Here is a 144,179-nt window from a genome sequence, read left to right as displayed (position 1 = left end):
AAAGTCGCCGTTTACTGAAATAATGGACAACCAAAAGGAACAACATGGGCTGCAGTCAGAGATATACATACAATGACGCAGCAAACAGGGGCGAGCACAACCGTGTCAGCAGGCAAAGGAAAAACAGGAAAGGGCTGCAAATCAACAAACAAATAAGACAAAACTGCTACAAACTATAACTTCAATTCACAGCTGACTAGCTGGCAAAACCCCCAAAATGAACCAGAAAGAAACCTCTATTCTTACTGCACTAACTGTAAAAACAAAACATAATAGGGGCAGCCACCCCTTTACCTCATATTTCTAACAAAGGAAAATACCAAACTGAGGGTGCACAGCAGTATGTGTACTAAACCAAAACTAATCCCTGCCTAGTCCCAAACACGATATATGAGTGCCTCTATGACAATGAGTGCTAATACATAAACTAACAATTACAACAGACACAGAGTTAGTTATACAAAGCGCAATTAAACTGCACCGGAGAAGCACAGTGGACTGATCAAGAGAGATCACATCCACCCCGATTTTGAGCTCTGGGCCTCTTTTATAGCATTTCAAACTGATCCCGCCCGGCCACCAAAGTGGTGGACAACACCGATGACGTCACCATGGCGAGGGAGGGAAAAGCGGACGCTGCAGAAATCCCCAGCAAATCCCCATCGTTTTTTATTGTCATAATAGTAAAGATTCTTAGAGTCTTACTTTCTAGTTTTCTTAATAGCTGTATACTTGTCAAATTATTTGAAAGGTTTAGGGTTAGCTAACCTAAATCTGTAACAGAATGTCAGAACTAAGCTATAATTCAATTTGAACCAAACTAACAGATGTTATTAAACATTATTACACGGCTGTGTTGAATACTCGATTCTGATTGGTCAATTTCGGTATTCTGCGGTCTGTAATTTCTGTATAACAGACCGTTGCTATGTATAACAGACCGTTGCTATGGGCGCAGCTCTGATGTCGGACTCTGGCGGACCGCTCTTGCGTCAAATTATTGATTTCTTCAGTAAGTAGCCATGTATTAAGCGACCGCATCGCCCTGTCGGGGATTCTTTCACAACACTGACCGGCTCGCTGTACATTATCTCTTACCTAGCTGACATGAAAGATTAAAACTTGCTTAATTGAAACCAATTCCTGAAGATCTCTCTCCATTTTTCTATGGTAGATGGTTAAATGTCTTGTTTCCGGTTCACAGCCTCTACTTCTTCTACTTCTACTTTGTTTATTGGTGGATTATAACCCTGCAGCCTATAGCACCAACGTCTGACCAAATTATGCTGTGGCCAACAAGCAGAGCTTCAAACTAGTTGATGGAAATGCGCCTAATTTGCATTTCTTTTTTGCGACATTTAAAAAGTTTGCTTAAACTTCGCTTGATAATTGGATGGAAACACGGCTTATGTGCTAAAGGTCCATGCCCCATGGGTCGCCCATATTTAAAGCACCCCCAACCAGAAAATAGTCCCTGCCTGGTAGTAATATCCTGTACAGTACAGCAGGTGTCTGAGGCCAGATAAGAAAGACTGGTGTAGATGTAAGACAAGTAACAAGCTCTCCAGGTCAGATTTAATCCCTACAAATCAGAAGTCTATCTTTGACCACTGGTTTCACATGATGCTCCAACAAGAGTTCAATTGGAGTGGCATCTTATGGAAGACTCACATCAAATAATTAAATTAAAGCTTTTAAGGTGGGCATAATGAAGCCTCTTTTACATTTATAGTTAATAACATTGAGGTAATTTCACACTTCACTGGGCCTCTGCATTAATCCTCTCATGTGTTCGCTATACGAGTGTGAATTGTGATTTCTTGTAATCCTGTATTAGAATATTTAGCAGCGTTTGAAGTGACGGGAGAACACAATAATCACTGTGAAAAGGCAGGACTGGAGAAACAGCTGGCAATAAGAAGAACCAATCTTATGGTAAAATTAACTAATTTAGACAATGACTATGTTGAACAGGAATTTTCTCCAAGTGGTTGTTTTGGAGTGAATTGGCTTCTAGTCAAACCAATCTCCTAAAGCTTTTCACAGTTGGCAACATGCCGTTAGCTTTGTCATCTCTTGGTTCTTTATTTAGAAATAACAACCTTAATGTTAGTAAGGCTTCAGTAGTTGTTCAAAGTGCTCCACAACAGTTTTTTAAGTCATTTGTTAATGATGAAATAATAATTATATACAGGATTTTTTGAGATATCACAAATCATGGTGTTAAGCCCTTCACACTCAGTTTTTGTCATGAATATTTTCACACAAAACGTGAATATTATGTGGCAAAAATGCAAAAAAATTCTGATCTTTGGCACTGCGAATAAAGGCATCCACCAATCACGTTGTGTGGAATGGGTTGAGATGCTCCTATATTTATGAAACAACAACACGGAGGCTCCGTAGTCCGAACCAAGATGGCAAACGTTCTGTGCATTCCAATACCCATACTACCATACTACCTAGTATGCCAGAAAAACATTTAGTATGTCAAATGCAGTATGCCCAAAATACCAGGATGTTCTAGTACATCCCGTCACATTTGCAGTATGCAAGCCAGCATGCTTTTCTGGTTATTCTGACCCACAATCCTCTGCACAGCGGATATACTGTGTGTCAACACATTCTCATTCCAACTCATCACCTACTGCCGCTTTGTCACGCCCCACGGCGTCACTTTAGGATTAACCACTATAGTTAGGTTTGGGAAAGAACTATATGGTTGGGCTTAAATCTACTATGTCACCACACTCCCGGCGCACTTTCTCAGAGCGTGTACCGTTGGATGGGTTTACATTGTAGTTAATAGTACGCCCCGGTGTGTTTCATACCAGCGCTAAGGGGTGCCTTGTGCGGCGATATTGAACGCTGACGGCCGTGACAAAGCATCGGTATTTGACGCCTTTGGAATGAAAACGGGCTAAGGGTCAACGTTTTTTAGGCACAATGTTTTGAGGAAGTAGTATGTCCCAATTGTATGCATACTGCATGCAACAGTACGTACTTTGTAAGGGCAGCTGCAGTACGTACTTAAAGCAAAAAGAAAAAGTATGTGATCTGGAAAGTCATTTCAACTTTGACAAATGCAGCGCAGAGCAGATCCACTCCTTCTGTTCTTACCTTTCACAATAAAAGCCATATACATATAATATTCACAGGCGAGTATTTCACATTGTTGTGTTGTTTATTATTCATGGCCCCGGTGTGTAAAGGCCTTAAGTCATCAATAAACTGCATAAATAATGATAATAACAGTAATAATGATTATAAACATTTTATTTATAGTAAATTACCAAAATTATCAGCTGGCATATCATATATCTATTTTAAATCATAGTTCATCATTAACTCGTGGCTAATAAATGAATGACTTATAACCAATGCGTTTTATGTGTTATATATTAACACAACATTCACATCCTATAATCATATGAGGCGATATGACTAATGTGTTTACAAACAGTTTTCTGTTTACCCATCCAGCAGTTACATTAGCATTCATTTGGAGTCGTGTTTCTGGCCACCTGACGAATGTAATTGCAATATTCACTCTCCTTTTAGCTCTATTTTGGTTTACACAACTCCTGAGGGGAATGTCTGGCTCTAAATGTTCCACTATGTTCCCCAGCCAGTTGCTAACTGGGTCTGCTGTTTGATGCTGTGCAGGCAGCACACAATTAGTTTATTAGAGCTTTTTGTTGTTGCTAAAAACATGTCTGCTGCAGCTTGAAACAGGGTTGGTTTTATTGGTTGAAGTATCTGTACGCATAGGCTACAAGGAATTTGACACAATTAGAAGAAAGATAGAAGTACAGCTAAACAAGAAGCTGAACAAAAATAAACATACAGTATGTACATGTTCTTGCTGCATTTGTTACTACAAGTGACCACTTTCACGTTATGAAAGTCATTTGAGCTATTGTTGATATAACATTGTTGATTGTGCAGCTTTAACTTGTACAGTTCAGTTGAAAGACCTCTGATAATCCTGCTTTTTAAACAAAGACATAAACTCAAAAACAAATAAAGGCCAGTTTGAAAATGATGACGACCGTAAAGATCCCTGTGTTTCAGCTGCCTGCTGAGATGGCTTTTCTGTCTGCGTCTATCTGAATTAAGAAAACCCTCTCTGCTACGATACCTCACCAGACACATCTGCCTTCCCAGGCTTGCGCCTGCTGTGACCACTTACTGTCTGGTACATAAAACGATGTTCCTCGCCGCGGGCTTTATCCAGTAGGCGAATTCATAACTCCCCAAATTTACCACTGAACATTGTCATCATGAAACAGCTTCTCTCCACAGCTGAACCTGGAAATCAGATTTATCTCATGGACTCGGTAAGACCTGACTTGTATGTAGTACATTGTATAAGAGTGGAAAACTGTAAGTGAGTGTAATGTTTAATAGCATCTGTTAGTTTGGTTAAAACTGAGTTATAGTTTGACATTCTGATACAGATGTAAACTCTACTGTTTCTAACCTGGTTTTGTGTTTTTGTTGCTTTCACACTGGAAAAGTGACTAAATTAATTATTAATTATGCATACAACATTTTATTTATCACTGACTATGGTATTGATTGACTCTTCTTCAACAAGGTTATAATTAACTTTGATGAACTGAAAACACACTGTGAAAGGGTTAAAATTATAAGACGACAACAAGGACAACTCCTAGACCGGACAACGCCGTGGTAGCGACCTGTCAATCACAAGGTAGCCACGCCCTAAAGCATACCCTGCTTTATGGTCTATTTGACTCTCAATGGGACCATAATTTACGAAATGAATATCATGCTGTATTGAAGAAGACTTGAAACTAGTGATTGAGACCATAAACTCATGTTTACAATGTTAACTGAGGTAATAAATCAAGTGAGAAGTAGGCTCATTTTCTCATAGACTTCTATACAATCAGACTTCTTTGTGCAACCAGAGGAGTCGCCCCCTGCTGGCTATTAGAAAGAATACAAGTTTAAGGCACTTCAGCTTTGACTTCACTTTTCAGACCCGGAGGTTGCGGCCTGGTTCAGCTTAAACCCTGAAACTAAATTTATAGTCGACGCAAGGTGTCATGAATCCCTCCTGATCACTCACTCACTCACTTGAACACTCACTCACTCACTCCATACCACGTGATACCAACGTCGTTTTACTATTGGCTCACAAGCCTTGTTAGAGATAAACAAAACATTCATTTCTGACCCGCCAACATTTTTTAAATGATTAATTAACAATCCCCTACTTTTATTCGGCACCTTTCTAAAGGCTCTGTAGATGTATTATATTTTTTAAATATTCTTACATAAAAGTGTTATCAATAAGACCTTTAACACTAACTGCAGATGGTGAGACAAAAAATATTTCAGAAAACTTGCTGCGTGTCGCGGAACCTCTTGCATTTTATTCTGGCGCCCATGTTAACAGCCCATGTTAACAGCCCATGTTAACAGCCCGTGTTGTGAGCAGCGTTGCTTGGCTGCGTATCGCCTGCGTGTCGCCTGCGTTTCTTCGAGGTCTCGCTTACTTTTCTGCATTTTTTTTTTTCATGCAGTTTACAGCAAAGCTAGACAGTGAAAATAATCTTTTGACAGTATATTGACATCATAGCAGCAACATCACTACAGTTTCAATGTCTATCTCTGTAGAATATGTCACAGACATGAACAAAACTTTTCTGTTTCCTTTTTCCATCTTAAAATATTTTATATTATTATTTACAAATGAGCACACGCTTCTTAATCTTTTTTTATCTAAAATAAATATAAATGACATGTATAATGAAATGAAATGGCCATTATGAAAGACAAACTCTATGCAGTAAGAAAGGGCTGGCAGCAGCACAGTAGCAGCAACACTTTAACAGCGAGGTAGCCGTCAGCCGCTGCTCACATAAGCAGCGTGACCCGGGCATCAGTGATTGTTTTGTGTAGGTTAGATTACGCCGCTCTGCTCTGTTCAAGCCACAGAAAGCTGATTGGATGAGAGAGCACACAATTTAGAGAGAGCCCATGTAGCCTCTCACCTCTGAGACCTTGCACAGTGGGAGCAATGATAGAGTAATAGAGGAGGCTCAAAAGGTGTGCTGGTCTTCTCTGGGGCCCTTAGCTCTGGGAAAGGTGATGGAGTCAGCTCAGGGGGAGCTGATGGAACTATCTCACAATTAAATTGTGAGTAAGTTTGATTCACTCCTTCAAAACTCCCAGTGGACCCCTCAATTGTTTACCCGGTGCAGGTCATCCTCCTGGCTGCCTGTGGAGACACAAGCTTCCAGTGCAGCATTCAAAACTCATAACAGCTGGTGACCTTTGAAAAAGCACTTCCTTTCTTTGCTCTTGCTGGCTTTGTGACTGATAGGGCTGCATTACCAAGCAGACCAAGCACCCTGACCCCGAGCTTCACTGCGAATCATTTGGTTTTTGGTAATTTGATTAAATTCACATTTGTCTGGCATTTGCATCCTATAATACAGTATTAACAAATGCCAGACCTGCATCATTATTTCATCTTAAATTCTTGTCTTGTAGAAGGGCTCTGTGCCAAAATCTAATTTTGAGGGTCTGAGGATAGAGGGTGTTGTGTGCTGGACATTTGTGATATTGGGCTATAGAAATAAAATTGACTTGACCTTACATTAGACCTGCATTAACTGTTTTTTTGGGCATGTTTGGCTGCAGAATTAAGTTGTAAACACACCACTGACATATTGATAGCGTGAATATAGTGGTTTATTTACACATTCAGCAAACACAGAGCAAATCCAATATTAACTCCCTTTTTAGCTCTGTTTTGGTCTCCATCAGGCGGTTTAAGTGCCTTAAACGTGCATTGTTTCTAACAGCCAGCAGGGGGCGACTCCTCTGGTTGCAAAAAGAAGTCTGATTGTATAGAAGTCGATGAGAAAATGACTGTACTTCTCCCTTGATTTATTACCTCAGTAAACATTGTAAACATGAGTTTATGGTCTCAATCACTAGTTTCAAGTCTTCTTCAATACAGCATGATGTTCATTTAGTAAATTATGGTCCCATTTAGAGTCAAATAGACCATAAAGCAGGGGATGCTTTAGGGCGTGGCTACCTTGTGATTGACAGTTCGCTACCACGGCGTTGACCGGTCTGGGAGTTGTCCGTGTTTACGTCTTACAACTTTAACCCTTTCACAGTGTGTTTTCACTTCATTAAAGTTAATTGTAACACTTCGGTTGTCTAAAAATGTCTTATTCAGCGTCCAGTTGTACTTAGCTCTACCCTCTTTGTGTCACTTCTGGTTGCAAAATACCAACGACGACAGCCAAAATGATGAACTTGAGACTTCAAAACAGCAGTCCACAAACCGATGAGTGACGTCACATTGACTACGTCCACTTCTTATATACAGTTTATGAGCTGAACGTAGCTCCTCTGTTCCCCTCTGGCACTTGACTATGGCATTGATTGACTATCCCTTAATGCAACATTAAGGCACTGAAGAGTCAATCAATACCATAGTCAATGATAAATAAAATGTTGTATGCATAATGACATTGAGGAGTATAATTAATTTAGTCACTTTTCCAGTGTGGAAGCAACACACACACAAAACCAGGTTAGAAACAGTATAGATTACATCTGTATCAGAATGTCAGTATAACTCAATTTTACCCAAACTAACAAATGCTATTAAACATTACACTCACTTTACACTCATATATGTACAATGTACTACACACAGTCAGGTCTTCACAAGTCCATGGTGCATGGTAGTCACTTCTGTTTGCAAAAAAACAAGATAGTGTTGGCCAAAAACCAAGATGAAGAATGCCGAAATGCTGAACTCAAGGCTTCAGAACCGTAGTCCACAAGCCGATGGGTGAGGTAACGGTGACCACGTCCACTTATTATTTACAGTCTATGGTCTCTGTCAAATTCTGAGGCTAAATGCTCCACTATGTTCACCAGCCCGTCAATAATTTTGTTATTAAATCTGTTTGGGGCATATAATGCTTTCTGCTGAAAACAGCTGAGTGTGAAAACGATGCTGGATAGAGTGGTGGGTGAAAGAAAAAGACAAAGAGCTAAAACGTGCTAAAACTACTGAGGGCTACTGTACGGTCGGGTAATAATTGTCTGTGCTTTCATCACCAATAGCAACCTCCTCCACATACATGTGAATTGATCCATAGCTAATATAATAACAAATATTGATTATAGCAGTTGTAATTATTTGAGTCTATATTGTGCTCACATGGTGCATATTCCTAAATTAAAGTGCTTAATCAAATGACCACAGACAGACACACCTGAGGCCTGGTAGTTTTCCAGCACACTGGTTGGTTTTTAGGTCTCTGTGCAAATAATAAAGCTGCAGTGTGCTCTGTTCTTAATGGGAACATGGAGGCAAAAGGGCACATACACAATGCACGGTGTTTGGGAGGTGGCAGCGAGAGGTCAACAAGGGTTCAACAGCAGATTTGTGCCCCGGGGCTCCCTAACAGGTTAATACAGCCACGCTGACTAATCAGGGCCCAAAGGGCAACAAGTCATCCATCATGGCAGCCTGAGTCATCTGTGAAATATCTTTTGTTAAACTCTCAGAGGGCATGAATGGGGTCAACATTATTAGTGGTGGTGACGTCAATGTCCATTTCTCAGAGAGACAGTGGAGAAAACAGTAGTTATTGCAAAAGTTTGCTGCCTGTCTTGTTTACTTTGAAGTTCTGAGAACATATCTGATTGTTTTATTCCCTGCGCTGCCTTTGTGCCCCTAACTAACTGACACCATGAAACCAAAATAAATTTTTTTCCCCCACCTTCATTTAGCATGTTATATTAAAGTCTCTCAAGTGTAGCTAGAATGCACGATTGCCTTGCTGTACATGCACTGACTTACTAATGGACAGCATCAGTTTACAGCAGAGCCAGAAAAAAGACGGCACATACAGCAGATCCAGTAAGAGCCAGTATATATCACTGCCTATTTATCCACACTGAGACAACAACCTGTTGTTATTTTTGAGACTCGCTGATTGACAAAGATGAATCTGCAATTAAACTAAGTAAATATATGCATTTATACATTCTATTCATCCTACCATAGAGGCATTGTTGGAATGATTGAAAATACATTTCCAGTTTAATCAGTCATACAGTGTGTTTCAATGATCTGCATGACCTTTCAGTCTGTCAATGGAATGCACCAGATATACAGTAATAGCATGGCTTTATGTTGCTTTCACATCCATATTATTATCTCTGGGCAAAGAAAGTGTACAATAACACACAAAAATGAACCCACAGATATGCATGTAGATACGGTGGTGGAGGACATATCCTTTACTTCAGTAAATGTAGCAATAACACACTTTAAAATGACATCGTTACGAGTAAAAGTAATGGGCTATAATCAATATTTTTTACAATGGATTACAGTTTTTCTTAATTGTTTACACACGTTTTCAGAAAGCATACCTCATATTCTCAAAACTCTACACACAAATCCAAAAACTAACACATAAAAGGCAAAACTCCACAAATCTCCTGCAAAATGAAACTCTGCCTTCAAAACAATGTTATGTCTCCTCAAAATGGTATTTTATATTCAAATGACAAACACACACACACACACCATCATATGAATAGACATTTCTAAGGACCAGGTGAACACTGATGTGCTCAATGTAAAGCACTAATGTACTATGAAAGGAAAACACTCCTATGAATTTATTATCAGGAGACTTATGGCTTTTCAGTGTAACTCCTGTAAATATTGAATGTAAAAATATGTATGCTTAATGTTTTATTCTAAAATATAAAACCCACAAATATATTGTTATATAATTTTTTTTTTTTTTTAGTTTTTTGCCAAAATACTGTATACTACATATACAGTAATTGTTTTGCACTGTATTAATGCAGTACTAAATAGTGTAATGAGTTTAGATTTCTTACCTTACCTACCGTGAACCTGCTCACAGTAAACTTGGCTGTACTCTTTGCCCAGTCTCCCTCATTGTTAGACCATGGTCAACCAAAGTGGCCTGAATCTCATCAGAGATTATGACTCTCCTCTTCGTCATCCTCCCCATCCTCCTCCTCTTACTCTCACTCCTCTTGCTATGCCTCTCTCTCTCCTATGTTGGCATCCGTTGCTCCGAAGCAGAAGAGCTCAGCTGTGGCCCTTTTATTGCTAAAGCTCTGCTAATGGAACAGATTAGTCAAGTATTTAATACTCTTATCAACATGGGAGTGGGCAAATATGCTGCTTTATGCAAATGTATGTATATATTTATTATTGGAAATCAATTAACAACACAAAACAATGACACATATTGTCCAGAAACCCTCACAAGTACTGCATTTAGCATAAAAAATATGCTCAATTCATAACATGGAAAACTGCAGCCCAACAGGCAACAACAGCTGTCAGTGTGTCAGTGTGCTCACTTGAATATGACTTGCCCCAAACTGCATGTGATTATCATAAAGTGGGCATATCTGTAAAGGGGAGACTCGTGGGTACCCATAGAACACATTTTCATTCACACATCTTGAAGTCAGAGGTCAAGAGACCCCTTTGAAAATGGTCATGATGGTTTTTCCTCACCAAAATTTTAGAGTAAGTTCGTAGCGTTATTTAGCCCCTTTTGGGACAAGCTAGTATGACATGGTTGGTACCAATGGATTCCTTAGGTTTTCTAGGTCCTTCAGTATCTTCACTCTAGCTTTAAAACTGAGCCGCTACAACCTCCGAAAGATTGATTACGTTAATGCATTAAAGAAATTAGTGGCGTTAAAATGATTTTGCGTAAACTTTGACAGCCCTAATATAAAGTAAATAGTAACTATAGCTGCCTATTTCTCTCTGACATGTAGTGGAGTAGAAGTATATAGTGGCATGAAATGGACTCTACTAAAGCACAAGTACCTCAAGTTTGTACTTGGGTTATTGTACTTAGTTTCATTCCACCATGTGAACAGTGTTTTATACTCCGTCAGCACCCAGTATATTCAATATTATTCCAATTAGCTCTATTAACTCATCCAGTCTGGATGGACGGATGATCAGCTTGAAAAGATTTCAAACAGTCACACAGAATACAGAATATGTATTATGTAAATTCTCTTCACATTTTCTCCACCTGTCTTTTACCGGCTCCCTTGTGTTTGAAGTACAGAGGGCGACTGCTGACAGGTCCATAAAGAGGACAGATTTCAAACGCTGGCTGCTAGAAATAATCAGTGAGGAAATGATGAGCTGAACCTTTTGGCGGAAGAGAACAGAAGCCAGATGTGGATTCGTGTGTGAATCAGTGCGTGTTTGATAATAAGAGAGAATAAGCGAAAAGGAACGAACATTAATGACAGAAAAGAAAAAAAAAACGGTCATAACATTTTACAGGAGACATTTGCAAGAGATAAAATCCACGTTAAGACAGGAAATTCATGAATCCCTCACACACACACACACACACACACACACACACACACACACGCACGCACACACACACACACACACACACACACACCCCTCTGCTAATGTTAGAGGCCTTTTATGTGAGATAGGTCGATCTATTAGACAAGGCTTTTTATATTTCTCTGATTTTTTTCTCTCTGTCTCTTTCATACTCAAAGACAGGGTGGTTGGGTATTTAAAGAAACAAAACTAGGAAACATCTTTGACACTGGACTGATGCTTTGTATTTAAAATTTATCATAAATATAGACTGTTTAAATATAGCAATATCCAGCTGTAAATATAGAAGCAAGTAAATAGTTTTGTCATCCATAATTGCATTCTAGATTAGTTTGTGAAATGCTGACCTATAACATTGTTACAATTAAAAACTATTTATAGGCAAATAAACTTGAGCACCTCCTATACTCTGCTATATGTGGATTCTTTGTCTTGGTTTGACTCAGATCTACTTTATATTTTCCAAGAGTATCGCCTAATTAGAAAACAGTGAAGCAAAAAGCAGCGTTGCACCTTAATGTGTGGTGCCACAGGCCATTGGCTTTCATAACTGTGATGTCCTGATAGGTAATAATTAATTCTCAACAGGCATGACTGCTCTGTGCAGGTTCATGATGCCGGAGGAGTGAGAGGGTGAAAACGCACTAAACCTGATGAATGAAGAAACAAATCGATGTAGACATGAAACCCGAACAAACGCTAAATCTTTCTGTTCTTACTTTCACTTTCACTTTAGAAAATCTGAGGCTCATTGTTTGAACCAAACCAGGAAATGTTTCATTTATTTATTGCATATATAGGGACAAGTATAGAGCATGAATATAGTATATATTGTGTGTTTCATAACAACAAGACTAAGAGTCTACAGCCATGCTAGCGGCTATGTGAGGCTGTATTTATAGACATACTGTAGCCATGCTTTGAGCTAAATGCTAATATCAGCATGCTAACATACTCACGAAAGCTGTGTTTTGTGCAGAGTTAGTTGTGTGTTTATTTGTGTTTTAGAACGGAACCGCCTTGAAACAATCAGAAAATAACGTTGTATTTCTCTGATTCACTGCTTTGTTCCCACTAGCGGCGCTCTCTCTCTCTCTCCGTTCACTCTATAGCTCCCCCTTCTCCCTCCCTTGCTAGTTCAGCCGAGGAGGAGTGGCCAACTTTGAATGCTGTGTGTTTACAAACACCAACCAATAACTGTTACCTATTATACCTTTAACTTCTTATTCTAGTGATGGGAATTCCAGCTCTTTTTAGTGAGTCAGATCATTTGGCTCAGCTCACCAAGAAGAGCCGGCTCTTTCAGCTCCCAAACGGCTCTTCGTTTTACCAATTCTGCCTTTTATAATTCAGCCAAATTTAGTCACAGTCAGTGCATGGAGTGCCTGTGCCATGGAGAAGATCGTCCTATCATTCTGCCTTGAATTAATAAAAAAAGAAAAAGAAAGAAAACGACTCTCGGACGGGAGCCGGCTCCTATCGTTCACTTAAAAGAGCCGGCTCGTTCGCGACCGACACATCACTGTCATACTCACCATCGTCACACACACGGTCTGTCGGACACTCGCTAACTTTACGCTAGGCTGACAGACTATGTGTGTGTGATGAAGGTGTACATGAGGTTATAAGGTTGTAACGTTATACAGTAGCTGTGAACGTAGCACACACACACACACACACACACACACACAGTCTGTCAGACACTCGCTAATGTTATGCCAGGCAGACAGAGCAGCCAGGCAGACACACAGCTGACAACCTTGCAGCTAAACTAAATGATGAAGTGTAGACTTATTGGAAAATAGGCCGCATGTGTCCTCGACAATACACGCAGCATCATGGCTGCTATAGTTACTCTCCTGGACGGGTGAACCGGGGACTCCGTGGTCTGTTTTGCACATATACTGCAGCTGGTGATAAAAGATGGATTTAATCTGTTTGTGCATCGGCTTATTGTTGTACAACGTTGCTGGGTGGTATGTTAGACACTACAACCACAGCACCGCTGTATGAAACGCACTAATATTGTCAATTAACGGTTAATGATCAGTTTACGAGGGTTGGCTATCGGTCAGAAAAATAATAAAAAATTAGCATCCCTACTTGAAACCATGAATGTTTTTACAAAACTTTGTGGCTATCCATCCTGTAGATGAGATATTTCAGAGGATAACTGTCAATGGGATTCATCCTCAAAGACATTAAAGTTCCCATGAAAATGCTCTGTTATGTGTTTACTGTAAAAACAGTAAGCCAGGGAAGGACTTGTCGCAGATATTGATTGGCGTTTACAGTATAGCCAAATTTTAGATTGACAGAATAGCTACTTGCTCAACATGGAGACTTCTCGCCACCACCGCTGCCTACGCCAGCAGGGATGAAATAGAGGAAGAAGACAATCTTGAGGAAGTTGTTTATGGAGTGAGACCATACGGTACATGTTCGAGCTGAGATGTGAAGCGCTGCTGGTGAGGGAGAGACGCAGGCTCATCCCGCGATGGAGCTGATGCATCCCAGTAGTAGGCTAGTGTGAATATTATTATCCGTTCATGAAGTGCAGGGTGAGTCATCAACATTTTTTATCATTTTTAAGGAAGTGACAAACTCTAAAATACCATTAAGAATACCTACAAAACTACTTTTTTGTTATTGTTAGGCCAGATATTGGCGTATAGGTGACAACCAGCGCAATGCATATAAAACAACTTAAACATGTATTTTGATTTCATAAGAACTTTAAGTACAAAACTTCATGGCAATCTGGCCGTTGTTGAGATATTTTGGGGTCTGGACCACAGCGGTACACAGACAGACCGCCTTTGCCATCCCAAGAATCGTGGCGCTAGCATGGCTAAGACACACACACACACACACGCACACACGCACCCACACACACGCACACACACACACACACACACACACATATACACACAGAAAAAATCACCTTACAATTGAGGAGAAACTGTCGCCCACTGCTCAACATCCCCCTGGAGTGGGCTGATGATGAATGACCCCACTGTTGGCCAGTAAAAGGGATACATTACTCAGAAATAAAGCAACACACACACTCGCACATAAAATGACAGCAACATACACGGCAAGAATAAGTACTTTAAAAAAATGTCATTAATAACTATTAGATGAGATGACACCATGAACTTGAAACACTGTAGAACAAAGCAATGCAATAAAGGACAACGTGTAGAGACTTGGTGAACATAGTGGAGCATTCAGCAGCTGAAGAGACAGATATTTCCCTCAGGAGTTGGTGGAGACCAAAAACAGAGTGAAAAAGAGAGGAAATATTGGACACATGACTCAAATGACTGCTAATGTTGCTCTGTGTCTGCTGGATGTGTAATAGGCAGCTGTTTGTTTGCCGTTAGTCTTACGATACCAGACAATCGGAGTTCTCTGCCTACTGAATGTCTGGGGATTTATAAATGCAAAGTTGCTAGAACAACAACTAACAAACTCCTTACGTGTCCTGGATTTGGACAGGCCAATCACAACCGTTCCTCTACATGCGTGGGGATGTATGGGCAAAGTATAGAAGCAAAGAGACAAATCTCCAGTGTTCTTTTTTTTTGACAACAGACGCTGCCGCCATTTTGGACTGAAAACACTTAAAGTCTAAAACACTTATTATATTTATAATGTTTTTATTGTTCAACACAGGCCATTTTGGTAGAGACATAAAACATGACAATAGAATAGAAATCATTTTGTTTTACTATTGTATGGCTCTTTGTAGGCGGACGTTTTACTGGCGTCTGGTAGTCGCTTTCAGTCCAAAACGGCGGAAGCGTAGCTTTGCTGCTGGGCGCCGTCGTTGCAATGGAATGAACATCTTGGCAATATATGTTCCTTGGCATGGGGGTAGTGATCGCGAGTCACATTCTGAAGGCGTATCTGTGTGTGTCTGTTAGCACGTTAGCAGAGCAGCTAGCAACAACAGTTGTGTACATGTGTTTCCAGCCCGTTCTCAATCCCACGGCGTGAAATACTAACGCTTTGTCAAGGCCATCGGCGTTCGGTACCGTCGCACAAGGCACCCTTGAGCGCCGGTATGCGGCGCTCCGGGCTTTCCATTAATTACAATGTAAACCCATCTGCAGCAACAGTAAACTCTCGCCGATAGTGACTGTGATGACGTAGTTTAGACAGTGAAAAGACACACAGGGCGGGCGGGAGAGGAGGTGGATGGGTCTAACAAACACAAGGCTTTCATCCAGGAGACCGCTGTTTGTGTCCCGTATGTTCAATTTCACGTTCACGCTACAATCAGCTGTTCGTTTATGTACCGTGCTCACAACGTCACGTCACATTTTCACTGTACAAACGTAGTAGTTTTGTGCCCAACATGTTTTTTTACAAGCACACAACTACTGCATGTCACCGCCCCAATATGAAGGTATCCTTATTTTTTTATATAGACTTTTTTTTATAGCTCCCAGTTTTAGCAACAAAACCAGGGAGAATGTCTTCAGTCTCTGTTGAGCGAAATGTTTAGAGACTGACTTGTGAGTCTAGTTTGCCATATCAAGTTCACAGGGTGATAATATGTCAGAGTTTTTTTGTTTTCAACCCAACTGGCCAAAAAAATTTATTAAAACTGCATTAAGAATCTTCACTCCTGTAAAGTCTTGATGAAATAATCTGAAAATATTAACTTACTTTCATGGCTTTCAGATGATTAATGGCTCAAGTGTACATTTAACAAGTATGTAATATGACAAAAAGCGCTAAAAGGATATTACTGATTTACATTTTTAACATGACACATGGAATAATTAATTTCTTATGAAGCTTCTTGCCTTCCCTTAAAACCAGAAAGCCCTTTTCTCCAGGCTTCACTCCAAACTGTGGTTACAATAGTGTGATACGCCTTCATACAAACATCCCCAAGGAACACACAGTTTTCTATAATGTCCAACAGGTCTATCAACACATCAAAACATCACATACAGATGAAAGAACTCTACCGAATCCCATTAGAAAGAGAACCTGAGAGTGAAATAGACCTGCAGCATGAATATGTGGAGGAAAGTAATGTAAACCTCAGTGTTGTGCCCTGCACACATACAGGTCCTTTTTACGTATAAATTTACATATAGGAGGGCTATATTGAACGACCAAATGCAAATGCAATCCAAGTGGGAAGATGGATTTTCTAACCATATGTTACTTAGTTCACGGTTCACTGAGTGATTCATGTGTCTTGTACCCTGCTGTCTATATGTCAGCATCTGTTTTCTCTGTGCCTGATTTGTAATTTTTTGGTCTTGTACAGACAAAATCATCTGTCCACATATTGATTAATCTCAAATGATTTGTTGAAACAGATGCTGGTTCCTTGTGATTTAATGTGCATCCAATTCCAGATGTTCTGTGAACCGGCGGCATCATTATTCCTTCATTAAGGCGTTTTCATTGCCTTTGTGACCACAGCTGCTGCATACAAGTAAAGCTGTGCTCAACACATGTGAAGTTTCTCTACAAAGCCAACTGTTGTGCTCATGGTCTCCATCAAGTATGAAGGAGGAGCAGGACAGAGGAAATCAATAGGGCAGAGGTGTTGACTGATGAACTGGCTCACCTCTGTTTGAGGTTAACACACTCCTCTTCCCTGTTCTGAGGCTCTGAGACGGACAGCCTTTGTCTGACTTGCACCAGCCAAAGCTATCAGATCTGCAAAGGTCTAGGTGGAAAGAGTCATTTTCTACGTGGTGTAACACAGATCACAGGGGAGGCAATCTTTGAGGCTTCACTGATTACCAAGGATAGTCACTGCAAGTCTGTGTTTGTGTCCCACAAGCACAGCTGTGCTCCTCTCTCTCTCTCTCTCTCTCTCTCTCTCTCTCTCTCTCTCTCTCTCTCTCTCTCACAAGCACAATTCTTTCTTCATATCAATTCAATATGGTTTACTGGCATGAATGGTTGTTGCCAAAGCAGAACAATCAACAATAATTAATTATATTACATCACATCTTAAAGTCTTAAAGGAACAGCATAGGGGGATTTATTAACAGAAATGGAATATAATATTCACAACTCTGTTTTCATTAGTGTATAATCACCTGAAACTAAGAATTGTTGTGTTTTCCTTATCTTAGATTCAGCCCTTCATATCTACATAGGGAGCGGGTCCTCTCCACGGTCTCCGCCATGTTGCTTCGCCATGTTTCTACAGTAGCCCAGAACGAACAAACCAAACACTGGCTCTAGAGAGAGACTATCACGTTTTAATGTTACCTGAAGGCCACCGTAGTTCTCCGACACGCTTGTGAAACTGCGGTAACGTGAGCTGCAGAGTGCAAAACCGTGGTACCGCCAGCAGCTATCTGACGAGAAGAGAAACAGAAGTGAGGAAGCAATCAAGCAATCAAGTAAAGTCAAAAGAAGAAGGCTCTTCTCATTTTTCATCTTCATCTCATCTGATCATTCCAATACACGGATATTTTCACAACGACATGGCCATCTGGAATGAAGCTAAGTGGTGAACGAGAGTGGTGTGAAAATGATCGGCAAACAGCGCTTTGTTTCATGTACGCATTATAACAACGGTTTGTGTATCCGCAGTCCTTGGTCTTCTGGTTTCCCTTTTTGAATGACGAATACAGACTACCGCCGCCTGCTGGTGTGGAGAGTTATTTCATCTCACGCAGGCGCAGAACGTACGTGGTAGTTGGCCGTCGGCTGTAGTCTTTGTGGTGTGTTCGAGTGCAAGTTTTTGGCCGACACAAAGGCGACGTGAGGCCTTCGTCGCTGCTAGTTCTTTGATGTCAGGCTGGGGTGTCTGGGCCTTTATGATAACGATCTGTTTGGATTTCTAATTTACACAGTCTGTACATTATTAATATGCGTCTCTGTTTGGGGTTTTTAACGCTGACAAGAATTGTGCTGAAGCGTATTCTCTTTTAAATAAACATTCTAGTTTGGTGATGGATTTTGTTTCATTTTGCCAATATTCAGTGAATCTGGATTTGTTTTCCTTTAGATGTGTTGTGGAGAGATGATGGTTATTGAGCTGGTTTGTTTGATCAGTCTCAGAGGATCTGTCTCCGGGCAGAGGCTGTTATTTAGAAAGGCTGTGTGATGGTTGGAATCAGGAGCCTGCCAAGTGAACCTGGAACTGCATCACTCTTTTAATCATGTGGAGAGACAGAGGGAATTCCCCCAGCTCTGCTCTATATGCGTGGTTTGGGTTGTTTCTGAGGATTTCCTCAGAAGATAGATGAAATTTTTCTGTGGGGGTTTTGTCCCAAGATGGGGATTGAGTTTATACAGAGATTTCCTTCAGCTATAGTAGGCCTTATCTGTGAGGGAATTTATTTATTTGCATCTCTCTCTTTTAACTCAGGCTTCTCTGTGCTGGACCATCGGCCGCATTGGGACCTCCTCTCTCTTTCCTGGCTGTCGGGGCCTCATTCTGCATGTTGGATCTGGATCTCCGTCCTCCAGGAGACACAGCCTCTCTCCTTCTCTCACTTTCTCTCACTCTCTCTCTCTCTCTCTCTCTCTCTCTCTCTCTCTCCCTTTGTGTTTATTTCCTTCTCCTATCTGTGTGTCTGTGTAGCCTGTCCTGTCCTCTTTTACCAGGTTACATTGTGGAGAGGTATCCTCATACAATGGTTCGTATGATATCTTACAAAAAGTTATTCCTCATTTTTCTGTGTAGTAAAGGCGAACAAAATGTAAAAAATAGGGCTGTCAATCGATTAAAATATTCAATTGCGATTATTGACATGATTGTCCATAGTTAATCACGATAAATCACACATTTTTTAAATCTTTTCAAAATGTACCTTAAAGGGAGATTTGTCAAGTATTTAATCCTCTTATCAACATGATAGTGGGCGAATATGCTTGCTTTATGCAAATGTATATATATATTTATTATTGGAAATCAATTAACAACACAAAACAATGACACATATTGTCCAGAAACCCTCACAGGTACTGCATTTAGCATAAAAAATATGATGAAATCATAACATGGCAAACTGCAGCCCAACAGGCAACAACAGCTGTCAGTGTGTCAGTGTGCTGACTTGACTATGACTTGCCCCAAACTGCATGTGATTATCATAAAGTGGGCATGTCTGTAAAGGGGAGACTCGTGGGTACCCAGAGAACCCATTTTCATTCACATATCTTGAGGTCAGAGGACAAGGGACTGCTTTGAAAATGGCCTCCTGAACCATGACTATCCTTCCCAACCAGCTAGTATGACGCGTTTGGTACCAATGGATTCCTTAGATTTTCTAGTTTCATATGATACTAGTATTTTCATACGATTCAATATTTTAATCGATTTACAGCCATAATTTATATATTTTTCAAATATAAAATACACCCTTTAAGTACTTCCCTGCTGAATAGGTGAGGTGGATCACTAACACCACTAACAGTTGCTAACCTTAAAGAATGTCGTACCCTCTGGGTTATTGATGATGACATCCTCCATTATTGACTCTGTAGATATTGACATTGCTATCATTCTTTAAAATCCAATATCAGGGGAACTGCAGTATCAGCACACACTACATTCACAGCACGCATCACTCCATGTGGAACGAATTCTTGTATCTGCTTATCTGACTGTTGGCTGCAGCTGTTTATTCATATCTTACCACCTCTTTCCACACACATCCTCCTCCATCTCCTCGGTCCTTTCCTGCCTCCTCTCTTCATACCTTCCTTCTTCCCTTTCACCCTATACCTTCTTGGTACGCCTCCTCCCTCTATACTCTCCCACTTTGTGCCTTTTTATATTCTTATTCTGCTTCCATTTACCCGGCTCACCTGCAGCAATGTCTTGATGCTTCTCATTTTCTGTGTGTCAATCAGGCCACCCTGCGGGTAAAACACATCTGTGTGATTGGTTGTATTCCAGCTGATGGCTCACCTAACACACACAACTACACACTCCAACGCAAACACACAAGCCCTATCTCTTATTACACAGCAAGTGTGTCCCAATGGAAAGCTGTTGGGTAGATTATTGATCTGAAAACAGGTGAGTGACAGCAGTTCATGGATATACAGTATAATGCATACATTCATTCTGTATTACTTTAATGAAATGACTTACATATTAGGGTCGTGCAGAAGAAAAAAGCTCATATTTTTGTGATGTGTTCAGCGCTGATGATATTGCTGCTCTCTGGAGGGCTGCCCTGCGGACCGTAGAAATGTTCTGGATGTTGGAAAACCTCCAGGGGGGGAAGAATTCAGAAAATCATGTGACACACATCTTGACTGCCTCAGTGGGTTTGCTTATTTTATTAATTAGTAAGTATGATTTATTTTTAATCTCTCCTCTGATTGTGGATTCTTCATGCGTCATCAAGCGTCCCTATTGTTGTGTGTGTGTGTGTGTGTGTGTGTTTGAGCATGCACGTCACCCATAAACTAATATTGTTGAAGTATTCCCTGGGGCTGGAGAACACAGGAAGCCTGAATCAGCTATTGACTCTGTCCTCCTTTATTAGAAGAATATAAAATCACTCCGTTATTGATTCCTCTCTTTAACCTTTTTCCTCATTTGATCTCTAATGTTGTTTTCTGTCTCTCTCTGCGCTTTTTTCCTGCGGTTTCCTTCGTTTTGTCTTCCTTTCTGTCCATTGATCCTTCCTTACCTTCCACTTTGTGGACCCATCATGACGGAAAATTCCCATTTCTCTGTCCTCACCTCCTGCTCCCTCTTATCTATTTAATATCCTTTTTTTCTCCTAATTGCCCACTTTCCTCCTCCGTCTTCCCCTCACAGTTTTACAGTTACAATTGTCACTGAAGCAACACGTTGTCACTGGGTGACCTTGAACTGACCTCTCTCTCTGTCTAGTGTGAGCGAAACAGGATTTGACTGACTTTCTATTTCAGGCCCGTCGCACAGCAGCTCCCATGAGGGGAATTTTCTGCATCACGAAGACGTCGTGACTCTAAAAATCTAAAAAGTAATTTCTACATGACACGAATATGAGCGTAGTCTGGAAATAAAAAGATGATCCAAATGCACTGAAGCAATGAGAGAAATGTGCAAAAAGCTTAATAGTGTTTAGTACTTATGAACTTTAAAACATAACTACACCTCAGATGTATTGAGGACAGAACCTGCCAAAATAAAAAATAAATGAATAAATAGATAAATGACTCGATAAATAAATAAATATGCCAATAAGAGTAGCAAAACCCTGCTGTCTCAAGAGACCAATTTTTTAGAGAGGAGGCTTTTATTTCATATTTTATTTGGCTCCAAATTTTGCCTAGGGCACCAAAAGGGCTAACTGGTCAACAGGGAATTAAAAACCTCGAGACACGACAACGGTCTTGAGATAGCGGGGTCTGTGAGATGGACTGGCCCGGCTGGCTAGCTAGCGAACCCCGTGGGCTTGTGGAGGCTTTGTGGAGCTTCTCAATTCTGAAAATTGTGTCCTGAATACAAGTGGGCGAGAAGTGCAACAACTGTAGTCACTGGTGTCCGACTTTCACATTTCCGCAGTGTTGAACTGAGTGGGATGGTGCCTAAACCTAAGGGGACTGCTGAAAGAAAGCAAACTCCTCCCATGTGCCTGGGCCTGTCACTCTTCTTCCTGCAGCTATTAACTACCTGCTCTGCCCTTTCTGAGTTTGAGTGCAAAGACTGAAAGCATAACACAACATGAAAGCAACGCCCCCTCATTTCGAGAATGAAGCAGAGATGCAGGAAGAAATGTAAAAGCAAAAGTATGAAGAAATGTATAAAGAAAAGAATACAGAGATAATTAAGTTTGGGAAAATAAATAAGGGGTGAAATGCTAAGGGAAAATCATGCAGAAATAAATAAATAAATGCTTAAACACATAAATAAATATTAAATAAATAAAAGAAATGCAAAAATAAAATAAATAAAACATTAAAAAAATAACAAAAATAATAATAATTAATTAAAATAAATAATTAACAGTAGAAAATAAACAAAAGAGTAAATAAATAAGGGAATTAATACAATGGTAAATAAATAAAAAAGCAACTTAAAACAGAAATATCAATTTATGTCACATTTTATCAATTAATAATGACTAAAGTTATTTTTTATATTATTTTTGCTACTTTTAATGGCATAATTATTTATTTAATGAGTCATTTATTAATTTATTCATTTTATTTTGGCAGGTTCCGTCCTCCATACCAGATGACTGGTGATGCTAAAAGATTTTTTTTTAAGGGCTATTTGAATCAGCTGATTATTATCTTTCACGAATCTGAACTTAATTGAGAAGATGTAAAAGTTGACATTGCTGCCAACAAGACAGGGTAACCAAATATATTTATATAGATTACATGTCGGCATAAAGCTGGAGTATTTATGTTTGTGGTGGTGTTTACATACTTTGGGTGGAAAAGCCACTGAATGTAAGATGGCTTTTTGTGAGCTGTTTCATATTTTCTTTTTACAACAGATGGCAATGAAGGGCACATCTGCAGGCACTTCTGCTGATTTACTTCTTATGGTGTGTGTGTGTGTAAACGCGCATCTGAATGTGTGTTTGTGCATTTACGTCATCTCACAGAGATCACTGCATTCAGGCCGACCTCAGGAAGGCGAGGGCAGGTGGAGACGGCGAGGAGGGCGACAGAATACCCCGAGAGAGAGCGACTGAGTCAGACTGTGACAGATAAAGAAAGACAGTGGAGGGAGAAAAGTGTTATTAGCCGCTTAGCGAGGGAGATACGGGGTCCCAGAAAAGGAGACAAGAGAGACGGGATGGGCAGGGCGGTGTGAGGACAGCGGACCGCAACCGACAGAATACTCTTGGGGGTGAAAGGACGAGAAAGAAAGAGACAGTGACGGAGAGAACGGGAGCTCTAGTGTCACTCCGAGGAGGACGCGTCTTCTGTCTGACCTTTTCAGATGAATTCACACCCCTCCACCCTTTCCCTCTTGGATCTCACCCAACCTTTTAAGAAACTGCCCTCTGTGGCTCCCCCTAGCTTTTATTTAAAGCTTTTTTCTCGTATAAATATTGGTGAGGGAGGGCATCGGCTCTGACCTATTGACCTGCTGCTCTCTGCTAGAAACTTTTTATAATTTAGTAATCAAAGGAACTGTGTGTAATATTTAGGGGGATCTATTAGCAGAAATGGAATATAAGATTTACAACTATGTTTTCATTAGTGTATAATCACCTGAAACTACGAATCATTGTTTTCGTTAAAATGAGCGCTTCATATCTACGTAGGGAGCGGCTCCTCTTCACGGAGTCCGCCATGTTGCTCCGCCATGTTTCTACAGTAGCCCAGAACTGGCCCTAGAGAGAGACTTTCACGTTACCTGAAGGCCACCGTAGTTCTCCGACAGAAACTGCGATAATGTGAGCTGCAGAGTACAAAACCGTGGTTCCACCAGCCGCCGTCTGACTTCCGTTGCTCCTAAAGTAGTGTTATTATGGTAAGGATGGCCTCTGAGTGAGGCGAACAGGGTTACCACGGTTTTGCACTCGGTGGCTCACGTTACCGCAGTCTTGTAAAGGGAAGAGTGAGCCGAGGGGTACTCAGTTGATTGCAATCTGCAACCACACCACTAGATGCTGCCAAATCCTACACACTGTAACTTTAAAGCTTCTTCTACTATTGCTACAAATCGCCCTGGATTAGACAGCTAAATTGCGTCCGAAATTGCGTACTATGCACTACATACACAATATGTGCACTACCGTCCAACATACAGTAGTATGTATCTCTTCGGACACACTGAACTGTAATTTACGTCATCACTTACTGAGAGCCTCTTTGCGGGTTGGAGATGTGTAACCATGGTAACCCGTACCAACCACATGTGACGAAAACAAAGTTTTTTGAGAATAAACATGTTCCCTCTGTTGATGTTACAGAGCGGTCTGCCACTTATGAACGTTGTTGTCACTACCGCATTGCATAGTGGGATATTTATCCAACCGAAGCGTTGCATACTGTATTATTTCATCAGAAATAGTATGCAATTTGCATACTATTGGTTTCATACTAAGGTTTCGGACATACTAAAATATCTCACATATTGTTTTAGCGTACTAAATAGCATGTCAGTATGAAATTTCAGACGCAACCCTAATGTCCAAGATGTGAAAGTGTTGCAGCCTCCCAGTGTCTACAATTGACAAGGTGGCGTGACTACTTCCTGTAAACAGGAAAACAAATAAATACTGTAAAATAAATATCTGTATGGCTTGTCTACTACATTTTGATGACTTCTATGTATGTACTTCTATGCTTTCTCTGTTTATTTGTTTGTATGTAGGTGACACAGCAGCTCAGTGTTTTGTATTCTCATCTCTCATCACCTTTTCCCTCCCTATGTATGTTTACATAAATCCCCTGAGTCTTCCAGTTTCTCCCCCCACAGCAAAAGACATTAATGCATGCTGGGTATATAAGGATTACTCTGGCCAATGCCTCAAACCACAGAACTCGTCACAGAACTAGAGTTGGTCCTCGGGCGCTTCGCTCTGGCTGTCAAATGCAGAGGATGAATTTCTTTGTTGTGGGAATCAATGAAATATTTATGTACAGACTAAACAAACTGGACACATAATAATCTGAGTCATTGTTGGTTACAAAGTTTGGTAACATCGGCTGATTGTAGCTAAATCAAGTTTTGATCAGGAGCAATATTTGTGGTAGTTTGTGGTGATTAAATTAAACATGGATTTTAATGCGTTGTCCAAATGATCTTATTTCATGTCACCCGTGGCAATCAGCCCCTACCTGGTTTGCCATCTTTAAAACTGTGCCATTAGCGCCACATTTGGGCCTATATGCCTTATGTCAGTGCCAAATGAGTGCCATCAGTGATCACTTTGCTATGTGGGCACCCTGATCCAAGTTCTCCAAAGTGATGAAGTTCTTTGCATCCTCCTGCAGCTTCAAAATTTCCTTATCTCTTTCTTTGATGAATTCTTGCTGCTCTCCATATCCACTTGTTGATACTTAAAGAATAGCATGTGTATTTCAATAATGCTAGTCACAGCTTGCTGTTGACATGTTTCCTCATCATGCTGCTGTGTAAAATGCAGACTGATGAATATAGCAGTGCTGCTCTCTGTTGGACAAACTATGTAACTACATTTCTTTCAATGAAGTCACAGACATCCTAGTACTTACAGGTACCAGGCTGATGATGACAATAGAATGATAGGCTGTACTATATTTGTCCAATGTGTTCTGTTTTTATTTTCTTGTTTTTATTATACCTACCAGAAAAGCTGACAGTTGTGGTAATGATGATATTGTTGATGATTTTCATTGCTTTAGTGCAGTGATTCTCAAAGTGGGGTTCAGGGATCCCCAGGGGTCTGTGCCACTCTGTTAGGGGGTCCGCAAATGAATTAGATGGGACCATTTACACCAATAAAACTAGCATATTGTGTCCATTACTCCCACCCATGTTAGCTCTGGGCCAATAGAAACCATGGTATGATTGTGACACATTACATCAATCTGTCATGAATCATTTCACTCACGCTAATGCAAATATTCCAGTAAGTAATATGCTTAATTACTATCATTTGTTCTGTAACATTATTATGATAACTTCTGTTATGATTTGTTCAGAGCTTTCTGCCAATGATTTGAATAAGGAGCAATACGTTAATTGTTTTAAAGTTGAAGCACGTACTGAAGGTCAGCATTAAACTGGTAATTTTACATGTCTGGATTCATTAGGACATTGGTATTAACATGATTCACATTAAAATGTGTTTTTGTTTATCGCTATGAAACAGGTCTGAAGAGTCAGGTCAAGAAGTACAGGTCAAAACGTTTTACAATATAAATAGTTCCAATGGGAACTAATATGATTGTTAAATACAATTAATTGTTATGATTATGAGGAGTCCTTGGAAAAATGTTCTACCCTGTAAGGAGTTCATGGCCCCAAAAAGATTGAGAACCTCTGTTTAAGTGAACTGTTAGAGCCAGCCAACATTTGTATGTGGGGCCCATGTGGGTAGTAAATGGGCTGAAAAATGGCCCCTATAAGGGATTGTCCATGGGTTCCATAATGACCCCGTGCCAATTGCCCTTGTGGGTTTCATGCAGGAGTACACTGGGTGTTTTATGGGCCCAATCTGGGCAACATAAACCAAAACCCATCTCGGCCACAGGTTTAAATTCTATGTGGGACCTACATGGGGACTACATGGCCTGCAATATGGGTTGTAAGTGGGTTTGCGCACAGTTTCCATGTTGGGCCCCATGCACTAATTTCCCAGTAGTGACCCAACTAGGACCCACACAGGTAGCCCACATGGGGAGCCCATGTGGGACCAACTTAGTTGACCCAAGTGGGCGCCATTTGTGTTGCCCATTCTGAGCCCATGCAGTAATTTCCCATTAGTGACCCACCTAGAAACCACTTGGTTGATCCAAGTGGGCCCCAGATAAGATGCCCATTTTGGGCCCATACCCACTTGGTACCCAGGTACCCCCAGCATAACCCATGTGGGGCCCACATAACCATGTTGGCTGGGTAATTGTCTTGCCTCCTCATAAAAAGGCATACAAACTGCCATAACAGCTGCTCATCTGCAGCCTGAGGTGTAAAACGCTTACATTCTTTTAGTTTAATTAACATACATACTTTTAATTTAATTAACAACTGTGCAGCGCTGGTGTGAAGTTTAATTCCCCCCCCCCCCCATCTGTCCAAAGGAAAGTGAAACTGACACTCTCGCGATACGCCAAAAAAGTCTCGCGAGATCTCGTTCTCATTCGAGCTAAACTGGAGGGATTTCAGTGAGTAGTGTGTGCAGCTAACAAGCTAACAAGCTAACTAGCAGAGCAAAGATAACTTATCTACTACCAACCTGCTCCTCTTCACAAACAAGTCAGCTCCGAGGTGAGGACATAATGCTTCCCGAGCGAGACCGTATGAATGTAAATGCTAACTGGTTCTTCTGAAGACTGTAAGCATGTTAGTGTTTTAAGCTGCTAGCTTAGCTTGGATAACTTTGTTGCTGTTTGTGTAGTGAGGAAGCTAATGTCAGGTATCTTCTGATTAAAGTAAGATATCTGCTAGTGTTTGGTGTTTTATAAGGTTGAGCTGGTGAACCTGACCTGTGACAAGTTATCACAAGAGTTATAGAGCATAATGCAGTGTTATCTATCTAACTAACTATCTATCTATCTATCTATCTAACTATCTATCTACCTATCTATCTACCTATCTAACTAACTATCTAACTAACTATCTACCTAACTACCTAACTACCTAACTACCTAACTACCTATCTACCTATCTACCTAACTAACTATCTATCTATCTATCTATCTATCTATCTAACTATCTATCTAACTACCTAACTACCTAACTACCTAACTAACTAACTAACTATCTACCTATCTACCTATCTACCTATCTATCTAACTATCTAACTAACTATCTACCTATCTACCTAACTATCTACCTAACTATCTACCTAACTATCTACCTATCTATCTAACTATCTATCTACCTATCTATCTATCTATCTACCTATCTATCTACCTATCTATCTAACTATCTATCTACCTATCTATCTATCTATCTACCTATCTATCTACCTATCTATCTACCTATCTAACTAACTATCTAACTATCTATCTACCTATCTATCTACCTATCTATCTAACTATCTATCTACCTATCTATCTATCTATCTACCTATCTATCTACCTATCTATCTACCTATCTAACTAACTATCTAACTATCTATCTACCTATCTATCTAACTAACAATCTAACTATCTATCTAACTATCTAACTAACTATCTATCTATCTATCTATCTATTTACTGTATCTATCTATCTATCTATCTATCTATCTAACTATCTAACTCTCTTTCTATCTATCTATCTATCTATCTATCTATCAAGCAATCTATCAATTTCAATTCAATTTGCTTTATTGATCATGACTGTCAGGTGAACAATATTGCCAAAGAGTCAATTCAATAATAAATACAAATAAAAAAAAGAGAAAAATAAAAACAAAAACATATATACACATATATACAATTCATTAAGCAAATTGTATTATTCTATTATATATATCTTATTAATATAGATATTTAAAAAGAACATGCATGTAAATGGAAGAAAACAATAAAGAAGTAATTAATGTTTGTTGTGTCAATAAAACAAACAAACAAATAAAAAACAATTAATAACAATATATTGCAATATCAAAGGATAAATGTAAAAAAACACATCTATCTATCTATCTATCTATCTATTAGCTGACATAGCGGTGTTGATAGATAGATAGATAGATAGATAGATGTACTTTATTGATCCGAAATTGGGAAATTCTTGTTACAGCAGCAGGTTATCCAGGCAATGCACAGGAACAGTAAATAAAATGCACATATCAACACTACAGATAATATATATAGTATATACAGTATAAAGAATATATTAGAATACACTATAAATATACCAGACTACTACAACTAGCTTAGAAAATATAAAATATGAACATAGAATAACAATAACATACTATATACATTAGCAAAGTGTGCAAGTTACAATTTAAAATAAAATAAAATGAAATGAGGTAGTAAACCAATGTGCAAATTCTACATGTGCTAGATTATTACAGGCCTAAAACAGAATGAATGGTTGAGACAGAAACTATAAAGCGGAGTTCTCTGTTAGCCAGATGTGTGGTGTTGTAGAGAGGAAAGTATGTTTTTGCATAGCCTACATTACAGCTCCACGTAACACAGTATGATATATCATTTTACAAAGGTAAAAATGCTGTAATATACTATATTTACACCACATTATCCCAAAACCCTGCATCATTCTGTGACATTTTACATTTTTGCATACACTGATGATGGCAATATCATCTCTCTCTCCAGACATGTAACCCACCCACCCCCCATTTTCAACACCTAAAGTAATTGGTATGCATTGCTCCCGGCCGGTGACCCAGGTCGTATCTGAATTGTCGTGACCAGGGATTAACCTGTGTTGACTGGCTTGGGTTGAATTGACAAAAGAAGGATTGAACATGGGTCTGATAACCCTGGTCCGACTCTGGTCATTGGTGTGAAAGAAGTATTAGAGAAAGAGCTCTGCTGTCTGTCCAGTAGGTGCTGGAGAGGGTGGTCAGGATTATCCGTGATGGATAACAGTTTGTTTAGTGTCCTTCTCTCCACCACAACTTCAAAAGTGTCTGGGTTGCAGCCTATTACAGAGCCGGCCTCCTTAATCAGTTTATGAAGGCTGTTGGTGTCAGCGGCTCCAGTGCTGCTCCCCCAGCAGACTACGGCTTGTGTTGTGTTGTTTTTAATACTGCAGTATGGCTTTACTGACTCCTGCTCTTATCTCTGAATCTTCCATTTGTGCACTACAACAGCAGTGACTCTCAAAATGGATTTAGAAGATGACACCACTGTGTTAACAACTTTGAAGTCCTTCAATTCCTTCATCAGCCGCACTGAACCACCACAGCGGCTGTCAGAGCACTCAGCGGGGAGTGGGGCCCTGCAGAGTCAGTACAAACGCAGCATGGAGGTATACACAAACTGACGGGCATCAACTGTAAGCTGTGTGAAGGTGGCATTAACATGCAACCTTCTGCACTGACTGACTTGTCTCTCCCTTTAGTTGTTGGAAGCAGCAGATAGGGTTCACTCCACAAATCGCTACCTTCAGTTTGACCAGGAGAAGAAGCAGATGGAGCTGAGTCACAAGCGAGCTCGATTTGAACTTGAGAGGGCTGCTTCTGACAACGCACGAGACTTGGAGGTACAGGTCACACACCCGTACACATTGAACGAATAAGCGTCAGAGAAGACATTAGGTAAAACCTGTTTTTCACCCTTTTATGCTACAGCATGAGGTTGACCGGAACCAGGATCTCTTGGGGAGAATAAAAAAGTTGGAGGAGAGAGAGACAGAGGCAGCTAAGAACCTATCAGAGCAGGTGGAGGTAAATCGTGCTCTCCGTAAGAACATGGAGGGCCTGAACAGGAAACTGGAGGAGCGAGATACTAGACTGAACACTGCTAACCAGGTACGCACACAAACTTGCACACTGCATTTGTACTCTGGTCATGTATCTTATCTTATGTGGGCTTACTTCTGTAATCTGTTCTCAGGCCATCAGTTCTTTGAAGGATGAGATCAGAGAGCTGAAGCAGAAGATTCAAAACCAAGATTTGACAATTTCTTCTCAAACCCTGGAAAGCCAGGAACTGCAGGAACAGTTAGATCTACAACGCAGGTACAGACGCACTCTGAGACTACCTAGCTCTGTTTTCAGGCTGTACTGCATAAGATAAATGCTGACCACACTCTTCTGTCTGCTTGGTATTATAATCAGGAAGTATCAGGAAGCCTCTCAGCTTTGCCAAAATCTCCAAGCTGCCCAGTCTGTTTGCTCAGAGCACATCGTCAAGATTAAGGTATGTTACAGTTTACATTATTTTGGGCCACTCAGCAATCTCAGTTTGTGATCACAGACTTTGTGCGTGATGGACTGGAAATTGTCTGCTATGCAATGCAGCAGTGTTTACCTTACCCTACCTAAGAGAAGAGCAAAAATAAGAAAACATTGGTGAATCCCAAAAATCAATGGGTTTTAACAAAATGAAAACAAATTGTGGAACAAAAATAAGAGGAAATTTGTTTGTATACCGCTTCCTCCATGAGGCCCATTGTCACATGTATAGTTTATCATTTGAATTATTGGATTCTTGTTTCAACTACTTTTTCACTTCACTTTTCATTTTCAAATTATATAATGTAGGTTGAAATGTTTTTTTACCCTCACTTTTTCACACACATTTTACATGATAAATATTTATGCTCATAAAGTATTTAAATTATTCCATTCCTAAAAGATGTCCATATGGGAAACAAAAGCAAGGGCACTGAATACACACATGCTGTTGGTATTTCTTTTGGCTGATTTCTCTTTCTGTGTTTCGGCAGGAGTTGGAGTGGCGTCTCGCCCTCCAGGAGCAAGACATGGCCATCGTGAAGACTGTAAAGTCAGAGGCGGCCAAGGTTCCAGACCTGGAGAAGGATTTGAAGCGCCTCAGAGATGATAATGCCTTTCTCAGGTCAAATACATTTTATAGTTTTTACTGCCTTTCATAAGAATTGACAGGCTTTCATTTTTAAAGACTACTGTTCAGTCTAGTGCGACCCCACAGAGCTCAAAAACCTCTTGACATTTCAGTGTGACTTTGGGTCATCATACCACACTAGGAGACATTAGGTGAGGAGGGAAAGTGGAGAAAACTCATGCCACATGAGAAATGTTAACTTTAAGAGTAAGTGCAGAAATACAGAATTCATGCACATTATTATTCCCCACTGTTGGCAGTGCTCTGATTTCAGAAACATCGATTTAAAGCATGAAACTCAATTTCATTTCTCAAGATAATGGATTAAAAATAATGTTGCTTACACAACTGGAATTCTACTGCAGATACTGTAACTGACTGCTTGGTCACATCAACTCTTTACTAGTTTTAAGACAGTTTTTTTATTTTAAGTAGACAAATGTTCATGGAAAAGAAGCAGAATGAGTAAAGAAAGATGATGTCAGAAAGTAACGTTACTAACAAATGTCATCATTAATGACACCTATTGGCTCTCCTCTGCAGCACTAAAAGGTTGTAAATTGCAGCTGAAATAGTGGTGTGAAAAAACAGTAATTCATACTGTGCTCATCTTTGTTACTACTACTTTTTTTATCAGAGAAAGAGAGAAATTACATATAAGCTTGGGTTTTAGAATAATCAGATTTAGAGTTGCAACAATTAATCGATTAGTTGTCAACTATTAAATTAATCGCCAACTATTTTGATAATCGATTAATCAGTTTGAGTTGTTTTTAAGAAAAAAAGTCAAAATTCTCTGATTCCAGCTTCTTAAGTGTGAATATTTTCTGGTTTCTTTACTCCTCTATGACAGTTAACTGAATATCTTTGAGTTGTGGACAAAACAAGACATTTGAGGACGTCATCTTGGGCTTTAGGAAACACTGATCGTCATTTTTCACCGTTTTATAGACCAAACAACTAATCGATTAATCGAGAAAAGAATCAACAGATTAATCAACACTGAAAATAATCATTAGTTGCAGCCGTCCTCAGATTAATACAATACATGTTAATATGTTACCCAGTTCCAAATGTTTTATCTTTCATTATGCATACATAGATATAATTACTGTGAACTCACTGCTGAAAAAACACACTGAATCAGATCTGTAGGTGATTTTAAATCCATGATTACAAACTACTCCGCACATGAATGTAACTGTATGTACACACACACACACACACAGAGAGACATTATCTGCCTCGCTATTAGCCTCAGGGCCTTGATATACCTGGGCTAAGAATGGCCCTTACTCTGATACTGTATCTAATTAATTTTTTTTTTTAAGTTTTTAACATTGATCTATTGTTGTCTGGCTGATGCTTCTTGTAATTCCTTAATTATGCTCTGTGTCTATTTATTTAGTTGTATTGTACATTGTGTTTATTGTACTCTCAACATCATTGAAAATGAGGGCTCAATGATTCCTCGAGATTTAGATAAAGGTTGAATGAATGAATTTTAAAATCATGTCAGAGTGTGAATGTAGCCGGGGATCAAAAGTATGCCATTTCTACATCAGACTCTAAGCTTTGAAGTTAATTTTGTTATTTGCGTTTGTTTTTGTCTTTGCTGTTTTCACTCCACTTCCACGTCCAGGGAGAGCCGGGAGAATTGCAGCCTGTTGAAAGAGGAGGTGGAGGGGCTGAGGAGGAAGCTGGAGAGGATGGAGAAAACCAAAGAAGAGCTGGTCAATATGGAACTGGAGAAGGAGGTGAACTACTCACTTATATGTAGTTGTGAGATTGTATTGTGCATATCACTCTGTAGCATATCATTATTATATTTTACCACTCTAAACATGAAATTAAGATATTAAAAGTAGGGCTGTCAACCCTACTCGTTTTAGCGCCACTAATTTCTTTAACACATTAATGCAATCAATCAGAGGTGCAGAGAGCTCAGTTTTAAAGCTAGAGTGAAGATACTGGCATACAAAACTATAAGACAAGAAAAAAGGAATCATTGTTACCAACCTTGTCGCGAAGAAGGCTAAATAATGCTACGAACTTAGGCTAAATTTTGGCGAGGAAAAACTGTCGATTGCCGATTCATTTAATAGTTGATAATTGATTATTCGATAATCATTGCAGCTCTAAAGTTAAAAATATTTTTGTTGTATTCTAAAAGTTTATTAAATTTCCAGTGATGTCTATGTTATGTTGTTCAACTGTGATATATCTTATATTTTTCTTGCACTTGACTGCTGCCATAATAACAATAGCATGTACTTCCTATACATCGACAAACATGTGACCTATTGATTCTTGAATCCTCAGAGGTTTGCAGAGAAACTCAAAGCCTGGGAAAACCTTGGGCAATCTACTGGACTCAACATAAGGTCAGATACTGTCAAAGTGTGTATGTATGTGTGTATGTGTGTGCGTGTGTGTGTGTGTGTGTGTGTGTGTGTGTGTGTGTGTGTGTGTGTGTGTGTGTGATAATGAAACAGAAAAACAGAGGTAGACAGGTTTGTTTCCAATAGTTGTATTAGTATATTTTTGCATGAAATATGACTGAGCACCACTAGGTGGAGCTGTGGTCCCTCCATTTAAATGTGCCTCATCACTGTGGATTGATTCCACCAGCGTGTAAAGGTGTGTGTGTGTTTGTTTTATACCTGCTTGTGTGTGCTGAATGTGTCTCAATGCATCCAGTCAAAACTGGTAATGAGAGAATGATTGCATGTTTCCTTGTGAGCGGTGGAGCAGATCTGACAGATTATAAACACTGCAGCCTTGTCCATCGCACGCATGCATGCACACGTGCACGCACGCACGAGCACCATTTTCTCTATGATTAACTCTGATGTAAACAGAATGTTAAATGGAGCACATACACACAGCACATCCGGTTGGTTCTATATACTGTGTGTGTTTGTGTGTGTATATACAATGTGTGTTACACCTTCCTCCAGGGCAAGAAGGAAAAAAGTACAAATTGTAAAAAATTATGAAATGAAGTGTTTCCTCCGGTTAAGGTTTCATTTTGGTCTTATGTGATGTGTTATTGGGCCTGATGGCGTGTGTTAAATTTACAATTATTAAAAGACCTGGGAGGATCACAGGAATGTAATACCAATCTCAGTTTAATATACACAATAATTTAGTTGGGCTGTCGATCATTTTCCTGAAAAATCAAAGTCCGACCAGGCTGTCACCCCGGGTAAATTGAGTTGAAAATTTGAAACCGTCCTCAAAACTCAGGTGTTCAGACGGCCATGTCATTGGCTGCCCGAGTGCTTTTGCTGAAAAAACAAAAAAAAAACTGCATCGCACATACAGCTTCTAAAGGGCAGCCATATGTGTGAGGCTCATACTGATCAAAAGTAAAGGTTAATGCAGCTTGCAAACCAACAGTTAGAAACTCCTTCAAGCTGTTTTTACTGTTTACTAAATGGCCAACTTAATTGTGAGGATGTTGTTTTCCCTACACAGTCCTGTGATGTGGAGGCAAATGGGAAAGCAAGAGTGTTTCATTCAGCAATCTGTTCACCTTTATTTCACCCAACACAACAGTGCCGCCGCGTATTGACTCAGATTTGTGCATTAGTGGCATATTGTGATCCTTTCAGGCTGTTAAACAGTCATTATATCATAATTTGTAATGTGATGACTCTTTTCGGGTACGTAAGTTTTATGTGTTTAATGAGGAAGCTAAAGAATGGTGGCATGAGTGGAATCGAGTCTGGATTTATGTCATTATGCTGTTTTTTGGAGTTGAAAATGATCAGCAAGTTTCAATAGAAAAGAAAATAGATGACACTGCAGCGGCAGAATGATAATATCACAGTGCCATCAGTGATGTAACAGCGTCTGAATGAATGTTGACATCAAAACAAAGCTTCATCTCGGAGCTCATGTTTAGGCTGCTTCTTGTTCTGTCATTAAGTATGAAATATCTCATAAGGGGCGACGGTGTTTTGGCACACTAGTGTGTATTTGTATTATTGATTTGTTAATTTTGCTGGCCTGTAAGTCATTTCTCATAACTGCAAGCTACTGATACTTGGTTTTGCTTTAGTTTACATATTCTAGCTCTTTTGTCGCCAGGTGTTTCGGGGTGGTCATTAGTGGTGTGAAAAGAATATTTTGTGGAGCAGATGTTAATGAGGAGTAAACACATTGGTGCTGTAAATGAGGACTTTGTCTCCTGCAACACTGGATTTGGTCCCTCACCAGCCATTTGTGCTGTTTTGCCACACGAAAATAACTTTTGGACCGAAGTTAACTCCCAACAGCAGTCACTGTGGCTGCCCGGTGGAGGAGACAAGCCTCACAGCCGCAGCCTGAATTTGCCAGCATTTGGCTGGTTGCTGGTGTTTATTTCCTTTCCTTCTGTCACACAGTCTGATGACATTGTGCTTGCGTATGTGTGTATCCATGTGGTTGACAATTGAATGTAAGATTGACAGCAAAAGGAATGAAAATATTTTCGTAAAATTAGGCCATGTGGAGCAACATTGAAGGGACAAATGATGAAAATATAGGAGGAGGTTTTCTGGAAATAGATTTTCAGTAGCGTTTTCACCAGCTAAAGAGAGAATTGAGACTGTTTTGGTGCGTTTGCGTCTCAAGAAAGAAGTTAGAAATACAGTTTGAGGTGTTAATGTGTGTGTTTGTGTACACAGTATACATCTGTCTTGATCCTGTTTTCCACAATAATTAAGTTTATACATTGTTTCCCAAAACTGAACCCACAACACTTTAACAAGACTCTAAAATCACTTCCCACTTAAAGGGTAACTTTGGTATTTTTCAACCTGGGCCCTATTTTCCAATGATTTTGTGTCTAACTGACTAATAGCGACAACAATGTCTGCAATGATCCAGTATTGAGGGAGACTGCAGCTGTTCACGGGCTGCTATATGTTGCTATTGGGGCAAGCTGACACCGTCATTTACATCCACTAAAAGTGCTTGTTTTTACCATGACAGGCTCCGATTGTCATATTAAGTGTCTGACATTATGGAAAGAGTCTCGCTCAAGGAGAAGTCTCGTTCTGAAATCTGGCGAGGTGAGTGTTGTCGGAAGACAACGGTGGAAGAGTGGAATACATTCATGGTGGAAACACGGAATTTGTTGTGTTGGAGTACAGAAAGCGTAGCTTAGTGTTATCTGAAAGATTTTCAAAGTCATGGCTGAATATTTAGATGATTTCCACAATGTGGATGAGGTCTTTGAATTCAATGGCCGCCTGTATTATACGGATACTCAAATTTCATAACGAGACTTCTCCTTGAGCGGGACTTGGACACAATAACAAACAGACTGGAGAAAGGTAAGAAAAACGTTTTCTTTCTCTGTAGGGTCCTTTCCATAATGTTGTCAGACACTTATAATAACAATCTGAGCCTGACAGTGGCAAAAACAAGCACTTTTAGTCGACATAACGTCACATTGACGCTGCTCACTTGCCCTCGCAGCTCATTTCGTGGCTGCTGGTTACAGAGTTATTCCTCAATACTGGACCCATTTAAAAAAATTGTTGTCCCGATTAGTCAGTTAGACACAAAAACATGGGAAAATAGGGTCCATGTTGAAAAAACTGAAGTTCCCCTTTAAGTGTGTGCTCAAAACTAGACTCCCAGTTGAATTGCACTACCCTGACAGTACATATACTCATAGTTACCTCGTAGTAGTTCACAACATCTCACTTAATAATATGCAACCAACCCGTTATTTGCAGCAGCAGCAGAGATGGCTGGCTCATGACCTGTGAAACCCCTCCAGAACACTTAAAAACAGCCTCTCTCATAAGATGAGGGGAAGGCTAATCCCTCTGTGCTCAGGGCGATGTGGAATTACCTACTTTGGGTACCATAGTTATTCCATCATATGATTCATGAACTCATATTTTAGTCATGAGATTATTTTCATACCTAAGGCTCCACCTAGCGGAATTGGAAGTGGTGATAAATCCACGCCACCCAACTTTCACACAGCGTAATATGGATTTTCAGCCCTTTCCTTCCATGTATGTCCACAATACCAGGCCTCAGGCTGCCACTGACAGTCCCTAGTGATACGTAAAGTCTGATGACATGCATGCTTTTTGTTATGGATCAAGAGCAATGTTACTCTGATGGTGAAAAGTTTCAAGTCTTTTTGCCTTTAGGAGCCAATCTCACAAATGTTGAGTTGCATTACAGAGCAATCACTTTTTCAGGTGAGTAATTTTGACTGCGAGGTGGCGGCAGAAGTGCGATTTTGAGCTAAGCTCCTCTAATGTATGCCCATTTCACAAGAGATAAAGAGATAATGGCAATCACTTTTTGGGCAGATCCATAGTTACAGCCAGGATTTAGAGTTTGGAGGTCATGTGGTGCGTCTCTGTCGGAGTATGTGACCTTCTGCTTTGTTGCCTACCCATTGTGTGTGTGTGTGTTTCTGTAATCTGTCAATCTCTCCCACGGAGCGAGTTTGTTTTGTAGAACTGTGACCAGTATTTAGCCCACTATCCTCCTCTCATCTTTCCCTCTGCTGCTCGTGTCACTTTATTTCCCAGCTCCCCACTGGCCGACTAACAATAGAATATGGAAACGCTGTCGTTTTCATCTATTCTCTGTCCTTTCTGCTCTCTCAGTCGTATTGATTTTTCATTGTGTGTGTCTGCGTGTACACACGTGTATGCTAACTGTTCTGTGTGTGTCTCGTCTGTAGGAAACCAGAGGATCTGTCCAGGGAGGTGATTCAGATCCAGCAGAGAGAAATTGCTCTGAAAGAACAGAACTACACACTCAACAGCCGGTAACTCACACTTCCTCTCACGTACACTAAATCCCTGCTCTCTCTCTGCCTTCAGACTTTTTTCCTCTCATTCTGTCTGCCTCCCTTCCCCCGTGTATCTATTAGAGCGTATCTCTGAGAAGTCCTTAATTGTCACAAAGTTAATTAAACTGGTCCTGATTCTGATAGCACTCCTGACAGTAACCACTGGTGTGTGTATGCGTGAGAGATTGTGAGTGAGAGAGAGGGAATTCTCTAATTAAACTTGTCCTGTTTAGGCAGAGGTGATGTCTGCAGGGACGGCTGCGCGCATGCTCTGGTGTGTTCATGCGGCAGCTCAGTCCAGCTAAGAAAGCTTTCATTAGCTAACAAGCGTCTCTCTTCTACAGAGCGTATTGGGCTCATTATGAAATATTAGAAACAGCAGAATGGGAGAGCGCTGGTTGTGGGAGGGGATGAAGGGAGCTTGTTGTATAATTATTGTCCTATTGATCAGATTTGGCACAAGACGCTGCTGCAAATAATTTCTGGACAGTTGTCTGGGAATTATTTGGTGTCAGTCAGGTAAGTCATCTGTGAGGAGTATTATTCTGAATTGATTTTCTCACATTGTCTGAACATTAAGCACTAAACAATCTGTTTCCCTCTCCTCTCCCTTGTTATTAACCCCCACACACATCTTTTTGTCTTACCACCCATTCGTTTCTCCCGGTCCATCAGTGTGAGGAATGCAGAGCGTTCCCAGTCTGAGCTCCGTGCAGAGTTGTCCAAGCAGCGCAGCAGGACTCTGGAGGAGCAGAAGAAGAGGGAGGCGCAGGACGCTCTCGTCCGCCGACTACAGAAGAGAGTGCTGCTATTAACCAAGGTGCCCGGCAATCAGTGATACACACACAAAAACAAAACCCATAAATGCAGACACATCAGCAAGTATTTAAACTCTCACGACACCACCTTTCCACCATTAGGGATGTCATAGAAATTAAGTAGTCTATAGCAATACCAGTGAAGTTCCACGATTCAATACTAATTTGATACCACAGTAAAAAAACAAAGTAAAACAATAAATCCCATCTACTTCAACATCCACTCCTTTATTACCGTTTGCATGCTGTTTTTTGTTAGGAAGTTAAACAGTCATAGTTCCCACTCTAATATCTATTCTATATTGATGTGAAAACATCTCCTTCAAACATCTGGATTCATTCAAGTTTCTTGCCCAAAACTACATTTTGCAAGATTACATTTGAACACATCATGATGACGTTAGAATTTACCTTACTCATTTTTAATACTATTTTTTTTACTGATTTTAGCCTAATAGGCATTGTAAAGAAGATATTTCATATGGAAGACATTTAATAAACACAAACACAGTGAGTTTTTCCTAATTTTTCAAAAATTCCTGACTTTGACTATTGATAAAAATGGAATTTTTCATGTGATCTAAAAATGTCAAAGTTGTACTGTTAGATTCTTTCCCAAAGTATGTTGTGGCGTGTCTCCTTATCATACTAAATATAGTCTTTGGGCACAAATGGGTTCACTCAGAGAACACAGTGGGCTCTTGAATCTCAATGCCACCGCAGAATTCCTAATCTGCCCTTTCTCCCTCTCTCCCTCTGATTGGTTGATGAAGGTCATGTGACTCCTCTATCTGTCTATCTAGCTCCCCCCTGCTCTGCAGTTCCTGACTAGACCTCCCTGTGATATTGATTTCTCAGTATGTGTAATTCCCGAGGTCAACATGCTCAGTCTGTTAGTACACAAATCACACACACACACACACACACTCTCAGGAACCTCCATAACTAAGCAGAGTTACAGGCATGTTGAAAATATGACTTGGCCCAACACTGATCTGGCATTCAACCATTTTAACTTATCTAAGCATTCGGAGGGTATGAAGTTGTTTACCATCCAGTCATGATGGATTATAAAAAAAAGATCCATTGCAGGCTTTGTAAAACTTTGATCCTTTTGTTTTTCAAGGATGGCGCTGAACATTTTGTTCTAACCAGCCAAATGTTCAGAAAGTTATATTAAGCTTAACCCTAAGAGACCTGCGGGGCCATGGGCGATCCCGACTGACTTTACTGTCTTTCAGAGGCTCTGGCAGGTTCAGTTTTAGGGCTCTAGTGAAGCTACAGATATCATATGAAACTAGAAAACCTAAGGAATACATTGGTACCAACCATGTCATGTCGGGAAGGAGGCTAAATAACGCTCCTGAGTTGGGCTAAATTTTGGTGAAGAAAAACTGTCATGGCCATTTTCAAAACGGTCCCTTGACCTCTGACCTCAAGATATGTGAATGAAAATGGGTTCTATGGGTACCCACGAGTCTCCCCTTTACAGACATGCCCACTTTATGATAAGTACATGCAGTTTTGGGCAAAAATAGTGGAGACATTTTCCGTTTTTATTCAGGAATGATAAGTTATCAACTGTGTTTCGGCTTCGGGCATCTTCAGTGACGTCATTGGTCTAAAACGATACAAGCCTCAATTTGTGTTTCGCGGAAAACTTCCTGGATTACTCGACACACGCTCCGAAGCCTCGGCACAGCACGTAACATCACTAATATACAGATCTCAAGTTCCCCGCTCAACCTGTGGGAGTGACTGTAGCCACGTTGGCTCACAAATCAGTGATGATGAAGTGCCTTGCTCAGCAGCACCTTGACAACAGGTTGTTAAGGAAGTCCCTCTCCGCCACAAGGCTGCGTCTCCTTAAAGCTACTGCTGCGCTGCTCACATGTTTTGTTTCTCATAATATCCTTCAGTTTGGACCGACTCGCTGACCCGTTAGAGGCACAGTCACATCTTCACGCACCAGATAAAACCGTTGACATAAAAGCAATTTGAAAAAATAGATGATGAAAACGGTAATGATAGTTTTATCACTCCGTCCTCCCTCTCCCTGTTTGTTTGTTTGTTTGTTTGTTTGTGCGTTTTTTAAAATTAGACTTTTTATCAGAGAAGAGCCGACAGATTTTTGATTTAGATTGAGTGAATTTCATTGCAGGTTAATAGACAGTAAATAGCCGAAGGGCGGGCTGGTTACACACAAACACACACTGACCTCTAAATGTACCGTTTTGTTTTTACTTCTGTTCAGTCTGTCCTCCTGTTGGTCTTTTTCGTCTCTCCGTTCCAAGGTTCTCACAGGATGTATTGTGTAATGTTGCGTGACGAATGATGCCGCTTCGCCGCCAAAACAAATAAAGTTTAAATTAAGGATGATTTCACATATAGTGTTTTTAGATGACCCAGACTCCGTCATCTTTAAATGGATTATGTTGGTTTCGATCTGGCTAATGACCGGCAGAATCTGATTAGGGTAATCATGGTTTGTTTTCAGATGCTAGCCTACGAGCTAATCTGACAGAGCAATTGCAGCCAATTATTCATAGATTTTTTACATCCAGGAAACACAAGGTGCTTTTAAGCCATTTTAAAAAGACAGCACTACTTAGCAATCAACATGTTATATTGCATGCAGTTATCTGAAATGGTACTCACTGATGGTATTTATTACCTCCCCCAAATTAGCCCTGTTAATAATAGACGATTGAGCTTTCAATGACCCTCACAAGTCAAGGATGGTCCTGAGCAGCCTTGCTGTTTGTGAGATGTTTATTAAAAGCTTGATTGCCACAAAATGCCGCCTGCTTTGCTTTATAAAGCAGCGCGCTTAAGAGAGGGGAGGAGACGCAGCATTTAAACAGTCTTGACTGACAGTGAGTTTGCATTAATAAACGGGCTGTTTGCCAGTTTTTAAACAGATTAGATTGTTCTCACTCATCGTGTTGCCTGGCAACCAGTACAGATTTATAGATGTCACGTGTTAATTAAATGTAGCAATCATTCATTACTGTTGCAAGCTAAAATGTTGTGTCAGGTACATTTTTCAGACGTGTAATGGATTGCGCAGTTTTTGAATTGAAAGTTTATTATTAAATGGTATTTTATAGTGTCACAGATAATTAACCAGTGGCCAATAACATTGTTGCTTCGTAAGATATTATACATTGATTAATGACCGCATTGGTAACATATAAAATAAAATGATTTAACATTTTTTTGTCCACTTGTAGCTGTTGGCTGTCTACAGTATGCACTCTTCCTTTCTCTTCAAACATCTGAATAGGGCTGGGCAATATATCGATATTAGGACTGTCAATCGATCGTGATTAAACGCATGATTGTCCATAGTTAATTGCGATTAATCACAAATTAATCTCACATTTTTTTACCTGTTCAAAATGTACCTTAAAGGGTGATTTGTCAAGTATTTGAGTATATTCAAGTATACTTCATTTCGCATAAAAAATATGCTCAAATCATAACATGTCAAACTGCAGCCCAACAGGCAACAACAGCTGTCAGTGTGTCAGTGTGCTGACTTGACTATGACTTGCCCCAAACTGCATGTGATTATCATAAAGTGGGCATGTCTGTAAAGGGGAGACTCGTGGGTACCCATAGAACCAATTTCCAGTTCAAGGGACCCCTTGAAATGAAATGACCATGCCAGTTTTTGGAGCATTATTTAACCTTCTTCACGACAAGCTAGTATGACATATCACATTTACTTTGACAGCCCTACTTTCTATACATTTTTATCTGTGTTTTGGGAACCATACCAAGACATGCATGTTCTTGTGTGTGAGAATGAACACACACACTGAAACATCAACTATACAGACACACAGTGACAGAGACTTGTGAGCTATTTGTAGACGCCGTGACAGTCTGAAGGGAAGACGTTGATTTGAGGATGTTTTTATCCTCTCCTCTCTAAGAGAAGCAACTTCTGCCATGTTGATTTACTGGACAGAGTATATGTCTTTCATTCAAGTATTATAGAGGAGGAAAAAATCATTAGAATTTTTAAATTATCTCAGGTAAGAGGGATGAGGCAGCATAATATTATATGCTTCATTTGCCAATACATCTGTCATAACTCTGATCATTATTATTATTATTAGTTATCTTTTATCTACAAAGACATTTGTCTCGTTTTGATTATTACACGAGGAGAAACTCACATGAGCACGACCATAACCCTGAGCTTCTCTTGTCACAGCTTGGATGAGAAAAGTGCAGCTGCCTCATACTTTGTTCCTCATTTACAAAGGCATTTGCCCGTCATATTAACACACCAAACAGTCATGCAAAAGTAAAACAGACAAATCCGAAAAACATCAAAGAGCTTCTCGGTTAAATCACTCTGGTGCACACAAACATTACATATCTGATAGCAGAGAAGTCTGTAATGCTTCGACTTTCTTCCTCCTCAGCTACATGGATTTCCATTTTGTAGTGTTATGTCAACGTGTGTTTGTGTGTTACAGGAGCGTGATGGAATGCGTGCCATACTAGAGTCTTACGACAGCGAGCTGGCGCCTACCGAGTACTCGCCTCAACTCAGCAAGCGGCTCAGAGAGGCAGAGGACGTCCTGCAGAAAACACAGAACCACAATGCAGAGATGGAGGTACACACACACACACACACACACACACACACACACACACACACACACACACACACGCACATAAATACAACACTTGTATTCATAGTATCCTAAATGTGTTGCTGAGTGACACTTTGCCCAAAGCTAAAGGCACTGTGAATGTGTGATGCTCAGCTGCTCCTTGTCTACACGCTCAGTACTCTTGCTTAGTGGACAAATTGACAGCTATCTGCACTGAAAACTGATAAAACTGCACTTGTGGCACACAGGGGCATTGTGAACAACACAGGAACGAAATATGAGAAGGCTAGAGTGTCAGTGTTTGAAAAACTGAATGAAATTCACACTTAAGATAATATATAGTCATCCCGGCCTCAGCTCTGCTCACATCCTCTCTTTCTGTTAATACTGTATATCAGTAGGATAAGGAGCATGGATGTATAAAGAGAACTGGATTTAATGACTACGGTAACATACACACTGATATTCCACTATTATTCAGAATATGACAATATTCCGAATTTGATACGGGTCATGTAAACAGCATATTTAGTTTGTATATTCCGAAATAGGCGTTAATCCGAATGGTGAATTTTCCGATTAAAACATGTGGGATATGCTGATATTAGTCAGGTTTTAGGAGCATTTTTTAGACATGTACACATTCGGTATATGCGTCTCAATCATGGTTTTTACCGCAGTTTGCGTCACACAGCCTCTTGTTTGTTTACGGTCAGCTCTGTGTGTTGTACACAAACTAACTAACTAACAGTTTGCAGCGATGCATGCCCAAAAGAAAAGCCCACATGTCTTTTTGGAAGGAGAAACACACCTACTTTTAAACATTATGAAAGACTTGGATATCAACAGGTTTTTGGATATGCGCAAATTAGGGGTGTAAGAAAATATCACTACACATGAGTATAGCGATATTATGTTTTGTGATACTATATCGATTCTCCAAAACGTTGTATTGATTTTTAATTAACCTCTTAAAAATCTGACAGTTTTCCTGAAATTAGATTTGAAAAAACAAAAACGCAATATATTGAATTGCTACTCCTGTATCATGATACTATTGCCAGATTATTGCCAATACACAGCCCTAGCGCAAATATCAAAATGACGATATTTTCAAGAAGGTGGTTGAAAGAACAATAGAGGGAGGCTGTGTTCGCACGGTCCAACAAGTCCTCCACCGGTTATGTTAATGTGAGTATGTACGGCTGCATGCAAACGGGAATATTAGTGGTTTGGTAACATTAATTTCCATTAGCCATGAAAACAGTTTGGTAGGAATATTGTGTTTTTCAGCACAAGGACAAAAAACAGAATATTTTGTGCATGTAAACGTAGTCAGTGAATTTTACTACGTTTAGAAATGATTTAAATAAGTTCTATATGAGTGTTCGTACTGGGAAGTTGATTTACCGAAAAACAAATCATCTGCTGTTTTACAGACGTCTCTTTTCCAATGTAAGTTTAAAAAAAGTATTTTTGGGCCCAATGGCATCGCGTGACGGACACAGAAGTTGTAATTCCACAGTTTGGCTTCTACGAAAATTGTCTTCAAATCCCGGTGCTGGGTAAGGACAGTATGTTATATGTAACTTTTATCCCTTTGTTGTGTCCTTCGATTCAGAGCCAGCTGACCAAAGCACAGGAAGAGACAGGGACTCTGAAACTTCAGCTGCAAACAGTAAGTATACATGTATACATAGAGATGTCATTCTCTGTTTACTGCCCACAGATTTAAATGTGCTTATAGCTAACTCAATGCACTGTCCCTGTCAAATAAGTAAATACATAAAGTAAATGTACACACACATGCACGCTCCCACGCAAGTCATTGGTAGTGTTTTATTCTGTGACATACAGACAAAACATTGTTTAACATATTTAACCCTAATTAACTTCTATTCATACCCAAACGGTAACGAGGAACAAAAAAAAAACAAGAAACATTTATTAGAGCTATAGAAAGAAATCTTAATTAGTGCTTCATGATTAGCCGTTGTAACCTCAGCCATTAGCACTCAAGCTGTCTAGGGTACCTTTTTAGTCACGACTGTAATCCTGGCAGGTGCACTTGGCCTTTCTCTGAGTCAAAGATGCTCTAATGCCTCTGTGACTAACATGCTGACTAACATATTTTTCTCCAGTGAAGTTGGTTCTGTAGACCTTTTCAAAGGGACAGTCTTATCTAGCAGCTGGCTTTGTATTTATGGCACGAGAACAGTCGCTTCTCACTTCTCTTACATCCTGACTGAAGTGACACTGATTGACAAGAAGCATACTAATAATGTTGTTTTTTCAATTGTTACTTGGAGTGAGTATTTGCTAAGTTGCTCTGAATAGTTTGGTCAGTGAATGACATTAAACAGTCTAATCTGTGAATTTTGCCAGATTAAAAGGGACAGTTCATCTTTTAAATATCCTATATGTATTTTTCTTAAAGGGGACATACTGTATCATGAAAACTCACTTTTTCAGTGCTTGTTCACATACATTTGGGTATCTGGAGGGCCTACCAACCTACAAACTGTAAAACAAGACAACCCAGTCAATTTTTTGTGGGCTGCCTAGATCAGAAAACATGTGATTCAACAAGCCATTCAGATTTAGCTCCCCTTTCCCCTCAATAGAATATACTGCCCAGGACTTGAGAACTATCGTTGGGGAAGGTCTACCATGTTTTTCTCGCTAGCCAATCAGAGCAGACTGGGCTTTTTTCGGGAGGCGGGCTTAACCTCGTCCACTCCTTTCCAGAGGCTGTAGCTGGTTCAGCTTTAAACCTAGGGTGAAGCTACAAAATCGAAGGAATACATTGGTACCAAACATGTACGCCATCAACGCTAAATAATGCTGCGAAGTTGCACTAAATTTTGGCAAGGAAAAACTGGCATAGCAATTTTAAAAGAGGTCCCTTGACCTCTGGCCTCAAGATATGTGAATGAAAATGGGTTCTATGGGTACCCACGAGTCTCCCCTTTACAGACAAGCCCACTTTGTGATAATTGCATAAAGTTTTTTACATGCAGTACAAATGTTCAAGTGTTATTTTTGCCTATTCTAAAAATAGTGTATACAGGTATATTCAGACAGTCAGGATGAGAAAAATAATGTGTTTTTTGAACATTAAAGCATGTAAACATATTCTAGTAGAAACCCAAAATACAAGTATGAACCTGAAAATGAGCATATGTCCCCTTTTATTTGAGGGTTGTGGAAATGAAAAGTCACAAAAAAGTCAACTGCTTTAAAATATGGTATAAAACTGGCATAAACAGAGAGTTGGCAGTTGTGACCTGAACTCTGTTACACACTCTGTGACTCTGTCTTTGTGTCTTCACTTGTTTTGTGATCTCCCTTCTTTTCATGGCTCCTTGTTGCCGAGGAGGCATCAACATAGCCATGGCAATGAGTATTGACGCGTGAAATCCACCTGTCTGGTATAGCAGTAATTACTTATCCGTCTGGGGAAGACTGGGAGTGAGGATGAGCTGAGAGACGGACAGATGCTCTCTGAAGAAGAGGAAAATGGGTGTGCAAATGGAAACGAGGGATAATTGCAGAGAGGGGAGCGAGATTGGAGAGAAACTAAGACACAGACAGACTATAAACAAGTACTAGAGGGAAAAAGAGTGGGACATTGTGAAATGGAAAATGAGTCAGAGGACTAATGGTGTTTAAAGGATATATCTGTTTGTTTGGATGTCTGTCTGGATAAGATAGCAGCACACTGGAAAAGAGTCCTCAGGATCTATCTGCAACCAAAAGGTTTCTGCCAGGCACTCGGCCAAAGGTGATCTGATGTTAGTGCACCTGTCCCATTCTCTTCTCTGTCTGTCCCAGGTGGAGCTGGAGCTGGAATCTCTGAAGAAGCAGCAGGCCTCCTCTGCTGATAGCAACTCTGCAGTGACCAAAGAAGAGGTCAGCATACTCAGGTAGTACATGTAGCACACACACACACACACACACACACACACACACACACACATCCAACCACAACACTGGCCTCACGATTTGATTCGATTACAGTTCATTACACCGGTTACAGTTCACCTGTCAACGATTCAAATGCACAACGATTCTCAATGCATCTCAATGTATCGCATTCTCAATTTTCTATATTACTGCTATCTAGCTATCTAGCTATCCATCCATCCACCCATCCTGCCCTGTCACTACATTCATTCAGAATCGTTCACGTTTCGCATCGCAATGCATCCTAGAATGGAGAAATTTCCATAAGACAACCAATTCAAAACCCGAGACAATGAAAGATTCATGCATATATACCAAGAGTGGATTAACTTGTCTGTGAGCAGAGCTATACTTCTCGGATTAACCTATTGAGTCAACAATGTGCACAGTCGGTATATTAATAAACAAATCAGTGAATGTGTGTGCGTGCATTTTTCAGACAGAAAATAGAAGATTTGGAGGCAGAGCGGCAGCGTTTGGAGGAGCAGAACAACGTCCTGGAGATGAGACTAGAGAGACACAACCTACAGGTAAGACTTCCCCGCAACAGTTTACTGTGATGGATTTACTCGTCTGGCACATAGGAACCAATTTAATAATCCCAAGGGCAGCGGCCTGGCCCGTATGACAGTGCAGATTGATTCACACAAACGCTTCCCATATCTGACAGTTTCTCAAGTACAATTGGACCCAGGTGTGATTTCCAGCTCCGTCCAATGGAAAAGGTGTAGAACCTGTGGCTGGTTTAGTCCTCCTTTATTGGTTGAAGGGATTAGAAAGGTGTAGGGGGGGGGGATATCGTCAAAATAAATGCAGACCTTCCCCAGTGTCAGCTGGGAATGAAACTGGCTGAAATGATTGATAGCCACCTTAACATCACACACACACAAACACACACATGCATGACTGTGTGCATCTAATACAGCTACTTTCATCTTGCAAAGTTACTTAACTAACTCCCTCAGTTGCATCCGATCCCTTCTCATTTTTAAATTGGCTCTAAATGTGTGTGTGTGTGTGTGTGTGTGTGTGTGTGTGTGTGTGTGTGTGTGTGTGTGTGTGTGTGTGTGTCTCATCTCAGTCAGGTCCTCTAACTCTCCTGACTCATACTGTACCAAACTAAGCCTACCAGGGCACTTTAATGAAACGTGTGTGGGCAAGCGTGTTGGTTCCATTTAGCTGTGGGGTGAATGAAATCCATGTGTTCTCAAGCATGACCACCACTTTTAAGGCAATTGACAACTGAGTGTGCGTAGGTGTGTATGTGTGTGAGTGTGTGTGTGCGTGCACAGGTTTCAAGGTTGCACGGTCAATGGATCAGGTCAGTTCTTAGGAGTAATTTTTATGACTCCTCCATGGTCTAATGCACTCAAAGAGACCTCTACATCAGACTGAGCGAAGACATGAGTGACTGAATGCAGAAGCATCTGAAAGGAGAAATGGATGCCTGAATGAATAGGCATGAAAGAGGTATAGAAATTGAATGCTCGGATAAACTGACAATGGGAACTTGTCATTATATCAACTTGCACGTCAGATTCCTGTAGTATAACCCATCATTTCCGCCCTGTCTTTATATTGACATCATACTGACGAGTGTGACTGTCAACCACTCAGATTACCAGTGTAATGACACTGCGTTTCATGGACTCGTGCTCAATCATCCCCTCCACTAATCCGTCGGGAGGCACTCCTGATGTTCATACATCTGTCTTTTAAGTAAATCTGTATCGTACAATGGACATTTTAAAGAGCTGTACACCTAGGGTCCCTGCGCATCCTTCAAAAGTCTTAATTTCATAAATTCAGTTTTTGATATTCAAGGTCTAAAAATTTGATAAAATGTCTGTAATTGTAGCATTAGAGGTATTAAGTCTGAGTCAGTGAGATCGGTATTGCTCCCCTCGCCCTCTGGCCGCTCGGGCCTCGGCCTTGCTTTCCCTTGTCGCTCAGTCCCTGATGCTTCTGGGCGGGAATTAGTTGAGGCTCTTCACTTGTCCGTGTCAGTAGCAGTAAGATTACTTTGATTAATTCTAGGTTGATTTTTTTCCCTATATCCTCATGCTAAAACTGTCTGTAAATCCACATTTTAAAGCTGATATTTAAAAAAATATATCTCCTCCCCCCCCACCCAAAGGGGGTTCGCATCTTTGTCACCTTTTTCAACCCTGATGAGTTTGCACCCAAGTTGTCTCTACAGTGCAGTCTTATGTTCATTTGATGTTAAATGCAGGTGGACGTTGTTTTCATTGGACTGGGTCTACCACCATATACTTTTAGTTGCCTCAATGAGAAGGCAGTTATGTTAGCTATTGTACACTGAATATTTCAGTTATTCAAATTCAATAAAACTCAATAACTGTGTATACTGTGATCTAGTTTGTAGATTTATCATTTGTCGCAGGGCCACAGTAATTGTATTATTGTTTTACTTTTAGAGGTGTTAAAAACGTCATCAAATTTGTACTTTAAAAAATGTTTGTACAAGTTTTTAAGTTTTATATGATACCAGTATCTTCACTCTAGCTTTAAAACCCTAGCCCTTAAAATCTCAACTTGCGTTAATGCGTTAAATAAATTAGTGCCGTTAAAAAAGAATTTGAGTTAACGCATTATTATCGTGTTAACTTTGACCGCCCTAATATATATATATATATATATATATATATATATATATATATATATATATATATATATATATATATATATATATACTGGTTAGGGGTATGCTTGTCGTCATGGAAGCTTAAAACATGCAGCCCTGCAATGAATGAGTGGTCACTGTCCTCAACAGGCCTCCTTGCTGTGCAAAACCGCCATCTCTAATACAATGTATGTCTTATTTAATATACTGTATTACAGAAAAGAAATCAAAGTGGACGAATACATTTGTAATTTGAATGTGTTTTGCAAACCTTCTAATTTGTTTTTTTCTTCCCTGTTCACTCCATAATCAAAGGTTTGTGACTTTATTTTTGTTTTGATGTTTATATGTTTCTTCAAGCAGCTGTTTTCTTTCTCTTCTAATGCATGGTTGCTGTTGTTGGTCATGCCAGCTAATGAGTTCTCTCTTTGAGAAGGGAGGGAAATGTCAGCTTTAAGATAACCGTATGTATGGTCTGTATGAGAAGGAGCCGAGCCGCTGCAAAGCTTTCATCTTCTTATTTTCACAACCACTGGATTCTCTATTTATTCCAAACATTCATTATTGATGATGACAGAAACGTAAATCCATTATGTCCTGTGTGTGCACTAGATTTTATTTATTTTTTTCCACCACCTACTCGGTTGTTCAGAATAGAAAATGTAGAGGCTTTGTGAACTGGTTATACTGTAGGTGCTACTAGTTATCATTTAGAGACAGAGAGGAGCAAAATATCAACTTGAGAAATTCTTACTTTGTACGCTCAAACAGTGACGGGGTTCATTTGAACAGAGTGTGCTGGTTGATTGTTGTATTGAATTTTGAAGGGCGGTTTTATGGATATTTCTTTCGAATTTGTCTGACAAGGCCGTCTCGAAGAGCCTTCAGTCAACATCCAGTCTTATTATGAAGAATAAAGTTATTTGCAGACAGGTTTACAGAACCTGCCAGCGTCGGTTCTGCTCTCCTCAATGTATGTTCCCTCTTTCCTTATGTCAAAGAGTATAGAAACAAAGAGACAACACAAGAGTCTGTGGCCATGGATGTATAAAGCGAGTCTGTAAATCAGAGGATAATTTTTCGAGGTAAATCAACTTCGCAGTGCGAACACCTAAATAGCCCTCATTTAAATCATTATGTCCAAAGTTGTTAAATGAACTAATAGCCGAATCCAGAGTTATTTTCCTCGGCATAATGAACGTTCCTCAGACCCACGGGACTGCACTGCCCTGCACGTTCATATGACATATCTAGTTCTGCCAGCTTCCTGCCAGCTATGCGGCTGTAATAATGGATATATTGGCTGTAATTCATCACTTTTATTATCCTATAGTACACCCATGGGCTGTATGCTGTAAGCCTGTACCGTGATGGATGTATTAACGTCTCTGTTCCCAAACAACCGGATATCGGCCAGTAGCTAGTAGTGCTAGTAGCATGACATAAACAGAATTTATTGTAGGCTATTTACTAACACGCAGGGCAAAAGCACAGGAAACAAGCTCTTATACATCCATGATCTGTGGTCTATTGGACATCGATTTTGGAGGTCCTTGACATGAAAAAGTTTGAAATTGCTCTCAAAATCTGTGTGCTGGATTTCTCTAACTTCCACTTATGTCCATCGTTCACTTTATGCTTCTTTGGGAAGTGGCTGGGCGAAAAAATGTTTAATAGATAAATAAGTAAGTGAGTAAATAGTTATAATAGTGTGCATATTTCTAATATTTGTATTGTTCAACACAGGCCATTTCGGTAGAGACATTAAAATGATGATGATAGAAAATAAATCATTTAGTTTTACTTTTTTGCGGCACTTTGTAAGTGTCCAGTTGAACGAACAATTGCCGTTGCTCCTCAGTGGTTTGGACCCTGTTTACTTTCTGTTGAGATATTATTTAGCACATGGAGGTGAATGACATCATTATCATGGCTTCATCAAGTGCTGCAGAATTACAGCTAATCAGAATTTAGCTGATAATAACAACCAAAATAATATTGCAGTCTAATATAATTCTATCACAGTTTCTCTTCTGTGTTTGTTTTTGTTCCCTGATATATTTTTCTTGCACTGCAGACGGTGGCAGCAATAGTGGTAGACTTACTACTGCTGTGCTTTGTCTTTTTGCTTTTGCTGTCATGACAGTGTCTAGACGAAGATAATTGTTGGCGTTGCAAGGGGTTGCATCAACGTAGTCTCTCTGTTGTACACGTGCTCACATGGGCATGCCCAATTATATAATACTCAGCCACAGCAGCATTATGTTTGGACATTATTTTCAGATAGAAAGAGACATAATCTTCGGGGGGTGGGAACTATTCATATTTTGTTTTGACTATGGCATGCTTGTAGCCCAGGTGAGGTTTTTCCAGTCTTCCAATATGACAATATATATCATCAAAACGATATAAAATGTCTATCATGTATATTTATAAAGGCTAGGTCTATATTTATTCATTTTTTCTCTATAATTTCACTTGAAACTGTTCATTCACAAGTTCTTATGATGAGAAAATACTCAATACCTTCCATTCGTCAATAGTATACAAAGATAGGCTTTACCATGTGGTAATTTCATATAGACTATTTATTTATTGAATTACCAGAAAACATGCTATATTGTGATATATAACGTTTTCGATATATGAAATGACCTATATCGTGATGGAATATTTTGGCCATATTGCCCTGCACTAGGACCCACTCCCTATGTAGATATAAACAGCTCATTCTAAGGTTGCAAAAAACACAACTCTTATTTTCAGGTGATTATATACCAAAGAAAACATACTTATTAATATTATATTACATTTCTGCCAATATATCCCCCAAAATGTTACACACTGTTCTTTTAAGCTGTGCCCCTGCTGTTGCATTGATGTCATTTGAAGGTTTGCATCTTCATGGCAGTTTTACCTATTTAAAGATTTAAATGGTGTTCAAATCATGAAAACCATTCAAGCAATAAATATAAGTGAAAATATGCCTTTTCATCTAGTAGTGGGGTTAAAAATATAGTTCATCCTGAATATAAGGTTTCATAGCAACGTTGAGATATTTCCCTCTTCATAATGTTTGGCAGATGGACACACCAGCAGCTGACACCCTGACACACCAGGGAAAATGAAATCAGAGCCCACTCAAAACAACAAGCCCCCATGACATGAGCACTTAGCACTTTCATAGCCAATTTCCTTTGGGCAACCTTGTCCCTACTATATTTCACTGAGACAATTGAATGCAATATTGTTAAAGACATATTTTCAATGACAGTGTCAAAGACAGCTCTTTACCAGTGTCCTCTCATGACCGCCAAATCCTTAAATTAATGAGGCTGTTGCTTTCTGTGGACAGTTAAGCTCAGATTGATGATGATTGGTGGCTGAAGGACGGCAGCAACAATTGAGGGCAAGAAGGAGCTGTCTCTTCAATCAGGTTTGGTGTAAGAGTCCCAGATACTGTAGCATTCCAACCTTAGTTTTGAATTTGCCTAACTTATGAGAAACCTTCCCTTTTTATGACTATGAAGCTCATGCTCCAGTGTTGTAACTGTATGCAGTTGACTGAGTTTCTTGCCCTCCAGACACGGTGTCTTCCCATCACCCATCACAGGTCTGGCATGTAGGGAGTTGTGTGCATTGGTAGGAAGAAAAAAATCATGACATTTCTGTGTCAAATTGAAAGCAGTCTTCTGACTTTTGAGCCAAAGAGATGATGTCAGCGTAGCTCTGTTCTTATCCAGTAAATCAGTGAAGTGATTCGAGACGTCAGGAAAAGAGTACCGCATCCCCCCTTCAGTCTCCTCAGTGTAAGATGAGAGGGAAATGTCAGTAATGACAGTTCTGTTGAAACACATTTGATTGAACAGATTCAAGTATTTTTTGGCTTCTATTTCAAGACTTCCAAAAGGGGAAAAATAGCAGGAAGAGTTTATAAATATTCACAGAAAACTTCCCTTTACAACCCTTTAAATCCATAATCAGTCATTTCTTGACCATATGAATTACAGCTATGTCTTATAAATATTTCAGTGATAAAACAGATAACCCATCTGTCTAGTGGCAGGCACAGCAACTGGAAGTCCAATTACCAGCCAAAAGACACAAAGGTCACTCCCAATCCTTGGTTCATACAGGTGAGATGGTTCAACGTGACCAACGTGTCTGATGAGGAAGAGGATGACATATTGCACATTCCAGTTGTTCCTGAGGGAATCTTCGGAACTGTACTGGTCTCCATGTTGAAAAGGTGTTAAACTAAGAAGGAAGAGGACTGGAGGGACCTTGCAGCTCAGTCTTCCATGGAAGATTCTGCCGCTCTGCAGACCTTTGCCATCAGGCTTTCTACCCAGAACCTACCCTTGCGTATCCATAAACTCCCAAAGGCTCAGGTCCCTGTGGCAGGGCCTATAGAGATTCTGATGCTAATACTACATGGTCTAACAAGCTCTTCAACTTTACCTTTTCCAAAGCCTTTCAGCTCGTCCTGTAGCCCAGTTGGCGTGCAAGGAGGAGGACGTCTTCTCAGAAGTCCCAAATTACTGCATGGCTGCTATTTCTTCTTGCCATCATGGTTTTGGAGGGAAGACAGCAGGCCAGCATCCACTTGTCTGCTCTTTCGTAAGAGGCATAGAGGCTATGGTCTGTCTCCAGACCTTTTTCGACTTCTTGGGAATTTCTGTGTACCTTCACAAAACCACCTGAAGACATTGCCCGTTCAGAATGGTCCGATTGCTTGGTCCCCAGAGGTGCTGCTTGCGAGATATGACTTTTTTGTAATATAAGCCCAGCCTACAGCCTTTGAGCTAACTGTGAGGGCCAGCTATAACAAAACTGTATGGAATATCAAACTAGTAACTTTTTCCGGCTTGGTCCAGAGATGTTCTGTACCAAATTTTTCGACGATTGCTCAAAATGTGTAGGTGGAGTAGCAAAAAAATCAGATTTGGACACAAAATGGCAGAAAATGACTCTAGATGCAAATGGGCGTGACTTATATGTATAGATTTGTGTGGACCCACAAAATCCATGAAAAAAATGTTGTTTCTGAGATTTAAGGGTAAAATGTCATAGACCAAAACGTAATGTTAACTGTTATAGCGCCACCATCTGGCCAAATTGCACCACAATCGACACTGCACTCCCTTGGGTCCCCAGCGATACACCCGCCTAGTGTGAAGTCGATCGGAAGAACGGACCTGGGAGTCCTTCAGAACAGCAGGTTCTATTCCCAGTTTGCTTGTGTATCTGAGCTTAAAGAATCCCTATGGAGTTTTAGACCTGGTGGCGCTATGGAGCTGTTTTTGTATGAGTGGATCCCTGTTTTGTTTATTTGGTGCACGTGCGCACACGAGTGATGGTGTCACACTATTCCACTGATCAACTTATGGCGGTAACACACACTCATAGAATTGCTGCCAACAAAGACGGTGAAGAAGAAGACTGTAAGCTAATAAACATGGATGGAAACAAAAAAATCTTTCTCTGTACCTAGTGGATGCTGTTGCACATCTGCTTTTACTCCTGATTCTATTTTGAGCTTATGTCTACCTTCCACCAGAGACCTATTTAACAGACTCTCTATCCAGATATCTGTGCTGCAGTGAGCTGGTCATCCTCACATGTTACCCATGTAGGAAAACCACTGAAGTGTAACCTCCACCTAGATTCCTCCATGGTTCCTTCATTGCCTTAGGGGCAGAGGTACATTATCTGCTTAGCAACTGCTCTGCATTCATACCCAGCACACATCGTAGAAAGCCACAGTGGGATTTCTGCTGGTTGTGATTGTTTTCTAATTGACATCACACAGTTGTCAAGTAGCAGTTATCAGCAGCTTACTTGTCAAGGTACACTGCTTGATGCCCTTTTTTCGTACGTAAGCCCACAGATGATATGGACCAAGTATGAGAACACAGGTGTTTGACATTGCTCAAACAACATTAATGCCTTAATGCCATCAACTAATATACCGTACAGTATTTATACTTACAGTTTTAGGACTCTCACCTGAATGCAGTGGATGTATGCTTACCAAATGAAATCTTTTTATGTTATGTTATGTTCTCTATGTTATGAGATCCCTAAAGTTAACCATATATTGCATCTAGGTTTGATAAAAGCAGTAGTAGTAATAGGAAGCAACCTGTATCTCTGTAAAATTGTACTGCTCACCTACAAAAAGGCAACAACTCAAAACTGGCATGAAACATGGAATAAGGGGGAGACCTTCCCCAGAAAATGGGCGAAATGGATCATCTTAACTGCAAAACCACAAGGACACTATTATATCTGTATCTGGTTATATCTAAGGTCAATATGGAAATGAAGCCTGTAGTGTAAGAAACACATGTTTTTAACAAATCTTTAGATTGCTCCGTGTTGTCGTGTTCCATTTTCGTCAATGAGGCCCAATGAGTTTCTTCCGAAATAGTGCCGTGTCCACTCCACACAACAAAAACCTGTCCATACAGAGAATTTCTAAGAGGCTAACTTTTACTACACAACACATAAACTAATCAGACCCCAAATTTGATGCTAACATTAGCCGTTGTTGCTAACCCCGTTCCGTGACCAACATATAACGTTAGCAAATGCAGCTATATTACCATCTTCATCGTATCACAGCTGCTGGTCGATCTCAAGCCATATATTTTCCTTTATTTGGTTGTTGATGTAGTCGTTGTGGTGTTTGTCGTACATTATTGGGCGTTGAGAAAAGGACGGCGCATTGTTCTGAAGGCCCATTATTGGAGAAGCAAAACAATGTCCCATTGGACTGAAAGGCCATTTGTCTGACAGCCCGTTACATTCTAAAAAATGCGTACTGTATAGTTAATTTGTAAAGTGGATCGACTAAAAGGCCGATGTCAAGAAAGGAGCCCCAATGTGTTTTTGTTGATGTGACTCGGTGGAAGAGGTTTACCTCTGTAGTGTCTATTCCATTCAACCTCCCACTTTATCAGTTCATGGGGTTTAAGGGTGTGTGGATGGGCCTTTTTTCTTCGTTATTTTTTGATAGTACCGTACCCCTCCGCTTTCACTCACCATTAGTGGGTCACCTGTTCCATCAGTGACTCATGTGTCCCCTGTGGTTCGGTGTTGTGTTTATTATATAAGTGGATGTTTCAGAGCGATTTGTTCAGCTGTGTTAAAAACAGACCTTGTTCCATAGACTTCGATCTCTCTCTCTCTCTCTCTCTCTCTCTCTCTCTCTCTCTCTCTCTCTCTCTCTCTCTCTCTCTCTCTCTCTCGCTCTCCCTCTCTGTCCCTCTCTCTCTCTCTCTCTCTATCTATCTCTATCTCTATCTCTATCTCTATCTCTATCTCTATCTCTCTCTCTCTCTCTGTCTCCTGCTCTTGATCTCCTGCTCTTTTGCTCTCTCCCTCTGCCTCTTGCTCTTTTTTATAACAGACTCTGCTCCCTGGTATTAGATGTGTTGTTATTGTTGTTCTATGAATAAGAGATACGTAGCCTCGGGCACTTAGAATGGCTCTCCACCTTGCTGCACTGTAAATACTGTGTGGAAGAGTGGGCTGAATATATACACACACACACACACACACACACACACACACACACACACACACACACACACACACACACACACACACAAAAAATAGGCCATCTGTAATATTAAGCAGTTTTCTAACATTCACTTTTTCTGATGTTGCAGCGTTGAACCAAACTATAATTCATAAACACAATTCGTACACCACTTTACTTTTTTTTTTTTCTCAAATGCAGACTTGCATGTGCGGTGAAAGGTAATGATACCTTTCTCCATTTTATGGAACCCAGTTTGAATTTTTAGATTTCATGTTTTCTATTTCAGTGGATCACGCACTCGATTACATTTTGGCCTGTTTTTATGCACAGAAGGTAAAATGGATGAAGACAAGAAGATGACCTTTTTCCATTTTCTCATTTTGTATATTATATTTTGATATATGAGGAGAGTTCAACCAATTAAAAAAAGATTATGCTATTTTCTTGGCTTACTATGAAAGCGATGCGCTATAATGCCAAAGAGAAATACATTTCCTTTTGTTTTTGCTGTTGAGCAGTCAATTAAAACTTTGCCCCCCCGGCTCAGTCCAGGCATCCAAAAAAAGTTAAATATGAATTCCACGGCCAAATCATTCTAATTTTCTTTAGCTCGGCCTAATTTTTAAGGAAGCATCTTTGAGAGAGTTTTCGCTTTTTGACAGCACGTAGCTGTTGGCTGCGTTTTGAGGACTTTACTCTTCTTTTTGTGCCGGGTTTACGGCTCTAATCTACATATCTGTCTCACACTATCTGGCTCTTCCTTCCATTTTTCTCTCGCTGTTTATCACAACACACGTATACAGAGTCCTTCTTGAATAAACCCTCCATATATAGATGTACAACTTCAAAAGATTTACGCAGGAAGAAAACAAGCCTTGACTTTATCTTGCTGTGACGTGTGCGCAGTCCAGTTGAAAATGTTTTGATATAAATAGGCTACACACATTCTCTGCTCCTTATTTTGGAAAGCTCAATCCCTCTGTTCCTTTTAAATTATACAAAGCGTTATTTATAAGCGTGCAAGGCACTTTTTCCCCTCATCCATGCAACGTTTCCCCTCTGCTGTAGGCAGTATTACCCTCTGTGTTTTCACCGTGTTCTTTTATATGTCCTTCACCGTTTCCCATCTTCACATCCCTTTTCTCCTCGTCTGCCTCTTGCTCTCCCACACGCCTGTAGTTTATTTGGCAACCGTCGCTTGGGGGCATATGGAATCTAATTTAGCCAGTAATCAAGAGCGCAGATTGGTGTGTGTGCGTGTTCTTGTTTGTGTGTGTCTCCTTATATTGGCATTAAGCTAAGATAGACTCTTCTCATTTACCCAGACCTTATAGAGTCAGAAGAAAACAAACTAAACAAAAGAAAAGAAGGAAATCCCATTTTCAGAAAAGAAAAAATCCCCATTTTTGCTTTTGCTTCTCATTCTGTGTTTTCTCTTGTCGCTAACATCCATCTGTATTTACCACTCATTGTATGTTATTTTTATAATTTTGTGTTAGTCTGTTTGATAGATACATTGCTACTAGGGCTGTCAATCGATTTCATTAATTAAATCGTGATTTATAGCATGATTGTCCATAGTTAATCGCAAATAATTGCAAATTATTTGCACATTTTTTATCTGTTCAAAACGTAACTTAAAGGGAAATTTGTCAAGTGTTTCCAAATATGCTAGCTTTATGCAAATGTATGTGTATATTTAATATTGGAAATGGAAATTAACACAGATGATTGAACACAGAACAATGACAAATATTGTCCAGAAACCCTCACAGGTACTACATTTAGCATAAAAAAAATGCTCAAATAAAAAAATGGCAGCTCAAGCCCAACAGGCAACAACAGCTGTCAGTGTGTCAGTGTGCTGACTTGACTATGACTTGCCCCAAACTGCATGTGATTATCATAAAGTGGGCATGTCTGTAAAGGGGAGAATTGTGGGTACCCATAGAACCCATTTTCATTAACATATCTTGAGGTCAGAGGTCAAGGGACCCCTTTGAAAATGGCCATGACAGTTTTTCTCGCCAAAATTGACCGTAAGTGTGGAGCGTTATTTAACCTCCTTCGCGACAAGCTAGTATGACATACCAATGGTTTCCTTATGTTTTCTAGTTTCAATGGATACCAGTATCTTCACCCTGTAAGTTGCGTTAATGCGTTATTATCCCATTAACTTTGACAGACCTAATTTCTACTGTTAAATCTTGTTGAACTGCAGTACAATATGATGATGGCATCAGAATATAATAGAACATTTACTGAAACTCTTCTGTATCCAGTGTTTTAGTTTCAGTAAATAAAGTGTTTATGAAACATTCAGTAAAACAAATTTGCTTACATATTTATTGTGGCAGTATATATATAGAACTTCACATGATGTGTTTCTAAGGTCAAAACAGAACGTTACATAACAGCACATTAATAAATACTTGCATTGGCTGTGAATCAGCGCAGGGCATTCTGCTGCCGTGGTCGACACTGCTCTGTGCTGAGGGCAAAGAGTAGCACACTGGGAAATAAAGCAGGTAGGCAGTCTGGTGCTCATAACTTCACTGTATGCTCCTGTAGCCTCTGTAGAGAAGAATTTGGCAGGCTAGGTAGAGCAGAGCAGTCATAGGTTACACAGAAAAATAAATATCTTTAGATACAGAAAGTTGTAAATAAAGATACTTGTTAGAATTCCAAATGCCCCGTCTCCTACACAAGCACACCGGCTTCACCCATGCGATTATTGCACTGAATAAATGTGAACATAAGCTATAAAGTGAATCATTTAATTGCTGCTATATCCTGTAATGATGCAACAATACCATCAATTAGATAGTTGATACCAATACCAGTGAAAATCTGCGATTCTTGATAAAGATTCGATACCACGATAAAAGAACAAAAGTAAAACAATAAATCCCATGTACTTCAACATCCACTCCTTTATTACCGTTTGCATACCGGTTTTTGTTAGGAAGTTAAGCATGTCATAGTTCCTTCTCTATTATCTATTTTATATTTTTGTGAAAATACATCGCCTTCAAACAACTGGACTTATTCAAGTTTCTTACCAAAAACTACATTTTGATTACATTGGGTACCACTGGGTACCGAAATATTGGTTCTCGTGACATCCCTAATATCCTGTGAGAGTCTAGATGTTTTCATACATCTGTAAGTATGTTTCCAGTCACCTGTTTTTAATGCGCGTTTCATTTTAATGAAACGCTGGAAATTCTTCTCGGAAATTTCCCAAAAAAGTTTTTCTGCTTGGCTGAGGTGGAAAAGTCAGTGTATCGATAAAAACAGAAAGCCACAAAGTGCAATGGAAACAGATTTGGCGAATAAATCATGATGTAGGCTACATGGAGCATGTGACTTATTTGTCATAACATAAGATTTGTGTGGACCAATGAGTAGACAGTTTCATGTATTAATCCGAGGAAGGTTACAAACATAAATGCCATATTTCCATAATGTTTTCTCCGTGGTTTGAGGTTTGACTGATGCTCTCTTAATTGCATTTTGCATTGCAATTGTAATTGCATTTTCTATTGCTGTTTATCTGTAAATTTTAAAAAAATAATTGCGCTACACTTGGTTAGAAACCTGACTCGTGCCATCCATCTACTCTCCATATGTACATGTGTACGTATATTTCTGAAAAGTGAAAGTTTCATTCTATCTCAGTACGAGTAATAACTAGACTGTTGTTGCGTGTTTACCTGCTGAAATGAATCAAAAGATAACCTTTATGCACTGTGCAGGATGTACATATTCTTGTATGTTTACTTTTTATGTGCAGTTTTGTCACATAACAAGAAAGGTCAAACTTAATTATAAAGTAACCTAAAGTACTAAAAATAAGGCTTTAAAACGTACATCACAAAAAGCAATCTGTTTGTGTTTCACTATCTAAAATCTATGAGTGGTAGACAAAGAGAATGGAGACAAGGGCCAATTATAGCATCCAAATCTTTTTAGCAGCACTTTGGTAGACAAAATGAAAAAGAAACATGATGTTATATGGCACCAGAGTGTGTAATATTTAAAATGTACAAGTTTTTTTGAGCCATTGTGACTGAAAGCATGGATTGATTCCTTGGAAAGCACTTTTGTGCTCACACTTCACCTCCCATCTCCTCCCCATTTATTCCTCTGAGTCACAGTCGGCACACACTCTCTCATGGTTTTTTGATTCTGCAGGTCTGTTCAAGCTTTTCTGCTATGTCCATGTTTTCACCACACACACTTCACAGAGATGCAGAAGTACAATGAATGGTTTCAGTTCTTGTGCAGACTTAGAACTGGTGTTTCATGTGGTGTAGCCTTGTGCAGCACACATATATTCTAAAGGCCTGTGAGTTATTATGTGTGAGGACTTCAGATGCTGTTTACTTGATCAATAAGGGAAAAAGTGCTTGGAGGACAGAGAGAGATTCTCTCCTGGATACAAATACTTTTCAGGCTTCAGTTCTTTTCCATTCAAACCAAGACCAGACGCACCTGAGTTGACTACGAATGAATGACTTCAATCTGAAGACGACTTTTATAAAGTTGATAGAAGATACATCTCAATGTAGAGTACAATGACAGCTGAACAAAGACTGACCTTGTGTACTCATTTACATCTGATACAATCCATTAATCCATAGGTTTATCAACAGAAAATTAATCAGCAACTGCTTTGATAATCTGTTTTTTGTTTAAATCATATTCCCAGCCTCTCCAATGTGAGGATTTGACGCATTTCTCTGTTTTATTTCATTGTTATCAGAATGTCTTTGCGTTTAAGACTGTTAGTCGAACAAAACAAGACATTAGCAGATGTCACCTAGGACTCTGGGAAATTGTTATGGTAATTTTTTTTTACTATTTTCTGACCTTTTTATTGACAATATTAATCATTTACAGTCAGTAATGGTCAAACTGCAAATTAAATTGGAAAGTAGCAGTTAAGACAACTACCACTTCTTAGGAAATGTCTACATCTTTTGAGGACTTCAGAGTGTCTACTATTAAGTTATCTGTGAAATTAATATTAATAGTATGTAATTTCTGTATTGCTTAATTCAAAAATCTCCATACTTCCAGAGTTTGGACAAGAAGCTTGTATTCCTCTCAATTTAAAGAACTCTAAAAAACTGTACAATTAATGGACGTCTGATCAATAAAGGCTCATCTTATCTTATCTTATCGTAGTCTTTCTGTCTCTTTCTGTCTCAGGGAGACTATGATCCCATCAAAACCAGAGTTCTCCACATCAAAATGAACCCTACCACTGTTGCCAAGCAACAGCGGCAGCAGGATGTTGAGGCTCTTCAGGAGGAAGTGACACGTCTCCGGGAACTCGTGCGCTCATTGCAGGATGGAGGCGCTATGGTCCAATCACAAGACGACTCCAGTGTGCATGCCTCCAGCCTCTGCCTCAGTCTGCCGCCGTCGAAGGAGGTGCTGGGTAAGATCCACAGCACAGACACACATTTACAGGCTCACTGGTACTGAACTGGCTCATTAGCTTGTACTATCCTTGTATTTAATGAAACAGGGGTTGGCATTTACTCTTCCATTGTCCATCACATTGCCATTATCATAAATTCTTTATGGCTAAACAAAGCAAACATTATAGGAGGAATAAATCTTGACCAACACAGACTACATTAAAGGGGAACTCTGCCCATTTTCAAAATTCATACATGTTATTCCTATGGTCTAAAACAGTCCAAAAATAGTGGTAAACAAGAACAACTCTCTCCCAAATCCCAAAACTAGAGTTCTAAAACTCAAATTTGTGATGTCATATGAGCTGCTCCATAGACAATGAATGGGGAGAGATGTTATAGATGACACTGAGAGCACCCAGGGGAATGATCTGAGTATATGGGAACATTTTAGTAGTATAAAAAAGAAAACTCATTCTGTGGGTCCACAAAATCAATCTCCCATTCATTGTCTATGGAGCACCTCCAGACTTTTTACCCTATGACATCACAGGTTGAGACTTACTTAAGGCCTTTGCACACCAAGTCAGTATTTTTCGTCGAAATTGACGCACGTTTAAAAATACAATAGCGGCTCCAGACCTTTCTTCCGTCATTTATGTTTTTCGGAACAGGTTAGATTTCTGCGTTTTTCTGCATCTGTCAGAGTGTTTGACCACTCAGAGTCATCGTCCAAAATGCCATGATAAACACACACTTTTTCTCCCAGCACAAAGCACTTCACGATAAAGAAATAAAAGAATACAGAGCTGCAGAAATTAAAGACAGATTGTGGCCGGTGATTGCAGAACAGCTTGGAATCGAGGATGATCACAAAACAAAAGATGTAAGAAAGATTAGACAGTAGTGATTGTGCTCCAGGTAGCTAAACGATAGCTTCTTGCGAACGTCAGTCATTCATTAGCCCTGTTTTGGACTAGCGCTATCCATTGCACCCACGTAATTAATTCAGCTTTGTCTGGTATTGCGAATTTTCGCAACAAATAGAATAATAAAATGCATGGGACTCAGTGTGCAAGGTTTCTGTGCGTAACATTTTTTATTGGATGACGGATTCAAAAAAATTTATAACGAAAAATACAGACTTGGTGTGCAAAGACCATTAGGCCATGGAAATAACATATTGGAATTGTTAATTTAGGTGGTGTTCCCCTTTTAATGTAGGACACAGTGAATACATGCACATAAAGGGCTCAACTTGAGCTGTAATTAGGTAGTTACTAGGGCTGTCAAAGTTAACGCGATAATAACGTGTTAACACAAATTTGTTTTAACGGCACTAATTTCTCTAACGCATTAACGTAACTTGCGATTTTTATGTTGTGGCGGGCTCGGTTTTAAAGCTACAGTGAAGATACTGCCATCATATGGAACTAGAAAACCTAAATAATCCATTGGTACCAAACATGTCATACTAGCTTGTTGCAAAGGAGGTTAAATAACGCTCCAAACTTACATCAGATTTAATCACATGCCGTTTGGGGCAAGTCCTAGTCAAGTCAGCACACTGACACACTGACAGCTGTTGTTGCCTGTTGGGCTGCAGTTTGCCATGTTATGATTTGAGCATATTTTTTATGCTAAATGCAGTACCTGTGAGGGTTTCTGGACAATATGTGTCGTTGTTTTGTGTTGTTAATTGATTTCCAATAATAAATACATATATACATACTTCTGCATAAAGCAGCATATTGTCCCACTCCCATGTTGATAAGAATATTAGATACATGACAAATCTCCCTTTAAGGTACATTTTTATAGATAAGATAAAAAATGTGCAATTAATTGCGATTAACTATCGACAATCATGCGATTAATCGTAATTAAATATTTTAATCGATTAATAGCTTGATTACTTACCAAGGTTATTAAGGTAAGAAGACTGTCATAGTTAACATAAAAGCACTTTGATATTTTACTGCTTTCCACACGGCACATTTTTGACAGGTGTTCAGGTCCTGTTCCCTTTTAGACTAATACAAAATATGAAACGAGAGAACCTGTACCTACGCCCTCTACTGGCTGTGACCTGAAGGGAATTGCTTCATTGATATTTGAGGCCACTGAGGCCTTTGTCCTTTTAGGTGTGACGGACAGTTAGATGGGGAAAGTGTAGTTATGACAGGGTTAAATATTTAATTGGAGTTCAGGACAGCTCAGCGCCGGAAGTCTGTTGGCTAATTTGTCTTTGGAGGACCGCAGCGCTCTCCCTCTCTCTCATATATTCACTCTTCCTCTGTCTCTCACCCACCAGCTCTCTAACTCATCGCTCCTCTCTCCTCTCTTGTCTCTTTACACTTCCTTTTTACTCTCATCTTTTCTCTGTCATTTCCCCCTGTCTTTAATGCGGCCTGTCTGCCCCAGACCCATTCTTCTCCCAAAACGATAATTGAGTTTTTTACCGGTGTGCTCAATTTAACCTCTAGCAGATAATACAGACCTAATGTGCGATATCTGTTCTTATCTTCAAACCAGGGTCAAAGCAATGGGATGTCTGGTGAAAAGTATCAAAGATAAACTGTATAAATGTCATGTCTTTGAGACAGATTTATATATAAAAAGTATGAACTTCATAATCTCTATATGATTAAACATTAGTTGTCGACCCTGTTGAACCTCACCATGAAAGTCACATGTACAATTAAGAAATTCCAGATCTAAAATAGACCTTTGAACGTTATCTTTTGCAAAACAACTTAATACAGCAAAAATCCCTAATTGTCCTACAAGACTACTGTGTGTTTTGAACAATCTTTAACAGTCTTTGTTATTATGAGAATAGTATCATGATTTTTAGTCAATTGGAACATTTTGTGCAATTAAAATTAATTGATGTCTTATTATTTTCTCTATAAACAGTATCTCTTAGCTTTTGTAAATTGCTCAGGTGCAACACAATTAATTCACTCTTGACATTTCTATTCTATGAGAAGTTATTTAATGGCAGCCAGAAAACAGACTGCCATGTTGAGCAGTGCTATCAGTGACATTAGAGCTAGGTACACTTTACACTTAAGTTTTTAATGAGTTTTTAAACAATCATGATTTCAAAAAACATGTCAAATGATTACAAGAATTATTCTTTTATTTGGCTATTTTTGCACTTTGATACTCTTCTATTATACTCATCAAGCATTTCCAAAAAAGAAATGAAACTGGTGAATTAAGCTGTTGTTGTTCAGTATTATTCCTAGCTTTACACTTGACTGCCTTTTGTGAATGAAGGTTTTTTTTTTTTTTGCTTCTTCTTGGAAGCGTCCTGGGGGTTACTTTGCAGTGGAAAGATAAAATATTATTACACTTCACCTGTCTTCCTGCTGTAGGGCTTTTACATAGATTTTATTTCAGTAACACGTTTTGCCAGTGGTCTGTGGTGTAGCCAGGTATTAGACCAGTGGTTCCCAACCTTTCTCCTTAAGGGATCCCTTTTCTATCTTTGAGTAAACTGACGTCCCCTGACTAAGTTACATATTTTATTGATATTTCATATTATATTCAATGCATAACAATCACAGTCCAGAACAACTGATAAACTGTACGATTGACCCAAATAAACGCAATAACTGCAGGAAGTTTGTGTAAAACGAACAATTTGGAGGAATTTTGTTGTTTTTAACAATCATATATACGTAATGGGCTTTTTTTTTTTTTTACAAATTCTGTGTTTTCTTCTCCCCGACGCTTGGCCATTATTCCAATATCTCTTTGGTTGTTTTATCTGCGTACTTTTCTAATTAGGTCGAGGCTGTTCAGAAGAGAGGGACGACTCTGTGTGAATATAGAGATACGTGTGTGGATGTGTAGCGAGACTCCGAGAAAAAAGCAGTAGATGACGGGATGAGAGACAACGTAGTGTAACTTTATACAGACATAACAAGGCTGCTGAATGAGAGAGGCATCCGCCGATACGTTACACGGAAACACAGCGTGTTAATAATAAGCCGACCACCTCACGGTACCGCCAGCTGTGAGCTGTGATCTGTTTTTAAAGTCACGCACCTTGGCGGAGGTCTGCGCTCTCCGAGTGCCATTCTAGTTCCCACTACTTTTACTGCTATAACCCACCTCTGCTTCACCATCTTGTTGTCTGTCCGTCCCGTCCAGTCCATTCTTGTGAACGTGATACCTCAGGAATACCTGGAGAGAATTTCCTCAAATTTGGCACAAATGTCCACTAGGACTCAATGATGAACTTATTAGATTATGATGGTCAAGGGTCAAAGTTCGAGGTCACTTTGACCTTACAGCTGTCCCATTCTCGTGATATCTCAGGAAGGCCTTGATGAAATGTCTTCAAATTTGGTAAAAACATCTACTGGGACTTAAGGATGAACTGATTAGACTTTGGAAGTCAAAGGTAAAGGTCACTGTGACCTCACAAAATGTGTTTTTTTTAGGCCATAACTCAATGATTCATATGCTAATTATGACAATTTCACACAAATGTCTAATAGGATGAAATGATGAAGTGAAGCAATTCTAGTTTTTATTAAATGTGACAAATAGTGCATTTTTCATAAATGTGTACTGTAGAATGTTTGTCCTTTCTCCCTTTGAACTTGACTAGTCTCAATAAATCACAAGAAGCACAGTCAGGATAATATTAAACTTGTGTTGGGTTCCCTGGATAGATGGGTCATATTTTGTAAACTCCTGCGGTTCTTTATTGGTAAAACAACAAATGATTTGTGTCAGACTCATTAGCCATTTAGTTAATTTTTTTTACATGTTACACTCTAGAGATACGAATGCAATCTTTGGACGTAGATCAGGTTGAAAAATGAGTTGAAAAAAATATATATATAAATAAGAACCCTCAGCAGTGGAATTTTCTTGACAGGTTTTAAGAGACAGCTCGCTCAGACCCGTAGAGACCAATTAAGGGCAAAAGTCAGAAGTCAACTAACTTTCTCAAAACTTGACAGTTGGTGCACAAATCTTCTTTCCCCAAATGCTTTGATTTATCAACTAAACACACACATTGGCACATGTGTGTGTGTGCACTTGTACACATTTCGTCTTTGCACGGGCAATAAGATGTTCATTTCCCAGTGTTGGTGTCCATTTGTCTGCATGTTGCAATGAATTTAAACGGCGTCTACTTCATGCTGTCACTTGAGAATTTACAGCCATTTTCAGGGCAGTTTGATAGCTGTCATATAGTGACAGTTTTGTCACAATGCTGAAGTCTTGAAACAGTATTTATCAGCACTGACTGACACTCAAGAGGAGCCCAGTCACCCAGGAGACAGACAGTCAGGCACGCAGACAGACACACTGACACACTCTTTACGTTTAAACTTTCTAGCCATTTACTTGTTTGATAATGACGGATAGAAATGTAATAGGTTAAGATGTATGAAGAGAAGAATGATGAGTAGAAATACTGATCAATCAAGGCAGGATTAGAAAAATAAAATGCACCACTGTCACTATTAACTGCTCCTGCAAGAATATAAGATGTATGTGTTTGACAGCAGAGGAGAATTGAGCATTTGTGCCTGGTTGGTGTTGGCTATAAGAAATATAAAAAAAGAAATGCGAATATCAAAGTAAATGCACTTCTGAGCAACTGAAATGCTTTTGACCTTGGAGAAATTAATCATCATCATTGTGTTAAATAAACATTTTATCTGCTTTTTTTCTCCCTGTTTTAATTCTCTTTCTGGTGCTCTTACCTGCTTTTATTACACGTCCACTAAAAGTGTTTATTCTTTTGCCACCGACAGGCTCAGATTGTTCTTATAAGTGTCTGACAACGTTACGGAAAGGACCCTACTGAGAAATAAAACATTTTTCTTACCTTTCTCTTGATCCGATCCGTTTGTTGTTGTGTGTCTCGCTCACAGAAGTCGCGTTCTGAAATCTCGCGTCTCATCCACATTGTCGAAATCATCTAATTATTGTAGATCTTTTAGATAACACTAAGCGACGCTTTCTGTACTGTAACACAACAAACACCGGCACTCCTCTCTCCAACTCTCACTCACGTTTCCACCGCTGTCTCTTCTGGCAACAAGTCAAATGAAAGCGAAAGGTAAGAAAAACATATGTTTTCACTGTAGGGTTCTTTCCATAATGTTGTCAGACACTTATAATAACCATCTGAGCCTATCAGTGGCAAAAACTGGATGGTGTTGGATGTAAATGACCAGGTTGCCCAAAATGATTACATTACAGCTCGTTTAGCGAACAGCGACTGTAGTGTACTCCCTCAATACTGGACACAGTTTCAGAAAGTGTTGTTCCCATTAGTCCCCAAAAAATCCAGGTTGAAAAATACCAAAGTCATCTTTTAACTTTGACAGAAATAAGAAAAGGCCAAGAGAGGCATTTTGGTGTGATGTAAATAGCAGGAACAGGATTGAGGACAAAAGTAACTGCTTTTTAATTAGAGCAATTTGTCCACTTTTCATCATGTGTGGACCTTTTGAAAAGAGTAGAGCACGCACTCCCACTAAAGATGTCTGGGTTCACATAAAAGCTTCCAAGCTAAGCTCCATTTTTTGGGCTGAAATCATAGAAATAGCAATCAAATGATGCCGGCTATTGATGGCTCTGCCAGTATCAATGGAGACTGTGCTTTAATGTGTTGATAAAAGTTAGCCCCAGCTGTCTGACGCTGTTGTCAGATGTTCCAGTTGTACATACACAAACCTATTGAGAATGTTTTCAGCCTCTTTGTTGCTGGTCTCTTCTCCTTACTTCTTTCACCGTTTCTAATGTTACGTGATAGTCATATGCCATCACATGCATGTGTATCACTTTGAACTTTTACCGCAGTAATAACATTTAAAACTAGAACTCTGCCAAGGTGCGTGACTTTAAAAACAGATCACAGCTCACAGCTGGCGGTACCGTGAGGTGGTCGGCTTGTTATCAACACGGTGTGTGTCCGTGTAACGTATCGGTGGATGCCTCTCTCATTCAGCAGCTTTGTTATGTCTGTATAACGTTACCCTACGTTGTCTCTCATCCCGTCATCTACCGCTTTCGTCTTTCTCACCACGGACAGCCAGCAGCTCCCGCACCTCGATGTCTCGCCACACATCCACACACGTATCTCTCTGCTCTCAGAAGGAGGCGGGGTCATGCGTCATCAACGTGTCATCAGTTACACTGCGCATGTGTTATACCCTGTGGTCTTAATGCTCAGGCTGATCAGAATTCTTCAAAAGGCCTTTGGCCTTGGAAGGAGGTAATAATTCCCTCTATAACAACTAATTTTTGCTCAGACAAACTCATTTTCCCTTGTTCTCAAATCAAGTCTTCCAATTAAAGTAATTATCGCAAATTGATTTTCAACAAATTAAAGTCGAGCCCCTCATCCTGCTTCTCCTCTCTATGAATCTCTCTGCTCCCGTCTCGGAGACGCAGCTGACTGCTGTAGTCACCACTATGCTCTGTGCATTATAGTGTTTTGTTGGACCCTAAGTGAGCAGATGAAGTGACTCAAGGAGTGTATATCTGATATGGAGCCGTACATCTATGCTGCATTAGCTAAGTGAGTTGAGCATGTAGTTGTGGAGCTCCGTGGAGAAGAAGTCTTACATGTGTTGCAGAATCTTAGAGGCCATAAAGTGTGATGTTATGATAAATATAGTGTTTGAATATCTGACTGATGTACACCCGACTTTTGTGTGTGTTGCAGATTTACGTAAGCAGATGGAGAACGCAGAACTCAGGAACCAGAGGCTGAAGGAGGTGTTTCAGAGGAAAATCCAGGAGTTCCGCACAGTCTGCTACGTCCTGACCGGCTACCAGATGGATATCACCACTGAGAACCAATACAGGCTTTCCTCAGTCTATGCAGAGCAAATGGACGACTCCTTGCTCTTCAAAAAGGTACGCAAACTTCCCATACCTCACTGTTTTTGAATACTTTAATGTAGGAGAAACCATCAAGCGGTAGGTAGATTTTTTTGTGGACGAGTCCATGAGGGAGTGCTGGGGAGAGGAGTGCAGCGCATCGTTGTCATCGTTGCCTACCTCATTCACGTGTAAGAAAACACCTGATATTATCATAATGAATGTAAACAAAGAACGTGTCTATTGTTAGGACTCACAGCTGCCAAGCTAGCATGTCAGTATTGAGAAATTTTGTCTGCCTAGCCTTGTGCAAGTCTCCGGTCACTCGCAATGAGTGCACTGGCAAAGTGCGCGCAGGTACGTGGTTAGGTAGGTAGTGCATTTGATTTATTGATTGCTGTCAGGATGTAATGAGTATTTCAACAGATTGGTTGCAAAAAGAAGTCTGATTGTATAGAAGTCTATGAGAAAATGAGCCTACTTCTCACTTGATTTATTACCTCGGTAAACATTGTAAACATGAGTTTATGGTCTCAATCTCTAGTTTCAAGTCTTCTTCAATACAGCATGATGTTCATTTAGTAAATTATGGTCCCATTTAGAGTCAAATAGACCATAAAGGAGGGTATGCTTTAGGGCGTGTCTACCTTGTGATTGACAGGTCGCTACCACGGCGTTGTCCGGCCTGGGAGTTGTCCGTGTCTTTGTCTTAGAACTTTAACCCTTTCACAGTGTGTTTTCAGTTCATGAAAGTTAATTATAACCTTTTGGTTGCTTAAAAATTTCTTATTCAGCATTTGGTTGTACTTAGCTCCACCCTCTCGTGTCACTTCTGGTTGCAAAAAAACAAGATAGCGACGGCCAAAATGCCAAATTCGAAGCTTCAAAACAACTTCATTCCACTCCACTACAGTCTATGATTCAAAGACACAGTATTTACACACAAGAAAGGGATAAAAGTGATCCATAAATGTGTTGTAATAAAACCTTTAAGGCCGGAAAACACAAATTGAAACTTAATCACGATATTACCATTGACAAAATCTCAGATATCCAATCTCATATAATGATATCAATATTATCAATGTACTTCTAGCTTTATGTACATCTATACCTACACACCTAATGAGATCAGATACGGTTGCATGTGGCTACGAGCAACCAGCATTGTCTGCCTCTGTAAGCATATGCACCGTGATCATTAACATAGAAGTGTGAAGTTAAAAGGGAAACGCTGTCAACATCAAAATTTCCTACAGGCTGTAGCAGCTGTGTGAGCGCTGATATCTGTCTCTGTGGGATCTTTCACAAATGCTCCAGGAAGTGCAAATTTGACCTTGCAAGGTGTTTTTTTATCTCCCCCTTTTTTTTTTTTTTTTTTTACTGAATCCCCCATATCCACGTTTATGCACCATTACGCCACGTTATAGCTTTGTGCCTGACTCAGCCGTGCAGGGAGAGGAACACTACGCCGAGAGGGACTCTCCTCTGCTGTGTGTATTGGATGTGATGTACCTCATGAGTGGAGGAATGATGGTGTGTGTGTGTTTTGTGAGGTAGAGAGTGATGACTGGGCAATGTCACAGGCCTGGGCTGCATTAATCGATCACCACTCCCCAAACACTCGTTGAGCGGGCTAAATAAAACCTATATGTGTGTCTGTCCCCCTCGCTGTTGAGCAAATCCTTTCCTTAAGTAGCTTTACAGTGAAAACATCCTGTTGTGCTCACTTTCGCACTCGCCCCTTTGTCTCCTTCTTTCCCTTCTCTCTCCATCCTCTCCTGCAACACTTTTTCTCTCTTTATCTCTCTGTTGTTGTTTATCTCTTCCCCCCCTCTCTCTGTTGCTCTCTGATCTGAGTGTGTAGCAGCAGCTAATCACCGTGTTGTTGCTGTGTTGTGTTATGATGATAGGGAGCCTCTAGCAAGAAGAGACACCGTGGAGGATCCATACCGGCGAGGTAGAAGGCGGCTTTATTATCTTGGCTTGGGTGATTATCATCGTGGTCAAGTGCTAGACTGGATTGCGACTGGTCATTACTGCCTTGCTCAAGGACTCACTTGAATGAGTAGGGTATAACACCAGAATAAGAAATGGAGCGGGGATTTGAACATGCCATGTGGGCGTACATGTCATTTTTTTCCCTCGTTTGGTGTGTCCAATCTGCTCCATCGAACCCACCTGCGACCCTGCCAGAAGAGATAACTCACTGTCAATATTGATTAACCTCAGACTGTGTCCACAGAACACACACACACACACACACACACACACAGAGCGATAATGCCCTCATAGTGCGCACTGTCACACTCAAATGCACACATACTCACTCCAATCTCAACACTCTCCGTCACACCACACTTCCACCACCATTCCCCCACCCACCCCCCCACCCATGGGTGCACATGCATACAGATGTACAAAGACATACACACACAAAACAGATGCTAACACTTCCTGTATTAGTATTCAGGGTGTTCTCCACTCTGTCTGAGTGTGTATGACACACACGCCTGGTGGCCTATGGGAGCAGAGAGGCCTGTACTACTAATGGAATACGAGCCGACGCTCACACATGCACACACATACAAAGGGACACCCACAATTAAAGGAACACACAAATACACATGAATAACAATATGCATAACATGCAGAACATGCTCTGTATGAGTATAATCTGGGTTATGAGAATATAAAGTGGACTAATTGTGGGATGAGGCAGCAGTTAAGTGGAGAGCAAATGGGGGATTTTGGACAGGAAGCATAGACGTCTTTACAAATAGGATTCTAATGTTATTCACCTCAGCAACAGGGTTGCCAGATAATCCTGCTAATATCCCCCTCTAGCAGAGGCACCCAAATCCCCCTCCTATGGTGTAAGCTGTTTAACCTGCAACTGTCACGTTCCCCCGCTCTCTCTCTCTCTCTCTCTCTCTCTCTCTCTCTCTCTTTCTCATGCGTTCATTTATTATGTCGCACTCATTCCAATGATTTCTTCGCCCTTTATTCACGTTTACTTTTCAGCCCTTCAGCGTCGCTATGATTTGATAATTGAAATGTTTCAAGTTGTCAATGAGATGCTTTTCTGTCTCTCACTCATTCAGTCTCAACAGGGATGGTAGAGACACAATGATGGTAGTAATTATGACTGCAAGAGATGTTTTGTTTATTCAGTCTTTGTCACTAATTTGGCTCAGTGGTTGTAATTTAAACTTTTCCCCCGTTTCATCTGCAAAAAGCATCAAATGCTAATTAATGGTTCTTGGGAGAAAAAGGAAACTTAAACAATACATCAGTGATCATAACTTGTGTAAACTTGTATTTAAGATTGAGAGAAAATATGTTGTATGTCAAAGTAGGGCGGAAACCAACAATTATCTTAGCTATGCCTCCAGGCAGGTGACAGCTGTGGCCGGAGGCGTTGTTTTTGGGTTGTCTGTCCATCCATCCGTACCATTCTCGTGATCGCGAAATCTCTGGAACGCCTGGAGGGAATTTCTTCAAATTTGGCACAAACGTCCACTTGGACTCAATAATTAACTAATTTGAATTTGGTGGTCAAAGGTCAAGGTCAATTTTGACTTAACAAAACACATTTTTGGCCATAACTCAAGAATTAATTTGCTAATTATAGGGCTGGGCAATATATTGATATTATATCAATATTGTGATACGAGACTAGATATCATCTCATAGATTATGGAAATCGGGATATAGTAGGATGGCATAGTGTTGTCTTTTCCTGGTTTTAAAGGGATGTCATTTTCTGAACTTACCAGACTGTTCTGGCTGATCTATTATTTGCCTTTACTCACTTAGTCAATATATCCTCATTACTGATGATTATTTATCAAAAATCTCATCTTGTAAATATTTTGTGAATATTATGTAAAAGTCAACCATGCAATATCTTTGCAGTGTTGATATCGAGGTGATTGGCCAAAAACATTGTTGATATTTGATTTCCTCCATATTGCCCTGCCCTAGCTAATTATGACAATTTCACCCAAATGACTAATTGGATAAAATGATGAAGTGATGACATTTTGGACAGACATGGATGTAAACTGCAACTTGATTGTCTGGGGGAGGCATACAACCGCAAGGTGGTAATTCTAGTTATTGATTAATCTGCTGATTATTTCCTTGGTTAGTCCAGAGTCGTTTAATCTATAAATTGTAGATAAAATTCAGGAAATGCTGCTCACAATTGCCTAAAGCCAAAGACCTTTAAATTAAAGTCATTAAATGAAATGTTTTGTCCAAAACTCAGTCCAAAACCCCAAGATATTCAATTTACAATGATATGAAAAAACAGAAAATTCTCACTTTGAACAAGCTACAACCAGAGGAGAACAGGAATGATTGTAAATCTTTTAGATAACATTAAGCTACACTTTCTGTACTCCAACACAACAAACTCTGCCCGGCTGGCACTCGTGTTTCCACCATGTATTCCACTATCCCACCGTTGTCTTCCGGCAAGACGTCACCTTGCCAGATTTCAGAACGAGACTTCTCCTTGAGGAGACTCTTTCCATAATGTCAGACACTTATAATAACAATCAGAGTCTGTCATGGAAAAAACAAGCACTTTTAGTGGACGTAAATGACGGTGCCAGCTTGCCCCAATAGGATAACATTGTTGTTGCTATTAGTCAGTCAGACACAAAAACATGGAAAAATAGAAGGTCTAGGTCGAAAAATACCAAAGTTATCCTTTAAGATACATTATGGAATATTAGAAACAAGGAAAACATGTACAGCTTTAACAACATCACCAAAGACGTAAGCGATTAAATCTAAATGTACAACCAAACAATTATTACTGATATCGTAACTTCAATATCCTAACTTCAATTCAACCCCCTGTAAATAATGGCTGAATTTCTTAGTCATTAGTGCTAACATACTGTAGTAGGCTGACATGCTAAATGATTGCATGTATGCATTTTAACATAATGATATGATAAACATAGACTGTTAGTCATGTTTAAAGTTACTTATTAGCTTAATTTTCTGATAAACACCCCCAGCTTTTACCATAACATGTTTTGAATTTTACATACATTTGTAGACTTCAAAGTGAAAAGGAGTCCAATTATGTTGGCACCTCCATGCTGTTGTTTTTACAGAATAAAGTCAGAAGTTTAAATGTGTTTGAGCGGTAGGAGATCAAAAGTTATGGGTGTCAAAGTCGACTGTAACAGTGTGGTTCTTTTATAGTGTTGTAAATAAGAACCAGTACGGTGCAAAGCTTCTTAGTCATAGCTAGTTTATGTGGATAAACGCTGTTTGTCAATTAATAATGGATGAATGCAATGTTATGTTAAAATGGCTTTGATGCCAGAATTATTTAGATAGGGAAAGTGTGCAGAAAATGGTTGTGTGTGTTAGCCTGACATGTGTGTAATTTATATTTTTGGCTCACCCCTAGGTGAGAGGGCTGATTAGCATCAGTGATTAGGTATTTATGAGGCTCTGCTAATCAGCGAGATAAACACCTCAGCTCTGTGCAGAGCGACTGAGTTATTTGAACATATTTCTTCCAGAAGTTTCAAGGAGAGGGAGACACGGCTTGCACTGTACAACATTTACCCATTTAAAGGCTCAGATAAATGCAAACTCCCAAAAGTCAGTCTGACGTTACAGGATAGAGACTTTATTGGCAGTTTTTTATTGCACACACTATAATTAGATTTCTGCAGACCCAAGATATAATATTTGTTCCTTTTAATTTCCTCTAATGCAGTGTTTCCCAAAGCTTTTTTCTGGGGACCCACTTTTTAAAATGACAAACCATCGCAACCCAATTCACAATAGACCTTATCTATAAATCTTGAGAAGAGCGAATTTCAAAGAGATATACTGTTAATATGTTTGATAAATCACAACTTCTTAATATGCATGTGTTATTAAAAACATATACACATGTGAAATACTTTATAATTGAGACCAAATACATGTATTTAGGTGGAAATATACACGTGTGACTACTGTGATGGAATTTTCCATTAATTCCTCTCTTATTGGTAGAAAGGTCAGAGTGTTTGTCAGAGTGTCCCTCTGTTGACATTATTGGGTTGGAGTCCTGTCTAGAGGAGCCACCGTTATCTGTACAGCGGTGTCTGTAGTGGAGACCGTAGAGCCAGTCGCGAGGGCAACCAGGGTCAGAGATGCCAGAGGAACGGAGTAAGTCAAAACATGATAAGGGGTAAGACACTGAGCACCAGGGAGGAAGGGCAGAGTTGTGAGGCCTTCACGGAGAGAGCACCTCAATGTGGAGACCTGACAATTGCTCCTTGATCAAGCTTCAATAAACCTTCTATGTAAGACATCATCAGCTCCGGGACCTCTTCCTTCCTAAGTTAACTTGTGTATCAATTATTCCATCACAACTACGTCTGGTTTTTAAAATAAGGTGTTAAGGGAACTGTTTATGCAAAATACATATATGGAAATAAGATTGATTGGATTATATTCACCAGGAGTATAAAACATATTGTACATGTACTTTATAGATTAAAAAGAAAATACCACTCATTTGTGAAGTAAAAGTCCCTAGAAGTGTATGATTCAACTTTTTCCCCATGGTCTAGTGTTAAAGAAGTTAACAGAAATCGTAATATCGAACTGCAATACTTAAAAAATCACAATACATTCAGAATTGGGAGATAGGCGTATCGTCCCAGCCCTACTCATCAGTAAAACAAACCGAATGTACGCTTGCCTTTCATATTAGATTCATTGTTATAATTTGGCTACAATTCTCAGAACAATAGGAACGTTCAGGTGGCTCAAAGGTGTACTGTAGATATTCACCCACCTGTGGGTCCCAGTCTCTGGGAATGACTGCTCTAATGTATTAGAATAACAGTACTTTATTTTCATCCTACAATAATGCTGACTAGAGACAGGTAGTAGCTCAAATGACTCATCTGTCAGATAAAGACTTGAAATAGAGAAACTTCAGTGGAGCAACTTTAGTTGAGTCAGAATAGTTAAAAAAAAAAAACAACAGAGGCACATTGTAGATAAACAAGTCATACAAGTTGTGTGTCTGTGTAAGTAATCTCCCAAAGCAGACCCACTGCTGAGCGTACACACCTCTGCTATTGATTAGCTCATTAACAAAACAACAAACACACAGAGCTGTGTTCTCCACAGCAGCGACGAAAAACTTCTAGATGTTCTCTATCGACCGATTGACTTCTCTGCCTTTTTCTTTTTTGTCTTTCGTTCCTTCCTTTCCTCCCTCTCACTCTTCCTTCACTTCCTTGACACTCTCTCCTAATGAAAGGAGAAGATAGAATCTCAGGGCCGGCTCATTAACACACACTCCCAATTAACTGTCACCCCTCTAGACCAGAGAGAGATGGAGGGGAAGGAATGAATGAATGGAGGGTAGGTGATGCGGAGACAGAGCAGAACGTTTAAAAAATGGCGATGGTTTTGGAAAAACACCAAATCATTTATGTCTGTGTGTGAGAGTGGGAGAAGGAAGAGGACAGTTAATAAAGTACAGTTTATGAACTCTGTTGAGTCTTAATGACCTGTCTTTGCTTTATCAGCCACTTGGGAATGATTAACGCCACACAAATGTGTGTTTGCCTGTGAGTGCTCGTGTGTGTGTCAGACAGAGTGTAAGCCATCGCTGCTTGGATGGTCGAGTCATTTATCGGTTGTAGCTTAATTTTAAAATAACTTTGAAACACGGCTCAACTGTAATGGTTGCCGCTGGCGACAGGGCCAATAAGACTCGAGCCATGGGAGCGGTCAGCAGCTGGAGCACTGTGACCCAGGCGGGCCAAAAAAGGCTTATGGTGTCTCTCTTTCTCACCCTGTGATAAGCCTGTTCCCTCTCTCATTTTCTGACCAATCAGATTTAATGCCACTAGAGTGTTAGAGGGTTATTTCTAGCAGGCTGTTTGGCAGCTACTTAAAATGATAAGGGCCAATAAAGGTGTTTTCTACTTTAACCATTTTTTATTGACTAGAGAGCAAAGGGGAATGAGTGAGCTCATTTTAAAACGAATGGCAGTTAGAGCACCACAACAACACTATTGACAGCAGCCAGTAGGGTGTAAAAAAAAAAATCAATACAGCTGATTTTAAAAAGGAGGACAGTTAAAGATCCGTCCTATTTATAATCAGGGTTATGCCAACATGTTGCTTTTCCTATCTCATGTAACTCTCAAAAGATTTAATCGAAAAAAAACAACTGTACTCATTCTGGGAAGATAATGCAACTCCTGCTAGAGCGCTGTGGTCTATTTTTAGCTGAATCATATCAAACGAGGTCATGATGCAGACTGAAGACCAGTGCAGTTATAAAAAATGTTTGTTAATATCACTGAGCCATTGTTTGTGGATCAATGTTTGTGTGTAACGTATGTTTATCTGAAGTTTTTCCCTGTTCAAAATGGGTTTTGTATTATTACTAGGGCTGGGTATTGTTTAAAAAATGACGATACCAGTACCAATACCAATACCTGTACCCTTAAGGTGTTACCGTTACCAATAGAGTACTTCATTTGATTCTGCTTTGTTTGATACTAGGCGACAACCTCCGGGTTTAAAAAGTGAAGCCAATGCTGAAGTGCCTTAAACTTGCATTCTTTCTAACAGCCAGCAGGGGGCGACTCCTCTGGTTGCAAATAGAAGTCTGATTGTATAGAAGTCTATGAGAAAATGAGCCTACTTCTCACTTGATTTATTACCTCAGTAAACATTGTAAATGTGAGTTTATGGTCTCAATCATTAGTTTCAAGTCTTCTTCAATACAGCATGATGTTCATTTAGTAAATAATGATCCCATTTAGAGTCAAATAGACCATAAAGCAGGGGATGTTTTAGTGCGTGGCTACCTTGTGATTGACAGGTTGCTACCACGGCGTTGTCCGTGCTTTTGTCTTGAAACTTTAACCCTTTCACAGTGTGTTTTCAGTTCATCAAAGTTAATTTGAACCTTTTTGGTCCCCTAAAAACGTCTTATTCAGTGTTCGGTTGTACTTAGCTCCACCCTCTCATGTCACTTCTGCTACAAAAACCAAGATGGTTACCTTCAAAGTGCCACACTCGAGGCTTCAAATCAGCAGTCCACAAACCAACTGGTGCCGTTACGGTGACTACGTCCACTTCTTATATGCAGTCTATAATCGATACCAATCATGTGAATGGAGGCATTCAGTTGAAGCCGTAAAATGCCACCACTGCTGCATTTATTTTGATCAGATGCCATAGGCGTGTAGTATAGCCACACTTTTAAACATTATGGTGGCATGACGGCACGCTGGTCTGCCAACTCTGTCAAATACACTGAGCTCGACTTCACCGCACCACAGACCGTATGTGTTGTAGCTGCTGCGGTAGTGGGATAATCACACGTCACATTAAATTGAAGAACGCTTATGGTGATCGACTGCTGGCAAAACCATACAAATAGTCTTTTATTTTTTTAGATCTGTGTACAATACGGATCGAATGCATGTATGGTTTGCCTGGAGAAGTTTCTATACTACTTGGTATTTGGTCGACACCTGTTTTTTTAATTTATTTATTTATTTTTATCGTCTCATGCATACATGATATTTGACCTCTATCAAATACTGATACACAGCCCTAATTATTACTGAAATAACATTAAGATCAATCTTGTCTTGCATTCCTATCAAACGTTGTTTTTAGTCATCTAAAATGTCTTTGCATGCATGATCTCTTCATGTGTGTGTGTGTAGTTGAGAGCAATACAAAAAAAACAACTAAAAAGGATAGATGAGTGGGTGTTTTAAATATTTTGGGAAGAGAAAGGAGGCTTGCTGCGACTGAATCTCACTTTGCTCACTGACTGAAACAAAACACTCACTGATGTATCGCTGATGGCTATGAAGATAAACATGAGCAAAGCACTAATAAACAGTAAACACAAAGGCTGATGGGAATACAAGAGTGAATAAATTAACCATATTTTCCGTGGATTTGACTTTGTGTGTTTAAACCTTCAGAGAGAAATCTTGGAGTTAAAATCCCAGAGAAAGAAGAGACTGTTGACTCTGATTTCTCCTGACAGTTTCCTGTCCTGTTTGCCCTCCGGGTGTGTATGTATGTGTGTGTGTGTGTGTGTGTGCGTGTGCTTGTTTGGCTCCTCTGGTCGATGTTCGGAACATATGTCTGCTGTCTCCATGGTAACATGATACAGACCCACACATAAGTCCACCTGAGGTTGTGACTATTCCTGAGTGGAGGAAGAGCTCCACAGCTCTGTCACATACTCACAGTGGTTCACACATTAATGTGGTCTTCATAACTATTTATCAGTTCATCCTTTAACACAGTTAAGTCAATCAATTTAGAGTTATGTTGGGTACACACTACACGAGAATCAAGACGATAAGGGGCCTGATTCCCCCCTCCCGACAAACGTCAGCAAAGCTCTGATTTTTTTTTTATGTTTCTAAAGATTATCTTTCCAGATGTTCTTTGTGTGATGTTTGTTAATAGTGTTTCTTTTACATCTCCCGATCAGCTCGGAAGTCCATCCTTGCCACACCGATTTCAAATCATAAATATTAAACATGTTCAATATTTACAATGGGATTCTGTTGTGTGTGGGGAACCCAGAGGACAGTCATGTGGGGAATAACAATAGCCAATTGAGATCCAAGCTGACTGAAGAAGGAAGGACAACAACCGCCATGGCTAATGCGTGAGAAAATGTGAAGCATAAAGTAGTAAGATGGACTCAGAAATGGAGGACCAGCTTGTTAATTTGGGGCAACAACGCAAGTGTTTTGTCTCCATGACTTCATCCATCCTTCCTTTGTGAATTTTCAGTACAAAGTTGTGTCTTGTGTGTGAGATATTTTGCGAGATTTCCTTTATTTTTTAGTGGCCAGTCTTGTGGTTCATGAATTGAATCTGTTAGTGTGGGCCAGCTTTTGGTTTGACTGTATCGAAATCGGCTTGCACGTGCACATGATCTCATGGTCTTGGTTGGGTCGTGTACTGAAGAGTGAATGGATGTTATTGATATTTTCTAAAGGGGAACATCAAAGTGTGTTTACAGGAGTACTACTGCATTTGTGTATAAAGCCTTTTGTGGCTCCAGAGGGAGCTGCGTGAAGTCTGATAACTGAGGGCTACACATTTGAAAGTCGGGTGTGTGGAGTCAGAAAGAACTGTTTACCAAACCTGTGTAGCTCGCTGCTCATCTCTGCTTGAGGCTACCGCCTCGAGGCTACATTAGCCGCTATTAGGATAACATACCCGAATCTCCGATCCAACTGTTGGTGGTCAGTTCCATTGTGGGTAATGTCAGGCACTAGCTTTTAAGAATGAAGAAGAATGCATTGAATAAAAGACGATATCTCTGGTTCGGCTACAGCATGTTTTTGATCTTTTTTTATTTTATTTTTTTAAGCGGTTCATCGTGCAATGCTAAATTAATGGAGTACTTTTTTAAAGTTTTTTCTTCACTTTCCCCTCAGTACATGTAAGTAAGCATAGTAAGTAAAGATATGAGGAGTGCAAAGGGTGCACATCTGTATCATAGTAGCGACAATGTTTGTAGCGACACTGCTGTAAATATTCTCTGTGCACAGACGATACAATACAGTAAAACATCACCTATCTTATGAGCTTCCTCTGAGTATTTGTGTTTGCTACCAAGACTTGTAATTAGCCACCTAATCTCATTGCCCAAAAAACAACACTTTGACACACAGACAGGGTTTATAGAAGACTATTTAAGTTTAATTTGATTAAAGATTGTGTTTTTTTAAGTCTACGTATACTGTACATGTGATGTACTGCAGCTGAAGTAACACATAACATCAAATAACTGTTCAAAAATAATAACTGTTTCTTCATATTTTCTCAACGAAGTCTAAAAATGAGGATGGTAATATAGGGCTGTTTTTGTGTTATATGCAAATTCACCTAGCCGTTTATATCTACATAGGGAGCGGATCCTCTTCATGTTGTACCGCCATGTTTCTACATTAGCCCAGAACAGACAAATCTTTTCCTGCTTGGGCCGGAGTCGATAACGTTACTCGCTGCCGTCACCACCACTCTCTCTCTCTCGTGCTTCACCATTCACTTCCCACGCACACACACACACACACACACACACACACACACACACACACTCACTCTATGCACTAGCTCTGCTCCAAATGACATGCGCTACTATTACAACGCGTCAGCCACCGTAGTTCTCCTACAGGTTTGGCACATGGGAGAGGCTTCAGTTGGTTGCAAGCTGCAACCTCACCTCAAGACACCACCAGATCCTACACACTGCTCATTTAAACAAGATGTTTGCAAAGTAGCAGTACGCCTGATATATCAGATTAATGTGTCACATACAGTACACCAAATCCATGAATAAATGACCGAACAGTCTAGACAGTTCTTCACTGTGTGTGTGTGTGTGTGTGTGTGTGTATATGTGAGGTAAAGACATGCATGCATGAGCTTAGCGATTCCAACAGTCTGCAGCACGTCTGCCCAAAACTTGCATAATATGTTAACAAATAGTGTTACTGCAAATTCACAGTTTGTTTAGGAAAAGCTCACCTATTGCTGAGCTTCTCAAATTCCAATGACTAAATCTTGTTTACCAGCCCGGTTTGTTTTTGTTTGGAGTCCTATCTGAATTGCATACTGCATATCATGTTTTCTATTGAGCTCTGGCTGAAAATTGCACTGCATAGAAATAGGATGAATATGTTGCTCAGAATTTTAATGGTGAAAAGTCCAGCCTATTGGGTTTGTTTCTTCTGCAATGGTCCTAGCTTTGTTTAATACGACACAGAGGTCAGCACACTGTCATTTTCGCGACTTTAACTAGCTGATTAATGACCTGTCAATCACACTTCAAAGGTGATATACAGGGCAGAGCTGTATTGCATATTTGGAGTTTTCCTCTTTGTGATAAAATGATTCAAAACCAAAAGGGGAAGGGGAAATACTATGATAAATATACAGTTTAACACCAACAAGGAAGCAATTAACAGTTATTCATAGCATTTCTGGGAGTTTATAGGCTAGTGGGAAGGCAGCCAAAATCCTGAGATACCCCTACCAGAAGTAGAACAAAGCACAGCTATGTTTTTCATATTCTCTTAGGTCTCCTACAGATGAAATGGATTATTGTATAAAAATAGTTTACTGCAAAAAGTGGTTAAATTAACAGATATTGTGACACAACCCATATAAAAGAAGAACAAATTAAAGCCAGGCCGAATGGGAGATGATACACTTGAGCTAATTTCATAATGAAAACTGTGATTGATCCCAAATGTGGAGTGATGGTGGGCAGGGGGTTCCCCCACATGTGTGAAAAAAACCAGAATGTGAATATCTTAATGTATTGAGTAAATGCAGTAATACAAACACATAAGTACAATAAGCGGAAGTATGAAATATGAAGGTCTTTGATTAATGTATTCATTTATTATGTCACCACCATGGTTAACAAGTATTAAAGGAACAGTGTGTAACATTTAGGGAGATCTCTTGGTAGGAATGGAATATAATATTAAGTTTTCCTATATAATTTTTGTATATAATCACCTGAAAATAAGAACCGTTTTGTTTTTGTTAGCTTAGAATGAGCCGTTTATATCTACATACGGAGTGGTTCCTCTTCACGGAGCCAGCCGCCATGTTTCTACAGTAGCCCAGATCGGACAAACTAAACACTGGCTCTAGAGAGGGACATTCACATTTTCACGTATTCGCGTCAGCCACCATAGTTCTCCTACATCTTTGGCACACAGGAGAAATTTAAGTTGGTTGCAATCTGAAACCTCACAACTAGATGCCACCAGATCCTACACACTGCTCCTTTAAGTTATAAATGCACACATTTTGAAATGTCTCTATCTTTATGGAAATGCTCAGAAATTGAAGTTAAGGCAGAGATAAGAGAATTTAAAAGTAACCAAAAGAGTTAAGGTGTAAGGTGTGTTATATTGACAACTATAACTAATTCCATGTTTTATGTATTTATGGATGTGAGAATCAGGTTCATCAGTCGTTCAGTAAGCCACAAAAAAAATAGGTTCCTGTTAGATGTATGTAGTCATTAGTTATTTACTGCTCAGACACATGAACATCGCTTTAAAAACAGTAAACAAAAAGCTGATTAGAATATAAATATGGATAGAATTGCTGCTGATTTAATTATTTTTGGTGGAGCTCTACTCTCTCTCTCTCTCTCTCTCTCTCTCTCTGACATCCTCCTCCTGACTGCAGAAAAATGCCAAAATCTGCATTTAAATTGAAAGCTATTCATCTGCATATTTCTGATTATTCAATTAATTTCCTTTCTGTTTTTTCAACCCCACCAATCAGCAGCTATGACATGCAGTGGGATTGTTTGTTGTTGTTGATGCTGCTGTTGGTGGTGGGGCAGTGTTGTGTGTGGTGTGGTGGAGTAGAGGTGGGTGAAGGTGGGATCTGAAAAGAGGCAAAAGTGTAAATGAGAATTACATATTTTTGAATTTCAATGCATCTCTGCTGCATCACTTAGACAATCTATGCAGCAGAGGGAGGAGAGAAGAAAAGTCCCCTCATTAGCGGTGGAGAGCGTAGACAGGGGTCAGCTGATCTGTGAACTGCATGTCACCACCTCAATATAGACCTATCTGTCAGATCGACAGTCTGAGGCCTCTGTTCTAACAGTACAGTTGCAAAGTAGTGTGTCACGTCTGTAGGGACTGTGAAGCTGTCTTAAGCCGTAAAGAGCTGGGAGAGTTAAAATATAAATTGTAGGAGAGTGGTGATTAATCATTATCTGTTCAGCCAGTCACATTACTTGTCTTGCCAGTCACAGTTACACATAATAGAAATGGCTCATCAAAAGGAAATGAATATGCAGCTTTTCCAAGTAAAAAAAAAACATTTGTTGTCAGGGGGACAGAACAGAGTCACAAGGCAACAATATAATAAAAAAAATATGCTTCCAAAAGCTGATTTTCCTTTTAAAGTTGAATTGATTGAAGAGTTTTCTATGGGTGATGTGAGATTATCCAAATTAGCACAATGAAAGCTTGTACAGTCTGTTATACTGATGTGATTAATAAGGTTGCATTTAATCAACTTTGGTTACATTTACATACAATAATGTAATTTCAAATAAAGAGGTGAAAGAAGCAATATTAAAGTCATTACCGGTAATCTGATGACATCAGTTCATTTCCCCTATGACTATCCCGAGAGAGAGACAAAAAACTCTTGGTTGACTCACCCCTATTAAATGAAATAAATTAAAACAAAATTAAGTTAAAACAATTACAACCACAATTCAGCCGTATCACATCATACCACAATGAAAAATGTATTTTAAGAATTAAAAATGAAACACCACTTTATTCAGACAAATTGGAAAGAGGGCCATGACATGCATGGCTGTTGCCCCTGACAACCCTGTGAGTTTTGGATGTGCAGCGGGCGGCAGACGGGGAAGAGAGAGAGAGACAGAGTGGCAAAGATTGACGAATGGATTGGTAGAAATTAAATTGAGAGTTTAAATTTTTGAGAACTAACCGGCCAGTCGGATGTGTGCAGAAGTCTGTGTGGTTATTTGGTATCAATCTGGTGTTCTTTGTGAGGATGTGATGATTAAAAATGACGTGGATGATTGTGTGTAATGGCGCTGTGCTTTGTTGTGGTACTTTTCAAATTAGACACTACAGATTAGAGCTGCAACTAACGATTATTATCATTGTTGATTAGTCTGTTGATTATTTTCTCGAATAATAGATGAGTTGTTTGGTCTATGAAATATCAGAAAATGGTGAAAAATGTTGATTAGTGTTTCCCAAAGCCCAAGATGACGTCCTCAAATGTCTTGTTTTGTCTACAACTCAAAGATATTCAGTTTTCTGTCATAGAGGAGTAAAGAATCCCAAAAATATTCACATTTAAATATCTTGAATCAGAGAATCTTTTTGTTACAGTTCCATTAAGTTTGCATTTTTGGCTTTTGATGCTTCTGTAAATCCATCTAATAGCTAAAGTTCTTAGGGTGGCATTGCTACATTTTTTCTCATTGTTAACAAATCCCATTAAAAGACCAACACCAACAAAGCGTTCGTCCATTCCTCAATACTTTCCTGACTTCCCAGCCTGTCTTTGGCTGTCAGCCTCAAGGCCAACGGTTACTACTGAAGACATAATTCTTTGTAAAAATGGGTCACAACGGGTCATGGGTAATTTCATTTTTGAAGAAAGACTATTTTCAGCAGCAGATTTCTATTCACAGGAAATACTTGTTAGTCAGATCAGCTCATCGTTGGTTTTGGACCTTTCACAAGATTTGTTGACAATAAGAAAAGTTTAGAATATCACCACAGTTATCCATTTAATTATAAGAGTTTATTCATCATAATTCTGTAATTGCTGCACATTTCCATTGAGCAATTAGTTTGCACTTGTTAACAGAATCACTGAATGGTCAGCCAAGTGACGTCTATTCAAAACCTGAATTTTCACCAAAATACCAAGTAGAGCTGAAAGAATTCAGGCCGTTCTCATACACCGTTCGTAGCTATTCCGTAATTCGTGAATCCCACGAAATCAATGTATGTAAACCATGTAATCGTGTGTGTGATGTTGATTTATTTGACACGTAATTTACGCCACTTCCAGAGCTATTTTAAGCCAAACCACGATCTTTTCCTAAACCCAACTAAGTAGTTTTGTTGCTTAAACCTAACCAACTTGTTTCCTGTGAAGACGGAAGTTTATTTTGGAAAGACTATATGCATGTAACAAGCAGAAATTGACACATGCGTCACATGTTGCTGGACATTTGTAGGCAAACACATAAAAATGAGGAATAACTTTTCATCGTAGCCGTGAGGCTAGCAGACGGCTAAACTGTTAGCAACATTTTCTCTCCAACACTTCGCCGATATTGTCGGTCTCTTTTTGATAAATCTGTCGTCCTTCTTTGGGTCGCTTTGAAGTGTAGGCAGCTGTTGCCAGTGCTGGAATAGCAACTTCTCCTGCAGGTTATTCCACTGTGGAATCAGGTTTTCACCGTCTGAAGGGACGTGCACGTGCATCTGTTTTTCTAGAACAGCCAATAGGAACGCCCTTTCTCTGAAATGACCTGTGATTGGCCAAAGTCTCCCGTCACAGGCTAGATTATCTAGAGCCTGAAAACAGAGCCATGAGGAGGTGCAGAAGTCTAGTTTTTCTCTTAGATCACTTGAATTACAATTTACTGAATGGTTATCATGGAGTTTTTGCCCTGTGATGACAAAAATAAACTGACTACCCCAGCTTTACGTAAAATTAAGAACAAATACAATTTCAAGGTCTTGAAGATAGCAACATGTAGCCTTGCCTCTTATCTTTGCGTTGGCAGGAAGAACGAGGCCTCAGTCGTTTGTTTGTCTTTCATGTGTTTCAGGGTAACTATGGGAGGGCGTGGGTGTGCACCTTTACTCTGACACTATCTACTTTGGGAGAGGAGCATGATTGTCATTCAGGCAGCATGCAGCTCCTTGGTTGGATGAGGTCACTATAAAGCCCCGCCCTGCATCTCAAGCCAGAAAGTATCGATTTCCTTTAATTGGATAGACAAATGAAAAGAGGGGATGAATGGGGTAACACTCTTTCTCTCCATTGTTGAGCTCTGTCCTTCTTAGATTCTTACCCCTGATCCTGTGGAAACAAATACAAGTTTTCTTCCATCTCTGTCTGTTTTTATGTCTGGATGAGGCAGGTGTCACCCTGTAGGAGAGGAGACTGTGGTGCTGGTTATTATCACAACCTCACCTTGCATCTCACTCGCTCCGCTGAATGAGGGAAATCCAGTTGTTTTCAAATATAAACAGAACCTTGTTGTTTTCATAAAGGTCAGATATTGTTCAGAACACCTTTTAAAGAAGCGTGAATATGCAAATAAGCATTGATAAGGTCAATATTTGAATAAGGCTGATTTGAAAAAAAGACTCTCCTGACATTTTATTAACTTGGTTTGAATTTTTTTCCGTCAATAAAGAAAGAGATACGGGAGAGTAAAGTGTTACTGAACGTGTGGCCCTCTGGGTGACATTTGTTTGAAACCTTCATCTCTTTTAACCATCAGAAAAGGCTTTTTTATATACATGTGACTGCAATTCTTAGCCCTCATATAATACTTGATGTTTAATTTTAATCAAAAAGTTAATTAATAGGTTACGTAAATCTGGCCTTAATGGTGGTTACGAGCAGAAATGACTCAACCACTCCATCTGTACTCCAGTGCAAGATGTTTCACCGTACGTGAACAGAATCACAACGTTAGTGCCGAGTACTTCATTAGGCAGATTAGCCAATATAAGTACAGCTAAAATGACTGCCATTTAGACAGCCAGGTATGAGCCCTCTGTGAAACATTACCAGAACAAGCATGCTAATTTCATTAATTTATTCATTAAATCGAATTATGCACTTATATTTGTGTAGCAACTGTCAATCAGTTCAAGAATAATTTCTTTTTTTTTTTCAACCTGTTCTTTTGCCCTCATGACAAACACTGTTACTGTATGTTAATGTTATCTCTCTTCTCTTCAGCTTTTAATACCACTAGTTTGTGTAGGGTGTACATTGATTACTCAAAAACAAAGTAAAACATTATTATTTTTTACACTCAGACACAGAAACACAGCAAATTTACCCGTGATACACTATGTGGTGTAACTGTATTTTCTTTCCATGGATACCTGGCTGAATGTAGATGATGTTATTATGGTAAAGTAGGAGAAACATTCTATTAACAATGTGAAACGTCAATCATGACAATCACTATTATTATAGACTTTACTCTGCAATGTAAAACTATCTGGATGCAGCAGGTTGAGACGCAACAGTATTACACACTTCATCACCGGGTAACTTTGTGAGATCAGATTATTTACGTGCTGTATATCGGAGTGTTAAGGTAGAATCTTTCAGATAGCCAATGATTTTCCTCTACGAATAGGTTCTTTCTGGACAGGCCTGGAAGTTCATCATGTTAGGGGCAAGGCCTCTTGGCCTTTGGTGCTGTCAATTATTTGAGTGCACAAAGGCCAAGTGGCAGGACGGCAAGGCCATCAAATAAAACGATGATTTTATGTCCAATGAATTCAACTTAGGGGTTAAGGATGATTTAATTTTTTAACACATAATATAACTCATTAAAAATAAATAAAATTTATTTCACAAAATAATTTGTTGCTCTTTATGAATGACCAATATTTGTAAGTTGTTTGTATTGTATTGTTATTTCCTACCTTTTTTGTGCTGTAGCATACAGACAATTAATACAGTTAAAGGGACTATTTGTAACTTTCAGAAATGCTTCTTAACAGCGACACCTGTGGCCGTGAAATCAACGAAAGTCAGCGTCGAGCTCGCGCTTGCTCGCTCTAAATATACCTGAACGAGCATCGCTCAAAACAGTGAGGCGACACACGTCAGCTAAAACCACAATATCACTCTATATTTCACCTGCTTGGCAGTAATGTTAGCTGACCAGACGAAGGTCTCTCCATGAACATGATTTAGATCTGATCCTAGTGTTGGCTTTTCCTGCCTCTCCGCAGGCTGATGCAGCGGGGCTCTGCAGCGTGTCTCCCTGCTCTCTCCGCCCGCAGCCGGAGAGAGCAGGGAGACACCGGCACCCTGTAGGTAACGAGACGATAACGTTACTCGCTGATGAGCTCCGTCACTTCACAAGACACGGGAAACCTCTGTTGGTCTGGAGGAGCTGCAGCATTTATTTCTTCACAAACGTCCACTGTACATTCACTAGATATTCTCAGAGCTACTAACTCTTCTGCAGTGTGGAGCGAGCGCGCGTTCACGTCTAGAGGTGCAGCGAGCTGAGCGAGGATGTGCGCGCTGTCTGAGTGAAGGCAGGAGGAGAGGCAGCGGCCACACGTGAACGTGCACATGCGAGCGCGCATGTGTGGCGACCCGCTACATTTATACGCTTAAAAAGTTACAAACAGTCCCTTTAAAAGTCCTGTTATGAACGACATGAATTATCCATGGCTGGGTTTTAGTTGTTAAAAATACATTCATCCTCATCATTTTTTTTGTATCTATATTTCACATACAGTGCCTGTTAGTAGGACGCTCGCATTTTTTCTACTGCTTGAAAGACTACAAAGGGGTGATTTTAGGTGCATTCCCTCAACCAGTGAAGGAGACGCGGTACGACGCGCCGCGGCTTCGCCAAAAATAAACTAGGTGCATATTTTTAGCGGAGCAGAGAGCCACTTCTGGGCCGCTTCTGAAACACGCTGCGGCACGTCTGGTGGAATTGCATTCATTGTTTACAGTGTCCAGCTCCAGATGTGCTCGGTGTCAAGCTATCGCCATAAACAACCCGGTTTTCCAGCGGTTCATACCAGGCTTGAAATCAAACCCACCACTGGTTATGTGCGCAGCGTTTCACTTCATGTTGCCCAATAAGAATTCAGAATCTCGACAAAAGACACTGGTGTCTAAAAAATGTATTGACAGGAAAGAGGCAGAGGAGAAAACGGCGAAATCGGTCGGGGCGTCAAGGCCACTGTGGCCGATGGGCATATGTTTTCTCAGAAGGGCATCAGGGCCACAACCGCCGTGGCCACCGGTGAAATTCCTGCTCTGTTTCCAGTGTTCAGATATTTTTCTTCTCACTAGAAACTTTTTTTTTTCTGATACATTATATGAGTACTTGAGAGCTGGACTGTAGCTTACCTTGACTGTATAATATCAATGTACATCAACCTTAGAAGGGAAAAACACATATAGTAAATACAGTGAAATATACACGTTGTCCAAAGCAATCTTTGTAACATTCACATCTGTATTATTATTTTCAAATAGACGTGTAGAAACGTGTAATTTGGTACCACTTTACTGCTGATTGCAGTGTCTCTAGACTGAAGAAAATTACACATGTGAAAGAATAAATTGTTAAGAAGAGCCAGAAATGCACTCAGTGTCTGCTGGCGTTGTACGAAAGATGGACGGCGGTTGGAAAACATGATGAGGCTGAGTCAAAACCTTCACCGTGTGGGATGTTAGTGTGAAGGCTTTGCACATCAAGTGTCACCAAATGATTAAGTTGTTGTGCTGTCCTTGTTTCTTCTGGTAGACTGTATACTGCTCTCACTCCCTGTCACATGAGGAAGACTAGTCTCAGTGGAAATGTCTTGTGAGCTCTGATTACCAGTGTTCAGCAGGGCTGAACGATTTAGAAAAAAATATCTAATTGCAATTATTTTGACTGATATTGCTATTGCGATATGATTTGCAATTTTCGAGGGGCTTATAATTTTACCATTTTACCATTTATCATTGTTCTTATTTTCATTGAAAAACATATTAAAATGATTGTGGTGTGATTTTTGCATAGATCTGTACCAAACATAAGTGTTTTCTTAAGTCTGTAGAATATGATGTTCCAGACTGAAAGGCCTCAACTATTACAGTGGATGGATGGATGGATGGATGGATGGCTGGATGGCTGGATGGATGGATGGATGGATGGATGGATGACATTTGGTACAAATATCAATGTTTCTTATAGGATAAATCCTAATAAATGTTCCTCTATGGCCACCATAAGGTCAAAATTTCGATGTGACCAATACTTTGGTTTATGACCAAATACTTAAAGTTGGGATTGGTAGTGTTATTCAAGTACATTTTTATTATAATGGTCGAAATTCTCATTACATCCCAACGGCAATCAATAAATCAAATGCTCTGACGAAAAAAAAGAAACAAATCTGGTTTCTGTGGCTGTTGTAGGACTTTAATAATAAGCTACCTGCCTACCTGCCTGCTACACATAATGATCATTTTGGGGGAGTGGCTTTGGAGGGAGGCCTGAAGCAACGGACTGTCAGTGTTGCAGACTACAGGTTTAGGGACTTGTGGAGCTGCTAGCTACTTTCATTGGAAAAGAGTTGGCAACACTGGGCTCGGATTTTTAGTTACATCATTTTTAAAATCTAGTGTACTCCTGCTTGTTTTTCAGCATTACCAACCCAAAATGTAACTAACTTTCCCATCAGCTGCAGCTATACTTTGTGTTGAGTGCTAATTAGCAAATAGTTAGTGTAGTTCGTGTCACGGTTACTGCAATAGTAGCATGGCATTGTCAATGTTAGCATGCTGACATTAGCATTCAGCTCAATGCACCACTGCAGGCAACCCTGCAGGTGTAGTTTCATATATCCAAAGCCTCAGTCATGAACTAAAATGACTTGTTTCGAAAGCTCTGACTCCTTATTTGAATCTTAAAGGTGCAGTGTGTAGGATTTGGTGGCATCTAGCGGTGAGATTGCAGATTGCAACCAACTGAAACTTCTCCCATGTGTAGGAGAACTACGATTGCCGATGCGAAAATATGAATGTCCCTATCTAGAGCCAGTGTTTGGTTTGTCCGTTCCGGGCTACTGTAGAAACATGGCGGCCGGCGTACTAAGAAAACATGCTTATTAATAATATATTCCATTTCTGCCAATAGATCCCCCTAAACGTTCCTCACTGTTCCTTTGCGTGCGTGCGTGCGTGCGTGCGTGCGGGCGGGCGGGCGTGCGGGCGTGCATGCTTTGGCCACTTGAAATCTAAATGTTATATGGGGGCACTAGTGTTTCTCAAGAGAATGAGGCTGTTATCTTAGTTTTTCCGACTAACTGTGGGAGTCCTCACCGTCCTCAGCTCCCATAGGCCTCCATCAACTTGTCCACTGTGTCTCACCCACCCACACACACACACACACACACACACACACACAACGTCTGCTCTGAGGACAAACTTCGGCAGAAGGTGTTTCAGACATTGCGATCTCCATGGTAACTGGTCGCAGTGTTTTCCTTTGATGTATGTGTCCCATGTTGCTAGAGCCCCAGCAGGTTGTAGAGCCGTGTGCACACACGTGTTTGTGTGAGCGCCTGTGATGAGAGCAGCAGCCTGAGGATATGGCATAGCTTTCAGAAAGAAAACACCAGGGACTGTCAGGGAAATAAAGCCACCGAGTGAGGCACTTAGAGCGATGGAAAGTAGTCATGAGGAAGCTGGTGGGATTAGAAAAACCTTTGGTTTGCCTCGCTGCAGTGGCCAGGCCAGTGTAGTAAAGATTGATTTAGAATGAAATCACCACCACATCTAAGGAGTTGTGTTTCAAGAGGTGACCAGAAGCATGTTGCTGTGAGGGTTTCTGTGGCCGTTTTACAGACGTAGGCAAAGTTGTTGGTAACGTTCCGTTAAAGAGAGAAAAACCCACAATGGTCACTGAAATAACTTGAAACTGACAAAAGTAATAATAAATAAAAATGCACTGAAAATTAACTAATGAAAATCAGATATTGTTTTTGAATTATGGTTCAGCAGAATCATTTAAAAAAACAAACTAATGAAACTGGCCTAGACAAAAATGATGGTAACATTAACTTAATATTTTGTTGCACAACCTTTTGAGGCAATCACTGCAATCAAGCGATTTCTGTAACTCTCAATGAGACTTCTGCACCTGTTGACAGGTATGTTGGCCCACTCCTCGTGAGCAAACTGCTCCAGCTGTCTCAGGTTTGAAGGGTGCCTTCTCCAGACTGCATGTTTCAGCTCCTTCCACAGATGTTCAATATGATTTAGATCAGGGCTCATAGAAGGCCACTTCAGAATAGTCCAATGTTTTGTTCTTAGCCATTCTTGGGTGTTTTTAGCTGTGTTTTGGGTCATTATCCTGTTTGAGGACCCATGACCTGCAACTGAGACCAAGCTTTCTGACACTGGGCAGCACATTTCGCTCCAGAATGCCTTGATAGTCTTGAGATTTCATTGTACCCGGCACAGATTCAAGACACCCTGTGCCAGATGCAACAAAGCAGCCCCATAACATAACCGAGCCTCCTCCATGTTTCACATTAGGTACAGTGTTCTTTTCTTTGGATGCTTCATTTTTGCGTCTGTGAACATAGAGCTGATGTGACTTGCCAAAAAGCTCCAGTTTTGTCTCATCTGTCCAAAGGACATTCTCCCAGAAGCTTTGTGGCTTGTCAATATGCATTTTGGAAAATTCCAGTCTCGCTTTTTTATGATTTGGTGTCCTCCTGGGTCGTCTTCCATTAAGTCCACTTTGGCTCAAACAGCGACGGATGGTGCGATCGGACACTGATGTACCTTGACCTTGGAGTTCACCTCTAATCTCTTTGGAAGTTGTTCTGGGCTCTTTGGTTACCATTCGTATTATCCGTCTCTTCAATATGTCATCAATTTTCCTCTTGCGGCCACGTCCAGGGAGGTTGGCTACAGTCCCATGGACCTTAAACTTCTGAATAATATGTGCAGCTGTAGTCACAGGAACGTCAAGCTGCTTGGAGATGGTCTTATAGCCTTTACCTTTAACATGAAGGTCTATAATGTTCTTTCTGATCTCCTGAGACAACTCTCTCCTTAGCTTTCTGTGGTCCATGTTCAGTGTGGTACACACCATGATGCCAAACAGCACAGTGACTACTTTTCACCCTTTAAATAGGCAGACTGACTGATTACAAGTTTGAAGATACCTGTGATGCTAATTACAGGACACACCTTAGTTTAATATGTCTCTATGGTCACATTATTTTACATCTTTTCTAGGGGTACCATCATTTTTGTCCTGGCCAGTTTCATTAGTTTGTTTTTTTAAATGATTCTGTTGAACCACAATTCAAAAACAATATCTGATTTTCATTAGTTCATTTTCAGTAAATTTTTATTTATTATTACTTTTGTCAGTTTCAAGTTATTTCAGTGACCATTGTGGGTTTTTCTCTCTTTAACGGAACGTTACCAACAACTTTGCCTACGTCTGTATAAGTCAGTGTAATGTGTCTGCGTGAGACGCTTCTCAGTGTTGAATGTGTTTTGTTTGTTGAACTCGGTCCATTTTGCAAAATGTTATTGAGATACATTGCTATTATGGTAGAGGAGGAGAAACATCCTCACTATTGTTATAGACTTTACTCTGCAATGTAAAACTCTCTGGATACACACATCATCACAAGGTAACTTCGTGAGATCGGATCAGATCTGCGTATTTACTGTATATCAGTCAACAAAAGTCACAGTAGTCCTATACTCTTATGATGCAGACTGTTGCAGATGCTTTGAATTATGGGACTTCTGTCAAAGCTCCTTTTTTAAAGAAGCAGTTCCAAAAATAGCAGATGGATAACCGGCTGAATGTAGATGCTATTGTGGTAGGGTAAGAGAAACTTTCTTTTAAAAATGTGAAACGTCCCTGGCATGACAATCACTATTGTTACAAAGTCACAGTAGTCATACTCAAAAAACGTATGAAGCTGATTATTGGAGATGCTTTGAGTAATGGGACCTGGAAAAACATTTAATTTGCAAAAACTTAATAGAAGATTTTTTTTTTTTTTTACCACCTCACCATCTGTTCATACATCTAACTCAGAGGAAGCAAGTTCTTTTGAAATGAAAGATTCTTTTAATTTTTCATAACTTTTTGATAATGGCCCAATTAAAGACAGGAGAACACATTTAATCTTGAAGATACCAGTATGGTTGTGTGTCACGGTGGCCTAGTAATGTAAGGTGCTTACCACATAACCGCAACGAATCCGGCTGGAGACCTTCGTTGCGTGTCATCCTCTGTCTCTCCCTAATTTCCTCTCTCCAGCCTCTTGACTGTGTGCTATCAAAAAGGACCCGTTGTCAATAAAATACTGAATAAGAAGAAGAGTTAATGCCACTAGGGTCATACCATACAACTCGCTAGCAAGTATGAAACAAAATAATGTTATTAAAGAGCCACTTATACCTCTATATTAGCTTGAACACACCTCCTTCACATATGCAAAAGTTGGTGCAAAAGTCTTGATAGTGGTGGCATTGCCCTCCTCAGAGTGAATGTGATGTTGCCATAGTCTGTATATAAGAAGTGGACATAGTAGGGCAGCACAATTATGGTCAAAATACGATTATTTTGATCAATATTGAGTCAACGATTATTTATCCGAATTATAATAATATAACATATAAAAATTGATTTTAGGTACAAAATATTTTTACTGCACTTTCACATTTCATTTCACATAAACAGAGCACTGCTTTCACTTCCATGTTGTGCTACATTCCCGCTAATACAAATCTTTGCAATAAGACTTAAAATAATTTTTTATCTTCACCTGAATTCAGTGCATTTTTGCATTCAGTTTTTCACAGGCTGCTGCTGTAGGGTGCGAGCGCAGCGGCGTGACAGCTCCCCAAAAGTGAAAGCCCAAACATCTTGATCACCCCCCAGGTGGCTGGCTGTTAGTTTAGGAAGCACTTGATTTGATATGCAGCAGAGTTTTCTTTGAGTATAGCACACATTTTAGAAGTTAATATCGCATGCACATTTAATTGTGGGAAGCCAAAATCATGATTAATATTCGATTAATTGTGCAGCCCTAGGACGTAGTCAGCGTGACGTCACCCATTGGTTTGTGGACTGCCGTTTTGAAGCCTCGAGTCCGGCATTTTGGCCGACGCTATCTTGTTATTTTGCAACCAGAAGTGACACGAGAGGGTGGAGCTGAGTACAACCGAACGTTGAATGAGAAATTTTTAGACGACGAAAATGTTATAATTAATTTTTATGAACTGAAAACACAGTGTGAAAGGGTTAAAGTTATAAGATGAAAACACGGACAACTCCCAGACCGGACGCAGTGGTAGCGACCTGTCAATCACAAGGTAGCCACGCCCTAAAGCATACCCTGCTTAATCGTCTATTTGATTGTTGATTTTCTCATAGACTTCTATACAATCTGACATCTTTTTGCAACCAGAGGAGTTACAAAGAAATGCAAGTTTAAGGTACTTCCCCATTGGCTTCACTTTTGAGAACCAGAGGTTGCTCTCTGGATGTTGCCTTATACTTTGGGATAAAAGGCATACATACTTGATTTTCTGTATAAAAAAAGGCATAGAAAGAAACCGCTGTTGCAATAAACCCTATAGACTGGAACCGTACTGAATGGATGGTATGATAAACTGACTGTACGTATGATTTTCTAACTTAAAAAAAAAGTGGATCTAGTGTTAAATTACTCTGTGAGAAGACGCCACTAAAGCAGAATGAACCAACTAAGCTGTTATTTAATGGAATTTCTACCAACCAGACGAACCAGATTACGTCTTTTGAAATGAAGATGAAAACAAAAATCCATCAACAGCTTGCTAGCGTGTATTCAGCTTTGACTATAAACTAATGTTGGTGCATTTATGTACATTTGGTTAAAGAACAGCACGCGTCATTCTATCTGTGTTCCCTCCAGCACTCTGCGTACAGCATTTAGCCTCGGTTTAGCATTGTGCAGTCAGCTAGCAAATGTCATTAGTTCAGTTATCCTCTCCTCTCACCCCGTAGAGATTTGTCGCTGTTCACACAAAAGTGAACAGCTGAGTTCACCTCAGCCTGTTGTGTGTGAGGAAGCACACTAATTGGTTTATCAAGTAGGATTTACTTTTTATTTTTTTTGCATCAGCACTACTTTCCAAGGTCTTATTGGTAAAGTCTGTTCAATTTTCACATAATAATGATGAGCTCAAGTAGGATTATTTTTTTTAAATCATAATTTTTTGGAAAGTTATTTAGCTCCAAATCACACTGTGAACATTTAGTTGGACTTTGAGTAAAAAAAAAAAGTGTCCATGTGGGAAATAATGTAATGCCGTATTTAATCTGCGAAACCTCCTAAGTTCCTTATTTAATTTCTTTTTCCGAGTATTTCCCCATCGCCATCTGTTTTATGAGCCTTCTCATGATACTTGTCAAATAAAGATCTGTGTCTCTTACACACATTGACTCAGGACATTTCTCCGACGTCTCAATATCTTCCCTGCATGTCATGGGACTCTGCTCCTCGCTACCTTCCTCCATCCCTGCGATGCTTTAATTACTTCATCCCTCGTTTCTCTCTCTCATCCCTTTCTCCTTCACTCCATCGCCCCGAGCTGCTCCTCATTCCTTTTAATTAATCCACACAGACTTAGACACCTTCACCCTGCTGTGAATGCGTACGACATACACACACACACACACACACACACACACACTTGACAATCCCCTGTAGACAATAACAACTTTTAGTGATCTTGCTTCACTTTGAAAGTTTTTCTCTGGAGATGGATATAGTGGGGAAACCCAGGTCTTATAGTTTGATACAAACAGGGTTTCTGTTCAATGTCATCACAGAGATGCGCGCGCAGCTAGGAGGCAGAGCAAAGCACGGCATTTCTAGCGGAGCCGAGCTCCAAAACCGAGATGACAAGGAGTTGTTGTGTGAAAATGTTTAATATTCCGAAGGGATCACGTATCTTAAAAACTGAAGGAGATTATGGATCCAGGCCTGATGGGCAAAAGCATTCTAGTCACCCAGCGCTAGATAAAGCAGCAGCTGGTCATGGCGAGCTGTCATGCTCCACAGATCAATAAAAATGAACGGATCAACAACAAGGTGATCGACCAACACTCTAAAGAAATGTTTATATATATTTAGCGACTATGCCTTAAAACTTAAAAGTGATGAAAGACTTTGTTACGTCTCTACATTGTTTTAACGTTACGCGACTACGGCGGGTGGGAAGCTCACTCCGGTATGCCGTAACATCACATTTTGAACGGAAGACTTCTGGTAGTCTAATGTTTAAATCATACATATCAGCAATACTGTATTGACTTTTGGCGTTGTGTTTCTGACTGAGGACTAACCGCTAATGTTAGATAGTAGCCAGCAACATTCTATTAAATAGAGAGCCGTCAGGGGTCTAATGTTGATGTTCACCTGCCCGACATACAAAGAGCTGCAGTGTGGCTGGTTGTACTAATAACAAGATCAAAATCCAAGTCTCCAAACAAACAATGCAAAATCTACTTTAATTACAATGGCTGCCAACGCGTTTTTGCCCCCCTGAATGCGCACGCACGCAGTAATGTTTGTATAATTGTAATGGAAATTCTTTCAGTATTCCAAGATGAGTCCTAATGAACGTTGAAATCAAGATCCCAAACAGATGAAATGTCTCACCCGGTTAATAGTTGATTTGTTGGACTGAATCAGGTCCTTTGGATCCCAGTAGAGACGGTCCAGAGTCGCTGGGGATCGGTCCTGTCGTCTCTAAACTTGTAAAGGTACAGGCAGGAGGTTTCTCCTGGATGATCAGTCACCGATCTCCCGTCGTCTCAGGACAATCTTCCACGGGATCCTGCCGACAACGCCAAATTGTAATGGAAATTCTTTCAGTATTCCAAGATGAGTCCTAATGAACGTTGAAATCAAGATCCCAAACAGATGAAATGTCTTTGTTGTATTTTATTCTTGCAAGAAGAGGCACTGGTTATACAGAGTTGCACAAAGTCTGCAGAAGAGTGCACCCCAGGAGATTATTACAATGTGACTATATAGAAATCTACAACAGGGACTGTGAGAAAAGGAGTTGTTTTGCACAGATAAGGAGTTGTTTTACTCAGACAGTGTCCCAGTAAAAGTCAACACTCAGTACTTTCCCACTACATGAGACGAAGAGCACACAGACAGTAACTTTCCACTGTTGCATAAAGAGACATCATTACATACAATGTAATTTTCCATTACATACCAGAAAGCCGTCTATAGTGTGTTGTCATTCGCTGACTGTGTGTTTGTGTTTGCAGGGCTCCAATGGAAGCATGCAGCTCATGGAGACCGAGTTCTCCAAAACACTGGGGGAGATGGTGGCCCTTCACCTGCATCACCAGAAGAGCATCCCGGCATTCCTCTCGGCCGTGACCCTCGACCTCTTCAGCCGACAAACCACCATCTGAAGTTACTCGACACCCACTCAGTCACAGGGGTGTAATAGATTTAAGAAGGATTAGTTTGGTTTTAATTTCCTGTGGTTTTCACTCTCTTTCTTGCCTTTTTTTTTTTTTCTCCATCTCATTCGATATTCACCGAGTGTTCTCTCAACAGCTCTGACATTTGTAGTCGGCGCCGTGTTGTGGAGGAGGAACACCTTGTTTGATGGAATACTTCAATCTTGTATTCAAAAAGACTAAGAAAGCAACCTGGTATCCCTATTTGTACGCTGAATATTTCATCAATGAAACTGTGAGAGATACATTTTTCTTTAACAGGACAAAGTTGTCATGAAAATGACACACTAAAGCCTCTGATAGTTGGATTTGGAGTTTTTTTTTGTCACAGTGGGGGTTTGAAGTACGCTTCCCACCAAGTTAAATACACACCGTGTGGAGAAACGTTTATGTGGTTCTCTGGATCTGCAGTAGATGCATTTTGCGTGGTCTTTACCGAGGCGGAGTCTTTCTTGACTCTCTTTATTCTGCCTTCTGAGTCCTCTCTCTTGGGACCTCTTGTAAAAAGGTTTCACACCGATGTTCTGTGGTTACAACTCGTCCAAGTCAATCCAGATTGAATACAAGATCTGTGGATTCTATTTTTTTTTTTTTTCATTCGCGTTTCGGGATGTATCAAAATTTGCAATTAGGTTTCATCAGAATCTAATTTAGTCATGCCATACATATGATTTTTGTTGTTGTTAATTATTTTACTTCATGATTACCGGTATGTGCTTGAATTAAAGATCTAATTGAAGTCTAAACTCAAATTTTCTGTTAGTCTAATATTAGATGAAAATAGAGAGATAAAAATCAACCTTGCCTCTCACCATATTCAAAATATGGACTATGGTTTGAAAAAAGTCAAGATTAGATCTGTAATAGCTCGGCTTGCGGTGTTACCGGTGTTACACTGTGTCCAGGCATACACAGATTACATTACTTGCCCACCGCCCCACCCTCATTTAGATTTTTTAAAAATAGAAATAAGCCCATTTAGTTCGGTTTTGCGTTATCAGCGCCCATGTTCATCAAATTTAAAAACTTTTTTTTTTTTTTTTTTTATCTATACATAGTTGGACAATGGACGCTACGATTATAAAGTGAAAGTGTCTACTGCGTACGGAGTCTCAGCACAGAGTAGCAGGAGTCAGATTTCACTCACTTGTAACGGGGACGCAAGAGAGTTGACAGACGATGGCAAAGGATTTGAGCCTATTTGGCAATATTTCAGATTTAAACGCCTTTTTAAAAATGCAAATGCTTTACAGTAACTTTACTGCAACAATAAACCACATGTCAGCTTGTCACTCGTGTGAGGCAGTGAAGGCTCAGCGAATGAACGAAAACACTCTAGTTTAAGAACGTAATGTTAGTTTAGGGTTAGATTACGTGGGCTGCGTTTGAATTGATTCAGACGTGTTAGTTCTCATTCTTTTAACCTTTTGTTTTTCAGCTTATTTTAGCTTTATTCAGCTTTCAGCCTTATCACAGAAAACCAGTTTTGTTTTTTTTATCACAGTGGTTTATTCCGTATACATATTTCTCCTCTCATGCTTCATACACATTGGTGTGTCATAGAGTCAGGATTGGAAAACACACACATGCAGATAAACAGGGATGCTCTGTTGTTTGAAATGTAAACATTTTATGAAACTTAATAAAAATCCATTTATTTTTGATTACTGCTGTGACCTTTATAACACAGAAAGAAATGAATTTGATTCGAATGATCTATGAATTCCTCTTGTTTTGAATTTAGTTACTGTTCATGCCCGTGTGCGTCGGCGCGAGTACGTACACAACATAAGAGGAGGGAAATTTCCAGGCAGCAATAAAGAGAAATGGCAGAAATAAACATGGGGTGAAGAGGAAGCAAGGGAGCAATCCAATAAAAGTGAGAAACAAAAGGAAGTGAGCTGAGAATAAAGCCACTTATCACAGCGACAATATCACAACTCCAGCTGGTGCCGCCATATGTCTCATGAGAAAACATATTCTCCTGTACGGTACATGCCACATACTGTCCTTGTTTTTTTTCTGTTTTTCGCACACTCATTCATTTTCAAAACGCAGCACATCTTCTGCACACCCTGCAGCTCTCACCTAGAGGTCATATGTTTTCTTATAAGCTGTGCGATACATAGAGTACTGTAGCAAACAACGCTCTCATTCAGGCTGTGTGTGATGTTCTCTGGCTTTATCACCATCCAATAAAATGACTGTACCTCCTTACTGTTTTAAATTTGAAATGTAATCAGTAAAGCATATGTGAGACTGACTTTTGACTTGACTGGAAAGCATATTAATTTTGCAGCAACACATAACTGCACTATACTTCTGTACCTCTGACTGGGATCACGGCGTACCATCTCCAGAGGCTGTGAGAAACTGGAAGATTTAACGACCATTCTCAGCTTCTTGTTGTTGCGTGACCCTGTGTGCTATGTTGCCAGGTGTAATGGCTCTGTCAGGTCAGTCTCAGGTGAGCAGCTACACTAAAGGCCTTTGTACTAAAGTCTGTATTTTTTGTACAACATTTTTGCACGTCTAAAAGCAAATTCGACCTCTTGTTGTGTCGGTCACACATCCACTCCGAAACTTTCGTTTGTCATTAAAGTTTTCGCAACAGATTTTCTGCGTTTTTTTGCCGCATCCTTCAGAGTTGTTTGACCACTCGGAGCCATCATAAGTGCAACCGTCATTATCCAAAATGCCATCTGATAAGCTGATTCACTTCGTTCATTCGTCTCCCTGCACAAAGCACTTAACGACAAATCAAATAATACAGAGATGCAAATTTAAAGATGGACTGTGGCAGGTGATCGCAGAACAGCTTGGATTCAGGGATGGTTGCAAAACAAAGGATGTAGGAAGTGATTGTGCTCTAGGTAGCTAAACGATAACTTCTTGCAGTAACACTAAATAATAACCATCAATAATAAAGGGTTAATTGATAATTAAGTTTTTCTGTTAACAAATCATGAAATTATAATTAATAATGTTATACTAATTATTGCTATGCTAATGCTATAGTTTATATTATTTTAACAGATAATTGTTGCACACATAACATTTTATATAATTATATTATTATGTGTATTTGTTAATGATTAATAAATTGTTTGTAAAACATCTATAAACATTATTTGGATGACTATTATAAAGTTGCAACTGATGGTTCTAAGACCTTATTAAATGGTTAATAAATACTTTATAAAGCATCTATGAACATTATTTCAATAGATGGTTAATAGTTTGTCAATGATTAATGATTGCTTTCTGGTCCATATATCGATGTAATGTTTATAGATGTTTTATAAACAACTTCTTAAAGGTTTACAAATCATTTGGTAATCGGATGACTAATTAAAAAAATGCATACGAAAAAGACAGACTTTGTGTGCAAAGGCTGCAAGTGTAATTCAGAGTCTTTTATAGAACGGTGTGTTCATGAAAGAGCAAAGTCAGCTGGGACTCCTGGGAGGAGACTCGCTTGAAGGCAACCCTCTGGTGTCCGGACCTGCAGCCATGGGCCTCGTTCAGAGGCCCGATTTTGAAAAAAATATCTAATTGCAATTATTTTTATATTGCAATTGCAATATGATTTGCTATATTAGAGGGAATGATAATTTTTACATCATTATTCTTTCATTGAAAAACATATTAAAATGATTATGGTGTGATTTTTTTGCAGGGATCTGTACCAAACAAAGATGTTTTTTTAAGTCTGTGGAATATGATGTGTAGGCCAGGACGTCTCTACAGCAACAATATTTAATTTAAAATGATATTTTGACACAAAATTTGCCTTTAATAAATATTGCACTTCCTGCGATTTGAAAATTGCAGTAGGCCATACTGCGATTTTGATAAAACTTTGATTAATTGTGCAGACCGCGTCCATACTGACATTAGCACCGTGTTAAGATGCCACTCTGCAGTAGAACGCAGGTAGGCTTCAGCAAAAAAGAAATGCGAGGCTTTACGGTAAAAAAGACGTTTAAACTGGCTCAAATGTTGCTGCTTTGCAACGTCATCTGCCAAGATGCTGCGTTGGCCAATCAAATACATGCTTGTTAACATTACTTTTAGAATCTGAACGCTGTATTTCTGCTGTTTACTTTGCGATCATTGCAACGAAAAGTAAAATGACTGCCACCGCAATCATTTTCCAAAGCAGTAAAATCCACATTATTTTATAAGCCACTATGCCGTGTTTTAGCATGAACCTTCAAGCTCATGATCCTCACCAGTACCTGAAGCACAGCTCCACTAACAGCCGCTTGTATTTCTATAATGCAGAACTGTTTTCTGTCTGAACGCCCACTAAGTGTGATTCAATGACCTCTATCTGCCGGCGCTAGGATAGTATGGTCCCCCTGGGATCGGAGCTTGTAGGCGAGTGTCTGGTGGCTGAGCCTTTACTGGGGATGCTCAATATTGGATGCTTGACGATATTATCAATATGCTGATAATTTCTGACTCATTTTGGCCGATGCCGATATACGCACATATTTTTTTCCACCTAATTGCGGAGAACATCAAGTCTCTCCTGTAGTGGAATTAACATATTACTGTGCCTTAACTGTCATGGTGATGGCAGACATGAAATACAATGCTTTTCCAAATGTACACATTCACCGGGCAAAATAAGAAAACTACTTCAGCTTAGGTCACATGTAAAGCAGGGCTCCAGACATTTTACATTGGTTGCACTGGTGTGTCTAATTTTTTAAATATATATTATGTACTGTATATTATATTTTATGTTAATTATTACCCCTCTGCTTCAGTTTGCCATTGCCTGGCGCTGAAACGCTGACGGGAGGTGGGCTGCTCTGACGGCCACGCCGTTGCGGAACAGGACGTGTCTCTTGGAGATATTGTGTTTGCACTCTTTGCAATAAATGTATTACATAATGTTGACCGTTTTCAGGTTTAGGCATCTTACCGGGGACCGGGGAAACAAGTGGTGGAGCGGTTCTCTCCGCAGATGATGTCGGGTCTGGGCTGGGCCTTTTAGGGGCTGGGGACAGGTGTAACGGACACTGCAGCAAAAACACAATCAATAAAACATTTTGAATTAAGGTTGTGATGTCACTCGAGGAGGAGAAGGCTACAGGGAGTGGTTTCACACATGCCTTTTTTTCTTTTTTGGATGCAGTTAGGGGAGAAAAATAACGCTACACACAAAGAGACAGACTTGTTAAATGTCAGGTGCACCGGTGCGACTAATGAAAATGTTTAGTCGCACTTGACAGATTTTGGTCTTATCTCTGGAGTCCTGTAAAATATGTCATATTTATGTTCATGTAACATATCAGAGGAAATGTTAATTTATGGCCCATGCCGATGTTTACATTTTTAAGCCTTCATCTGCCGATACCAATGACGTGCCGATATTGTGCATTCCTAGCATGTACCCACTGAGTAACATAGGGTAACCACCCATACAGTTGTACACAGTGTACAGGTCCACAGTTCGATGCCAGTTGGGTGGCAGGCACCTTTTTATGCTGACCCTTTGTGACAAATTCTGGCTCTTTGGATGTGGAACGTCACTTCTTTGTCACCACTAGAGCTTGGGGAAGGTGGAGCATCACCAACTAGATATAGTTAAGATCAACTCTACGTATAACACCGGTTCTGGAACCAAACTCCCAGATACAGATTGAGGCTGGACTCTTTCTCTTTTTTGGAGTTGTCGCCAGAAGATTGTTGGTGTCTGTCTTGGTGGCAACCCAATAGCTCAGTGCCGGACGCTAGCGTTGAAGAAAGCTGTCGAGCTGAAGAACAAGGTTTTTCATGCTTAGTAATTTTTGACAAGTATCAGGAAGCCAAGCACTCCAAGTACCTTTATGTACTCGAAACGATCAAAACGTTGAGTGTGGAACGCTGGGCACTTCTCATCCTCAACGGTCGCCATCTTTACAACGTAGCTGAAGGGGAGAGACCACCAACCTATTTCAAACTTGTCCAAATGGCGGGCGAGGAAGCTGCAGCGGTTGCAACTGAAATCGCACCGAACTATACAAATTTAAGTAATACATGTGTTTTTTTCACTAAGTACCACTATACTGTAGTCGGATAGAATCCATTATTGGGTTAATTGATCTGTTTGAATTGAATTACTGCCGATACGGCGTGATGTCCGTGGCTGACTATCACTCACGGATCTACCGATCTTCCGGTGAGTGCATAGCAGCCATGTGCGATTTGAGACAACACTACCCTGTCAAAATTCACACACTACGCAAGTAAGTACATAGCGTACTACATGGAAGTGTACTAACGGATTTTTCTGAATTGAGACACGGCTCAAGTCTCTTGTGGTCTTCTGAGAAACAACTCAGATGTGGGAAGCGTTTGAGGAGGTCAGGAAATGAGACTTATCTGACAAACTGTTAGATAACCTCGAGAGATATTTTTGGATGGTGGAGGAACTCCAGCACCAGCAACTCCCTCTGTGGAGGAGGCAAATGTGGAATCCTGCTTTTTAGTTTTATTCTTTTTTAACCCAGCCAGACCGTCGGGACTCCTTAGTGTATTACTGTGCTTACACGATGGCTTCTAGCTGCAGCCCAAAAGAAGAGCTGTGTTTAAATCGTCATTCATTTTTTAAACCGAGGGTGATTTTATTCAAATTCGCATTTGGACTCAACTTGACAGCATTTATAACGTAATGAACTGTAGCAAGTCTGGCATAGTCCTAATAAATCCAGATATTTGCGTGGCAATACTGTATTGATACGTGGACGTCAAGTAGTCGAGTATCAATCTTTTATTATATAAACTATTAACCTCTTAACAATCCGACGGCCACTATTCTGTCTGTCAGAGGTTGTAGCGAGCTCAGTCTTGTGAGATGTCTCATGATGATTGTAATGAAGTTTAAGTGATAATTGTATCGTATCGTGGGGCCTCTGGTGATTCCCATCCATTACCTCCGGAGGTCCCCGGATTTAAGGAACCCCACTTTGAGAGTCACTGATATAGATTACAGCAAAAGAAGCAAGTCTGTAGTGATGCTCTTGATATTCTTCTATATTATTATGTAATATTCTGTTCTTTGAGTTCAGCCTACAGAGAAGAAATATTACGACCGTCTCCATTCGGCTTTCATCCACTTTATTTCCATTTCTGTCTTTCACTACCTGTGCAACCTTAGTTTTCTTCCTTCCCCTCGTCCTCTCTGCTCTTCCCGCTTCTTTCCACTCTTTTATTCATTCCTTTATCTTTATTTCATCAGCTCATCATCTCTCAGTCGAAAACAATTAGTACACCCGCTGATATCTCATTAACTATAAATGAAGATGTGGTAGACTGAGGTTGAAAATGCCAAAGCTGAGCTTTATAAACTCCATAGCATACATCAGATTTCACACACCAATCGTCATCCAGCGGTAAACAATCATTTGAAAGGTTTTTAAAATTCGCAGCAGAAATCATTTCAGGGCAGCACTAAATCTTTAAAAGCAATTCACATGCATGTTTAATTTATTAAAAAGTATAGGAGTGGCATTTCAAACTTTAGCATTTTTTTTTCACCACAGAGAAATATTGATAAGTGAGACCTGCTGCGAAGAGGCATCACCACTACAGAGACGAGTCTCAGCTGGAAACTAGAGAGCCTATGGGACAGAACGAGAGGAGAGACAGGACCTGTCACGTCTTTCTTTCATCTCTAATCCCTCTTTTCTTTCAATCTATACCTTCTTCGCTAAAATCTTCATCTGCCTGTTTCCATTTGCGCAGGAAGCCCCGTATATCTTCCTCTCTGAAGTGAGTCCCACCTTTTCCTCCATGCAGTTTCCCGTTCTCTCCATCTCTAAAGTCCCAACAGAGAGAGACGGAGCAGCTGTCATGCTTTAGATCAAATCCTTGGGTTCCCCTTAGAGCAGAATCAGCATGATACTGTACTCGGTGGGAACGGTGTGTGTGTGAGAGAGAGTGCATGTGTACATACAGTAATATGTGGTGGGATGGCAGTGGAGCTTCTTTGCTACGGTATATGGCCGGTTTTTCACACCTTAATTCAGTCCAACATTTCCCTGAAATTGCGCTAGGGATTGTAGCGGATGCTCATCTTTTAAAGGGCTATGCCTATTTATTGCCATGTGGGTCTTATATTCACAGTTTTGGTCATAATTTCTAGCTGTAAAAACAAAGAGTTAATTGCTGAGATCTTGAAATGCAACCAAATTGCTAAAAAGAAGTCCAGCAGGGCAGGAAACCTGAGCCGTCAGATGTTATAAAGGTTTTAAACAATTAGTGATTATTACAGACACATCCTCGCAAAACTTATTTAGAAGGGAAACCAAAGATGAACCATAAAATCATTGCCCAAACTGTCTGATGGAAACATCCATCACAGTTTACAGACGACCTCCTGGTTCAACTTTCACCTACTGTACCTCCAGTAGTTGTGCACCACAGTATATAAAGATGGATGACATGACAGCTCCCCAAAAGTGAAGCCAAAACATCTGGATCGCCCCCTGGTGGCTGGCTGCAGTATAGGTCATAAACCCCGCCCCCTCCATGTTAGTGGATGGGACATGGACCAAACTAAAGAGTCAAAGTACACGTTAAATAAATTTATTTTTTAGGTAGTTCTTGTCACGCTGATGTATGTTCAAGTGTTCATTTTTCTGATTAATTTGGTTTTATTATTACCAACATTTACTACACATAAGTAAAGCGAGCGTTCAGTTTTAGCTCTAAATCAAGCAGTTTATTTAATCTGACTGGAATTGTCCTTTAAAGTGAAGTGTTAAAGTATGCTACCGTATCATTGTGTATGGCTTAACTGTGCTTAAAAGTGATTCCCAACCTTTTTGGATTGGGACCCTTCAAAATGAAGCTGTGTCTACTTTGTTGTCACAGGTTATGGCCTTAGCATAGATATGAGTTGTGAGTCAAAATGTGATTTGTTCTCCCAAAATTGTCTTATTTTAAGTAGGTGATTATATCCATTATTTCAGGCAGAATCTGTAAATATACATAAGCTTGTCTAACAGCTATATATAATTTTCTGTCTCATTCCTTTAATCATTTCATGACCCCACAGATTTATCATGAGAACCTCTAACTTAGAATATAATACATATCTTAGCTCATTCACTGACTACATTTTGTGTTCACTTTACATTTTTGCTGAATATTTTCCAAAGCAAACCCTTTATTGAATAACTTTCCAGACTGATTTCCTACCTTCAGGCATCCATTGTGCTCGAGCGTTCCTCAGTTTGCAATACAGTGAGCTCGCAGAGACATACAACTTGAAATCGGTAATCCATTACATTGAACACTTTTTGTTGATTTGTGCTGTTGTCATTTTTTAGTGCAGCTCTGAGCAAAGACTTCGTTGAAAACTCGACTGCAACAAAGTTCTGACATCTAACATTTAATAGTCGACCAATGAAAAGCATCACAATGACGAGCTACAATGTGTTGTCAGAAACAACAGCAGGCAAACACAACGTGTAAAGCATAATATGATTTTTTTTTGTTGTTGTTTCTTGCATGAACTAAGTCGTTGTTCTGTGGCCGACCCTGAAATGTCAATTGTCAGTGTGAGCTTGAAAGCACCGACGGGGAGAGCTTTCAACCACCCTGTGCTCCTTCCTCATGACAAAAACAGAACTGACAAAACCCCCAAAGGAAATGAACTGTTTGTTGTGATGGATTACCAAACTCAACCACATTTCAACTCTCGGCAGCTTGATTTCCACACTTTTCTGGCATGAAATTATTATTATCAGAGGCTCCCTGGAAGGTGGGAAATCAGTATTTCAGTAATGTTCAGCAGCATTGTGATGTAGATGGTTTTCAATACAAGGTAAAATCTTAAAGTACAAGTGTGTAGAGAGAGGACAGGAAGCAACAAGGAGTGCTCTAGGTTTTATTGGAATTTTTCCACAATATATTTGCATAAACAAAAGAAAATCAAAGTAAACTGAAAGATGCTGTCCAGCTTAAGATGGTTGTTTGTTTACATTGGTGGAGAGTAACTAAGTACATTTACGCAACTACTGTACTTAACTACAATTTTGAGGTACTTGTATTTTACTAGAGTATTTCCATTCTTTGCTACTTTTACTCCACTACATCTCAAAGGGAAATATTGTACTTTTTACTCCTCTACATTTATTTAAAAGCTTTAGTTACTTTATATATTCCAATCATTATTTATTATGTATGATAAATGAGCTCCTCCTTAACCAGTTGCAATATTAACCGTCATCCTATCAACCCCAATTTTACCATTTTACTGTATCAAGCCAAAGCGTGTCATAGACCAACCGGTCCACCAGAGGAAAGCATCTCAGTGTCACATTTTGCCTCGCCGAGGCATGAATATTACACGCCTGAATGAAGGTGCAGAACCAGCAGGGGGCAACAAAACCACTCACTTAGGTTTAGACAACACAACCACTTAGTCGTGTTAAGGGAAAACGTCATGGTTGGGCTTAAAACAAGTACGTAAACTAAGTAAAACACGTATGCAAACAACGTAACGTCAGTACGGAAAACATGTGACAACCGTCACTAATGTAATTTGCAAAACAAAACACCGATCTCGAACACCGGTCTGCCGCTTGAAAGTGCTGCGTTTGTTTGACTGGGGTTCCCCAGAACCTCAATACATTGGTCTTTTTAAAAAGCACTGATTAAAACAGAAACGGAAAACAATGAAATTAAGTCATTAAGAACAAATCGATTGACCAAGTCATGAAAAAGTGGATTGAATAAAGCACCTGTGAGATACAGGTGTATGTTTGACAAAAAGTATACCTCTGGGGACTGCGGGGATCGAGCCCCCAGGGAAAGCGCCGGGCTTTGAAGCAAATTCAACTTCCCAGTATGAACACTTGAATAGCCTTTATTTAAATCATTAGGTCTTAAAAGTTGTAAAATGCACTAATAGATGAATCCAGAGTTATGTGAATGAGACTCAGACTGATGCTGGATCGAGGGTTGGGAGGCGGAGTTAAAGGAAATACCACTGCGCCTGCTCTATAGGCCCCATCGCAGCAGAAGATTGCTGGAAGATCGCTGGAAGATCCAGGTACTTTATCACTCAGCAGTCGAGCCATTTTGGCTTCATGCGCCACTGAGCAACTCTCATAGGAATGAACGGGAGCCCACTTCATGACGGGGGACCCCAGTTGGTAGGATGAGGGTGAATGTGATTAACACATTAATGCATCCACAATTATAATCCAATAATATATATAATAATGAACTAGTTCATACCGCACAATGAGTCCTTCTACTTTTGGTACTTTAAGTGAAATTGATGCTATTACTTTTGTACTTTTACTTCAGTAAACTTTTGAATGCAAGACTTTTACTTATTTTACACTGTAGTATTACTACTTTTACTTAAGAAAAGATCTGAACAGTTCTTCCACCACTGTTTGTTTATGAGCCAAAACATGTAAATATCCTGATAGATCCTTAAAAAATGCACTTAAAAAACAAAAAAATAAAATGGGGCCTCATTTGAAATTTGGGGTATTTTCAGCTGATAGCAGGAGATAACTCACGATCATCCTCTGGCATAACAATGAGCCAAGGCTAATGGTGCGATAATGCACTCAGAATTGGTGCCGGACCAAGAGAACAAACTTGGACGGAGCTGTTAACGGGGCAAAGTTTGTACCTCTGATGATGGACCTCCGCAGAGCAGCTTCATTAACACATCTCTCTCCATTCATTATAACATTTTGGAGCTGTTGCAGCGTTTAGCGTCTGGCAAGTGTAATTCTCAACAGCCGCTGCCTCTAATCCTCACTCCCATCCAGTATACATGGCTGTTCAGAGAGCCAGTGGAGACGTTCAGGCAGGTCTCCAGGCAGACTCCAATATGGCTTCCAGAGCTGGAGAGTGACAGTTTGGCTAATTAGAGCACTTTTAATTTGCACTGCCTTGATCTTTCGTCTTAGCCTCCTTCAGTCTGGCAGCGCGTGTGCATGTGCAGGAATGCATGCTGGTGTGCGTTTGAATATTTTCAGCAAGTTTCAGTGTCACCTTGTGTGGTAATTTAGAAAGGTGAGATAGTTGGAGGAAGGCTAAATATCTGTCATTTAGCCTTCTTCGCACTTTGTCCATCCTCTACTTCTCATTCTCTGCTCATTCATTTGTCTTTTTAAGTGTAATTTAGTTCATAGCTCTCATCTCGTCGCTTGTTTTTCTGCATCCGGCCCCAGATTTCTCCTCACTCTCTCTTAATGGAAGCATCCGACTTTCAGGGTCAGTAATCTCCAGTACTCCAGCGCTAGTTGTCCTTGTTTTGAAACTAAATGCACTTAGTCTTGTTTTTAAAAATAATTTAGACTGGAAATGTTATTGCTCCGCTTCGAGATGATATCTCCTGGATGATTGGCCCTCATAAGATATTTAAACAGGAGCCGGTTAGATACGTTCACCCAGTCAGAGAGAAGATAAGCATTGTAACCGCTGACCTAATAACTCATAAGTCATGTTGTTCGCCTCTCAGCCAGCCTCGACCTTTCCACAGCGTTCTCTCGCTTACACTGTACATTATTAATGCTGCTTGGCCTATCGTTCCTGTGTGTGTCTGTGTGTGTGTGTGTGTGTGTTGCAGTGAGACGTAGGGCCCTCCCTTTAGAGGGTTTAATTTAAAGGGATAGTTCGGGTGTTTTGAAGTGGGGTTATATGAGGTACTTATCCATAGTCTGGGTATTAAATATTAAATAAAATATTCTAAATATAGGGTACACTTAACGCTAGGACCGCCAGGCTCTTTAGGGGTCATATTTTCTCCAAATCCCATACCTTAGAGCGTCTGTATCCTTTTTTCACGCTGATGGGCCTTTAACAGCTCATCAGTCTCCATCTCTTTAGCGCATGTGACGAGTCAGGCTGTGCCACTGTGCCAGTGTTTCCATCTCTATAGTGCAGCAATGACATCACAAACCAAACACAGCCAGAGAGCTTATCTAACAGTTAAAACCTACAAAAAAGTGGCATACTCTTAGCAGTGTAAAATGTGCTACTTTCAATTGATATCTATTTTTAGAAAATATATTTTCACACTGCCACCCGATGCAGTAATAGTCCATGGCAAAGCAAAAGTACTGTATGTGTAACAAAATGTTGTTTTTGAAAGGCTAGATGCCAACAATTAACAATACAATACAATATAGTAAGCAATGTTTCTGCAAGTTATTAATAATAATATTTGGATGATTTGGTAAAGCCCTAATTATCCATGCGTATAGCGCACACACTGGACACAGCTTTTATAGTTAGACAAAAAGCGTGATTATTTTTGCTTTTATTTCTGATATTTTGCAGATATAATATGATGAACACTCTGGGCCTACATACCTTAGTGTGATTATAAGTGATTATAAGCTCATGTGAGTGAATATTTGCGTGCAAATTAATTTCTATGACCCATCCATTGTCTCAATGCGCTTCTACGGACACCTTAAACGAATCAATGCACAAGTAGAGAAATGGAAGTGAGGAAAGCAAGCCAACGAGTAAAGTCTACATACTTGCTAACTGGCTGTCGGTTGTAGTCTTTGCGGTGTGTTCAAATGCAAATTGTCAGCCAAGACAAAGGCGACATCAGGCGACGCAGCAGTCGGTTTGGTGTGTCTGGACCTTTAATCGGCACTACTTCTGGCAATCAAAGGACGGTTTTGTCATGGAATAAAAACACCAAAAAGCCATCATTTTTGTTTTCTAAATGTTGTTTAATCAATATGACAATATAGGCCTGTACAGAATAGGTATTTAGGAAAAGTCAGGGCAGTAGAGAAACATATCATATACAATGATGGAATAATTAACATTTTGGAACCACAGTGGTAAATGGCGTAGGCTATGGTGGTCCTAGTGTTACAACAGATATTGATATTTTTTAGTTGATCCTTTCTTTTAGGTGGCTAAAATATGTTTTGCTTCCGCCCCCGTCCACCGCAGTACACTGCTTTGCTCTTGTTCTGGTACTCGTCCGTTTCTCCCAACTGGGATCATGACGATCGTTATCTACTGTAGTTAATACACTGACTATGGATAAGTACCTCATACAACCCCACTTCAAAACACCAAAACTATCTCTTTAATATGTAGTAATAGAGTGATGAGAATTTTTCCCATTATGACTCTTATCATCATGCTCTATCAAGCCGTCTCCTTTTACAGACTGGCCCACATTAGGCCCTGATCTCTGAGAGAGCCGACGAGCCCAATTCACATTTTTAAAAGGTTATTTCACAAAGACAACCCCCAAGGCTCTGAGAGAAATCAAAACACCGAAAATGAGCAAAGAGCCCTGTCGTTCTGTGCTCTTTTATCTTCCTTAGCCTCTTATTCTTAATTCTGTTTCCTACTTTTTTTTTTTTTCTTCTCTTTCTGTCCTCATATCTCTCCTAGCCTCCATCGCTGCCGGAGGTGTCACTGTAAATGCCATGTGGAGAATGAAGGAGGGGGAGTTATTGTTTGTGCCTGGGGAGGCCTCTTTTTGTACTCGTGGACAGCTATAGAGTGATGGGAGGGAGACAGGCAACACATAAAAAGACAGATATTTTGGTCACTGCAGCTCCGGCTGTGACGGGCCTGACAACTACTTGTGTTCCAAACTCTGACGGCGGGGCAAGCTGGAGGCTGCGTCTCCCGCTCTGCGTCAGACTGCTTTGATAAGACCGCATCTAGAAAGGGCAGCCCTCAACCACAGCGCTTCAGAACTAGCCTTAATGTAGGTTCTCTCCTCCACGGTGAGCAGCAGTAATACCAGGAGTTGTTTGGCTGCCCTTTTCAACCGCCCCACCGGGTACAGGCCTGAAATCTCTCATTCTGCTGGCCCGGGAGTGCTCTTTAATAACCTGCTCCGCGTCATGTGCATTTCTGTAAATATCACTTGTAATTCTTAAAAGTTCAACAACAGAATCAGATATAGAAAAGTTTTAAATGAAACTATTGTAATGTTTATCAGTATAAACAGCGTGTCTCACTCTCCTGGCATCCGTTGAGTGCCTGCGACTGCACAGTCTGTCTATGTGAGCTTGAGAGAGAGCGAGAGATCTGAGGTGTCATACAGGGAGGAAAATGAGGTTTGGGAGAAAGATGATGTAACCGTGGAGACATACCAAACTCACCTGCCCTGGGTTAGGAGATGTAAGGATAATGAAAAGACCCTGTTAGGACATGTTCCCATCTTGATAGAAGCCTCCCATCGTCGGGCCCTTAAGCCACTTGTACCGCAGCACTTTAAAGATAAGGAGTAATGAACCTCGCCGGTGTTGTACCGAAGTTGCAATTTTCACTCAGTCAGTTCGGGATGGAAAAGGATTGTGCTCCTGCACATGAATTACAACACCATTATAAATCTAAGGGGGTTATTTCACCTGGAAAGATAAGCCCTGGTCCAGGCTTATTGTACTGCAGGCCTGTGTCATTGTCCATGTGTGCTTTTGACGGAGAGAGGGTGTACAAAATCTCTGCAATGAAATGGTATTATAAGTTTGAGATGAGTTTTTTGTTTTGCTTTTAGATCAGTCCCATGCTCCTCTACTGTTTCTTAATTGAACATTTTGAATTTCCGAAATGACAGTTGGATGAGAAAATCAATATCACTCTCTTTCTCTGCTGGTGGAGCTGTGACAGAAGCACATTTATGTCCTTTTTTAAGAGAGTCACTGTGTGGGTACCTGTGTTTTAGCCCGGCTAGTGGCTCTATATGAGAGGCTCATAGTACATAGCCACAGCCCTGCTGTTTCTCCTGAATACTGTTACACTTCATCAGCCCTAAATATCATGCTAAAGGTCTTATTGATAACATTTTTATGTCGACAAATATTTTTCCAAGAATAATCAATCTGCAGAGCTTTTAGAAAAGTGCAGAATAAAAGTATGCCTCGCCTGAAAAAAATGATTATGATTGTGAATTAATCAGTTTAAAAATTTTGGCAGGTCTAAAATTAATGTTTTGTTTATCTCTGTGGAAGATATCTGACGTTTGGTTCCCACTTCTAACGAGGCTTGTGAGCCAATATTAAAACGACGTTGGTATGGCGTGGCATATCTGGGTCGTCAGTGTGGGAAAAAAACTGATAAATGGCTGAGATTGACGGTAAGTGCCTGGCAACGACTTGTTGTGAAGTAAATGCAATGGAACAGGGGAGGGAGAATTAGACATCTATCGACTGAATGTTATCAATAGCAACTTCAAACTCTTCATATAGCATAGTTATCGGCCCACGTGTTGTATTTACCACCACTGAAGAGGAATTAAGCTTGTTCATGATGGCGATGTTTTTCAGCGGGTGCAAATTGAGACTATTGTTGGCCGCTGTTCTGATGTTTTTACTTTTATTCAATACTATACCACAGTTTGCGGGAGCAAGGGTTTACATACGTGATAGACCTCAGAGTCTGGCCTATGTTGTCACGGTTAGGGGCCTCAGTGTTTGGCTGAACTGAACTTTCAAATCTAAGCAGACACAATCAGCTGTATTAACATCATATGTTCCTCTTTAACGCAAAATGCAAATATGATAAAAAAGATATTTTTATAAAACGGTCACTATATCCTGACAGTAGTGCATGAGACAGTTAGTCTAAACAAAACAAAAATCATCTTCCTCTGTGTCCTCCTAGTGCTCCTAAAGGCATCTGCAAGATTTCACCGCACCTGAATGAAAACAACCAGTCAGAGCCAAGCCGTCTCTGAGCAGCTGTCAATCACTGCTCGCGAAATTTGCAAACTCCGACCAAACGGTCAAACTATGCAGCGCTGATCAAATATGAATCAATTTTTGTTACGTTAATGCCTATTTCTCTCCTCAAATGTTTTCAGAAACATCTTGTAGTGTACTGTTTAGCTTTAAAATGAGAAAGTTTGCTCCGGCTGGTGGGCGGTGCTTAGTATTTCCTCAATTGATCTCAACATGGCTGCCGGGTCACAAGCTTTCTCATTTTACAGATAAATAGTACACTACAAGATGTTTCTGAAAACATTTGAGGTGAGAAATAAGCATTACAGTAACAGAGTATTGATTCATATTTGATCAGCGCTGCCTAGTTTGACCGTTTGATTGAAGTCCGCTAGTGATCGACAGCTGCTCAGAGACGGCAGGCTCCAGCTCGACTCTGATTGGTTGTTTTCCTCCGGTCTGTGAAATCTTGCAGATGCCGTTAGGAACACCGGAGGACACCGAGAGTAAAGTACCAGTACATCAAACTTAATCAGCAGAGGCTGGGATATGTGACTGTGCTGTACGTCTCCAGTGTGGGTCAAGTTCCAGAAACCCTGGATCCTATTTTTCCCCGAAATGTAACTTGATTGTGTCTTCACATTAGACCTTACCTGACTCGTAAAACACCCACATTTTTGAAAATCCACTCCCCGAGTTTGTAACCCAGGCTTTGTTTTCACAATGTGAAGTCCTCAAGCCCGTGCAAGATACCCTGGTGATGTCGCTTCACTGATTTTGTCAGACCCCAGAGCCACAGACGACATCATACAACTGTTTTCACAGGCTGAGTAGTAACTTACTCCTCCTGAATGATAATCTCATCTTGATGGGTAAAAACAGTGGAGTGCATGTACTTACCCACCACTGGGTGTGACATAACCATCCATGTTGTGTAAAAGAGCCATAAGTAGTTGTGTTTTTGTGAGATTCATTCAGGATTTGTCATGTTTGTCCTTCTTTTATAACCAGACAGTATTATAACATGCATGAAAAGTGAAAAAAGTAAAGCTGCTGCCTGGTGTTGCAGTGCTGATGTCTCTCAGAGCAAAGCAGTTACCTGCGTCATGCACAGTAAAGCTTCTCATTAAAACCCTCTGAATGAAATTGGACGGTGTTACTTGGTAGAAAATAACTGTGTGGAGGGAAAAGAGCAAGTTAAGAGCCCTTTTTGTAAGTAAAGGTAGCCTAGATTTCAGATAATGATATTTAAGCTGCTGACAGTTCAAACTTCAACCACGTCAAAGCTTTTGTTTGGCACAAAACAACCCGAAATTGCTGGAGAAGTAGGTTACATCACCAAACGTTGTATCGACACACGCTGTGTAGTTCTTCGCCCCCAAAAAAGACATGTCTCTAATTTTAATGTTATTTTAAATGCTGCATTTTCTTGCCGTATTAAACATCACATATCAGAACGTGTCCTCTCCTCATTGGATGGATCACTCGGTCCATTCACTTGCTGCTGTCACTAATTAACATTCAGCAAAGCAAGCATCCTAATTTATCTCACCAAGGACACGCTCCAAATAGGGCCTTTCATCCACGGTGCCAATACAACATGACATTACTTCTCTTTTTCCCTTTTTTAAAGTCTTTCTTGAAGCAGTATTTTGACTGAGGGTGTCTTAGGCCTGTCAGTTTCCATGTTGATCCAAGTTTTCCTACACACATTTGGCCCATATTTACATTTACACATATTTAGTTTGGACTGTCTGAGATATAAAAAGTGTGTAGATTTGCCAAAATAATTTGTTAACATGGGTTTTAAATTTATTTAACAGGATTACATTTAACTACGAGCCAAAAACTGTTCACAGATATCAGTTAGTCATGGATTAACCAATTTGAATTATTAATTATTGTGATGTTTTCATGTTGTGTGATGTTATAAAATTACAACTTGGCTACAAGTTATATGTATAAGCAATAATTATTGAACTCTGAATGACTGTGTGCAACCACTGACATTTGGTCACTGTGTGACTGTTAAAGTACTTTTCAGCCTCTAGCAGTATCGAGTCATACAGATAGTTTTAGGCAAAACTGCCCAGAATTTCAGATATTTCTAAACAGACGCATTGCTGTTGAATATTTTGGCTCAATAGATGTAGGTCTGTCACCATAATTACTTTATTGACTTATCGCACGATATATGGACATGACCTCAATATTTTTTACATTATTGACATGTTATGGACATGACACGTCATTTTTAAGTTATGGACTTATCGTATGATATATGGACATGACCTCAATCATTTTTACGTAATGAACTTATCGTGTGATATATGGTCATGATCTCAATAATTTTTACGTTATTGATTTATCGTATGGTAAACAGACATGCCCTCAATCATTATAAGACTTGGGCATTGTGCAGACATTTCATATTTTTGTTAACAGACCCCAAGAGTCCATTCTATTTATTGTTTTGGTTGTGTGGTTTTATTTTATTTATGTTTAATTTATTTATAAGAATATTTTATTATTTATTTATTTGTTTTCTCTATATGATATCCAGAGCATTAATATAGCAGCTTACTACTGTTTGTTATGTAAAGATATAGAGGATTATTAAATGGCTGTGTTGAATACTCAATTCTGATTGGTCAATCACGGCGTTCTGCAGTCTGTAATTTCTTTATAACAAACCGTTGCTATGGGTGCAGCTCTGATGTCGGACTCTGGCGGACTGTTTTTGTGTCAAATTATTTATTTATTAAGTAAGTATCTGTGTAATAAGCGGGCTAATGTACAGTCATTGTTGTGAAAGAATCCCCTTCAGAGCCATGAGAGACCCTGTCGGGGAATCTTTCACAACAATGACCGGCTAGCTGTACATTATCCCTTACGTAATGTACCTGAGCAGAGAATGAAGTCACTATCTCTGTGTGTGTGTGCTGTAATCAGAGCGTCTCTGTGCTTTATAAACATCGCCGGGCCGGCCGCGCATGCTTTTAGTGCATGTTGATGCATGTGAGCGTGGCCCATTGGCTAGCTCACAGCTGCAGCTCTGTACTGCTCTCATATGGTGATTACAGCTGATAACGCTGTCCTGACCGATGGTGTTTCTGCGGAACCGTTGCACCCAGCCTCTGGTTCCCCCACAGGTTAACACTGTTAGCCCTGTCAGCAGTTTCGCTGTCGTTTCCACTGTTAGAACCGTTAGCTGTGAGCCGCCGGCTCAGCCGTGGCCATGTTGAGAACCGTGCAGAGGCAATAGAAATGCACCCAATCTCGCATTTAGCATCCTTTAATTAACAAATAGCTGTTGTGTTGTCAGATAATCGTGATCCTGTTTCTGGCATGAAAAATGAATTGAGGAAAAAGTGACACCTTTAATTATAAATATACAATTATATAAGTTTGACACGTGATTATAGTGTTGCTTTCAAAAGAGCATACATGTTGAAATTTTAGAAATGAATAAAAATGATCTGAGCTGTAGAAATATGTCCTAATTGAATTTAATAACTGTCAATTGAACCATGTCTGCAGCAGGTTTAAGTTAAACCTCAGATACAGTGACCTCTATAGGAGTTTAGGTGCTACAGGACACATTAACCCGGGCCAGACTAAACCACAGGTGCTGCAGCTTCTGAGGACACAGCAGTGGGGTTTATGTGATCATGTGACATTGACCCAGACAATACAGGTTTAAACGTAACGTTAAACCGTAAACTACAGCTAAGCTAATGACAGCGCAGCAGCCTCGGCATATCTCTGGCTTATTGTTTGACAGTTTGGGTCATTCCCTGAAACAGAGTCCCTGTTATTCTAGATTACTATCCACAGTAATAGCGATACTCACTGGAACGACTTTATTGAAAACCTTTGACAGTGTGTTCTGTGGATTGTTCACAGTAACTAGGACAGTACTGTGCAAAGAGATGTTTCTGTTGAATTTTTTTAAATATGATTTTTCAACACTGAGATCCACTGACAAATTTAGTTCCCCTGCATTGTGTTGAGGTGGAAGCAGAAATCTCAGAGACGGATAGGGGTGGGACAAAAATATTGATATGGCAACATACTGTATTACTTTCTCTTGTGATACGTTATCGTTATCACTATCACTGGCACCAAATATCAATATATTTATTAAAACATGCAGGTGCTCTGAACAGCCGTGTTGGGACGGCTGAAAAGAAACTAGTTAGCTGCGCTAGCGTCTTTAGCACAGAGGTCGAGTGGCTTCTCCAAGCCCAGAACGTTGTTGGTTGAGCAGAGTCCAACTCTCGATCCCATAAACAATACATTACTACGTTGTGTTTGTAGTGTAGTGTGATGTATTTTCACAGTGATTTCAACTATGCAAATACAGCCTGCCGTTGGTTTTATCATAGTGACCATCTAGTAATACACACCTGTGGATAACCACTATTGTGCATGAGCGTATTGTAGTGGTCCCACCTCATTCATTTGTAAGGAGCTGCACATGTGGTTGGTTTTACGTATGATTATGAGTATTGGGTGAAGGTGTTCTGACGTTATCATGATGTGTTCAAATGTAATCTTTTAAAATCTAGTGAGAAACTTGAATAAATACAGTTGTTTGAAGAAGATATTAGATAAGAAAGATTTTAATGAGGCATAGTTGTATCCTTCCTTTAAACATTTTAACCCCAGATCTTTTCAGCTTTCTGGCAGTTCGGCCTTTTGCCAGTTTATTGGCTATTTCACATTAGAATGATGCCACACGTGGACATGGACACGTGTGCCATCATTGTATCCGAAGGAAAAAAACAACAACACTTTAATCCTCTTGCTTATGTAAATAATGAATGCGTCGTTGACAGAAAAACTATAGTTTGTAGGCTACAGAAGATTTAGAGACTGCAGCAACCAAAGAAAACAGCCTTCAGCAAACTGTTTGGTGATTCCATCCGCAGTCGCGTTATCTTCTCTTAAAATCGATTGCGTGTCTACATCGCTTTGTACGGTGAAGCACACAGACTGCATGGTGCATTCAGGTGTACTTCATAAACTAGGAGAAACTCTAGCTGTTGGTGTAAATTACCCTCCTGCCATTCAGTGGATCTTCTTTTTGTTGTTTTACAGTTTGTTCCCAATTAACTGGTGAAATAACTTAGTTGTTCCAAACTAAATAAATTATCTAAATTTGACCATATGACCTCAGTGTGGTATACTCCAAAAAATGTCACGTTTGACACCATGTAGCCTATTTTTTTGAGGAATTAGTAAATGAACATGACAGTTGTCAGAGCTTAAAACCAATGATCTGTTGATCTTTACCAATCAAGACTCCATAGTCTAACAATGGCATGTTTAAATCGACCTTAAAATCTACAGTCTAAGCTAATTGTGACACCCCTAATCGTGAGTTACTCTGTGATTCCCACCCCTAGAGATGGATATCTTAAAACCTTAACAAATTGCACCAAAACTGTCCATTGCTGGATACCACCAGATACCTGCTTGTTATATGGATAAACTAACTCTTTAAGCATTTACTCAAGCAAAAGCAACCAATGAAACGTCATTGAAATGTGAAACTCCTGAGTGTGTTTAAAACTTCTGGCATACGTATGGTTTCTCCAGGAAAGGAGACAGTGAAAGAAAGGCTATTTTATTGTGCTCATTTTAATTTTTTGACAAGAAAAATAAAGAAAGAAAGCCTCAGAGAGATCCTATGGCAGAGCGTTCTCTCTCTCTGTCTCTCTTGCTCTCTCGCTCCTGAGTCATTCACTAGCAGAATGTAACACAAGCCTCCACTGAGGATTTCCTTGCATCATGCTCCATTGTTGTTTCTGTCTGTTGTCAGTAGGACCTCTATTTATTTCCACTTTCTAGGCATTGTTGTTTCAAAAACACAGTTTCTCTTCATCACGCTTCAAAGAATAGCAGCGCTGATTAGGTTCACTGCCGACTGGTCCCCTCGACCGCCAGCTTGTTGTTGTCTGATTCCAGACGAGCTCTGCTACTCTCTGACACGTGATAAATTCAGGCCATTATTCGTTCATAAACAGAACGGGAAAAAAAACAAAAACAGTACTTTAATACATCGCTACATTAATATTACTGTTACTCAAAGAATGCTCAAGTGAGGCTTAAGAATCAAGCAATTATAAAATTGCAGTCAGGAAAGTATAAGTTAAGAAACCAGGAAATTCTTCGATTTTCAAAGCAATGCTTCAGTTAAAAAGATTAAAGAAAATCGAATGTTTTAAGGCTGTTGTTAAGTTAAAGCCACAATCTGGGACGTGTAATGCAGAAACAACCACGGCTCGTCAGTTTCCTTTTGGATCAGAGCTGGATTGTTTGCTGCTGCAGCGGCGGCGGAGGACTCCTGTTACAGCTGCTGCATTATGAGGAGAGAAAGAAACGGCCTTTTTTTAACCACACTAATGAATGTGCTTTTGCAGTGCTACAAACAGCTGTGGTGATGTCACTAACCCGCGATTATGGCTTTAACTGGGCTTAATGACTTGAGCATTCTGAACTCATTATAGCAGAGAAAAAAGATTTTATACAGTGTTTCCATTCACCAATGAACTTTTCATTTTCTGCCAGCTCTGTTGTTTTCCATTGTGTAGTTTTCAGCGTTTCAAGGTTGGAGTCAATTCTGTTTCAATTCAAAAAAGCGTTTCAGTCAGATTAAATTTGTAATTACAAATTGTTTGTCAATACTGTGAATACAACAAGCTTGTTAAATTCAAAATCCGCTGAATTGAAATGTTCTTGACTCCATCCCTGGTTTACAGTCCTCTTCAATGAGTTGTTCTAGCACAGTTCTGTATAGATTAAACAGCAGTATAAATATTTTTTTATCACATTTTACTCCTCTTTAAGCCTCCCTGCAGATATTGCAGATATACATGTAGTCTCTTTTCACCAAGCTAGTGATACTTATCACATTTTTACTACAACACTTCTAATATCAGGAACTTTTTTCAGTTGAAAACCTTTGATAAGGCAAAACCCCGTTGCTATTACTTCAATAGACGTCTGCAGTGGCAAATTTGGGCTTCTTGTTGGCAATATTTGGTTCAGTTGACACGTCGCTAAGTCCCGCCCCTCAAACGCAGACTGGCCAATCATAGCGTAGCATCGGCCAGCTCTGACCAGGGTCCGACAACTCTACGGCTCTGCTCCATAGACTCTCATGCAATCGTTTCACATTTACTTCATTTTCAGGCTGGCTCTTTGTGGATTTTGAGCTCGTCATGGTTAAACGTTGTGTAATGGTGATAACTCGTTACCTGGAGAGGCTGGAAGGAGATATACGTTTCTAAATAAAAAACTGAGGAGCTAACATTAGCAGAGTACGTTCATTAACTAGTATTAGCACTATGCTACACTAGCTACTGAAGGTATACATCAGACCGGCACATACGGGTACTCTGCAAAAAGTCAAGGCCGCGCTCCATTTTGGGGGAAAGTAAAACTGAAAATCTCACAGACTTCAATGCAATTTGACGTGTGTTTGGATTGTAATTTTGACAAATTCGTATGCCTTCATCTCTTGTTATACAAACGTTTGTTTCATACATGTCTAATAATTATTTTGCGACCTTGCCTGAACCTGAGCGTTCGCAACACCTTAATAAATTAAGGTTGATCGCCTCCATGTCTCTTCAGTCTTCCCTCGTCCAACACAGTGGCCGGATGTTGTTCATCCAGACTTCTATACATATTTGATTGAATCACGTTCGGCTAAGTGTTGTCTGTAAATAACCAACCTTTTAATAGACAACTGTTTGATGACGCAAATCTGGTCTGGTCTATAGCTCGGAGCCATAAAGCCCCTCTATTATATCTTTTTTTAGGACACGTCAGGGGAACAAATCTGAGATCAGCGTTTTTGAATTTATTGTTGGTGCAACCAACTACACAGCAACGTTATTACTATTACCGGTTTGTTTAAAGTAGAAGATGGAGACATGTTTTAACTTCTTCTCTTTATGCTGTTACCGTCAATGAGGGACTCGGATTGGTTTCCCCCAAAAGGGGTCACCAACTCTGGATGACATATTGCCGGTCTGATGTATACTGAAGGTATACACATGCTGCTTTTGGTTTGTGATGATTGTAACCGTGAATACCTAAACCTGCCAGCTTTACAGGAACAGTGTTGTTCCTTAATTTCATTGTGTTCTGTCTCGATTGCCAGCTGATGCAATGGTTTACTTTTACACTTTTACACTTTTTCCGCTGCTGAATCAGTTTGATATCCTGATATGTCCTCCAAACGTATATTGTAGACCCTTCTGTCTGCTTCTCTCTGAAATCACTTTTTCCAAACATTAGATAATCTCTATGCAGGGAGTGCAGTTGGTGACCGTGTGGGCTCTATGGTAACGTTAGCTCTGACAGCTTGACGGAGTAACAGCGGTGGGCGGGGCTTAGCGAAGGGTCAATTAGTGACACAAACTGGTTTGAGGAAAGTCGTCCATGAGAATCTGCCCTGAGTGGTCAGATTTAGTTTTCTTTTTTCAGAAATCCAAATACTCCTTATTTATGTCCAATTCTGAAACATAAGTGGCCATCTGGAGAAACATTTCTATCAGACACTGTTTGATTACAGCTCGTACATCAGAAACAGGAAATCCAGCTGCTTTACAGTATCAATTTCTCAAAGAATACATTCATCTGTGTGTGGTTGTGGTTGTGTGTGCATGTGCTAGAGTTGTTCCTGTAAGGGTGATGGTGGGTAAATAGCTGGGGCCGGGTCAGGGGCTATAAGGGTCAATTTACTACCACAGTACTTTGGTCTTAGAAATGATTGGAGGATAGAAGGGGAGCAGTGAGCCAATGGGAGTGGATCGTTTTGTGCAAATTGTTGTTGCTCTGGCAAACTGATGTATGTCGATGTGAAGGTGGAGACGAGGTCTGTAAATAGTATTTAAAAATCATTTCAAATACTTCTTTGTGATTTATCAAATTGGCACAATGGCACCACAGTGGAACCAGAGGAAAAAATAACAAGTAAAAACCTGGGAGATGGGAGGAGGAACAAAAAAATGAATTGTTGATAAAACACAGTGGAGCTACAGTGTATCGGGAAGGAAGCTGAGAGTTTTAAGTCTTTTCCTAAGAGTCGTTTTTTGATTTTGAACAGTGCAGATATGTTTCCCCTGTGGGAATTAAAAGACATTCATTTGAAGATTAGAATTTTTAGTTCGATTCTCAAAATCAAAAACGTACCATTGTAAGTGAGCAGGTAGGTAACTAACTTGGGATTCTGGTTTCTGAAAAGTCTGAAAGATTTCAAAACCCATGTTGTACAAACAAAACAGTCACCTCTGTTGCAAATATAGAACTTCTCTCTCTCATCTGTACAGCGTTCCCTCTTTAGGAGGATGAGGAGCGGGTGTAGCGGGGGTTCACCAAGAGAAAAGACGGGCTTGTTTTGGGCTCAGCGGAGAGCACATTCCTCCTGGTAGAAAAGAAGAACTCAAACGTCTCGTCCATCGTACTGTTTGTCTCTGTTGGTGTGCACTTCTCAGCTGAGAGGTTCAAAACAGTCAAAACACAGTCACACGACAGAGCCATGCCATATTCAAATAATAGAATATTAATGATGTGGAGCATAGGAATAATAAGAAGACCAGTAATGTAATAAGAATAATTAATAGTAATAACATATCATTCTAGGTTTTTTAAATTCTGTATATAAAAACAGTGGCGAGGAGAAGTTGGTACACAGTAGGGCTCTACTATCCCCCCTTGGTTGATTTGGCACATTATACTCCTACTCATTCTCAGCACAGTTGAATATTACTGTTGCCTGGCGACCCATCCAGAATTTGTCATTTTGATGTTTTAAATCTCCCAAATCACGGCAAAATGTCTTTTTTTTCAAAGCAGCATCGCAGGGCGCGATGCAAAAACAACCTCTCCAGCAAAGCAAAATCTTGATCAATCCACCGCGGTAATAATAATAATACTAATAATCGGTGAGGTTAATCTGCCGTGGTCAGGTTGGATGAATGTCAGTCTCAAGGCGGATTAAAAGCCAGGCTCAGGATGGGTTGCCCGGCAACATTTAAGGTTTCTGCTCTTAATGTTTATTTTTTTTTCTTCATTCAAAACTTAGTACAAATAGCTACATAAGTCTGAGCTATAATGTTTATTACATTACAAAAAGTAACTCAGTCTCTCTATAAGTTATGATTTTTGTTGTTCAATATAATATATTAGTTTGGTCCTCCTTCATGTTCTCAGAAGCAAAGGCTTGGTTTGTGTAAAGTGTGTGTGTGTATAGATGTATGTGCGTAGATCCTGTAAGTTGTGTGTGTTTGTGTGTATTTACAGGTCATTTCTGTGTATCTGTATCAATATGTTGTGGGTGCAGTGTTGTTATTTTCCATCTTCAAAGTGTTTGGGGCTCTCCAGATGTGGAATCAGGTCTTCTGCTGGGCGGACACACCCTTCCAGTAGTCCAGTATGTCGTGAAGATCCTCATCCTTGGCGAACTGAACCTTTCGCCTCAGCGCGTGTCCGGCTGCCACGTATCCTTCGTCCTCCATGGACGCCTGCCGGTGCCTCTTGCGGTGCAGCTTGAACCTCTCCCACAGCCCCAGGGTCGGGGTGCACAGGAGCCCTTCGTCCTCCTCGTCTTCCTCCGGGCTGGAGCAGTAGCTGAGGTTGTGGTACTGGGGCGAGAGCGGGTAGTGTGGCGAGAGCTGGGAGTAGGCCAGCTCCCGCTGCTTGGCCTGCCTGCTGAGGGTGATTGGGTCCAACATGGAGGGCTTACGGACCCCTGGGTGGTGGTGGAGCTCCTGCATGATCTGGGGGTGGTGCTGCATCTCCTGGAGGTGCTGCTGGGAGCCGGGGTAGGAGTGACGGTGTTCATTGTATTGGCGGATTCTCTGTGCTTCAGCTCGTAAGATAGCCGCTGCCGGGGTGACTGTACGAATGGCCTCTCCTCCTCCTCTTTCTCCCCTTTCTCCCCTCTCTCCCCTCTCTCCCCTCTCTGCCCTCTCTCCTCTCTCTCCCCTCTCTCCGGGTGAGGTCCTCTCGATGTAGCGGGTCTCTGACGAGTGGTAGCCTCCCTCCGAGCGGAATGAGCGAGGGCTCCGGGCAGAACCAGGAGAAGAGGAGGTGCTGGGCCTTTTGGAGGTCGGAGGTGCCTCCATGCTGTGGTGTCGCTGCAGAGAATGATGATAGCTTCTCCCCCTCTCTTCTCTTCCTCCTCTTCCTCCCTTGTACACCGGTGAGAGGAACTCGCCTCCTCTTTCTCTCTCCCCTTGTTCAGAGAGAAGCACCAGCTGCGGCTCTGCCGTAGAAACAGCCCCTCCGCCGGCAGAAGAAGGGGATTTCATCCCCTGTTGAAAGGAGGTAGACTCGGATTTGAGAGCATCTATACAGTTGTTGATGATCTGGTTAACTTTATCAACTTCTTTAGCGATGGTTGAGATCTCAGCTACTGAGCCCTGGGGATTTGCTTGTGGCGACATGTCTCTTTCTCGCTCCCGTTCTCGTTCTCTCTCCCTTTCAATGCCAGACCCTCTCACCTCCATGTAGTTAAGTTTAGCAGGCTTGTGCACAGGTGTTTCTATCACCTCCTGCAGCTTGTATGGATCAATCTCACCACCTTGAGGAAGGTAGGGCATTCTGGACAGACTGTCCCCAGCACCAAGCTTCTGGGAAACAGATCCTCCACTCCCTCCCTCTATATCTCCTTCCCCACCATACTTGAGCTCTATCAGAGTCCTTTGGATCCTGCTCATCTTCCTCTCCTTCTCCTGCATGATCCTTTTCTTCCTCAGGCAGTGGACAACTAGACCAAGGAAGAGTAACATGCCAAACAAACAGCCCAAGATAGTCATAATATAGTGGGTGGCTGACGACTCATTGGCTATCCTTCCAGGCCCCTGGTGGCCAGTGGAGATGGTCAGACAGGTGTGGTTGAAGCGCAGGGAGTTTCGTATAGAAGCCACACAGTACGTGTAGATGGTATTGGGTTTTAAGTTCTTGAGCTCAATATCTTCTCTTTTACTTTTCAGATTCTGGATATCTGTGAAGAAGCTGTTGTTGTAAAGCACCAGGATGTACATTTTCCTGTACGGATAAGGAATCTGAACCGTAATCACAGCGCTTGAATCTAGCACCTGCTTTAGCATCATGACCGGATTGGTGTCAGAGAAAATGGGACTTAAGCTGATTACCTCATCAGGAGGAGTCCCGGAAGAACAATCGTCCAAACCGCAGGGAGAGGCAAAATCTGGTGGCAAGGTGGTGGAATCGGCCGTGCCAATCATGTAGAAGGATGTCACGCTACTGCCATCGTCCGTGCATACAAGACTGAGCACGTGCAATGCGTTGCGTTGGGTAGGCATGCGTGGGTTCTGGCTCAGGAGGTTGTAGCCAAAGAATCCTTGAGGCGAGTCACACACCATCCTCTCACAGGTCCTGTTGGGGAAGGCTGAGAGCCAGCGCAGGAAACCCAGTAGCTCACAAGAGCAGTTGAAGGGGTTGGTGTAAAGTTCACACGTGGTCAGCTTAGAGAGTCCAGAGAACAAACTGCCATCCAGCACCTGGATCCTGAAAAGGGACAAAGGGAAAATCATGAATTTAAAGCGAAATTTCATTCACATAGCTGAATCAATCTGTCAACAATCAATTTCAAAAAGTGTTGACACCGATTTAGCATTGCATGTCTGCAACGCTGTCGGACTCATGATGGATAAAAGTGTAAAAATCCAAGTATGTTACTCTCTCGTCAAAACCTGGCTCCTACATTACCCACAATGCAACTCAATCGCCAGCAGTTCAGTCAGAGATTTGGATATGTTATTCTTAGCGGGCAACCTTTGGGTCTGAAAAGTGAAGCCAAGGCTGAAGAGTCTTAAACTTGCATTCTTTCTAATAGCCAGCAGGGGGCGACTCCACTGGTTGCAAACAGAAGTCTGATTGTATAGAAGTCTATGAGAAAATGACCCTACTTCTCACTTGATTTGTTACCTCAGTAAACATTGTAAACAAGAGTTTATGGTCTCAATCGCTAGTTTCAAGTCTTCTTCAATACAGCATGATGTTCATTTAGTAAATTATGTTCCCATCCCGCTACCACGGCATTGTCCGGTCTGGGTGTTGTCCGTGTTTTTGTCTTACAACTTTAACCCTTTCACAGTTTGTTTTCAGTTCATGAAAGTTAATTGTAACATTTTGGTCGCCTAACATGTTATTCAGTGTTCGGTCGTACTTCACAGTCAAACTTGTAGTCTTCAGACCCCTCGTATGACATCACAGGAGGCAACTGATCAAACTTTGGCTTCATATTTTGTGAACTTCTCCCACATATGCAGTAGTATTCCTCAAGAGCTGTAAACAGACTTTGATGTGTAAAATCTGCCGGATTCCCTTTTAAATGAACTTGTTACTTCTTGTACTTCAGTTTCTTGCCTTAAACATTTTCCAAAATACCATTCAACAAGCCCCAAAGAGCAGTTCAACTTCTTCCATTCTGCTGTTGCTTTTACATTTAAGTCAAAAGATCAATAGCAGTTACAGTACCGATAGTAAAACAAGACAGTTATTCCTGCTGAGAAAAAATGGTTTGTTGCAGCATTGCATCATAGTTTACTGAGGATATTGTCAGTGAGGAAAAAATGTATCTCTGCATCTTCTGCAATACTTTTTTTCCCGGTAAGTCTACAAAATATCAGTGCAAATTGGTGAATTTAGAAAGCCGCCCTTGATCTTTGATTATGGGTTGACACCAAGCCTGATATTTCACATTGATGTTTTTGCCGTGTTTAAGAAATTTACCATATTCTCCTATCTATAAATGTTTAAACTTGTTTTCTCCCTTGTTTTTCTCCCTGTACACCATAACATTATCACAGCATGGACACCCTGACCAGTCTGCGGCTACTCAGCCCTCTATGCAACAGACTGCGATGCACTGTGTGTTCTGACACCTTTCTATCGGAACCAGCATTAACTTTTTCAGCAATTTGAGCTACAGTAGCTCTTCTATTGGATCGGACAACACAGGCCAGCCTTCGCTCCCCACGTGCATCAGTGAACCTTGGGTGTGACCCTGTCGCCAGTTCACCGGTTTTCCTTCCTTGGACCACTTTTGGTAGGTCCTGACCACTGCAGACCAGGAACATCCCACAACAGCTGCAGTTTTTGAGATGCTCTGGCTCAGTCGTCTAGCCATCACAATTTGGCCCTTGTCAAAGTCGCTCACATCCTTACGCTTGACGATTTTTTATGATTCCAACACAAAGTTCAAAGTTCCTAAATGTTCACTTGCTGCCTAATATATCCCCCCCACTGCCAGGTGCCATTCTAACGAGATAATCAATGTTATTCACGTCACCTGTCAGTGGTCTTAATGTTATGGCATTCGTAAGAACCCACAAAATCAGTTTTTATAAATTTCCATGCAAATTTTTGGGACGAAAATCCGTACTTGGTGTGAAACAGCTTTCCCTCCTGTACCAATCCCAAGTGCTCAGCGATAAAAGGCCTCTGCCATACCTGGCCGCACTGACGGCGGTGTCATTATCAGGATGCAGAATACGTGAATATTTACTGTGGCAACAAGCAACGACTGACGTTGGCACATAATGCTGTCTTAGCTTAATCGTCCAAACAACCATAACCCATAATATTACAATTCGGCATATTCAAACAATACCAACAACATCTACCAACAGCCATAGTCCTTACAGTCTTAACTAATGTGTTGTCACCGTTTAACTAATGTGTTGTCACTGTTTAAAAGACAAATACACAGAAAAAGAAACCAGCAGCAACAAGACAGACGGACATTTAAAAAAAAAAACTTCTATTTGTTGTCTGACTCTTCTAAACCAGAGTCCTATATAAATAGCTGTAGTTTTAGAGCAGCAATACAACTCTTAAAGCGGTTCTCAGATTACATTTTACTATAATAAATCACTTTTTTTTGTTGCTTTAATCCTCACACTGCTAACAGACTAAACTTTGTTTTACTGAAATATGTTTAAATGTCAAAACTTTATCGCCATGCGACGCGCTCGGTTGTCGTGCTGCATTCAAGGGATGCTAAAGAGTCTGACTACCTATTAAAGAAATTCCCCCGCTGTATCTCTGGCCCTGAGTGACAACTTATGATCGGATCTCACTTCCCTGCTCAATATGCAAATAAACACGTAGTAAACACATGGGAATAAAGCAGATGTTGCAATGTAATATTGCAGGAATGTCAGTAGTAATATCCTACATATTTTTGTATTTAGGTACATATTATTAACATAAAAATATAAGGTTATTGTCTACCAGCGGTCCCCGGGGACCTCTGTACCGCCGACACCGATCTTCAGAGCTGGGGATGAGAGCGATTGCGTGGGTGGGTGTCAGCTCTGTGCAAAGCACCAGAACAAAAACACAGACGCATCACCGACAGTATGATAATAATGCACTTCCTGAGTCTAGTCTGATAGTCTGTAGATATATAGCCTCTCTCTCTGCCCGCTGAGTAGCGGCTGAGCGGCTCTCGTTCTTCGGAGGCAGACCATTTAATTAGCAAAATAAAATGACAAACATCGGTCAAAATAAATATATCTGCATAAAAATACACAATTCAAATGATTATGATTATTTAAATATTTGCTATTTAATATATATCTTGGAATTAGTAGTTTTAATGATGTATTAAAAGCTGTTTAGAGCTTGTGTTAAACAGAAAGAAGTTCAACAGGTCCTAATTCCCTCTCTATTATGTATTTTATATTGTCGTTTCTTTCAAACATCTGTATTTATTCAAGTTTTTTGCCAAACACTACATTTCACATCATGATAAAGTTAAAATTTACCTTCGCCCAATACTCATTTTTACTGAACAGAGCCTCATAATGTAATGTAATGGACCGTGCTGCTAACAGGTAACGTTACTAAAGGAATTGATTGTCACGGAGGCACGAGATGTCAAGGAATCAGCCAACTAGGAACCAGTTCTCAACAGGAACCGATTCTCTATTCCCATCCCTAGTGTTTTCCCTGCCTTCCAAAGTGGCGGATGGCCTGACGATTTCATCCGCCATTGCCAACCAATTACCAACATTTGGCGGGTGGTGGTGCTGATTTCAGACCTTGCGCCTAACCCTAGCATATTCCTTGCACTACACCACTGCTTAGACGACAAACTAAACGTTACCTAAAACTAGATAGTCATATCCGAAGATAACAATAGATGACGTTACATGAATCTTGAAACACCACCGAACAAGGTAACCTAAATATATAGCTTATGTAGGCCTATGGCTGCATGTTGCAGAATAACTTCATTACTCTTCCACGAAAGGTTCATCACTTGACACGACTGTCTGTCTGAGTTCCACTCCACTTGACAATAAAATATGCAGGTTGTGTAATGAACTGGCAACCACTTGTTGTGAAGTGAATGCAATGGAACGGGGGAGGGAGAGTGTGACATCCAGTGGCTGAAAGTTATCAACGTTATCGATAGCAACTAAGTGACTTCAATGATTAATCAATTATTAAAAGTGCTGTGACTTTTTTTCTCGGATTTATCTAATTGATTAATCAACTAATTGTTTCATTGCTACCACAGCATGTTTTCTCTCTCATTAGACACACATACTTGGACGCAGGTCGATACCTGTTCATGGAGAGGTCTATATTCTCTATGTTGGGGCATTCCCAGAAGGTGTTGGGTGTAACAGTCTCGATGAGGTTGGCTTGCAGGTAGAGATATTGCAGCTTGCCCAGTCCACGCAGCATTCCCTCTGTCAGGTTCCTCAACTTGTTAAAACCCATCTGGAGAACCTGGAGAGACAAAGACAAGTGGGATTATTCTAATCTCTGAAGAGCTGGCCAGCGCCAAGCATCACACACTACAAGCTGGAAACATGCAGAACAAACAGACGACGGTTCAGTACAATTCATGTTTCACATGGTGATCTAAGCCTCTATGCTGTGCTCAATTTACTAAGATCTCTCTTGTTCACATTTTACCTCCTGGCACAGCTCCAGCAGCTGGGGTAGATGTGTGAGCATGCCAGCTCATTATGGCTGCGTTCAGTTCAGTTTGGTGAAAACGCTTTTGCCTGAATGTTTCTGGAAACCATAATGAGCGAGTGTTGTCTTTCTTGTGTGCCTGTGTGTCCATCTGTGTGCATAGTACTGAAAAAAATGTAGATCCTTAACTCAAGTTAAAGTAGCAGTACCACAGTGTGAAAATAATCCCCTTGATTACAGTTAAATGTCCTTCATCCATTATTCTGAGTATTTTCTTATTTACCAAAAGAAACCACGTTCTCAAATCTTAAATGTTGTCTTAACATAAAGCCGTATAAGAACTGACTAAATAAAGCTCAGACTAAATATTTTATTAAAGGGTAAGTGAACAAGATTATGAATTTGCATAAATTGATACCAATTTACTTGACAGATTTTGTCGTGGTTTTCACACTACATGACTGACCGGAGACAGGAAGTCACACACTACAAGATCCTTCACCGGGAGGAATCCCCGACAAATACACAGTACATGACGTAATACCATTGCTGATGTAGTTGTTGTTGAGGCATCGGCGAGCCTCTCTGCTTAAACTGTAAATGGATCATATTTTATGCCGATCAAAACTTTTGTGTGTACAACTTTAACTATACTGTAACATTATCCAACACTATACTTCTCAAATAAATATAAACATTGGTAGCACTTTCTATGACTCCTATGTCTACAATGCATTATAAACATATGTATAATCTGTTTATAGCACTGTATAATTATAAGCACTCCTACATGTTCATAATGCTTTATAACAATAATCATAACACATTATAAGGCATTTTATAGTGACTTTAAAGGTTAAGTATCATAATACTTCTTAATTACTGGTCACTCACTGACATTTCGTGTGTGTGTGTTGTTCTTGCATAGATTTAATAATTTTTTTTCACTTTACTTAAAGGTGCAGTGTGTAGGATTTGGCAACATCTAGCGGTGAGGTTGCAGATTGCAACCAACTGAAAATTCTCCCGTTTGCCAAGCGTGTAGAAGAACTAGGGTGGCCGACGCAAAAACGTGAAAGGCCCTCTGTAGAGCCAGTGATTGGTTTGTCCATCTGGGCTACTGTAGAAACATGGGTTGTAACGGTATGAGATTTATACGGTACGATAACCTTCGTAATACTGTATATTGTGAAAATTTCACAATATACGATATTACACTATTATTATTATTATTATTATTATTATTATTATTAGTAGTAGTAGTAGTATCATCAGGTACAACAACCCTTAAATACCTTAATACCAGTGTACCGTTACAACCGTAGTAGAAACATGGCGACTGGCTCTGTGAAGAGGACCCGCTCCCCATGTAGATATAAACGACTCATTCTAATCTAACGAAAACACAAGGATTCTCATTTTCAGGTGATTGTACACTAAAGAAAACATACTTATTAATATTCCATTATACCATACCAATAAATCCCCCTAAATGCTACACATTGTTCTTTAAAGAAGGAACATTTAAGAAGCTGGAATCAGAGAATTTTGAATTGTTTTTCTTAAAAAAAATCACACAACCGATTATCAAAATAGTTGGCGAATAATTTGATAATTGACAACTAATTCGAATGATCGTTGCAGCTCTAATTATAACAGTGATCATAACTCATTGTAAAAATATTCTCATGTATTACAACTATGAAAATTATATTACACTATGATCCTTGCAAAGACATGTCAGTCAGTGACCAGCATATAAGTGAAGTATTATGATACTTGATCCTTATAAAATGCTTTATAATGTGTTATGATTATGGTTATAAAGCATTATGAGTATGTATGAGTGCTTATAACTATGATTATATAGTGCTATAAGCAGATTATAAGTATGCTTATAACGCATTATAGACATGGGCGTTCCCCCTGAAATGTAGTGTAGTAGAGGAGTAAAATATCTTCATCGTCATCTCAACATACCTAAATACCTCAAAATGGACCAAACACGCAGTACTTGGTAAATGCACCTTCCTCCATTGTGTGTATGTGCATTAAGAAGTGCAACCATCAACACGTGTATAAATGTACAATATGTCTTTGCTCACCTGCAGGTTGAATTGTGCTGAGAACGCTCCGTCTTCCACATAGCTGATATCATTCTTGGTGAGGTTCAGATAGGTGAGGTTGCCGAAGCGACTGAGTGAAGAATAATGGACCGACCGTATCTTGTTCTCATTCAGCCTCAGATCCACAATAGTGCTGTTGAGAGAAAAGTGAAGGCTGCAGATGTTTGACAAAGAGGCAAAATAATATCAACAAAAACTCTTTTTATCGTTTCCTTACCTGTTAATGTGGGAGGGGATGGCCTCATAAGGCGGCTGGTTCATACTGCAGATAGCCAGCCACACAAAGCCCTTCTCGCCTTCGATAAGCCAGCAGTCAGCTGTTACCATTGGCAACCGCATTATTGACAGCAGGGCGAGCCAACAGAGGAAGGAGCTGGCTGTGGACAGGACCACTGATGAAGAACCTCCAGTCACTTTATGTCTCGGCCCTCCCTGTCCTGTCCTCTGGGCCATTTGGGATGTCGTCACAATATCCATTGGAGAAAGCCGAGCAGAGATGCTTGCCATCTAACATTTATTCATGCAGGCTGGCGCCATTTGAAAGGGAGTGAGGGCTTGTTTGGTGACTTGGTGTTGCCTTTTTTTGTCAGATTTGTGTCTATACTGCTTGAAGTGTAGTCACAGCATTGTAAAATGTTTAGCTTGTCTTGTAATCGTATACGTAAAACTCGCGTTAGGAATTAAGGATTTATCAAAGTAGAAATGAGCACAGGAGTGGGACGTATCACTTCATTGGCAGTATGTGTGTCTAGGTAAACTGTATCAATTGTTCAATTAGGGGGTCGCATTTGATTTGTTATGTATAAATTGGCAAGAGGAAGTCGTCCTGGTGCCAGATTGGCTGGTGCTCATGTCTTCTGTGGCCATCTGCATCTCTGATTGGACAAGCACCTCTTTTCTTTCTTCCTCATCGCTCGCTGCTCTGTGCTTGGTGTGAGAACCCGTCCCTGGAGGGAGAGAAAGCGAGAGAGAGAGAGAGAGAGAGAGAGAGAGAGAGAGAGAGACGGGAGGAGGGTGTTAGAAACGCATCGCTAATGAAACACAGTGGTTTATACCAACAAACACAACCCTGTTACCAGCATGATGAGATAGAGGTAGTTATTTCTTCTTATATAACCGTCTGGCACGCACACTCCCACACAAACATACACAAATTTATGCGTGCACGCTCATTTCCTACACTCTAAAGACCTTTCTTGACAAGTCCAATTAGCGCACATTGGTGCCGACACACAATAAGCACCTCCAAATCTTAAAAATGCTCACAGCTTGTTGCTGCTGTACTGTATGTACACACACAAACACACACACGAACACACACACAGACATTATCTGCCTCGCTATTAGCCTCAGGGCCTTGATATACCTGGGCTAAGAATGGCCCTTACTCTGATACTGTATCTAATTAATTAATCTGCTCTAAATATAACACTTCCTGGGAAAAACAGCTGATGTCTGATGGAACAGGAGGAACAGAGGGAGGCGGGGGAAAGAAAAAGGCTTGCAAAGAGCTGTGGAGTGGTGAGGAGGAGGATGAAGAAGTGGGTGGTGAGGAAAGATGTTTGGGAGGAGGGGAGCGATGGAGCAAAAGAGTGAGGTAGAGGGGAGGGATAAGGCCGTAAGGAGAGAAAGAGGCAGCGATTCGGTGAGAAAAAGACGAGGCTGGGAAGAGAGAGGGATGTAGAGTGGCTCTCTGTCTGGGGAATTTGCTAGAATAGTGGCTCCCTCTTCTCTTTGAGAGCCTTTTTTTCTCTGCTGTAAGAGTAACAAACAGGATGTGACATTATGGAGGGGAAGAAGAAGTGGGAAAGAGCAAAAGGTCCGGCCTTCCTCTCAAGCATCCTTTGGCTGCAGTTCCCTCCTTATTGATTACAGATGAACAGCGAGGCAGAGAGGTGCTAGCGTGTCACCTCTAATCTGAAAGCTTTTTGAGAGCAGGACAAAAGCTGCTCTGAACTTTTTTTGTGTCCTTGTAGAGAAAAAAAAGTCCTGATGTCGCATCCCGGTTAGCTGCTGATCCACTAGCTTCTGTGACTCGTTCTTATCTCACAATAGAGCCTCTCTTTTGATCGGTCTCTCTTTCTTTACTACGCATATTCTAAGATAATGATGATGTAGTGTACATTACAACTTGCTCCATTATCCACGATGTTGACCAGCGCTCTCTTCTGTTATCTTTCCAGCTTCTCTGCTGTAATCTCTGCTGTCTGAACAAGACAACGACTCTACAGCCATGCCAGCAGCTCTGCGCTGATGTTTTTCATGTATAATGTTCACAATCTCATTTTGCATGCTGACATTTGCTAATTCGCACTAAACGGAGTTCAGCTGAGGGTGATAAAAAATGTCATTAGTTTTGTAGATAGTTGGTCATAAACCAAAGGATTTGACAAATTATAATTTTGGCCTGATGATGGTGTTAGGGGAACAGTTAAGGGTTCACCAAAAGTAATTACAATTTGTCCTGAGGGGAACATGAATGTGAGTACAAAATTTCAAAAGTAGTTGAGATATTTCAGTCGTCCATGAAGGGGGTGGGCAGCTTGAGACATAAAGTAACAGAGTACCTAAAGGTGCTGAATTCCAAATTCAGAGTATATGTATGATTGAGGGATTGCCTCCAAACGGCTCTCAAGATGTCGACGGCTGAGCCATCAGCTAACAGTGCTAACAGCGCTAACACAGTGTTAACCTGAAGGGGAACTGGAGGGTGGGCATTGCACTTTTGCGACAACGCCGTAGGTTAGGACATATGAGCGCAGACTAGCGGCGGCGATTAGCTTGCTAGTGGGGAACACACACTGGTGCTGTGTCTCAATTTGCGTACTTCTGTACTTACACTTTGCTATTTTGAGTGCGTAAGTGCGTTCACACTGAGAAGTAAGGATGTAGAAGTACCCGGATGTTGTACTCAAAACGGTCAAAACGCCTCAGAAGTAGAGTGCGTCGTCCACTAATCAGAAGGTCGGTGGTTCGATCCCCGGCTCCTCCAGTCCACATGTCGAAGTGTCCTTGGGCAAGATACTGAACCCCAAATTGGCCCCGAAGGCTGTACCAGTTTGAATGTGAGTGGGAATGGGTTAATGTTGACATGTAGTGTAAAGCGCTTTGAGTGGTCGGAAGACTAGAAAGGTGCTATCCATCCATCCATCCATCGGGCCACATTAACCAGCTCTGACTGGGGGATCCCGAGGCGTTCCCAGGCCAGAGTAGCGATATAATCTCTCCACCTAGTCCTGGGTCTTCCCCATGGTCTCCTCCCAGCTGGTCGTGCCTGGAACACCTCCCAAGGGAGGCGCCCAGGGGGCATCCGTACTAGAAAGGTGCTATATAAATGCAAATCCATTTACCATTTACCCTCAATGGTCGCCATCTTTGCTACATAGTGGAAGGGAAATGCCCACCAACCTATTTCAAACTTGTGAAAATGGCGGGCGAGGAAGCTGCAGCGGTTGGGATTGAAACGGGGAACCGCGAACTCTACTACTATGCTGTAGTCCGATAGAAGCCATTATTGGGTTAATTTATTTGTCTGGATTTAATTATTTTCCATACGGTGTGATGTCCGTGGCTGACTATCACCAGCTGATCTACCGAGATTCTGGTATATCCGTTATATTAATGCTCTGAATATCGTATAGAGCACCTTTAAAGATACTTGTTTGAGTATCGATACGAGCGTCAGTTGGACTGATACCAAAATCTAAAGGGACCCATCTCATGTTTGATCACATTCTAGACACATGAACTCTCTCAGTGCATGGTATCTTTGCACTTCTTCTGCTGTTGTACACATCATACAGTAAATATAACATTTCTATTAGTTAGGTCTTTAAGAGGATGTGCCTTCACAGTATGTTTGTGGTGCTAAACCTAAGTTCATAAAGCTCCAGCGTTGAATACCCAAAGGTAAAAATGTAGCACTCACACAGATCTTTAGGATAAAATAGATTCATCTCAATTTCACCAATTTATTCTGGTCGTTTCGGCCTGGTGGCCTTCATCAGTTCATGAAGGGAAAAGGAAGACATGTCTTTTGTATACAGGAGTTGGCAGGTGATTGGTGAAATTGAGATGAGTCTACTTTGTCCTGAAGATCTGTGTGTGTGTGCTACCTTCTGACCTTTGGGTATTCAAAGCTTATAACATTTCTACTGTTTACCATTAAAACTGTCCTGTGTTTTTTAACGTGCATGTGATCGGGTTATTAACGAAGAAAAGTAAAGATAAATGCTTACTGTTTTGCAATTCATTTGGTGGTAATGAAAATGTATTCGGAAACCTTTTAATGATAAATTTACCTCGTAAATCATGACGCAAGCCTCTCCTCTACACGGTAATACAGTAGACACTTTAAATAATAAAAAATATTGATATTGATGATCATGGTCCTGGTATTACTTTGTATCATATTGCAGCAACAATTTGTGACATAGGGCCCTCCTTGTTTATTCTCATAGCTTGTCACTCGACTGGCCTGAGTCTGTCGACCTGGTAGCTAAGAACATATTATTTTATATATTATATATTATTAAATAGATATTATATAGATAATATTTATTATATTATATAAATATTATAAAGACATCAGTATTTCTTGTGTTAAGAATGTATCCCTGCCTAGACAGATGGAGAGAATCACACAACATATTGAGCAGAGTTATGTTGTAGTGCTGGATTTGTGCAAATGTCAGCGAGATTTTGAGAGAGGTTTCCTTCCCGTGAGTTCTGACGTCATCTCGGCTCTCTATATCAACGTCACAAATGTACGCTGTGAGCGTTTGTGGGTGTGTACGCAAAAGCAAAAAGGCTTTTCCACCCAGTCAGCACAATCTATAATTGATGGTGAGACTTCCTCCCACATAGCATGAGACAAACTACCCAGTTAGGCCACCAGAGAAAGGGTAGGAACTGCTGCCAGCTACACACAAACAAACAAACAGACGCACATATGCACAGGAAACGTCCATTCTGCTGACCAAGGGTTAAGCTCGGGTAAACAAACTGTTGAGGACATGGGGGTGTATAGCGAGGATGCAGAGCAGGCGGGGAGACCAAACAGTTTGGTTAACATGCAGAGACGGCTGATTTCTGCCTGACCTCTTTTTTGTAGCGAGGTAAAGTGATGTCGGCTGAAGGGCCAGAAGACGGAGCGGCAGCGCAGGGCGGCAGAGAGCAGAAATAGATACTGTAGCAGTTACTGGTTTGCACTTGACCTCTTTTTATAGTAAATACACTTGTAGTAGCTAACGTGATATACGCAGGAGGAACTGTTAAGAGTCTGTCGGCCTCTTTTACATTTTGCATCATTCATCGCCTTCCCCCGCTCACGCTCTCTGTGCGTACACACACACACACACACACACACGCACACACACACACACGCACGCGCGCCGCTGCTGACAACAACCGTGTGGAATATTCCAGCACTCAGCATCATGACCGTCTCGCTATCCAGTCGTGTCACACTCAAAGATTTATAGGGTACAAACCCTCATATGGAGGGAGACTGAGGTGGACTCTAACCTTGCTTTACTGGACGGGTGACGTTTATGTTGTCATGGCCGCGGCGGTTTCAGAATATATTGTGTAGGTGTATGGAAAGAAATATGTATCGGGGAAAAAAACCTGGGGTAACACTTTATAATATCCATCATTTATAAATGGTCAATTGATAGTTAAACTTAGTTAATAGTTTACTGTTAACAACAAATTAAATTATCATTAATAATGTTTACTAATTATTAGTAATGATGTCATTTCTGTTATTCTATCATTAGTTTGTTTAATAGGAAATAATTAGTATATAAATTCTATATTGTATCATAGCTGATAAGAGATAAAAATAACAATTACATTCTGATTACATTTATAAAGTATTTAGTAACAGTTTATTGTTGCACACATTATAACATTTTGTATACTATATTAAGTATCCATTCATAATTTTTATTTTTTAAACCTTTAAGAAATTGTTGGTAAACATCTATAAACATTACATAGACAGATCGACCAAAAAACAATTATGAACTATCTAAACAATATTTATAGATGCTTCACAAAGTATTTATTAACCATTTAATAAGGTATTATAATCACCAGTTGCAACTTTATAATAGCCATCCAAATAATGTTTATAGATATTTACAAATCTATTATTAACCATTAATACATTGTTACAAATATCTATCTATTTAATATTTATAGATGTATTACAAAGAATGACTTAAAGGTTTATAAATAATGTTGTAATCATTAACAAATACTTATATATGCAGTATAATTAAGGGATAATGTACGGTCATTGTTGTGAAAGAATCCCCGACAGGGCGATGCTGCACCCGCTAGCTGTACATTATCCCACATATTACACGGCTACTTACCTAAGAAATCAATATTTTAACACAAAAATGGTCCGCCAGAGTCCGACATCAGAGCTGCGCCCATAGCAACGGTCTATTATAGAGAAATTACAGACCGCAGAACGCCGTGATTGACCAATCGAAATCGAGTATTCAACACAACCGTGTAATAAAATGTTATAATGTGTGCAACAATAAACTGTTAAAATAACAGAAATTATAGCATTATTAATAACTAGTAAACATTATTAATTATCATTTAATTGTTTGTTAACATTAAAATAACTATTAACTAAGTTTAATCAACTATCAATTTACCACATTTATACTTACACAGTATAAATGATAGTTATTATAAAGTGTTACACCACACAGTGCTGAGGACACCGAGCCTCTCTACAGGAGTGTGTTTCAACCCCTGTTTTATTCAGGACATCTACATAAACACACACACACACGTAGTCAAAGCAGCCAAACTTGCTGCTAACAGGACAAAAATCAGTCCAGTGTTTGATTTAATGAATCTAGACGTCGCAAAACCTTCATGACTGAATGTCTTCATACACTCATTGATCATAATCTCAGCGAGCCAGCAGCTCGTCACAGAGAAATGAACAGCAGCAAATGAGGCAAGTTAACAAAAATATTCAAAATCAAAACAGACTTCAAACTTTTAAGCTTCCACAACAGAAAGCATTATTTTGTTGTATTTCAATGCTCGATTCTCCTCTCAGCCCTCTCTGTGTCATAGAAGTATCCAACAACGACAAGATCCACACTATGAGTCAGAGAGGAGAGTCGAGCTTTAGCAAACACAGCAAAGATGTTGTATCCTGTTGAGGAAGG

At 40.2% G+C, this 144,179-nt stretch overlaps 2 protein-coding genes across 2 annotated transcripts; one reads left to right on the top strand and one right to left on the bottom strand.

The window, feature by feature from the left end:
* Nucleotides 1-27,140: 27,140 nt before the first annotated feature.
* Nucleotides 27,141-102,320, top strand: mad1l1 (mitotic arrest deficient 1 like 1). The gene is made up of 18 exons (XM_037764924.1): nucleotides 27,141-27,335; nucleotides 29,842-29,999; nucleotides 30,093-30,233; nucleotides 30,322-30,501; nucleotides 30,587-30,711; nucleotides 30,811-30,892; nucleotides 31,422-31,552; nucleotides 33,201-33,315; nucleotides 33,881-33,942; nucleotides 38,265-38,351; nucleotides 39,051-39,195; nucleotides 43,687-43,827; nucleotides 45,449-45,505; nucleotides 47,662-47,753; nucleotides 48,233-48,323; nucleotides 63,204-63,435; nucleotides 71,130-71,323; nucleotides 100,983-102,320. Exons 2-18 carry the CDS (start codon nucleotides 29,856-29,858, stop codon nucleotides 101,130-101,132), a joined length of 2,169 nt encoding a protein of 722 aa, XP_037620852.1. The 5' UTR covers nucleotides 27,141-27,335; nucleotides 29,842-29,855; the 3' UTR covers nucleotides 101,133-102,320.
* Nucleotides 102,321-123,473: 21,153 nt separating this feature from the next.
* On the bottom strand, nucleotides 123,474-142,353 carry LOC119485358 (protein ELFN1-like). Its single transcript, XM_037764902.1, is given in 7 exon segments — nucleotides 123,474-128,626; nucleotides 128,628-128,697; nucleotides 128,700-130,414; nucleotides 134,487-134,653; nucleotides 136,951-137,104; nucleotides 137,189-137,918; nucleotides 142,072-142,353. Coding segments are annotated over 6 exon segments (2,751 nt in total). The 5' UTR covers nucleotides 137,479-137,918; nucleotides 142,072-142,353; the 3' UTR covers nucleotides 123,474-128,271.
* Nucleotides 142,354-144,179: the final 1,826 nt, after the last annotated feature.

The sequence above is a fragment of the Sebastes umbrosus genome, chromosome 3 (assembly GCF_015220745.1).
Source record: "Sebastes umbrosus isolate fSebUmb1 chromosome 3, fSebUmb1.pri, whole genome shotgun sequence".
Taxonomy (NCBI): domain Eukaryota; kingdom Metazoa; phylum Chordata; class Actinopteri; order Perciformes; family Sebastidae; genus Sebastes; species Sebastes umbrosus.
Note: the sequence above shows the minus strand (reverse complement) of the source record. Positions and strands in the feature narration are given on the sequence as shown.

Coding starts and splice junctions, on each gene's coding strand:
- mad1l1 (XM_037764924.1), top strand. CDS start 29,856: ATGGATTTAGAAGATGACACCACTGTGTTAACAACTTTGAAGTCCTTC. Junction 30,712..30,810: donor CAGTTAGATCTACAACGCAG/GTACAGACGCAC, acceptor TATTATAATCAG/GAAGTATCAGGAAGCCTCTC. Junction 43,828..45,448: donor ACCACAATGCAGAGATGGAG/GTACACACACAC, acceptor CCTTCGATTCAG/AGCCAGCTGACCAAAGCACA.